The sequence below is a fragment of the Oncorhynchus clarkii genome, chromosome 10, assembly GCF_045791955.1.
Source record: "Oncorhynchus clarkii lewisi isolate Uvic-CL-2024 chromosome 10, UVic_Ocla_1.0, whole genome shotgun sequence".
Lineage (NCBI taxonomy): Eukaryota > Metazoa > Chordata > Actinopteri > Salmoniformes > Salmonidae > Oncorhynchus > Oncorhynchus clarkii.
This window is the reverse complement of record NC_092156.1, coordinates 42,870,227-43,014,405: the sequence shown is the minus strand read 5'-3', so window position 1 is coordinate 43,014,405 and position 144,179 is coordinate 42,870,227. Positions and strand designations below refer to the sequence as shown.

Here is a 144,179-nt window from a genome sequence, read left to right as displayed (position 1 = left end):
CGGCAGTGGGTGCTGCGGAGTTCGCCCGTTTCCTCCCCGGCACAATGCCCCAGCTGCGCATCCAGGCTGCTCAAACGTTGTCTATGTTTGGCAGCACATACCTGTGTGAACAACTGTTTTCTTTGATGAACCTGAACAAAACATCACACAGAAGTCGACTTACTGCTGAACACCTCCACTCAATTCTGAGGATTTCTTCAGCTCAGAGCCTTACCCCGAACATTGATGAACTTGTGGAAAAGATGGGACACCACCAAGTATCACCCTCAACCTCAAACAAGTGAACATTACTGTGCAATCACATATTTAGAGTTTTTACTCAGTTCAAGTTTAAAAGTTAAAATGTAATATTTGTTTTCACTGCATGTTACTTCTCCTTAAACAAAGTGTTGTTTTTGATTAATAGATTTTTGCACTTTATTTTTTTGTATTTCAATCCAATTATATTTTAAAAATATTTCAGTTGAGTGGATGATAGAAAATTGCTATTATTGTTTTTTCTTTGAAGTAAATTTAGCCCACTTTTGCTAAAATAGAAAATATAGTCTACTGATGGTGCCTTGAATACCGGTTTCTTTCATTTAATGTTCATGTTATGGGGATATTTATATAAAGGAAATTTGTCTTTTGTGTCTGTTGAAAATTAAAGATTACTGACAGAGCCATAAGAAAATATTGCTTTATTTATCTGATCATATTGTAATATATTTGTTAGGTTTTCAGTAGGTTCAATTAGGTTCACTAGACTATATGCGTCATTTAAAAATTTTTCAATGAACATTCGAACAGTCCGGCCCTCGTCTTGTAGCTGATTTTTTTATTTGGCCCTCCGTCCATTTGACTTTGACACCCCTGGCCTAGAGGATCATCTCCAGAGGTGGAGCAGTCCAACCACAGCTCCCCTCACTGCAGAAAGACATGCACACTCTTGACCATCCACTGAATGACCAGCTCCCTCCAAAAAGAGGTAACTGCACCACCAGGCTCCTGAGAAATAGCTACGAACTGTCCTGTATAACGCCCGTACTAACCGCCTGCGAAACGCCACTCTACCCACTGCTCTCAGACTGTATAATAACTCTAGCTCTTCAATGGTTCTCCCAAAAATTATATATTTTTAAAATCACATTTTAATATTTACATTTCTTTCCATCATTAAAAATGTCCTGTAATGTTTACAATAGTTCAATATTCTATTTATGTCACATGTTATGTGTTATGTATTTTAAATGAGGGTTTTGCAACTATTAGTAATTAGTCAATTCTGCATTTCTTTAGTTTCATCTATGAGCAAGAATAAATAAACTCATACTCATATAGGAGAAGGGTTAAGTTAGCATTATTGTTGGACTTTTGTTGCATTTAAGGGAGCTAACATCTCATTCAGGTGAGCTGAGCCCCCCCTGGCTCCCCCGTAATTCGTATCTTGGGTAGCTCGAGCCTTTAGCCCAGCGTGGATATTGCCTGTAATCCATGGTTTTTAGTTTAGATACGTTCTTATAGTCACTGTGGGGATGACATCTTCTATTCACTTATTGATGAAGGTCGTGACTATTGTGGTAAACTCCTCAATGCTAATCGGATGAATCCCGGAACATATCTCAGTCTGAACTAGCAAAACAGTCTTGTTGCGTTTGCTTCATCCGACCACTTCCGTATTGACCGCATCACTGGTACTTCCTGTTTGTAAATAGCAGGAGAATGGTCATAGTCAGATTTGCCAAAGGGAAGACGAGGGAGGGCCTTGTATGCATTTCTGTGGAATGAATAAAAGTGTTCCGGAGATTTAATGCCCCTATTGGCGCAGGAGACTTGTTGTTAGAAGTGAGGTAGGATGGTTTTAAGTCTCCCCGCGTTAAAGCCTCCTCCCACCAGAAGCGCTGCCTCTAGGTGAGTGGATTCTTATCTGTCTATGGCCACACACAGTTCGTTGAATGCAAGTGGTGTTGGCTTGGAGCGGGATATAGACAGCTGTGATAATTACGGATGAGAACTCTCTTGGTAGATAAAAGGGTCTGCAGCTTATCATGAGGTATTCTATATCAGGTGAAAAAAAGCTTGACATTTCCTTCATACTTAAAGTAGCACACCAGTTGTTATTTATGGAAAAGCATACTCCAACTCCTTTTGACTTCTCCAAAGCCGCTGTACGATCCTGCTGCTGCATGTAGAATCCACTGAGTTCTACGTGTGTGGCGTCATCATCCAGCCACGTTTCAGTAAGACATATAATATTGCAGCTTTTCAAGTCTCTCTGACAGGAGATTCTCAATCAAACCTCATCCATCTTCTTGACTGGACTGGACATTGACTGACTGGACATTTGCCAATAGAACGGAGGGGAGCACCGTTGGATTTTCTCTTTGCCTCAATTTCACCAGGACTCCACCTCGTCTCCCTCGTCTATGCCTGTGGCATTTTGGTCGCCGTGTCGACACAATCACCCCTGGGACCAAACAATGGACGGAGAGTCACTTTCACAAGTGGCCTGTTATGCTCACAGACAGGAGTCTCCCACTTTCATTCCCCTCAGGGTGAAAGGTCAAAAGTTATATTTAATTTTTTATTTTGGACAGAGAAGGCACACTGAATAATCCCAAACGGTTTGATGTTACAGTTGGGGCATACCAATCCTTCTAGGTATGTCAGGAAACAAGGTGACACTGCAAAGGGGTTGATCGGAGTAAATTCAACAATCTGTTGGCCAAAGATCTTAAACCATTGACTAAGTTGGTAAATTCATTGTTGCCTTTTTGTTTGACAAAAAATAAAATATTTATTTAAAAACGGTGTGGATGGTCAAAAACAACATGTTTCCGGTGTATTATATTGTTCCCAAGAAAGCTAAGGTAACTGAGCTAAACTTCTACCTTCCCGTAGCACTCACTTCCGTCATCATGAAGTGCTTTGAGAGACTAGTCAAGGACCATATCACCTCCACCCTACCTGACACCCTAGACCCACTCCAATTTGCTTACCGCCCCAATAGATCCACAGACGATGCAATCGCAACCACACTGCACACTGCCCTAACCCATCTGGACGAGAGGAATACCTATGTGAGAATGCTGTTCATCGACTACAGCTCAGCATTTAACACCATAGTACCCTCCAAACTCACTATCAAGCTCGAGACCCCGCCCTGTGCAACTGGGTACTGGACTTCCTGACGGGCCGCCCCCAGGTGGTGAAGGTAGGTAACATCTCCACCCCGCTGATCCTCAACACTGGGGCCCCACAACGGTGCGTTCTGAGACCTCTCCTGTACTCCCTGTTCACCCACGACTGCGTGGCCATACACTCCTCCAACTCAATCATCAAGTTTGCAGACGACACTACAGTGGCAGGATTGATTACCAACAACGATGAGACGACCTACAGGGAGGAGGTGAGGGCCCTCGGAGTGTGGTGTCAGGAAAATAACCTCACACTCAACGTCAACAAAACACCTCTGTCATCATGAAGTGCTTTGAGAGACTAGTCAAGGACCATATCACCTCTACCTTACCTACCACCCTAGACCCACTTCAATTTGCTTACCGCCCCAATAGATCCACAGACGATGCAATCACCATCACTCTGCACACTGCCCTATCCCATTTGGACAAGAGGAATACCTATGTAAGAATGCTGTTTATTAACAATAGCTCAACATTCAACACCATAGTACCCTCCAAGCTCATCATTAAGCTTGAGGCCCTGGGTCTGTACCGTGCACTGTGCAACTGGGTCCTGGACTTACTGGCAGGCCACCCCAAGGTGGTGAAGGTAGGAAACATCACCTCCACTTTGCTGATCCTCAACACTGGGGCCCCACAAAGATGCTTGCTCAGCCCCTCCTGTTCACCCATGACTGCGTGGTCAAGCACACCTCCAACTCAGTCATCAAGTTTGCAAACGACAACAGTAGTAGGCTTGATTACCAACGATGAGACAGCATACAGGGAGGAGGTGAGGGCTATGGGAGTGTGGTTCCTGGAAAACAACCTTTCACGCAATGTCAACAAAACAAAGGAGACGATTGTGGACTTCAGGAAACAGCAGAATGTGCAACCCCACTACCTACATCGACGGGACCACAGCGGTGAAGGTGGAAAGCTTCAAGTTCCTTGGCATACACATCACGGACAAACTGAATTGGTCCACCCACACAGACAGCGTGGTTGAAGAAGGTAGAGCAACTCCTCTTCAACCTCAGGAGGCTGAAGAAATTTGGCTTGTCACCAAAAGCACTCACAAACTTTTACAGATGCACAATCGAGAGCATCCTGTCGGGCTGTCTCACCGCCTGGTACGGCAACTGCTCCGCCCACAACCGTAAGGCTCTCCAGGGGGTAGTGAGGTCTGCACAACGCATCACTGGGGGCAGACTACCTGCCCTCCAGGACACCTACAGCACCTGATGTCACAGGAAGGTCATAAAGATCATCAAGGACAACAATCACCCGAGCCACTGCCTGTTCACCTCGCTATCATCCAGAAGGCGAGGTCATTACAGGTGCATCAAAGCAGGGACCGAGAGACTGAAAAACAGCTTCTATCTCAAGGCCATCAGACTGTTAAACAGCCACCACTAACATTGAGTGGCTGCTGCCAACATACTGACTCAACTCCAGCCACTTTAATAATGGAAAAATGTATGTAATACATGTATCACTAGCCACTTTAAACAATGCCACTTTTATGTTTACATACCCTACATTACTCATCTCATATGTATATACTGTACTCTTTTCCATCTACTGTATCTTGCCTATGCCGTTCTGTACCATCACTCATTCATATATTTTTATGTACATATTCTTCATCCCTGTACACTTGTGTGTATAAGGCAGTTGTTGTCATGACGTTGTATTAGTTAATGTGACGGCTGTTGTTCATCAAATGATTAAAAGTTTCTAATTGCGTGATTAACTGAATCAAGCAATTATTAACTCATTAACCTGGGGCACCATGGGAAAACTAGTTTTTATTGAGTTTCTATTTCCCAAATTAACTCAAAGAATATCAGAATATCGATTTTACAACGGCCGCTAATTAACCAGTTACCTCTACAATCTGGTTCTGAACGTCGTGTAGCCCGTGAATCTGCACGGACCCGGGTCTCACCAATGAGTTCGTACCACACCAATCTTAGTTGAATATTTATTTACTAAAAAGCTAAAATGATGATAAAAGATACACATAGACAAAACACATTATAGGCTATTGATTAGAACTTAGTATAACGGGCCAACACACTATGGCGCGTGTTACCCAAAATGGGGATTTCAAAGAGAGAGAGGAAAAAGAAAGTACACGAGATCAATATACATTTGGGTGAATTTGTCAGCTATGCTATTCTAAACCTTGCCCCAAACTGCCACTCTTATGGGTCAGAATATAATGATGTAATTACGTGGGGATGATCTCCGAGGATTCTCTGCTCAGAGCTCACAGCACAGGAATGAAACCTTTTAGATACCACGATTCGTTGGGATTGGATGCTAAGGGGGTCCGGCTTGAATTCACCCGCTTAGACACAGCTACTCATCCGTAGCTTGGGTAGAAAAATATTTATTTGTCTTCAAACTTGTGTTGCGTTCTGGGTTCGTTTACTTTTTAGACCTTGGCTGCAGCTTGGGTCACGTAGTCTTCTCTGTAAATTCTTTACTCACAGGTTTTATACCCTTGGGTCAGAAGTGGGCGTAACCACCTTTAGGGCAATTCTCTGGGCGTACCAAGTTAAGAGCAAGGTCTAGGTTTTTCTCAAATTCAATTTTAGACAACTAACTTCACATTTCATCTTTACCAAAACATTCCTTTGATTTGGACATTTTCCACACAACTTACAATGTATAAACATCAAACATATACTAGGAAAACTCTTCACGTTACATTGTTTTTCGTAATAAAGTCATCTATTAATCTTTAATAACAAAACAAAAATGACATACATTTTCATATTCCATCTATGGTCATGACCACCATTGTGGCTTACGGACACCATTGTTCCAAAAACACTGTATTTCATGTTTAATGTTCTGAGGCTGGTTCTCCATAGTAACAGGACAAAGGAATTTGTCTGTGGCCTGAGATTTACCAGGGGCGTGAGGGGTCATAAAACCCCCACATCTTCAGACTCCTAGATCTCTCCTCCTCTGTTGGGGTTGAGAGATAATCTGTAGGGTTGTGGTCTCCTGTAACCTGACCTGATCAGGACAGTCATGACATTGTTGTGGAATTGTTAGGTTAGATTACTATTTGGTTATTACTGCATGGTCGGAACTAGAAGCACAAGTATTTCGCTACACTCGCTTTAACATCTGCTAACCATGTGTATGTGATTTTGATTTGATTTAAGTGGACAATTCTCAAACACTTCTCACTACCTCCAAACCAACAATGTTTAGTCAGTATTTTTGTAAGATTGTTGTAATTGTCATTAAAAGCTGCATTTGATAGTAGATTATCTTAAAAGGCAGACATATTTAACTTGGATATGAGTTTGAGTTAAAGATTATTTTGAGATAACATGAGGTAATCTCTCCTAGCTCAGTTCTCTACATAACCCCATTGAGACTAGATGGAGTTACTGTAGCTGCCCTCATCCCCCATTGAGATTGAGGAGTTACTGTAGCATTTGTGTCTGATCTGATTTCTAGCTCTGTTGTCATTGGAGTAAGGCCTAGCCTTACTGATATGAATGGGTCCTTCTTGTGTTGTTTGCAGTGTGGGAGGTTGTTCAGGAATCTCTTGGTTTTAGTCCAAATGAATTTGTGTTTGGACATCATGTCAGAGGTCCTTTGAGTTTGCTGAGAGAGAGGCTGTTGCAGGGCGACACCTTAAAAACAAAAACAAATCTGTTGGAGCACATTAGCGCTTTTCGATACAGATTGCACAGCACCTGTTAGTTTGCCAGTGAGAATCTGGAGAGGGCACATCCAAAAATGAAAGTTTGGTAAGATCGGAAGGCTCGAAACCGCATTTTCGATGTGGGTGACCAAGTCCTGGTTTTGGGGTCACTGTTGCAGGCTCGCTTTTCAGGCCCTTACCCCATAGTGAAAAAAAAATCATAATCTGGATTACATCATCATCACACCGGACTGCACGAGAAAAACCCGGCTGTGTCATGTCAACATGTTGAAACCATACTTCACCCGCTACGATCGAGCGGTGAAGTCGGTGGAAACCAGTAGTGATGTTCTACTTGTGGCCACTGCTGCCATAGTTGACTATAGTCTTCCTCAAGAATACGAGGAAAGCCCAATACACCCTGTGACAGTTGAGTACATCAGAGATTCTAGAAAACCTTCATGTCTTTTTGACACACTTGTCTCCAGAGGAAAAAGGCGACATTGTTGACCTGCTTTTAGAATATCAGAGTTTAACCTCAGATGTGCCAACCCAGACAAATGTACCAGAGCATGACATTGATGTTGGGGACTCGGCCCGATCCATCAACATGCCTATTGAGTGAACCCTGAAAAGAGAGAGAAGCTCCGCAGTGAGGTGGTAACTTTCCTCACGAGACGAAAGTTACTATAGATATTGCAGGAGTTTCCCCTTGAAATCATGCCTGTGGTACATGCCTATGGTAAGGACAACTTGGTTGCTGATTGTCTTTCAAGGGTGGGCAGTCAATAGGTTTTGTGTTTTGTGTTTAGCCAGTGTGTAGCCCTGACTCACAGAGGTGGAAAGAGTACTCAATTGTCATACTTGAGTAAAAGTGAAGATACCTTTAATAGAAAACTACTCAAGTAAAAGTAACCCAGTAAAATACTACTTGAGTAAAATATTTTAAATGTACTTAAGTACAGTGGTGGGAAAAGTACTCAATTTTCATACTTGAGTAAAATTACAAAGTAAAAGTAAATGCTATACATCAAATTCCTTATATTTAGCTTACCAGACGGCATGATTTACTTTATGACTTTTTTTGTCAGCTAGGGGCAAACTCCAACACTCAGACATAATTTACAAAGGAAGCATTTATGTTTAGTGAGTCCAACAGATGTGAGGCAGTAGCGATGACCAGGGATGTTCTCTTGATAACTGTGTGAATTGGACTGTTTTCCTGTACTGCTAAGTATTCAAATTGCAACTAGTACTTTTGGGTGTCAGTCAAAATGTAAGAAGTAAATAATAAGCAATCTTTAGGAATGTAGTGAAGTAAAAGTTGTCAAAAAATATAAATAGTAAAAGTGAAGTACAGATACCCAAAAAAACGATTAAGTAGTACTTTAAAGTGCCCTTGCGCACTTCAACAGTGTGTGAAAACCTTGTGAAGACTTACAGAAAACGTTTGACCTCTGTCATTGCCAACAAAGGGTATATAACAAAGTATTGAGAAACTTTTGTTATTGACCAAATACTTATTGTCCACCATAATTTGCAAATAAATTCATTAAAAATCCTACAATGTGATTTTCTGGATTTTTTTTCTCATTTTGTCTGTTATAGTTGAAGTGTACCTATGATGAAAATTACAGGCCTCTCTCATCTTTTTAAGTGGGAGAACTTGGCTGACTAAATACTTTTTTGCCCCACTGTATGTGATTTTTTTTAACTTGTGAGTTTTAGGCAACTATGTCAAAAAAAAAAGTTTATTATAATAATAAACAGAAAAAATATGTATGTATATGTGTGTATATATATATATATATATATATATATATATATATATATATATATATATATATATATATAAATGTATATACAGTATATTTACAAAAAAAAAGTGTTTTGTCTTCTATTTAATTATTGACAGCCAGTAGATGCCATGTTTATATTGGAGAACACAACGCATTAAGTTGGTTATGTTGTACAATGGAAGTTGTTTTCTGTTTGTGGTGAGCAAATTTGTCCAACAAAAATATAGGATATATTTGTTGCCTTAAGGGGGAAGGTGTTACAGGTTTTGTTTTTTCCATTTGTTTTTAGGTTGGACTTTAGCATGTATAGCTCGTTAGCACATAGGGCGCATCAATTGGTCACCTCATCAGTCAGTATGTGTAACACCTGTCCTAGTTGCTGTCACCCAGTTTGTCTTGATAGATGTGGAGGGTTAACAGCTTTAGGTGGCACTCCCCAATTTGATTTCTAGACAAACAATCCTTTGTATGATTTTGTTTTGCGCCTCCTGTTTGGTTTGCTTCCTGTGTAAGTTTTTATTTTTATTTTGTTTACCTCTTGGTTAATTTAGTAGGTGCTCATGGTGGGTGTCTTAGGTTCCAATTGTTGCTAGTTAACTTTCAATGGATACTTCAATGACTTTCAGAACCCCTCCTAAAACCTGTGTTTGTGGAACACTAAGTCACCTAAGAAATATATCCGTACTCGGTGTTGAGGTTAGGCAAATATAATCGCAAACTATAGTTTACATAGGTCTATTGGTCTAGGCTATCTTATATCTCCCATGCAGCAAAAATAGAAATGTTGCTGATTTCAGCACCGTGGTTAGCTCCAGAATTTTGCTATCTTCAGTACCACGGACGTTCCGGAATTGTGTTCGTTATAGTACCAGGGACAGTGTCCTGCGTGCCCTTGCGCACTTAAAAAAAACTCGCCCAGTGATACAATATTTCTAGTTTTCTAGCAAAATACTGTAACTTTTTTTTCGTTGTACAAATTAAAAATATGCGATTGTCTTGTAATTTAATGCTATGGAGGTACCGGTCATCTCTTGGCTTGACCTGCTGACAACAAAAATCGGGTGAACACTTCGCCACTGCAGTAGAGGGCAGTAAGTGCTTAGTATCAAATGCACTATTCTCTAGAGATATCCATCGAAGGGAAACAAAGTTGCCTTTTCTGTTGATTTTGAGGAGACACAATTGACTTGTCAATGACACCTTTGGACATCGGTCGATGTAATAACTTTATATTTTACAATAAGTGTTTCTATAAAATGTTTTGTGTAATGTTGAATGCAGGTCTATGCATATTTTATCATTTGTTTTCCCTAATTCTGTGCAGAACCCGACGTTATAACTTCAGATGTTTACCCTAACTTACTGTGCCTGCTGTAATATTTTTGCTGGCTACCGTTTCCCCTCGACTTCACAGTTGCATAACTAATTAAAGGTAGTGTCATTATTGTTCATTCCTTATTTGGCTATGCTACTTAATAATCGTTGTGTGAATACCCTTTTAAATGCGTCATCAATCACTGACTGTTAATGCCAGCTTCACCAAGAAATCTTTGCAGTCTATCAGTAGTGAATGCCTCTGTAAGGCCTCATGTAAATAGGCTATCATTCTGATTGTGTATACACTCTTAGAAAAAAAAGGTTCTGAATATAACCAGAAAGGGTTACCCCTAAAGGTTCTATATAGACCCCTTTTGTAGGGTTCTTCACTGAAACAAAATTGGTTCCATATAAAACCCTTGGGTTCCATATAGGGTTATATACGGAACAAATTTCGGTTCTATATCGAACCTTAAGGAGGGCCATAAATGGATCAAGCACAGAACCCTTTTTGGTTCCATCCAGAACCTTTTTTTCTCAACTCTGCTGTCTTTTTTTGTTCCTCATTAGCTTACAAGATCTGTACGTGGGAAACCAACTATTATGGATATGGATGTCGAGCAGCTTTGGTTGGACCGTCAAATTATTTTAGGTTACATCCTATTGTCTCTCTCCCATCTCTGCTTTGATTACTTTTTCTATCTCTACACACAATCTTTCTTGAGTGCTGAAAACCTTGCATCTAAACTGAGAGGGTGAAGAATGGTAGGGCTCAGAGCTGGGCAGCAAGCATGTGGTTTGGGGGGTAAGAATGGACTGTCCCTCCCATTTCCTTTCTCTATCCCAGCCCCCTTTTTTCCACAAACACACACTCCATATATACAATTAAACACTGCTTTTCACACACACTTTTACACTACCACAACCGCTGCTGCTCTTCCCCATTGTGGCTGTAGGACAGAGAACAAAGACAGGACTTTTAAATCACTAAGAAAAAAGGCGAGAGGAAGAAATAAAAGCTATACAAAAGCCCTGCATCCTTTAAAATGTTTAAAAAATAATAATATTTCGTGGTATTGTTTTAGTTGCTACTATCTTGTCTCATCGCGAGGGTTGAAGGTTGAAAGCCGCACAGCGCCATCAAACCCGGAAGCCAGCCGCACCAATGTGTCGGAGGAGACACCGTGCACCTGGCAACCTTGGTTAGCGTGCACTGCGCCCGGCCCGCCACAGGAGTCGCTGGTGCGCGATGAGACAAGAATATCACTACCGGCCAAGCCCTCCCTAACCCGGACGACGCTAGGCCAATTGTGCGTCGTCCCACGGACCTCCCGGTCGGTTGCGACAGAGCCTGGTGGCACAGCTTGCGCTGCAGTACAGCGCCCTTAACCACTGCGCCACCCGGGAGGCCAAGCCCTGCATCTTGAGGAAGATTTTCTGTGCGCATCAACTGTGAAAGTGTCAAGGACGTGCAACATTATACAAGTGCACAGAACTGTGGACTAGAGGAAGAGTACTCAGTGAGTGTGATTTGTCTTATTTGATTTTTAAACGTATTGTATGTAGAATATAATGTGAAACAGTAGAAAGACAGTACTCTAGGTAGTAACATATCATGCTGTTGTAGTATGTCAGCTTCTGCCAACTTATTTTCGGGCTTTGAGGAAAACAAATCTACTGTGGAATTTCTGAAAAAGTTTGGTTGGAGTAATTGATCAATTGCTAAATATCACCTCGTCTTAACCACTAAAATCATCCTGAAAGATGAGGCATGTCTGTTAATCTTATCTGTCCGGCTTTAGGGCCAAGAATGGCCACGAGGTTTACATTTCCACATTTGATTTTAATATTATCCACAAGTCTGTTTTACATTATTGCACAATGAGACCTAAGGAATCCAGTTATGCATAGCTTCAAGTGTTGTCTGTATACCTTCAGCTGTGCCCTCTGAGGCCTTTGAGGTCATATCTGTGGCACCATTAGACTGAGGTAGTGTGGAATTTTGGAAAGGAGGTCGCAGCCCTCTTGGAGCCAGCCTAATTGCTTTAATCTCTCAGAGAATGGTGATGTAGTTATTTGCCAATATCTGCAAGTTTCTCTCTGGATATATTTGTTCCGTCTCATTATACTGAAAACAGAGGACTTCATGCTATGTGGCAAGCTATAAAGTACACATTCAAACCATTATAATGGTGTGACCAATTTGATTTGATACGCTTATTTGGCCAGCACATACTGTACAGAAATCACGCATGAGACCATGTGGCAGTCGACTCTTCCAGTGTGACCATTAGTTTTACCGATTTAAAAATGTATGGGCCTAAATCTATTTTACATAATGCAGTTCTGTTCAGGTCACCTCATGGGAGAAATGGAACACAATAAGCAATTCACGCACAGTCTGAATTGGGATACATGCACATAGAACGAGTATTACTGTATGTGCCATTTATCAAGTCACAAGTGCGGTAATATCTAACAAATTACACAACATATACCCAATACACACACATCTAAGTAGGAATGAATTAAGACTATATCCATATATGGACGAGCGATGTCAGAGCGGAACGGACTAAGATTCAGTAGATAAGTATAGAAAAACAGCATATACATATGAGACGAGTAATGCCAGATATGTAAACATGATTAAAATGACTAGTGTTCCATTCCTTAAAGTGGCCAGTGATTCCTAGTCTATGTCTATAGGCAGCAGCCTCTAATGTGCTAGTGATGGCTGTTTAACAGTCTGATGGCCTTGAGAGACAAGCTGTTATTCAGTCTCTCGTTCCCAGCTTTGATGCACCTGTACTGACCTCGCCTACTGGATGATAGCGGGGTCAACAGGCAGTGGCTCGGGTGGTTGATGTCCTTGATGATCTTTTTGGCCTTCCTGTGACATCAGGTGCTGTAGGTGTCCTGGAGGGTGAGTAGTTTGCCCCCTGTAATGCGTTGGGCAGACCGCACCACCCTCTGGAGAGCCTTGCAGTTGAAGGTGGTGCAGTGTTGAGGATCAGCAGAGTGGAGGTGATGTTTCCTACCTTCACCACCTTGGGGTGGCCCGTCAGTAATTCCAGGACCCGGTTGCACAGGGCAGGGTTCAGACCCAGGGCCTCAAGCTTAATGATGAGCTTGGAGGGTACTATGGTGTTGAATGCTGAGCTATTGTTAATAAACAGCATTCTTACATAGGTATTCCTCTTGTCCAAATGGGATAGGGCAGTGTGCAGTGCGATGGCGATTGCATCGTCTGTGGATCTATTGGGGCGGTAAGCAAATTGAAGTGGGTCTAGGGTGGTAGGTAAGGTAGAGGTGATATGGTCCTTGACTAGTCTCTCAAAGCACTTCATGATGACAGAGGTGAGTGTTACAGGGCAATAGTCATTAAGTTCAGTTACCGTTGCCTTCTTGGGTACAGGAACAATGGTGGCCATCTTGAAGCATGTGGGGACAGCAGACTGAGATAGGGAGAGATTGAATATGCCCGTAAACACACCAGCCAGGACGCTGCTAGGGATGCCGTCTGGGTCGGCAGCCTTGACTTCTCTTTCTCTTTTTGTCTCTCACAGATTCTAGAATAGCACTCCGCTTCCTCCGTGTTGTTGGGGTTTGCCTGTACATTTATGTATGACAGAGGGGTTTGTGTGTTATTGTGATCGAGTGCAGCATTTGTTTGTGTGTCTGCTACCTGTTCTCTGTTTGTTTGCTTGTGTGTAGGAGTGAGTATGCAAGGAACATTTGTTATGTGTGTGAGTTTGTCTCCTCCACCATACAAAGTCTGTCACCTCCAGAAGGCATCACGGTAAGACGGCCTCACGGTAAGAAACGTCAATATTCACTTCTCCTCTACCTTCTCATTACTTTTTCCTTGCTTGTTTTTTTCACTATCCCTTCTGAAAGCCAGCTCATGCCCCTCTCTCGATAACAATGCCCAGTCATTCCATATATACCGGAGTCCCTCTTGTATTATTATGTGCATGCAGCCTATGGCACTTTAGCATTGACACACTTTACTTCAGAGAAAGCATACAGTCAACACTGCAACCTCTCTCTCTCAATTCAATTCAATTCAAGGGCTTTATTGGCATGGGAAACATGTGTTAACATTGCCAAAGCAAGTGAGGTAGATAATATACAGTGCCTTGCGAAAGTATTTGGCCCCCTTGAACTTTGCGACCTTTTGCCACATTTCAGGCTTCAAACATAAAGATATAAAACTGTATTTTTTTGTGAAGAATCAACAACAAGTGGGACACAATCATGAAGTGGAACGACATTTATTGGATATTTCAAACTTTTTTAACAAATCAAAAACTGAAAAATTGGGCGTGCAAAATTATTCAGCCCCTTTACTTTCAGTGCAGCAAACTCTCTCCAGAAGTTCAGTGAGGATCTCTGAATGATCCAATGTTGACCTAAATGACTAATGATGATAAATACAATCCACCTGTGTGTAATCAAGTCTCCGTATAAATGCACCTGCACTGTGATAGTCTCAGAGGTCCGTTAAAAGCGCAGAGAGCATCATGAAGAACAAGGAACACACCAGGCAGGTCCGAGATACTGTTGTGAAGAAGTTTAAAGCCGGATTTGGATACAAAAAGATTTCCCAAGCTTTAAACATCCCAAGGAGCACTGTGCAAGCGATAATATTGAAATGGAAGGAGTATCAGACCACTGCAAATCTACCAAGACCTGGCCGTCCTTCTAAACTTTCAGCTCATACAAGGAGAAGACTGATCAGAGATGCAGCCAAGAGGCCCATGATCACTCTGGATGAACTGCAGAGATCTACAGCTGAGGTGGGAGACTCTGTCCATAGGACAATAATCAGTCGTATATTGCACAAATCTGGCCTTTATGGAAGAGTGGCAAGAAGAAAGACATTTCTTAAAGATATCCATAAAAAGTGTTGTTTAAAGTTTGCCACAAGCCACCTGGGAGACACACCAAACATGTGGAAGAAGGTGCTCTGGTCAGATGAAACCAAAATTGAACTTTTTGGCAACAATGCAAAACGTTATGTTTGGCGTAAAAGCAACACAGCTCATCACTTTGAACACACCATCCCCACTGTCAAACATGGTGGTGGCAGCATCATGGTTTGGGCCTGCTTTTCTTCAGCAGGGACAGGGAAGATGGTTAAAATTGATGGAAAGATGGATGGAGCCAAATACAGGACCATTCTGGAAGAAAACCTGATGGAGTCTGCAAAAGACCTGAGACTGGGGCGGAGATTTGTCTTCCAACAAGACAATGATCCAAAACATAAAGCAAAATCTACAATGGAATGGTTCAAAAATAAACATATCCAGGTGTTAGAATGGTCAAGTCAAAGTCCAGACCTGAATCCAATCGAGAATCTGTGGAAAGAACTGAAAACTGCTGTTCACAAATGCTCTCCATCCAACCTCACTGAGCTCGAGCTGTTTTGCAAGGAGGAATGGGAAAAAATTTCAGTCTCTCGATGTGCAAAACTGATAGAGACATACCCCAAGCGACTTACAGCTGTAATCGCAGCAAAAGGTGGCGCTACAAAGTATTAACTTAAGGGGGCTGAATAATTTTGCACGCCCAATTTTTCAGTTTTTGATTTGTTAAAAAAGTTTGAAATATCCAATAAATGTCGTTCCACTTCATGATTGTGTCCCACTTGATGTTGCTTATTCACAAAAAAATACAGTTTTATATCTTTATGTTTGAAGCCTGAAATGTGGCAAAAGGTCGCAAAGTTCAAGGGGGCTGAATACTTTCGCAAGGCACTGTATAAAGTGAATATATAAAGTGAAATAAACAATACAAATTAACAGTAAACATTGCACATACAGAAGTTTCAAAACAATAAAGACATTACAAATGTCATATTATATATATATATACAGTGTTTTAACAATGTACAAATGGTTAAAGGACACAAGATAAAATAAATAAGCATAAATATGGGTTGTATTTACAATGGTGTGTGTTCTTCACTGGTTGCCCTTTTCTTGTGGCAACAGGTCACAAATCTTGCTGCTCTCTCTCTCTCTCTCTCTCTCTCTCAGGAGTGCACAGATGGTTATGAGTGGGCTGTTCAGAGTCAGCACTGTAAAGGTGGGTGGTTTATTTTTGTTGTAATGTTACAGCGAGTGGTGTGTATGAAAAAGTTCTGTCACTGTGCATATGATCTGATGATGTCACACTGTACTGGCTTTTTCACTTGTCTTCTGTCTCATTTATTTTTCCAATATCAATGTGTGAGACCAGAAGGCTGCCGGTGGGAGATGAAGTGTTTTAACCACTATAGTGGCTACCTGTGTCTCCCACGCTCTGCCTCTGTCATCACCGCCCCTGAACCCTCCAGCCGGTGAGTGGCCACCCTGCCTGTGGAGTCCTTTGAGGCCTTGAGATTGAGTCATCTGTGGATCTGTTGGGGCGGTATGCAAATTGGAGTGGGTCCAGGCTGTCTGAGATGATGGTGTTGATGTGAGCTATGATCATCCTTTCAAAGCATTTCATGGCAACAGATGTGTGTACTACGGGCCGATAGTAATTTAGACAGGTTACCTTGGCGTTCTTGGGCATATGTACTATGGTGGTCTGCTTGAAACATGTAGGTATTACAGACTGGGTCAGGGAGAGGTTGAAAATGTCATTGAAGACTGTCTGTCTGTCCCTGCAGCCTTGTGAATGTTAACCTGTTTAAAGTTATTACTCACATCAGCTACAGAGATCATGATCACACAGTCGCCTGGAACAGCTGGTGCTCTCACGCATGGTTCAGTGTTGCTTGCTTTGAAGCAAGTATAGATGGCATTTAGCTCATCTAGAAAGCTTGCGTCACTGGGCAGCTCGCAGCTGGGTTTCCCTTTGTAATTTGTGATAGTTTGCAAGCCCTGCCATATCCGACGAGCGTCAGAGCCAGGATAGTAGTCCTGTATTGACGGTTTGCCTGTTGGATGGTTTCACGGAGGGTGTAGCAGGATTTCTTATAAGCATGGGTTAGTGTCATGCTTCTTGTAAGTGGCAGCTCTTTAACTCAGTGTGGATGATCCCTGTAATCCATGGCTTCTGGTTGGAATATGGACATACGGTCACTGTGGGGACGATGTCATCGATGTACTTATTATTGAAACCGGGGACTGATGTGGTAAACTCCTCAATGCCACCGGATGAGTCCCGGAACCTATTCCAGTCTGTACGAGCAAAACAGTCCTGTTGCTTAGAGTCTGCATCATCTGACCACCTCAGTATTGAGCGCGTCACTGTTACTGTTTGAGTTTTTCCATGTAAGCAGGAATCGGAAGGATAGAGTTATGGTTAGATTTGCCAAATAGAGGGTGAGGGAGAACTTTGAATGCGTCTGTGTGTGCAGTAAACACGATCTATAGTTTTTTTCAGCCTCTAGTTGCACAGGTGACATGCCAGTATAAATGTGAATATCTAGATTGTCTAGATGTCTGCATGTTACACAAAAATATCTATCAAGGCCTAACATCTAATACTGCCTACTACAGTAGTAGGGGAACAAATATGACTGCTTTTGAAGACAGAATACTGAGTTAAAATGATTCAGTCCTGCACATACATATACTACCACTACACCTCCCACTATCCTTTCACAGGAAACGAACAACATCAGTGTGATGATGGTCCAGGCCCATGCTGTGACCGGCCCCGAAGAGTACAACCTGGAGCCGGTGTGTGTCAACCCCCTCATGATCTATCAGACCAGCTCTGCCCTACGACTGTCTGTCTTTGTAAAACCATCTGAGGAGACAGATGGAGCAAAGAGAAGGAAACGGAACTAGAGAGTGGGAGACAGATGTGAGATGAGAATAACTGTTAAGGGCATGAGATGGGAACATTTCTCAGACACATTACTACTATACATGCATCTTAAAGAAATCTGCCTGGGGCAAAGCAAGTTGTAAAACCATTCTTCCATAATTCTGTGAGTCACCACAAACACACATGCTCATGCACACGCATGCAGACCAGTGGTGGCTGGTGACGCTTTAAATCGGAGGACGGGCTCATTTGTAATGGCTGGAATGGAATAAATGGAACATATCAAACACGTTTTAATACTGAACGGTTTATTCCGTGCCAGACATTACTATATGTTGTCCTCGTTCGCCAGCCTCCTCTGACACACGCACGCATGGTACACTGGCACACACTGGAATTTAGCCTCTGCAGTGTGCATCATATTTTCAATAGTTTCTTGCTGCACAAAAGACTAGCCAAGAGGGTCCATTATCTTGTTACCAAGGCAACTGATAAAAACATCCATTCAAAGCTACCTTTTCAACCCATGTCACACTGTTATTTTTCTCTCCATCAGGGTCGTTCTCCTGCTCTCCTCTCATCCTAACTGTTCTCCAGATAGTTCACTCTTAACTGTAAAGAATTAACATTGCTTGTTCCTATTCTGTAGTTTTTTTTTTTTTTACAACTTATGGTTGTTTTGTCATGTTACTAAAATTAAAAGAGATGAAACCAACATTTGGATGAATGATATTCCTTTTAGTTGCTGTTCCTCTTCCACCTCTCTGCTCATGCACACGCTTAACCTTTCTCTTACCTCTTCTGCTTAATTAAGGCCCAATAATGGGTTCTCTTGCTGACCATCTTTTCTCTCTTTCATTCACTCTGTCACGTTGGCTTATTTCCTTTTCAGTACAAACGCAGGTAAATGCACTCTTTCAAATCAATTGACACTGCTAATTACACTACAGTATGTGCAGTTAACATAGATTAGCATCTTACTTTAAATTGCCAAATGACCCTAACAACAGGTTTAAACGTCACCCTAGCTATTTATTTAAACATATTTTAAATGAATAGCCTACAGCCTAACTTAAAAGTTGGTAACAATTGGTTTAGTCAACAAAGTCTCCTTGTTATTTCAACTTTATCAATGTAATTATGTTGCATCGATGTGGCTAGTTGGTTGAATTTGCATGAGGTCATCAACATGCACAGGCGTTTGTCTCATTTGAATCAAGATGTCAACCAAAAATGAACAATCGGGTTCAAATGAACAATTCAGTCACAAATCAACCAAATGGTTGATCTGACGTCTTGGTGAGTCATGTAACTGTGTAAGGGTTCAAATGAATCTAAAAGTGGTTGACATTATAGCCCTGTTCATACCTGGTTCTAACATGCAGCCTTTTTCTTGATCTTATCCACATTCTGATAGTGCCCACATTTTTGGACAAATGTAGACGATTAAAAGATGCATCGTGATCTGATTGTGATCAGATCTTATAAGTGTAAACAGACAAGATCAGGTCAAGATCAGGACGATGGACACATGTTAACGGAAAGTATAAACAGGATTTATGTGACTCCTCCACTGTAGAATTGACTCTTACCTAAGACATGAATCACAGTTATCTGTAACCTAAAAAAAATATTTGGAGAAATGTATGTTATTGTCGTGTCATCATGTTCATGTTCAAAAGGTTGACATTTTGTAAATGTTCCACCTTAGAATCGACCCTTACCTAAGACATAATTCACAGTTCTCATCTGTTACCTAAATAATTATTTTGACAAATGGATGTTTTTCTCGCTTGATCAGGCTATTTTTCACACAAACAGGGTTTTTTTTCAGCTTTGCCCCACACACACACATGGCCATTGGACTGAAATAGCAGTATGTCGCCACATAAATGTACATTTAACTGATAGCCTTATCCAGTGACAAGGGTTAAGTGCCTTGCTCAAGGGCAAAAATAGATTTTTCACTTAGTCTGCTTTGGGACCTTTTAGTTACTTGCCCAACACTCTTAAATTTTTTTATTTTATTTTATTTTTTTATTTCACCTTTATTTAACCAGGTAGGCTAGTTGAGAACAAGTTCTCATTTGCAACTGCGACCTGGCCAAGATAAGGCATAGCAGTGTGAACAGACAACACAGAGTTACACATGGAGTAAACAATTAACAAGTCAATAACACAGTAGAAAAAAGGGGAGTCTATATATACATTGTGTGCAAAAGGCATGAGAAGGTAGGCAAATAATTACAATTATGCAGATTAACACTGGAGTGATAAATGATCAGATGGTTATGTACAGGTAGAGATATTGGTGTGCAAAAGAGCAGAAAAATAAATAAATAAAAACAGTATGGGGATGAGGTAGGTGAAAATGGGTGGGCTATTTACCAATAGACTATGTACAGCTGCAGCGATCGGTTAGCTGCTCAGATAGCAGATGTTTGAAGTTGATGAGGGAGATAAAAGTCTCCAACTTCAGCGATTTTTGCAATTCGTTCCAGTCACAGGCAGCAGAGAACTTGAACGAAAGGCGGCCAAATGAGGTGTTGGCTTTAGGGATGATCAGTGAGATACACCTGCTGGAGCGCGTGCTACGGATGGGTGTTGCCATCGTAACCAGTGAACTGAGATAAGGCGGAGCTTTACCTAGCATGGACTTGTAGATGACCTGGAGCCAGTGGGTCTGGCGACGAATATGTAGCGAGGGCCAGCCGACTAGAGCATACAAGTCGCAGTGGTGGGTGGTATAAGGTGCTTTAGTGACAAAACGGATGGCACTGTGATAAACTGCATCCAGTTTGCTGAGTAGAGTGTTGGAAGCAATTTTGTAGATGACATCGCCGAAGTCGAGGATCGGTAGGATAGTCAGTTTTACTAGGGTAAGTTTGGCGGCGTGAGTGAAGGAGGCTTTGTTGCGGAATAGAAAGCCGACTCTTGATTTGATTTTCGATTGGAGATGTTTGATATGGGTCTGGAAGGAGAGTTTAGAGTCTAGCCAGACACCTAGGTACTTATAGATGTCCACATATTCAAGGTCGGAACCATCCAGGGTGGTGATGCTGGTCAGGCATGCGGGTGCAGGCAGCGAACGGTTGAAAAGCATGCATTTGGTTTTACTAGCGTTTAAGAGCAGTTGGAGGCCACGGAAGGAGTGCTGTATGGCATTGAAGCTCGTTTGGAGGTTAGATAGCACAGTGTCCAAGGAAGGGCCGGAAGTATATAGAATGGTGTCGTCTGCGTAGAGGTGGATCAGGGAATCGCCCGCAGCATGAGAAACATCATTGATATATACAGAGAAAAGAGTCGGCCCGAGAATTGAACCCTGTGGCACCCCCATAGAGACTGCCAGAGGACCGGACAGCATGCCCTCCGATTTGACACACTGAACTCAGTCCGCAAAGTAATTTAGGCTACCTGCCGCCCACATAGTGGCACAAACATAGAAAGCTAAATCTGATTCCCTTGAGTAAAAAAAGGAATAGTTTGAGTATTTCAGAAGAAATCCTAGTTCACTCAAACCTTACGTAAGAATGCGCAGCAAAAATTGTGTTTTTGTGTTTCAAGTTTCATTCGTTGTGTGTATAGGATACATATGGCATACACCGTCCAACCAAAATGGTTACTTGCAGGTTCTTTCTCGACAATGCAACAACAATAAGAAATTATAAAAGATAAGAATATGAGAATGCGCATGTGAGATAATGTGTGAGTATGTTTTGGTATGTTTGCGCCAGAGTGTTGGGCATTCCTCTGTGGCATCGCCAGTGTAGGAGCTGAGAGACAGGGAGTCCAGGCACAGACGGTATGTAGGTGGGCAGGAGAAGCAGATGGGTGTGGGTGGTGAGTAGTACAGGGGGTCATGTTGTCAGGGCACACCTGGGATTGGTAGGATTTCATCACAGGGTGCCATGCCATGGGTGACAGGGGTCACACAGCAGACTCAGTCTGAGGTAGAGGGAGAGTCAATGTACATTAAGATTTAGTCTGAACATGAATTAGCCTACCAGAAAGCACTTAAAAAGGTTATTATTAATCTTGTTGACCCTGAACAATGACTCATTTGTATATGGAGCATAATAATAACAACAACATATTTACAATAAATGGCTAAATCCTCACAACATATTCCAGTGATATACTGTAGATTCACCGCCAATGTATTTTATTAACATATGCGACGTGAAATCGTTTCTAGGCTTATTTATTCCTGTGAATAAATATATGTTTTATATTCCCTGTCCAGAGAGGAGGAAATTGAGCTGGGTCAGGTGGAGAGTAATTTTCTCTCCACCTCTCATGAGTCCCTTCTAATCATCATTCCATTAAGAGAAGGGCTTTGACATAACTTAACAAATGCATGAAAGCAAATATGAATAATCTTTGTAAAAATGTAAAAAGTGTAGGACATTGTGTACAAGTGAAAAACTGATTGTATGTTTATTTTCATTTAGCTTGTACATAAAACATGTAATATCATTAGAGAAAATGTAATCACATTATGACTAGAGACAAATGTGCCATCTTTACCTGACAAAACTCTACAGAGGAGTTTTATATCATTCCTCTATACTGGAAAGATCACACTGTGCTCTTCCTAAACTGATCTTATGACGAAGAGATGACAGTGGTCCATGTAATCATATCGCTCTACATTAAATTGCGTTCGATTTTCAAAAATCGCATTTTACATCTCTGACAACATACTTTATCTGTGATCCGCCTCTAAATAATAAAGTCTGGTTATCACCTAACGGCTTAAATGGTGTCTGAGAATAATTAATTTCCTTACATCTCTATTTGTGGACCAATGTGGTTACTAAGTAACCACAGTGTTGTTGCCATGGGCACATAGATGGAGACAAGCAAGTGACAAGTACCATGTGCTTGATGAATGAATTAATACAGAAAGAGATGGAAATAAATGCTGAGTTAAAGAAATAAAAACTTGCCAAAACATCTACAGATGCAATAACATGTGGAAATGTCTATATACAAAATAGCAAAAAAAATAGCAATTCAAGAGTTGGGTGAATCAAAAAGCCCCTCAGTGAGTAATATCTGTACCATATCTCAACACCAGTGTGGTTTCAACAGATGGCCACACCAACCACGATAAAAACATCAACTTCCACAGGGAACTCAGGGTGTCAAACAGTGGTTCCTTCTGTGTCCCATATGGGCCCGGACCTAACGGAAGCCAAGAAAATCTCAATCTAATTGTTCATGTTTTTATCATTTCAGGAGAATCCAGTCGGTCAGAGGCACAGTACATGACTCAACACAGTACATGACTCAACACAGTACATGACTCAACACAGTACAGTACACTTCGGTGTTGAGTCGGCCGTGTTGTACATCAGTAAAGAAAAAGTGTGTGTGGCTGTAGTCTTATTGGTGGTTGTAGTTAAACAGTATACTGCATTTCTAAACAGAGCATACTGTTTGACTTCAACACCTGATATATATTATCTTCACTCGAACGTGCTGTAACTCCCAACTCGATGAACAAATATCATCTTGACCCTTTGCAATTTAGCTGTGAGGGAGCTAAACAAATCGAGTATCATTACAATCAAATCATTCTATTCAAATCCCTTTTCTAAAAATAAACTGAACAACCAAGGCAAGAATAAAGCAAGGAACATGTACAAGGCTGAAATCTGGCCAGAGAGAGAAGGGAGGAGTGTGTAGGCGTTTGCTTAGTTCACCGGGTAACAACAATGTGCTTTTGTCAACACTCACTCACCCACAGTACACATACAGTACACATACAGTACACATACAGTGCACGCATGCTGTTAGGTTAAGTACATGCAGAAAAACATGCTGAAACATACAGATGGATGCTTTCTATGACACCTGATAGAGCGAGAGAGGGTGAGAGAGAGAGAGAGACAGAGAGCATTCGGTCCTCAATGCTAATCAAACCCTCCCCATCTCCTTTCAAATTATATTCATACTTATGGTTGCTCAACCACCTCTCCACCCCACCATCAGCCTATATAAAGAATATCCTCGTTCATGGACTTTATTATCACGACACAACTAGTCAACATAGGGTTACTGTCTAACAGCCGTCTGCCCCTGGGGAGAGCAACCGGATAATAAAAACGGACAGAGGCTAATTACAATTAATTGACAATGCAAACGCAGCTATTAAACTAGTCATTCTCATTTTAACAATTCAGATGTCAAGTTATAACGTTCTAATGAAGATGAAGTGAAGAGGCAGAACAACACCCCGTCTCTACAAACCTTCCAAACTCTGAACAGACACCTGTTTCAGACAGGCACGCGACAATGTTTCGGTCCACAAAAGGAGCATCGAAGGCTCGGAGGGACCAAATCAACGCAGAGATTCGGAACCTACAGGAACTGTTGCCCATCTCCGATACTGACAAAGCTCGACTCTCCTACCTACACATCATGTCACTTGCCTGCATGTACACCAGAAAGTCTGTATTCTTTCAAGGTAGGTTAAACCTTTTTGTTCTTTGAAATATGTTCACATTAAGTGTGATTAGGCTAATAGGGAAAGCATGCTTTTGCTCTTGTGGTTTTTGTCACCAGGTGCACTTCAGTTTAACGTGAATGGTCGACAACTACTGCCGCACATCATGCACTGTAAATCAGAAGTTGATCTATTAATTTATTATTTGGCTATAGTTCGATTTTTTACATAATGGCCTTACAAGTATTTTGCTGTCCGAGGTGTTGAAAATGTTTGGCGCTGTCCGTTGTAGTCTTGTTGCTGTGAGTAAAGAGTGCGTGTGACTCCAACCAGTTTGAGGCATAACATTTTAGTATGAACACGATCCCAAGTGAATAAAATGCAAATACTAGAATGTCTTATGTGCTTCTTTGTGTTAGTGACGATATTCACAACTAACGTTAGACCTCTTCTTTTCGCTGCCAAAACCAGACGCTCTTCAAGACGAGACCATGGACTTCATGTCTTTTCACGAGCTCTCTGGGCTGATGCACGAATTGTCAGGTTTCATGCTACTCCTAACAAGCGACGGAAAACTTCTGTATCTATCAGACAACGTCGTAGACCACCTCGGGCATTGTATGGTGAGTAGCCTAAGCTACAAACTGGTGGCTGTTGTTACTTTGACAAACCATACACTGAAAGTATTTGTACATAGGCCTATGAAAGTCCCATTCAATATCACTCAACTTGTTTTTCTCATTCAGGTGGACCTGGTTGCCCAGAGTGACAGTGTGTATGATATCATCAATCCTATGGACCACTACATCATGAGGAGCAACATTGCAGGTCTACCAATGACCACTACTGATACAGGTAGACATACCATTATTACTCAAATGTTTACCCATTCTTATAATTACAACAGATCACATCAATCTACATCAATTTACACCTCTATTTTATCCTCCTCTAGACAGGTTATTTCGATGTCGCTTCAATACCACAAAGTTCATCCGGCGGCAAGGTGCAGGGAACAAGTTGATGCTGGTCAGAGCTCGCTGCCTCACCCCACCTTGCCCTGTCTCTAATTACTGGAACTCCAACCCAGTATGGGTGTGTTTCTGTACCCCTCTGAAGACAAAAACGTCTAACCTCACAATCGCCAAGAGTGCCCCCTTCACCCCACCCCCTGAGCACGCCTTCCTGCTTGCTTGTTTCCACTCTCAACACAACAGGGACATGAGGCTTTGGGACGCGCAGGACAGGTAAGAATTAGCCTGGTTCATTCTAACACTTTGAATTGTGTATAGGCATGAGAACATGGGGTATGTTATCAACTCTGTCATCCCATTTCCCTCCAGTGTGAGTGTGTACCTGGGCTATGATGTGGAATCTCTACGCTCTCGCTCCTGGTACAGCCTGGTTCATCCCAGGGACCTCTCCCATGCCTCTGAACAGCACCATATCATATGTGAGTACAGCCACAATAACACAACTACCCAACCAGACTATTGCACCACAGCCACTTAACATACACGCCAACACAACCAATAATACAAACCACAGGAGGTCGTGGCACCTTAATTGCGGAGGACGGGCTCGTGGTAATGGCTGGAGCGTAATCAGTGGAATGGTATCAAATACATCAAACATATGGTTTCCCTGTGTTTGATGCCGTTCCATCCGCTCCGTTCCGGACATTATCAATAGCAGTCCTCCGCTCAGCAGCCTCCACTGGTACACACACATGAGGAAGACAGACAAGTAAGCAGATGTGAACATGGGAATGTTTCTGTCTCTGCAGTAAATGAAGGAGGGGAGCGGCAGGTGGAGATGGTGTTGCAGGTGGAAACAGCAGACCACTCCTGGGTCTGGCTCTATATGGTCCTCCAGCTGAACAATGGAGAACACCCCATCAGCTGCCACAACTACATCATCAGGTACCACAGCTACACTTGTCATATGCCATTTGTGTACTCTCCAACCTTTAACAATAGATGCAATACAATAGATACAATACAATACTATATATACTATACAATATATACCATACAATAGATACAATACAATACTATATATATTATACAATATATACCATACAATACAATACAATATATACCATACAATAGATATAATACAATATATACAATATCTGTGAGATCCAAATAATGATAGTCTCTTTTCCTCTTTCTCTCAGTGAGTCAGAGGCGTGGTCAATACGCCAGCAGCTGTGTTTGGAGCAGAACCAGTTCCCTGGGTATTTGGGTTCTGGCCAGAGCCTGTCTAGTCCAGACCAGGTCTTCAGCGGCAGTGGCCTGTCTGCACATTCGTTAGACTTCAGCCATGCCACGTCTGGTGTGAGCGCTTGTGAGGAGCCCATGCAGCCATTTGGTTCTGGTCCTCGGTCCAGCCTGTCATCTCTGGATGAGGAGAACTTCCCGCAGACACATGGAGGACAACACCAGTGGAAACCAAAGTCCAGCCATCTCTCTGTTGGGCCAACCACTGTGTACCCTCCTGCCTCACTGACCTATCCTGAGTCTGATATTCTGTCTCAGAGAATAACCTCTCAATCTCCAATAACCAATATTTCAGACCCTCTCCCCTCCTCCCTCACCGAGCCCCTTGCCCCTCTTACTATGCCCCACCCTCAACAGATTGGGGAGCTTGCATGCGCTCCCCCGTATACCCCTCATCTTGAAAGTGGCAGTTTTCCTTTTGGGGAGCAACTGCAACTCAGTTTAGTTCACATCAATGCAGCTGTGTCATGCCCAATGGCCCATGAAATTATTACCTCAGCACTCAGAACACCAGCCTTCTCCCAGGCCTTCTCCTCTGATCATCCTGAGCTGTTTTTCCCAGCAGAGCCTCATAGAAAGCTGCCCCCCACCACTGATAGTTTTGGGGGAGATGAATGCTCCATCATGAGCCTGCCACAGATTATGGGGCCTTTGTATGTGGATGTTTCCCACAAGCCCTTCTGTGGCCCTTTGAATGAGCTCCTCCTTACCCCAGCGGCATCACCCACACACCCGCCCTGCTCCTTCCTCTCCATAGACAGAGAGCAGGAGAGGGAGAATGAAGAAATGTCTCTCTTGGCTAAATATATTAGCTCTTTAGCTGAGGGATTTTGCTGTGACCCGCTTCTACCCGGAGTGACCCCATCCACCTTGACTTCACCCAGCCTTCAGGCCACATCCCAGAGTTTCTCTCCTCCTTGCGGAGGTGAGTGCCAGCCCTGGAGGGGGCTAGACCCGCCCCGTAGCCGAGAGGATATCTCTCTGTATGAGGAGAGTATGTTACTTGAGAGCCTAATTGAGGCGCTCTCATCGTTCCCTTTGTCCCGCTCTTCATGCTCCTCTTCTCCCTCTTCCTCCTCTTTGAACTCCTCCCCCCCTTGCTCACCACTCACTCCAGTGAGCAGGTGTAACCCCAGCCTCATCGAGGGTGAGTCTTCAATCGGTGTCAACCATTTCTGTAGCGTCCAGTCAACGCAGTGTAACTGCTTGGCAGTGGGTGGAGCTTTGATGGTCATCAGGGTGATGGATATGGAGGTGTCAGAGGAGCCTCCATCTTCACTACCATCATCAGCCATCGTTCTCACAGCCTTCCAGGAGGGTGCCTCTGCCTTGGTCCATCCGGCCCCCACCATTGGTTTGCCCAATGCCCAGTCCTTTCTGGAGGAACTGGGTGACATGGGACCTCTGTTTGAGGCAGATGCCTCTTTCACCCCGTCTTGGGGTAACAACCTGAGTTGTATCAACTCCCACTCAACCATGCATTCACAAAGTTTTCACCAAGGTAAGGGGCCATATGTGTCATGCTCATATGTTAATATAAGATAGCAGGCTATATTACTGGCACATACATTTGTTTTCATTGTCTCATCAGATATTTAAATGTTACAGTATAAGATGCATGAGACTACTAAGAATTCAGTGTGAATAATACTGGTTGCTGAACTAAATTAACTAACGCTTCTCTGTTGTTTTCTTTCATTTCAGATGGAAGCCTGCGTGACCCTGCGTTTTAAAATAAGTCTGTGACTTACTTTATTCAGTATGGCATATTGTCATATTTTAAGATGCAGCTTTTCCTGTAAAAGCTGAATGTGCAAAATGTATAAAAAAAAATCTTCAGAAAGGTGAAAATGTAAATTCTCCTATCCATATTTCGGATACTTAAAATCCAATATTGTATAATAAGGTTTTCTGCTGATTCAGTTGTACATGCATTACTTTGAATTGATTTTATTGTTAAGTAACCTCATGAGAGGTCATTTAAAGTGCCATATTTAAATTCACTCATGGTGAGGAAGAAGGCATATTTGAGCACACAAGATCACATCGCACAAATGTATCATACCACAACAATTTTGTTTGGTTTTATCTATAAAGATGCAGTGCTTGTTTATACACTGATTTACATGTTGGTTGACTAGGGTCTTATTTTGTTGAAAGGATGCATTTAGGTTTGAAAATCATGATGGGTTGTCTTTCAGCATATGTGCTCTTCGCATACTGTGTTTGTCTGATCTATTTAATATATATTTTTTATATGACTAAAAGTGGAGTGAAAAGTGTGTATTACCAGTGTACTGATAATATATGCTGTACATTCATATATTGTACATTTTCTGATAAAATAAATAAATCAGAAACTGATATCTAGTACATTAGCTAGTATATTTAATATAAGTGATGGACATTATGTGTTGTTTATAGTTGCCAATGCATTTGGATACCAAGCAAATTAAAATCTCTATTTTTTTAAAGTCTTTGTGTCTTACTGAGGAATTAGACACTGTATTTCTGTAAATAGCCCATCTGACAGACTTTCCTCTCTCCACCATCAGCATGGTGACAATCAGCATCCCATACTGTGCAACAGGCTTGAATGTGCATGCATTTCACACACACACACACACAGGCAGACATAAATCAGTATGCTACCATGAACAGCCACACAAGCATAGGTGATTAGATGATGTTGAAATGTTGAAGTTTAAATGTTGCTGGTAGAGTGGAGACAGTGCCTGTTATCTTTGCGGCTTGCGGTAACTCTCTGTGGTTCTGAATCAATACTGGTTTAGTAGTCTGAAAATGTAAACATTAACTTGCTTGACTATGTTGTAGGTCATATAACTGTTTGTTACATGCAATGTTTTGTGGACTTCACCGGACAGATGTTGCTCTCTGGTTTTGTGATGAAACAAAGCTGTGGTTGAATCTATTCTGCCACTGTGTATTCTTATTGTCTCAGCCTTAGGCTTATATATCACGGTGTCAAGGCATATGAGCTAACAGGATATAGAGCAAAATACAATTATCACAACACATATACACTGACCAAAAGTACGTGGAAACCTGCTTGTCGAACATCTCATTCCAAAATCGTGGCCATTAACATGGAGAAGGGGCCCCCATTCCTGTTATAACAACTTCCACTCTTCTGGGAAGGCAGATGCACCCTTTAATATATTAACTAGAATGATATTAAATTAACCTCATTCTCAAATACCATCCACCCTCCTGGCCCTTTGCACCCACTTGGCGCTGCTGAGTTCTATGAAAGAGGTTCATACTTCTAATGCTCTCTCATTCTATCCTTCCTGCCCTTCCATTCTTGTGAAAATTGAAGAGGGATGAAAATAGACTGAACCTAAATTAGAGAAAAACAGGAGAGCGATAAAAGGATAGGAAGACATACAAGAAGGACGGACTTGCATTTTTTTCCCTCCCACCCTCTCACTTGTTATCTCTCTACCTCTCCCTTCCCTCCCACTCATCCATTCAAGCCATTCACTTTTTCCTTTCATCTTCCCTCTTTCACACATCTGTGTTCTCTTGTTCATTCAGTCGTACCTCACTCATGAAAACCATCTCCTTATGAGTCATTTACCTCATACTCATCTATCCCCCTGTTCTCTTCTCTCTCGCTTTGCATCCGCTTGCTACTTCATCTGCTCTACACAGAACCACATACATAGACATTCACACACAAACAACGCCTCCCCTCTCTTTCTCGTAGATGGATGTGAAGAAATTATATCCACCTGGCAAAAAAACGTATACAATAGGCTACCTGTGGTGGTTCTCAACTGTTAGATTATTTTCTTCCTGTCAATTATAAACATGGACAAAGAATTATATCAAATATAAGGAACTAGTGAGATGCCTGATCTGTCATCTTTGGTTTACCCTCCAGCTCCAGCACACCCCTATTTCAGGGATTCTAAAATATAGGATACCTTGGGGCTTGTTTAGAAAATGTTCGACATCAGATCCAAAATCATAGTCTTATCCTCTGGCCAACTCATGTGCATGGTGTTTTTTTTGTTTTTTTTGTGTGTAACCGGCCAGTAGGTGACAGTAGTGCTCTTACAAAAATCTGCAACGGAAGCCGTCGCACTCAATACGGAAGAAAATGTAAAATACTTCCTGCGGTCATACGCGTGAGAGCAGTTACGCTTTCTTATTTTCCCTATTAAAAGTTGTTATATATATTTTAAAGACACACGTCGGTGGTTTGACCTTGGACAGGAACTGAAAATAAACAAGTACGATTTGAAAATACTGTAGAGCATGGCTTTGGACTAAATGGTAGGGTTAGCTGCAAGGTTAACAATGTGACACAGACAGGTTCCCCTCAATCCTATATATGCCTATTTTGCAGGGATGGCGTCATTGGGGAGTCTGAGACCAATGTTGACATCACTAATGCAAGGTAACTTCATCATGCCTGCCTATTTTGCACACGCACTGAAAAATGTATGCACGCACGACTAAGTTGCTTTGGATATATGCGTCAGTTTAATGGCACATAATACAATATAGTCATATTACACACGTTTGTTTTACTATCGTGGGGACCAGACGATTGATTCCCGTTCAAATTCATATTTCCTTAACCTCAAACTCTAAACCCTAAAATAACGTTTTTTTTCTTGTGGGGACTGGTGAAATGCCCACACTTGTCTGAATCTGTCTTGTTTTACTATCCTTGTGAGGACTTCTGGTCCCCACAAGGATAGTGAAACCAAAAAGACACGCAAGCACAGAGGCTTGACATCCATGCTCTTGACTTCAGACCTACAGAGGTAGGGAATCTTACCTTGTGAGGGCCAGTGTGTGGAAGCACAGCTGATTAGGCTAAAAAGTATTTTTTATTGAGGACCAGATTATAAACTTCTAAATTGAATTGTACTGCTTTGGCTGCAGCAAAATTATGCACACTCACTGCTCCTTTGCAATGAAGATTGACTATCCCTACTTCAGAATATCCTCAGCATCTTGTTTAGGCCCACACGAGCTGTTATGTTTACAGTTTACTCTCAACATTAGAAGTTGGAGCAGATCTCTTACTCACTCATTGTACCCTACTAGTGTCTCAGTCTGTCTCCCAATGGTCCGGACCTGTCCTCTCCAGAACTATGGCTACTCTGAATCAGATGCATCGCCGGGGGAAGCCGCCCCCCCCTCCCCCGAGCGTCAGTGCCATGTTCGGCCGCCCCCAGCTGAAGGCAGTGATCCTGAAGACAATGATCCGGAAACCCAAGAAGCCAAACTCGGCCAACCGTAAATGTGCCAGAGTCCGCCTGAGTAACGGCAAGGAGGCAGTGGTCTTCATCCCCGGGGAGGGACACAACCTCCAAGAGCACAATGTAGTGCTGGTGCAGGGGGGCAGGACACAGGACCTGCCAGGTGTCAAGCTGACTGTGGTCAGGGGAAAATATGACTGCGCTCATGTTGTGAAGAAGAAAAATAACTGAGAGGGATAGGGAATGTTTTTTGTTGTATATGTGTAATAAATGTCTTAGTTCAAACTTGGCTTGGACCCAGTGATTGATCTCTTGTGATTTATCCCATGTTTCATTAATTCCCTATTCACTTTTGCCTAGTTAAATAAAGGTTAAATAAATAATAAATTGCAGACTTCAGCAATAGACCCCTATGCTATATCCAGAGATGAGCACATTGAGCAGAATCACTGAGCAAATTTTTTTAACCTTTATTTAACTAGATGGTCTACCCCCTGGCCAGACCAACCCCTAACCCGGATGACGCTGGGTCGATTTATGAAATAAATACCTGCAGTTTTAACAGTTTAGATTCATAGCATATGTCAGACTTTTATTTTGAAACATGAAACAGGCACATGACAATAGCAGACGCGTGTTGGTGGAGGCGGAGCTGAATATTTGAAAGTGGCGGGCAAGACGAGATCCATGACAACCACCGACTGAAGTTCTTATGACGGAAAAAAAAACGTTCAGTCAACTACATTTATTACGACAACTGATGCGTGGTTACATGTGGGTCTTATTCTAGCCTCTGAAAAAAATATATAGTTTTAAGAAACATTTAGCTAACGTTCGTGGTGACTAGTTACCACGCTAGAGGCAAACTCATTTTAGCGAACGTTAGCTAGCTCATTGCAGGGGTCAAGACCAACGTCTTGCCAGCCCAAAAAAGGTAAGTGACCGTCCTTAGATAAGTTACTAAACGTGTTTGGCATGGCAGTGTAGTGGTATGATCAACGATGGTTCAGCTATCGGCAAGATAGCTAGCTAGTTAGGTAACCAAATACAATCAAGCTAGCTAGCTACATGCGGGCTAGAATTCACCGTCCGTACTATCAGCAAAGATGGTGGTGGATAAATTAAAGAGTTCACTCACACGCCGTTTACCATTGAACACAAATAGTAAGTTCCGGTCTACTTAACGGGGTGGGTCGGTCTACCAGCGAGGGCGTGTCTCTCTTCCTGTTTTGTCTGATATCAGGTGTTTTTGAATTAATTACAATGAGGCAAAAGTAGCTTTCAGAAAATACAATTTTCCGATCTGCACCGTTTCAAGATTTCCTTTTGCTTCAAATGTTTTATTTATTTAACTAGGCAAGTGCATTAAGAACAAATTCTTATTTACAATTATTGCCTAGGAACTTGTTCGAGGGTAGAAAGACAGATTTTTACCTTGTCCGCTCTGGGATTTGATCTAGAAACCTTTTGGTTACTGATCCAATGCTCTAACCACTAGCCTACCTGACGCCCCTAATGACAACATTGCTTTGATATTTGATATTGGCCACACTGTCCGTTACATCATCATTTTATGCATCTGTCACCTATTACCTGATTTCGCAGCATGACAAAGGAGGATGATAAGTCCATCCCCGTGCGGGTTGCCCTGCGGTGTCGACCTTTGGTTACTAAAGAAATCAACGAGGGTTGCCAGACCTGTCTCACCTTCGTGCCAGGGGATCCACAGGTCAACAATCGTTTCTACAAGACATAACACAGCACTTGGCATTGCTTCGTCCCGCAACGAGACATTGTTTACAGATTGCTTGTTGCGGAACTTCCATAGCCTGGTGTTGTTAATCAACCAAACCTAAACTAGTTGGTTTCACCAAAGTAATTTTTCCCGTTGAGACATTTTCCAATATCTCTAAAAACAATACTTACGATTTGTCTGGTTGAATGTGTCCTTCACTGTCAAATAAGTGTTTAAAATTTTTATCCAGGGTCTTCCATTTTCAGCCTGTAGAAGTAGAGCTTATACGCGTTAGTTTACTCTCGCGTGACAATCACAGCCCACAGGCAGAAAATGGAACACCCTGGATAAAAACGTGTTTTAAACACTTATTTGATAACAAAAGACACATACAACCCGAAAAAAGTAAGTATTGTTCCTACATATTTGGATATGCTTCTGTTTACGGGAATCCGTATTTTGGTGAAAGCAACTAGTTTAGGTGTGGTTGATCGAGGACGCCAGGCTATGGAAGCTTATGCAACTAGCCATCTGCAACACTTAGCCTGATGATTTATGGATTCAATTCCATAAGGACAATTGTTGTCTTATAATTCTTCTCTCTTGCAGGTGATTGTTGGCATTGAAAAGGCGTTCACGTACGATTATGTTTTTGATCCTACAACTGAACAAGAGGAAGTCTTCAACAGTGCTGTTTCACCGTTGTTGTGTGGTCTTTTCAAAGGTACAGGGGGGAAAAGATGTTTACTTTCACACAGGATTGCCTGTAGAACCAGTACTGGTTCTATGGGTATGGGAAAAATGGAATAGAATCAATAAGCTGTATGTATAATGTTTCTCCTCTTCTTTTCAGGCTATCATGCTACTGTGCTTGCGTATGGTCAGACGGGTTCGGGGAAGACGTTTTCTATGGGAGGAACCTATACGTCGGCCCAAGAGAATGAGCCCACCGTCGGAGTCATCCCCAGGGTGGTCAGAATGATCTTCCAGGAAAGGGAGAAGCATACGGATTGTGAATTCTCTCTGGCAGTGTCTTACCTGGAGGTGTGTGGGAACCTCTGCATTATTCATCATGATTGTCACAACACAATGCATGTTTTTACTGTGATAATGGACCAAACAATCATTGTTACCAGTACATTCCTCTTCTCAGAAACTCAAAACAGGGTGTCGTGATGCTTAAAAAGACAGGATTCGGGATTATTGAAGAAATACATTTCTTTGTGTCCGGAAGTATCCTGGCCATGTTTTTCTGTAACGTTTTGACTTAATTTTGTGTGCCATAGATATACAATGAAGACATCCTGGACTTGCTCTGTCCATCGGTATCCAAAGATAAACCATCAACCATCAACATTCGGGAGGACCCCAAGGAAGGCATAAAGGTGTGTGTCTTTTACAGTTGAAAATGTTGCTAAATATGTCTGAAACGAGTCAAATGTACTTGTTTAAAAGGACTGTTTGGGGGAATGTACTAGAGGTCGACCGTTTGATTTTTCAACGGCGATTTCCACCGGTCTAATGTCCATTGCTCAGGTTTCTTGGCCCAAGCAAGCCTCTTCTTCTTATTGGTGTCCTTTAGTAGGGGTTTCTTTGCAGCAATTCGACCATGAATGCCTGATTCGCACAGTCTCCTCTGAACAGTTGATGTTGAGATGTGTCTGTTACTTGAACTCTGTGAAGCATTTATTTGTGCTTCAATCTGAGGTGCCGTTAACTCTGAACTTGCAGCAGAGGTAACTCTGGATCTTCCTTTCCTGTAGCGGTCCTCATGAGAGCCAGTTTCATTATAGCGCTTGATGGTTTTGCGACTGCACTTGAAGAAAATTTAGAAGTTCTTAATTTTACGAATTGACTGACCTTCATGACTTAGGGCTAGGCGTCCCACTAGCGGGGCAACTTCTGGGTGCTGAATTCAAATAAATAATCATAAAAAATGATGGATATTAAACATTTAGGTACAGTGCCTTGCGAAAGTATTCGGCCCCCTTGAACTTTGCGACCTTTTGCCACATTTCAGGCTTCAAACATAAAGATATAAAACTGTATTTTTTTGTGAAGAATCAACAACAAGTGGGACACAATCATGAAGTGGAACGACATTTATTGGATATTTCAAACTTTTTTAACAAATCAAAAACTGAAAAATTGGGCGTGCAAAATTATTCAGCCCCCTTAAGTTAATACTTTGTAGCGCCACCTTTTGCTGCGATTACAGCTGTAAGTCGCTTGGGGTATGTCTCTACCAGTTTTGCACATCGAGAGACTGACATTTTTGTCTTGTTGGAAGACAAATCTCCGTCCCAGTCTCAGGTCTTTTGCAGACTCCATCAGGTTTTCTTCCAGAATGGTCCTGTATTTAGCTCCATCCATCTTCCCATCAATTTTAACCATCTTCCCTGTCCCTGCTGAAGAAAAGCAGGCCCAAACCATGATGCTGCCACCACCATGTTTGACAGTGGGGATGGTGTGTTCAGCTGTGTTGCTTTTACGCCAAACATAACGTTTTGCATTGTTGCCAAAAAGTTCAATTTTGGTTTCATCTGACCAGAGCACCTTCTTCCACATGTTTGGTGTGTCTCCCAGGTGGCTTGTGGCAAACTTTAAACAACACTTTTTATGGATATCTTTAAGAAATGGCTTTCTTCTTGCCACTCTTCCATAAAGGCCAGATTTGTGCAATATACGAATGATTGTTGTCCTATGGACAGAGTCTCCCACCTCAGCTGTAGATCTCTGCAGTTCATCCAGAGTGATCATGGGCCTCTTGGCTGCATCTCTGATCAGTCTTCTCCTTGTATGAGCTGAAAGTTTAGAGGGACGGCCAGGTCTTGGTAGATTTGCAGTGGTCTGATACTCCTTCCATTTCAATATTATCGCTTGCACAGTGCTCCTTGGGATGTTTAAAGCTTGGGAAATCGTTTTGTATCCAAATCCGGCTTTAAACTTCTTCACAACAGTATCTCGGACCTGCCTGGTGTGTTCCTTGTTATTCATGATGCTCTCTGCGCTTTTGACGGACCTCTGAGACTATCACAGTGCAGGTGCATTTATACGGAGACTTGATTACACACAGGTGGATTGTATTTATCATCATTAGTCATTTAGGTCAACATTGGATCATTCAGAAATCCTCACTGAACTTCTGGAGAGAGTTTCCTGCACTGAAAGTAAAGGGGCTGAATAATTTTGCACGCCCAATTTTTCAGTTTTTGCTTTGTTAAAAAAGTTTGAAATATCCAATAAATGTCGTTCCACTTCATGATTGTGTCCCACTTGTTGTTGATTCTTCACAAAAAAATACAGTTTTATATCTTTATGTTTGAAGCCTGAAATGTGGCAAAAGGTCGCAAAGTTCAAGGGGGCCAAATACTTTCGCAAAATCCTTTATATCCCAAAAAGTCGGTTTAGTTGGCGCCATCGATTTGAGCAATCCACTCCTTCCAACATGCAGAGAAAGGAATCTGAAAATATACCCCTAAACTTTGTTTTAACAATTCAAAATATGCTTCTATTTACTCCTCAGATACCCAAAATGTAATCAAACTATAACATTTATTACGTAAAGAAGTATGTTCAATAGGAAACCGATTTTTAGCAGGTGTGTCCTGTCTTCATGGCATGGGCAAACACCAATTTCCCTTTACTAAAACTGATATTTCTTATTTGTTTTTGAAGTTACAAGCCTGAAACCTTGAACATAGACTGCTGACACCCTGTGGAAACCAAAGGAATTGCATCCAGGGAGCTAATTTTCAATATGACCTTATACTTGCCATTCTAAGAGGATGGTTTTTCTTTGGATTTTCTCCTACCATATCTATTGTGTTGTATTCTCCTACATTATTTTAACATTTCTACAAACTTGAAAGTGTTTTATTTCCAATGGTACCAATGGTTTCCAATGGTGCTTATCCTGGCTTAAGGGCCTGAGCAACAGGCAGTTTTACTTTGGGCCCGTCATTCAGGCGGAAATAGAGAAAAAAGGGTTAAATGATGGGCTGTAATTTTTCTTTGCTTATTTGAGCTGTTCTTACCATAATATGGACTTGGTCTTTTACCAAATAGGGCTATCTTCTGTATACCCCCTCCCCCTACCTTGTCACAACACAACTGATTGGCTCAAATGCATTAAGAAGGAAAGAAATTCCACAATAACTTTTAACAAGGCACGCCTGTTAATTGAAATGCATTCCAGGTGACTACCTCATGAAGCTGGTTGAGAGAATCCCAAAAGTGTGCAAATCTGTCATCAAAGGCAAAGGGTGGCTAAGGATCTCAAATATATTTTGATTTAACGCTATTGCTTACTACATTATCCCATAGGTGTTTATAATGAGTTTGATGTCTTCACTATTTTTCTAGAAAGTAGTAAAAATAAAAACCCTCAAATGAGTAGGTGTGTCCAAAGTTTTGGCTGTACTGTATGTTTAACCCATTCTCCCTATCTTAGATCGTGGGCCTGACTGAGAGGGAGGTGTTCTCTGCCAATGAGATGGTGGGCTGCTTGGAGCTGGGGAACTCAGCCCGTACTGTGGGCTCCACTGCCATGAATGCTGCCTCGTCTCGCTCCCATGCCATCTTCACCATCACCCTGGAGCAGCGCAGAGGGGCAGACAAGTCAGTCTTCTCTCTAGCTTTCTCCCATAGATCTGTCTCACTTTCTAATTTTCATCCCAAGGAAACGTTGCAGTCCATGAATGTATCCGACACGCAAAGCACTGCATTAACATTTTTTATATGCAAATCTCTGTTGATATACACTGCTCAAAAAAATAAAGGGAACACTTAAACAACACAATGTAACTCCAAGTCAATCACACTTCTGTGAAATCAAACTTCTCAGTTCCTATGCTTCCTGGCTGATGTTTTGGTCACTTTTGAATGCTGGCGGTGCTTTCACTCTAGTGGTAGTATGAGACGGAGTCTACAACCCACACAAGTGGCTCGGGTAGTGCAGCTCATCCAGAATGGCACATCAATGCGAGCTGTGGCAAGAAGGTTTGCTGTGTCTGTCAGCGTAGTGCCCAGAGCATGGATGCGCTACCAGGAGACAGGCCAGTACATCAGGAGACGTGGAGGAGGCCGTAGGAGGGCAACAACCCAGCAGCAAGACCGCTACCTCCGCCTTTGTGCAAGGAGGAGCAGGAGGAGCACTGCCAGAGCCCTGCAAAATGACCTCCAGCAGGCCACAAATGTTCATGTGTCTGCTCAAACAGTCAGCAACAGACTCCATGAGGGTGGTATGAGGGCCCGACGTCCACAGGTGGGGGTTGGGCTTACAGCCCAACACCGTACAGGACGTTTGGCATTTGCCAGAGAACACCAAGAGTGGCAAATTCGCCACTAGCGCCCTGTGCTCTTCACAGATGAAAGCAGGTTCACACTGAGCACGTGACAGACGTGACCGAGTCTGGAGACGCCGTGGAGAACGTTCTGCTGCCTGCAACATCCTCCAGCATGACCGGTTTGGCTGTGGGTCAGTCATGGTATGTGGTGGCATTTCTTTGGGGGGCCGCACAGCCCTCCATGTGCTCGCCAGAGGTAGCCTGACTGCCATTAGGTACCGAGATGAGATCCTCAGACCCCTTGTGAGACCATATGCTGGTGCGGTTGGCCCTGGGTTCCTCCTAATGCAAGACAATGCTAGACCTCATGTGGCTGGAGTGTGTCAGCAGTTCCTGCAAGAGGAAGGCATTGCTGCTATGGACTGGCCTGCCCGTTCCCCAGACCTGAATCCAATTGAGCACATCTGGGACATCATGTCTCGCTCCATCCACCAACGCCACGTTGCACCACAGACTGTCCAGGAGTTGGCGGATGCTTTAGTCCAGGTCTGGGAGGAGATCCCTCAGGAGACCATCCGCCACCTCATCAGGAGCATGCCCAGGCGTTGTAGGGAGGTCATACAGGCACGTGGAGGCCACACACACTACTGAGCTTCATTTTGACTTGTTTTAAGGACATTACATCAGTTGGATCAGCCCGTAGTGTGATTTTCCACTTTAATTTTGAGCGTGACTCCAAATCCAGACCTCCATGGGTTGATAAATTTGATTTCCATTGATCATTTTTGTAATTTTTGTCAGCACATTCAACTATGTAACGAAAAAAGTATTTTAATAAGAATATTTCATTCATTCAGATCTAGGATGTGTTATTTTAGTGTTCCCTTTTATTTTTTTGAGCAGTGTAGTTAATTCAACTAATTTGTTTTAAGTGTGTTGTAAGTTGATTTGTTCTCATTTCTTCTGTTCTGTTTCTAAATGTGTGTTTGTAGATCTGACAATGTGGTGTCAAAGCTACACCTGGTGGATCTGGCTGGCTCTGAGAGACAAAAGAAAACCAAAGCGGAGGGCGACCGTCTGAAGGAAGGTGAGTCAACTCCCAGAAGCTAACACTTTGGAAAACAGCAGTAAGCTGTGTGCTTTGATTTTCCAATCAAGCAATAATTGGCTTGTGGTCGGAGGCTTCATATGGAGGGTGTGACGCAATTGCGGAGTCTCCGGAGGCATGCAGAGACCAAATCAAGCTCTGAACTGCATCGTTGTGGGCCTCTAATTTTGTAACAATGTGGATGGCTCCGTATAGCTCCACATTGACAAGATTGGTTGACAGTAGGTGTGGGGTGGTACATCCTGTATAAACACAAACTCACTTCCTTGACAACGTCCTTCACTATCTCTGCTCCGCTAAGCGCAAGAAGTATGAAAGCAGAGGCTGCATCACAGTAAATCCTGCACGGCCATTTCAGACATTGGATTGACAATGCTTTTCCTTTCCAGTATTGTTAAGGCCATTATTAGCACAATCTACATGTTTTAAATGACAGTCCCAGTTCTAATTCATTGCGTGGTTAGTTTTGTATCAGAACCTTATTTGACTCTGCTGTCTTCCTGTCTGCTCCAGGCATCAGCATCAACCGAGGCCTGCTCTCCCTGGGCAACGTGATCAGCGCCCTGGGTGATGAGAGCAAGAAAGGCACCTTTGTCCCCTACAGAGACTCCAAATTAACCCGCCTGCTGCAGGGTGAGAGTTCGATGGGTTCAGGGGGATGTGGTAGTTGAGCAGTCTAAATCCGGGCATTGCCGCCCATGTATGTTCTTCCCGGGTCTAGTGGTTTCAATTCAGGATTAGCTTTTAAGCACAATGAACATAATAAAGATGTTACAAGGCCTTGTGGTAGTTGGATGACTGAGAACCGTCGAGATGCATACGTTGTATACCCTAAGGCAGAGGTAGGCAATTAGATTCAACCACAGGCTGATTTTTGTTGGAGCGGATGTTCGGGGGGCCGGAACATAATTTGTACAATGCAAATTGAAATTTTTTGTTGTCGTGTGGGAATACTTGGGAACAGATTGTCGAAATTAATTTTAGCTGAATTCTGGTGATTTTAGTCTTTCAAAAAATATATATATACCCCTAAAACTCACTCGCTGGACGCCTGTTGCCGACTCCTGCCCTAAGGCATTCAACGCAACACAGACATATTCATAAAAAAACTGAATGTTTCTTAGATTTAGAGACTGAATAGCACTCCATGTTTAAAAGTGTGCATTGAAGAATCAATTCCTGCTTTTACCAACAGATTCTTTGGGAGGTAACAGCCACACCTTGATGATAGCGTGTGTCAGCCCTGCAGACTCCAACATTGAGGAGACCATCAACACGTTGCGTTACGCTGACAGAGCTCGCAAGATAAAAAACAAGCCTGTGGTCAACGTGGACCCTCGAGCTGCTGAAATGAAACGTCTGAAGCAGCAGGTAGGTAGTGACCACTGACCACCGTGCTAAGTGACCCTACAATTCGACCCTACATTTACACGATTCAAGTGTCCATTGTTTTGATGGAATATTTCCTCTTTTGGACACAGGTCCAGGAGCTACAGGTGATGCTTCTGCATGCACGTGGTGGTGTGGCACCAGTGCTTTCTGGGTAATTACTACTAAATCATTTCCCCAACTGACATACAGTTGAAGTCGGTAGTTTACATTAAAACTCATTTTTAAACCACTCCACAAATGTCTTGTTAACAAACTATAGTTTTGATAAGTTGGTTTGGACATCTACTTTGTGGATGACACAAGTAATTTTTCCAACAATTGTTCACAGACAGATTATTTCACTTATAATTCACTGTATCACAATTCCAATGGGTCAGAAGTGTACATACACTAAGTTGACTGTGTCTTTAAACAGCTTGGAAAATTCCAGAGAATTATGTCATGGCTTTAGAAGCTTCTGATAGGCTAATTGACATAATTTGAGTCAATTGGAGGTGAACCTGTGGATGTATTTCAAGGCCTACCAAGTCTGGTTCATCCTTGGGAGCAATTTCCAAACGCCTGAAGGTACCACGTTCATCTGTACAAACAATAGTATGTAAGTATAAACACCATGGGACCACGCAGCCGTCATACCGCTCAGAAAGGAGACGCGTTCTGTCTCTTAGAGATGAACGTACTTTGGTGCGAAAAGTGCAAATCAATCCCAGAACAACAGCAAAGGACCTTGTGAAGATGAGGGAGGAAACAGGTACAATGCCTTGCGAAAGTATTCGGCCCCCTTGAACTTTGCGACCTTTTGCCACATTTCAGGCTTCAAACATAAAGATATAAAACTGTATTTTTTTGTGAAGAATCAACAACAAGTGGGACACAATCATGAAGTGGAACGACATTTATTGGATATTTCAAACTTTTTTAACAAATCAAAAACTGAAAAATTGGGCGTGCAAAATTCACCCAACTTATTGTGGGAAGCTTGTGGAAGGCTACCTGAAACGTTTGACCCAAGTTAAACAATTTAAAGGCAATGCTACCAAATACTAATTGAGTGTATGTAAACTTCTGACCCAGTGGGAATGTGATGAAAGAAATCAAAGCTGAAATAAATAATTATCTTCTATTATTCTGACATTTCACATTCTTAAAATAAAGTGGTGATCCTAACTGACCTAAGACAGGGAATTTTTACTAGGATTAAATGTCAGGAATTGTGAAAAACTGAGTTTAAATGTATTTGGCTAAGGTGTATGTAAACTTCCGACTACAACTGTATGTCCTTAGTTCTCTATCCGTCTATTCAGCCAAAGAGTCTTTAAACCTTTGATGACTGGCAGAATGAACATCCACTGGTCCTTGCTATCTGGGATCCTTGGGACATATCTACCCCATTTGATAGTGAATTTTAAAATGGTTAAGGTTAGATGAGGGGTATGTTTAGGGTAAGGATGTCTCAAGGGTCTCGGATAGCACTAAACAAACTTCGATTCTGGGAGCCTAAAAAAGGTAATTTCCTTGTTAAAGAAATATAAAAATACTACCAAAAAGTATCTCACTGACTCCTTCCATCCCTTCTCTGTAAAAGGACTGAGCCAGCAGAGAACGTGTCGAAGATCCTGGAGAGGACCCGTGCCCTGCAGGTTGAGAACAACAAACTGAGCCGTGCTCTGAGTGAGGCAGCAGGCCAGACTGCCCTGATGTTTGAGAGGATCATCATGGTAAGGATCTGCACTGGTCTTGCACTAGGTCTGTCTTGTCACAGGCCATACCAACATCACACAGCAACGCTGACTCACCGTTTAGAATAGTTGGAGATATTACCATGATCGTCACATGTGCCATACTTTGTCACTCTACACACAGACCGAGCAAGCAAATGAAAAACTGCAAAGCAAACTGCAAGAGTTGAAACAGCATGCAGCGTAAGTCTGAACTCTTACTTGTTTCGCCCATTGTCTTCATTGTCCTTATAAGTCATTGGCACCAGAATTATCTGTGTTAAAACTTAATGCTTTTCTTTTAGGTGTAAAGTGGACCTGCAGAGGGTGATGGAGACTCTGGAGGACCAGGAGCTGAAGGAGAATGTGGAAGTGATCCAGAATCTGCAGCACGTCATCCTGCAGCTCCAGGTACTGCCGGACGAGGGAGCTCACATAAACCACAAGGCTGGATCTACTGCTGCGTGACTGACTGCATTCAGTTCCTTTTTATATGTTTAGCGAGCAAAGCACATTAGACAATTGTCTGCAGTCCATTGTAGCTAAGCTGTTGCTGTTCAATGCCATTACTTTATATGCTATGAAAGTGATGCAGAATTTTCTAGGAAGTGGCCTGGTAGATTTTTATTTTATTTTGTGTTCTTTTTGAATGGTCTTCAATAGGCAAAAATGTTGCGCAATTGTCTTATGACATTTTTGCCCTGAAGACATCTGGCAGAAGTAAATTCCCCACAAACACAAATATTATTTTTCACAAATGTTTTGACTTAATCGTCAAGCTCATTCCAAATATCAGGAGACTGACCCCAGAAGTATGACATAAGGTAATGGCACTTTCACAGTGTATTGATCATGCTAATCATAAAGATAATGGACACTTGATTTATTTTCCATTCAATTACACACATTGCATGTGTAACACCATCCATTTGATGGCTGGATATTTTAGTTCCCTACACCATATTTCAGTCCATTAATAAGAAGCTGCTTTGTATCGTGTCTGGGTAATAATGTCTGTGCTCTTGTCCCTCCAGGATGAGAGTGCTGGCCTTGCTGCCACCATTGAGGCGTTGGCTGCAGACTGTGGGGCTGAAGGAGATGACAGCCCTCATGTGTCTGGCAGCTGCAACGAAATCCCAACTGATGGTTCACCTTCTGTAAGTTTCTGGTCGTCTAATGCAGAATCCTGTTTGTGCTACAGATCCGCTTCTGCAAGGCTGTTGGTTCCTGAAGACATCCAGACGTGTTTTGGGGTTGTTGCATTTTCACAGAGTCTTTTTTGAATTGTTGTACATGGTGTTTGTGGGTTTTGTACAATGGGTATGTTGTACAAAACTGGTGTGTTTTTGTTATCATAGAAGCATACATCCTCTTCCCCCACCCTACACAGGCTTCTGTTGACAAAGACTCTACAGAGGGCTTCACTACCCAGCATGCCTTGCGCCAGGCCCAAATGTCCAAGGAGCTGATTGAGCTCAACAACATTCTGGCTCTAAAGGAGGAGTTTGTCCGGAAGATGTGCCAGAACGACAGCCACCTGGAGCCTATGCAGACTGAACACCAGGTAGGGCTGGAGATGAGACTGGAGAGAAAATATGGGTTGGCTAAAATGGAGGTTGAGAGGGCTGCAACAGGTGAGGCAGCACCAGCACAGCACTTTGATTCTTATCCACTGGGAATGTTTTTGACTGTCTGCTTCAAACTGAACTGATGGAGCTCCTCATTGACTGTTCCCCTTCAGAATAACATCAAGAGTCTGCAGACATCAGTGGGCTCTCTGCAGAAGGAGAAGGAGGACCTCATCCTGGTTCTCCACTCTGCCAAGAAGGACGTTAATCAGGCTAAGTAAGGCAGCTGGCCTCATTGGTGGGGTTCAAACGATGATATTACAGCATCTTTATGTTCAGGCTGCATATTGAATTGATATGATAGTTATCTGTTGTGGGAGTCTCTTTCATAAGAGCCACGAGCTTAGTGTGTATTCACAACTGTATGTTTAGTATAAACATTCCTCTGCATTTACAATGGAGTCATCAGTAATTTCCCTGTCTCTATTCTCTCCATCTGTCCACCAGGCTGAGCGAGCAGCGTAGGAAACGTCTGCAGGAGCTGGAGGGTCAGATCACAGACATGAAGAAGAAACTCCAGGAGCAGTCCAAGCTCCTCAAGCTCAAAGAGTCCTCCGTCCGCAGCGTGGCCAAGCTCAACCATGAGATCCAGGTATGACCGGGTGCTTGCCAGTGGCTGACCTAATCAGCAGGATTTCAGGTTTTCAGTCGACGGTCATCTGAATCTAAAAAACTTGAATTCGGGCCTTGCGATGGCAATCCAAGACAGGGTTGTTGATGGCGTCTCTGTTTGTCTGCTCTCTTTCCCTGTAGGCTATGAAGAGTCAGCGTGTACAGCTGATGAGGCAGATGAAGGAGGACTCTGAGAAGTTCAGAGTGTGGAAGAATAAGAAGGACAAGGAGGTGCTTCAGCTCAAGGAGAAGGTGTGTGTGTGTGTCCATAATCCATACATAAGACACACTGTTCACCATATTCATTTCCATGTGGTTACGATTGATTGTTTAAAAAAATAAAATACCAAAATTCTCGCCTCTCTCTCAGGACCGTAAACGTCAGTTTCAGATGGTGAAGCTTGAGAGTGACTTCCAGAAGCAGGCTAATGTCCTGCGCCGTAAAACTGAGGAGGTGAGGCCTGGGTTTTGTGCACCGTTCTTCTGTTTTCGTCTGCAGACCTAATCGACCAGGAGAAAGTGTTTCGTGTCAATTCTTCAATGGTTGTTAGCTGGAAGTGCAGAGAGATATTTCAAATTCTGCCGGTGTTCGCCTTCAGGCTGCAGCAGCCAATAAGCGCCTGAAGGATGCCCTGCAGAAGAGGAGTGAGGTGGCCGAGAAACGAAAGGACGTCCATTACAGAGGGCTGGAGGGAGCAGCCCTCAGAGTGAAGGTCTAGTCACCTTTGTTTGATTCTGTGTGCGTCGGTGTAAACTGTTTTGTGTGAGGGGTCCTGGTTTGCAAGAAAGGAAACGATTACCATAATGTGTTAAATGAATCTGCGTTGTGTTGTCTGAGTGGTTGTGTGGTTTCAATGAGTGCTGTGACTGTATATGCATGTATAAAATGACCGAGTGAGTAATGTATGCTGTGACCTGAATCTGACGTGTGTGTGTGAGAGCAGACCTGGCTCCTGAACGAAGTGGAGGTGCTGGTGAGCACAGGGGAGGCGCGGCGCCACCTGCAGGACCTGCTGGAGGACAGGAAGATCCTGGCAGAGGAGATCTCCCAGCTCAAACAGCAGATGGAGGCAGGGGAGCGGCCCACTGCCAAAGTCAGGGTGAGTGAAGTTGCTCTCCTAAAGAGATCAATGAGAATCTGAGCTTTTACTAAATGAGGATTCAGTGGAATTCCCACCGCTAGGCTACATGAGGAAATTATGCCTCTGTTTCTCTACAGAAGTTAAACTGTTGTTATTGTGCGTTCTCTCTCCCAACACTTTCACAGCGTCGGACCCTCATCATCTCCGAGCTGGAGAGCCAGGGAGAGCTGGAGGCATCTCTCAGTAAACAGGTGGACAACCTGGAGACAGAGATAAACCTCAGGTGAGTCTGACTAGTACAGACCTTACCCATTACCTCCCACGGCTGAGGGATTCCTTCAGTTCCACTCACATTGACCTTCCCTTACTGCTAATGCATTTGTGTTCTTCATAGACAAGGGTACCCAGAATATTTGTCTTTTAGTTGCATTGCTAAGCATTTTTTGCACTGTCATTGGGTATTCCTGACCCTTTTCTCCTTTGCTTGCCTGGAGAAATGTTGTCATAGTAAGGCATTGCTCCAAAGCTTTTCACACCTTCCAAAGCCTACGCCTTCCCATCTGTTCATTGTTAGTTCCTGTTGATAGGATATTGTGACTGCTGCCAGAAGCAAGTCCTTAAGAACTCGGTTAATTTAATGAGGACAGAAGAGTAATGATATGTGTATGGCATAAAATGTGATCAAGTATTTACATTTGGTCAAGTGAATCACATCCATGTGCATTTATAGATACACATTCACATCAATCAAATGTATTTATAAAGCCCTTTTTACATCAGCGGATGTCACAAAGTGTTATACAGAAACCCAGCCTAAAACCCCAAACAGCAAGCAATGCAGATGTAGAAGCACGGTGGCTAGGAAAAACTCCCATGAAAGTCAGAAACCCAGAGAGGAACCAGGCTCTGAGGAGTGGCCAGTCCTCTTCTGGCTGTGCCGGATGGAGATTATAACAGTACATGGCCACGTGCTGTTCCATGGATTTCCTCCTAGGAGTGCCCAGATAGCTGACCTACAACAGAAGGTCCTGGACGCAGACAATGAGGGGCGCTTGAAGCAACGCTGGGACAACATCACTACTATAGTGGAGGCCAAGTGTGCCCTCAAGGTCCTCATGTCAGAGGTGAGACACATTCGCATATCGTTGAACTGCATGCTTTTTGGTCTCACAAATCAAATTCGAAATGTCTTGAAAAGCATGTTATTCTCTGCCTATTAGCCTACCTTGTAAGCGGCAGGGTAGCCTAGTGGTTAGAGCGATGTACTAGTAACCGGAAGGTTGCAAGTTCAAACCCCCGAGCTGACAAGGTACAAATCTGTCGTTCTGCCCCTGAACACGCAGTTAACCCGCTGTTCCTAGGCCGTCATTGAAAATAAGAATTTGTTCTTAACTGACTTCCCTGGTTAAATAAAGGTAAAATAAAAAAATAATGTTTACTGACAAAATGCATGACCACCAAAAATGTTACCGCCTCCACAGTTGGTGTCTGCCAAAACAGCCAGTTCTAAGCTGGAGAGTGACCTGAAGCAGGAGAAGGGCAACATGCTGGACCTGCAGAAGACTATGTGTGATGAGAGGAAAGTGATGTCCACCATGGAAATGGAGAACCAGCACCACCTGGTGGAGCTGGAGCAGATGCACCAGGAGAAGGTCCTGTACTTCCTGGCTCAGCTGCAGAGCAAAGAGAGACCGTCTGTGGAGAAAAAGCAGGAGGAGGAGCCTTCCAAACGGGAGAGGGAGCTTCTGCAGCGCCTCAAGTTTCAGGTCTGTCACACTGTCCTCTCCACTACTGTGCTCACTGACATGTTATAGGAATGGTCATACAGTCAGTAAGGTCACATGCACTTGTTTCTACTATTAATCGTAATTGTCCATGTAGGTTGACTGCACCCAAAGATCAGCTCAGAGTGTTGAGGTTGAAGCCAAAACTGAATAAAGGTTCTAACCCCCTCCAAATATAATGCTCGTCTCTACAGGAGGATGAGATTGAAAAGATGCAGAAATTGAATGAGCAAAACCAGAGGCTGTTGGATGACAATGAACAATACAAAAAGGTAAATACACAGCTGGGCATATACAAGGACAATATAACACTCAAAGCTATATACAAGAACAATGGTCTATCGGACCATATTATTTTAATTTGTAAATGGCTTTTTTCACACCCATTGCTCTAAAAGGACAGGTTATAACAATTTGAAACATTAAGGTCTACTATTTGTTGAAACTGTCCATGTCAAGCAACGTTTGTTCTGTTCTCAGAAACTAACAATGCTCCAGTTGGCCAGTGGGAAAAAGATGAACGTCCTGCCAGCATCCACTCAGTCCCCAGACGACTCCTTTGAGTACATCCCGCCAAAGGTAGGCCACTGACATCCTTCCTTACCACTGTCTGTTTCATATCCAGCTGTTAGAGGAAAGATTACCCCTATATGAGTCTAGGGGAAGCTGACCCTGACCCAGGCAGTGCTGGGAGGTTGCACCATCTCACTGGTGGTGTTCTTTACCTCCTGCAGCCTAAAGGTCACCGTTTCACTACAACCAAGGCTCCCCTGAATATGGCCATCAACATTGAGGAGCTGGAGTCTGTCTCCGAGTCAGAGGAGGAGGATGAGTGGTGCCCTGAGAAGAACGAGAGAGGCTGTAACAGAAAGAACTCCAACGTCAACAAACCCAAGTCAACAGGGGTGAGAACATTATTTTGTGAGACAGGCAACACTGTCGGTTTAGAGATGGTCAGATCACTATTACCATTGCATTTGCAGTGTTAAAAGTTTGCATTTTTGTTAAGTGTGCCTGTAAGGGTCGCTGTGGCAACAAGCTGTGCCGGTGCCGTAAGGGAAAGATGACCTGTGGGGAAAACTGCAAATGTGACCATGGGAAGTGTCGTAACATCGGCAACCAGAGGTCCAGTACAGTAAGTTCAAAAATACCCTATGTTGTATTCTACATAGGCTCCCTACATTGAATAGAATGTATCATTGTTTGTGCATATATTTTTCAGAATCATTTCCCTCTCTTCCTAAAAGCAGGACTCTAGCGAAGTCACAGATGATGGGTCCAAAGATTCGGTTTCTATTCTTCAAGACCCCACAGCCATTAGCTCTGGGGATACCACGTTCTTTAAACCACCCTGTGCCACTCCCACCAAGGTAGGCTGCTCTATACCATCAACAATGGGCTCAATGGTTGTAACATCATACCCTCAGACTCATCACACTCTCTTCCAGAAGGGTACTGTTTAAGGGTCAAGGTGCCTTGGGTAGTGTTATGGTTGAGTTGGTAATGAATCTGGTGAGGTGATATTATTTTACACTGAGCTGCACCTAAAGTGGGTATTGGGTATTTCAGATCATGTCCTTATTTAAAGTGCTGAAAATAGATTTTTCCTTGCTTTATTCTTATAGCTTGTGAGGAAGACTGTCTCTGTTTCTGCTGAAGAGGAGGAGGAAGATGATGATGATGATGAAGAGAGGAACACAGCCAGCTTCTTGAAGAAGAAGAAACGAGGCCTTACTAGCTTCCAGAACAGCTTTTTCTCTGGATGTACGCCCATCAGGGAAGAGTCTTGAGGTGGGCAAAGGAAGCTAGTATAGACAAATCACGCAAGAACTTAGCCCCTGCTATAGGATAGTCCTTTCATCTGTTTTTGTCAGTGTTTTGTTATTCTTTTTTTTTTTTTCAATGTCTTAAATGTCCACTCCTACGTTCCTTGTAATAAAGTGTAGCAATTGATTCTAAATTAGACATCACTCTTTTATCTGTTTTGAATCTGAGGGCATTGGAAAATTCACTTACTCTGAACTGACTTAAATGTCTTAATTATGAGGGCTGAAATGCACTAACAAGCTGATTTATTTCCATGTTGATCATACAAGGGAATTATTTTGTCACTTGAAATGTAAATGTTTAATAGGTTGTATGTAACGGATTTTATATCAATAGAAATTGATAATTTTTTAACTCATTTTTATTGTTATCCATAATAAATGAATAATTCATGATTATTTGTCCTATAGTTAATAAATCTCATTCTTTAATCAGTTGTCTAACAAAAAAACATCTGTCCAATCCCATTATCACCCATTCAGTATGAAGGATTCTGGATCAGCGTTGTAATATTGTCGTTAGCGTTCCCATTTGAAGACTATTGCAGTGTTTTCACTCAGCTCCCAACCTTTTTAATGCTATAGTCAACATGACATCTACTCTGAACTGCTGCCATTTTAAGACTCAGTCAAAGCAATGTGGTTTTATAGAGGGGCAGCTTTGGTCCAAATTCAAAATGGCGTCTGAGAGCACTTTAAAACCAAATACCTTACGCTGAAATAGATAATGGCCCAGGGTGATTTGGATGATCGAGGTCTGGAAACATTTTAAAGCAACAACAAAAATAACTGTGCCCTGGTTATACACATCCCAAATACTCTTACATTTTATTTGGCTGTATTTTGCATTTAGTTTCTTTATCGTCATCCAATATTGCAGTGTGTTATTTGACTGTTTATGCCTACCTAGCCATATGTTCTATCTGATAGGTGACCGAAGGCAATTTATATTGAAGTTTGTGTTGCATCTGTACATGGCTCTTGCTTGAGCGAATGAGGGAGAGGTTATTTTATTATGCAGTGAGTGTTTGCAGAAAATCCAAACGAGTTCTAAGTTCAGGTGTGATTACTTCCCTGACCTGAATATATGAATGGCGATGAGGCTGTGCAGCCAGTCAACCATTGGATTTATCTGGAAATGGCAGGAAGGCTTTCCTCTACTGAAGGTTGCCAACAGTGCGAACTGCTGAGGCACATAATTTAGCATCAGACGGTGTACTTGGAATACTATTGGTTGGTAGTGTCCATCTAACTGCCAAGCATGCTTGAATTGTGATCTAAATATTCATACATGCTATTTTATCCTGTTTTGTATACACATCAGTATTAATGGAGCTCAATTGAAATATGGAGATAGTTGTCACACTGATAAGTCTGAATTGGTTGACAGGGTGCCTCTGAGGCTGCGTTTACACAGGCAGCCCAAATTTGGATATTTTTCCAATAATTGGTCTTTACACCAATCAGATCAGCTGTTTTGCCCATAATGGGGCAGCATGTGTAAATGCTGCCAGAGCTTGCCAGATATGGACATGTTGTAGCCTACATGTTGATGAGTAAAACGCTTTAATTTAGTCAGGTGTGGGGGGGGGTAAATTAGAATCTAATGACCCGACTGTCTGGGTCTCTATTGTTATTGAGGACCATGCCCCTCTGCCTTTGAAGAGATTAGAAGTATGACTCATCTGTGGGGGCATATGCCTAATGGGGGAAATTAGTTGAAAATTAAGAGTACCTGGAGGCCTGTTGCTCACATTTCCTAGACATAATCTAGTCAGCTAACATTTCTTGCTGCCTTGTCTTACCCTTTTAATTTTAGTAATGTTCACCATTACAACCATATTTGAGCCTGTTACAAGTGCATATTGTAATGTTATTGGAAGTAATTTCTATAATCAACAGTTTACTTTGTCTACAGTTCTACAAGTATAATGTATGACAAGTAATGCAGAACAAATAATTGTTTACTATCAGGTAATCATCTTTCCAATTTGAGGACAACACATGAAATCTGAATGCTATCTGGCACATTCACAATCTGGTGTTTGTCAAACTACCTCTGTGCAGCTGTCTAACTGTTAAAAGATGCCTCAGGCAAGCACCAGAGAATCACATGTACCTTCCTGGAATGTGGAGAATGCTGCCTTTTCAACTGCATGCAAGAGACCGACAATGCCTACAGGAGAATAATTTTAACTGTTTAAATACCTAAAAATGTTGAACCTATGTCTCCTGGGACAATCATTGTTTTTCGTGATGACATGCGTCACATTAAATCAATATCTGAGAGATGGACAATTTTGGCCACCCTCTAAATCGGTGGTATTCAAAGTCGGTCACCAAATTAATTTATATATGGGGGAAATTTTGTTTTGAATGCAGCCTAGTACTGTTGCAATTCACCTATCTTCCACATAGGGAAGAAATTCTAGGTGTAGTACAGATTATATTAAGGGACAATATAAGGTGCCTTCGGAAAATATTCAGACCCCTTGACTTTTTCCATATTTTGTTACGTTACAGCCTTATTCTAAAATGTATATATTTTTTAATCGTCAAATCGACAATACCCCATAATGACAAAGCAAAAACAGGTTATTAGAAAAGTTTGCAAATGTATTAAAAATAACATACTATATTTACTTAATTATTCAGACCCTTTGACTCGAAATTGAGCTAAGGTGCATCCTGTTTCCATTGAACATCCTTGAGATGTTGCTGCAACTTGATTGGAGTCCACCTGTGGTAAATTAAATTGACTGGACATGATTTGGAAAGGAGCACACCTGTCTATATAAGGACCAACAGTTGACAGTGCATGTCAGCAAAAACCAAGCCTTAAGGTTGAAGGAATTGTCCGTAGAGCTCCAACACAGGGAAGGGTACAAAAAAAAATGTATGCAGCACTGAAGGTCCTCAAGAACAGTGGCCTCTATCATTCTTAAATGGAAGAAGTTTGGAACCACCAAAATTTCCCAGAGCTGGCCGCCCGTCCAAACTGAGCAATCGGGGGAGAAGGACCTTAGTCAGGTTAGTGACCAAGATCCCGATGGTTACTCTGACAGAGCTCCAGAGTTCCTCTTTGGAGATGGTTGTCCTTCTGGAAGGTTCTCCCATCTCTGCAGCACTTCACCAATCAGGCCTTTATGGTAGAGTTACCAGACCGAAGCCACTCTTCAGTAAAAGACACATGTCAGCCCGCTTGGTGTTTGCCAAAAGGCACCTAAAGATTCTACCACCATGAGAAACAAGATTCTCTGGTCTGTTGAAACCAAGATTAAACTATCTGGCCTGAATGCCAAGCGTCACACCTGGAGGAAATCTTGCACGGTAAAGCATGGTGGTGGCATCATGCTGTGGGGATGTTTTTCAGTGGCAGGATCGAGGGAAAGATGAACGAAGCAAAGTACAGAGAGATCCTTGATGAAAACCTGCTCAGGACGTCAGAATGGGGCGAGGGTTAACCTTCCAAATGTGTATATACAATTGAAGTTGGAAGTTTACATACCTTAGAAATACATTTAAATTAAGTTTTCACAATTCCTGACATTTAATCAAAGCAAAAATCCCTTGTTTTAGGTCAGTTAGGCTCATCACTTTATTTTCAGAATGTGAAATGTCAGAATAATAGTAGATAATTATTTCAGTTTTCATTTATTTCATCACATTCCCAGTGGGTCAGAAGTTTACACACTCAACTAGTACTTGGTAGCATTGCCTTTTAAGTTGTTTAACTTGGGTCAAATGTTTCGGGTAGCCTTCCACTAGCCTCCCACAATAAGTTGGGTGAGTTTTGGCCCATCCTCCTGACAGCTGGTGTAACTGAGTGGGGTTTGTAGGCCTCCTTGCTCGCACACGCTTTTAATTCTGCCCACAACTTTTCTATGGGATTGAGGTTTTGTAGGGCTTTGTGATGGCCACTCCAATACCTTGACTTTGTTGTCCTTAAGCCATTTTGCAACAACTTTAGAAGTATGCTTGGGGTCATTGTCCATTTGCGACCAAGCTTTAACTTCCTGACTGATGTCTTGAGATGTTGCTTCTAGATATCCATGTAATTTTCCTCATGATGCCATTTATTTTGAAGTGCACCAGTCTCTCCTGCAGCAAAGCACCCCCCACAACATGACGCTACCACCCTGTGCTTCACGTTTGGGATGGTGTTCTTCGGCTTGCAAGCCTCCCCCTTTTTAGATGTTCTTTGGGTGGTGGACCATTCTTGATACAGACGGGAAACTGTTGGGTGTGAAAAACCCAGCAGCGTTGCAGTACTTGACAAAACCGGTGTGCCTAACCCGTTCAAAGGCACTTCAATATTTTGTCTTGCCCATTCACGCTCCGAATGAAACACACACAATCCATGTCTCAATTGTATCAAGGCTTAAAATCATTCTTTAACCTGTCTCCTCCCCTTCATTGCCACTGATTGAAGTAGATTTAAAAATGACATCAATAAGGGATCATAGCTTTCACATGGATTCACCTGGTCAGTCTGTCATGGAATGACACGTTTTGTAAACTCAGTGTATACTTCATTGAGTACAATTCTACTCCAATCTTCTTGCTAATTTATCACTTGTGCATGTAGAAACATTTCATTGGGCTATCACCCTGTCATATCAGGATTCTAACCTGACTACAGATGAGACAAACTTCCAAAAATACCATTAACTTCTCAATCAATGATTTGTTCTGGGACCAGGGGGTGGCCAGCACATTGTAGCAAGTATAGTTTGCTGCTCTCGCAAATAACCATTTGCAATATACAGTAGTTCAAATGAAGATGGGCAGTACGGTGCAAAGTAATTTGGGGTTTCAAGCTGATGTTAATTCTGCCTAGCAGTTTAGAGGGCACTGCATGTGTTCTCTCCAAACCTGCTGCGTCTTTATCTGCTGAGCGCTGAGAAACCTCACTGTCATCCTCCATTTTAAGGACTGACTCAAGCAGCTAGCCATCTGCAGTGATGTGTACCTACACTTTTAGGGCAAGCATGTCTGACTTTGATATCACTCTCACTATGATTGAAGGGGTCTTGGGTGTTGTGATCTTACTGTTGTCATCTGTTGGGTAAATTATAAGGACACTTTCCCAATATAAAGCTGATCCGTCCCTGTCCCGCAGACCCTCGTTCGTAACAACAACAACACGACTGACGGGCTAGAACTCATTAGATAACTAATTCACACCTGCTGCTGTGCTAAAACCCCAACAACTGGCAAAGCCGAAAATATGAATTTCGGCACAACTGTAACGCTTTATAGCCTAAAACCAGGCAGGTATGTCTATGTACCACCTTACGTAACACTAAGTATCACACTGTACCTGCCTATAACACCAATGTAATAAAGAGGCACTCTGACATTTTGGTTGGTTACTTGAACAGCATGGAGGGGACCAAGCAATATTTGGAGTAGCCTACATTGGTATTTTGATATTGGTCATTTTTCACGCAACTTCGATACAAAGTGACGTTCGTAGCAAGTTAGGATATAATTTTCGCTAAACCTAACCTTTTCCTAACCTTAACCTCAGTCTACTATCCAACCTGCCACGTTAATTATTCTAACCTGCTGCGTAAGTTCTCCGAACCCACTACTAAAAAGACACTTCGATATCGAAGTGGAATGAAAAGAGTGTTTCCCATTTTAATATGGTATTGTGAGAGCAATCGAATCCATTATCCAAGTCTGCTATTCCAAAATCCCTGGCGTGGCAAGTCGATTCTGGAGTAGCAGAGACATTAACTGCAGCTGATGTGACTTCATGGCAGGCAAGAAGGGCTGACAGCACATTATCCGACTACAACGAAATGTATTTAAAGGGATGCATGTTTTCTTTCTCGTAGAGAAGATGGATACAAATTGTCTAAAGAAGCATAAATTGTAAAATATATATCCTTACGCGGTTGAGGCCGAGTTGATTAGAAGCTGAGGTGGATAGCGCACGCAGCAATTTTCTTTGCGTAATTCGCAGCAAGAATTCAGATTTGACAGACAGAAGATACTGTGAGACTATACGCATTATGCGTAGGAAACCATTTCAAAACATTTCCTGGATCTTATTTCGGCGTTGAGAATACGAACGATATTTATTACTAACCCGTGTTCTATCGCTGTGAATATCAGTGACGACAGATGATCACATTCCCCTCCCCGAACATCACAGAGGCTAATGGTAGCCGCTGTGAAGAGCTAGAGTAACCAAACCCCGAGGATTTCAGAGTTGGAATAGAATGCTGCTCTATCAAAATGTATTACATTCGACGGATGACAAGGTCCAAAGCAAATCTACAGCTAACTTTCAGCGCTGATATGACGCTGGGGTTTAAATAAGATTTTTGAAACTGTCCGAGAACTGACACAAAATACAGGTGCAAACTGATCAGCTGGTTTGTTGAAATGACTTGGTCAGCGCTGACGCTGTCTGATGATGGATCAAACTGCATAGCCAAATGCCATTTTACTTTGCGTCGACTTGACGTTTGGAGCTGCAACACATTGGGTCAGTTGTCTAGCAAGAAGTTCGGATGAAAGTAAACATCTGGTGCAATGTTAAGCTACATGGTGCGAAGCGTAATGTACTATTCGTGCTAAAGCGTATGGGTCCTGCGTACTCAAGCTCCCGACTCCCACACAAAAAGGATTCTCTGTGCTGCTGGGGGTGCAGTGCAGTCAGTAGCTGTCACAGCTCCACATCTGGCTACTGGCTGTCTAGTTAACTAGCTAATTAGCTAGCTAACTGTATCAAAGTCTGTGGTCTCTCTGTTGGGTAGCTAGTGAATTAGTTCCTGTATTATTCGAGAGAAAGATTGCTTTGTGAAATCACTTCGGTGGTTATCGTGTTCCGAAGAAGAGGCCTGTATTTTGGACAATATCTGAGATCAATCGAAACATTTGAAGTGGTCCAGTGCTGTCTTCTAAAAGAAAACACTTAAGGATTTTGCGTAAGGCACGTATTTTTTTAAAGGCAGAGTTAGGGTGACATTGCGGTCTCTTTATATCGAATATAACGTCGCCCGACAAAAAAGGGAAAGTGGGGCATTGTCCATCGTACGTATTAACGCAGTGGGATTTTTACGTCTGGTCCGCGTTTCCACCCACCCCTCCCGCGTTGACGGTGATGGGTCGGAAGCGGTGTGTCGGTGCAGATTGTTCCAAGATGGCGGCTGGGTGCTGCGGGGTGAAGAAGCAGAAGCTGTCGGGATCCCCCGGGTCGGGGGGTCCTGGCGGGGTGGGGGCGGGTAACGGGGTGGTAGGGACCGGACATTGTGGCTCGGACTTGGGGATTGGTTCCTCCTCGACTGTGGTGGCAGGGAACATGAATCGAGTGAACGGCCTGGGGGGTCCTGGGGGTAGTAGTAGTAGCACCAACGCATTGTCCCCAGCCCCAGGAGGCTACAACTCAACTGGCATCTCTCCGAATCTTAGCCCGGGATGTGGTTCGGGAAGTGGAGGCAGGAAGATGGTTGTTTCAGCGGAGATGTGCTGCTTCTGTTTCGACGTGCTTTATTGCCACCTGTATGGATACCAACCTCCCCGAACACCCAGGTTTACAAACGATCCCTAGTAAGTTATATTATTATGTTGTTAGCCAGCTAGCTTGGTAGTTAACTACCGGTGCTATTGTGAACATTATCATCGACTGTCTAGTTAAGATAGCTAGTATTGTATCTAATGTTCTTAGCTAGCCAGCCAGTTACATCCGATAACGAAACAATTACAATGTGGCAGTTTAATAACAGTCTGTTTTTTGAATTATGCAACGTTGGGAAGTTAATATATTGCTGCTGCTACTTGGATAAGTTATTTTCACTAGGTGGTGTGGTGCTCATGGATGCTAGCTAACGTCTGCTAGCTAGCTCAACAAAGAAAAAAAAGTAGCTAGTTAGCATTCATGGATAAGTTAGCTTGGTAGACAGGAAGGGCGAGCGTTGCAACTTCCCAGTTGAGAAAGTTTGGAAAACCCCACGCAGCGCGTGGTGTGTTTGTCACTTTATTTATTTTTTGAAAATGAAGCTGCTAGATTATATTCCGTCATCTAACATGGAGCTCTGGAATGTTGATAGCGAACTTGTTTGTTAGCTATATGGCTAGCGCGCTAGTTGCCGCTGTCTGAGTAGCCAGCATTCAGGTTAGCCAGCTAGCACAGGGAAACGTTAAAGGGGCCATCTGCAGTTGCTTTGTACATTTTTGGACTAATAAAATAATTATGTACCCATTGATTCCTGAAGAATATAACTTAGAAATGCCGTATGAGCTAAGTTCAACTGTCATACCTCACCAGAACCCAAAATATAAGTTGTTTTACGGCAATGTTTGTAAACAAAGTCAATCTAAACTAACACTGTATGGCCACAAAACATGGTTAAACCTATACATTTGTTATCATTGATGGTCAGACCTTTTATCAATAGCTGTCTATGAATTTGAGTGGTTATATTTCTCCAGCCCCATCCCTCATCTTTTATTAACCCTATCAGTCCCGAGACCTCAGCAAATATTTGATTTTCATGTATATCTATGTCCAGCCCATGTTTTACATTTTTCTTTCTTCAGGACAACAAGTATAACACACAAGTAGTTGCATTCATGAGTTTTAGTGAGAAATGTCAATTAAAAAAATATGTTCCCGAAAACCTGATAAAAATGTATTTATACGAATGCTGTAAGTACATAAATTGTTTGTTCACAGGGACATGAATATAAAACTAGTCAGTGACAACTGTGTGGAGTTTGCGACAGCAACTATGTTGGTTTATAGAGCTCGCCAGCTTGCAGTTATAAAACCCGGAAATGAGTTACCTCTGGTTCGTACAGCCATCCCTATGGGATAAATTAATGTCGAATGAATAGGGTTTTGTAATAAATATCGAAAATAAGGTTTGAGGTTAACACAGGCTTAGGAGGTCTCATACGTATTGCTCTGAGACAATAGCACTTTTTCCTGTGATTTCCTTTGATCTTCTATGTAGAATAACCCCTAACCTTCTAACAACTGTTGTGTAGCTCGTAGAGCAAACCATTTGCGTGTTTGTGGCAGTCTCTGCTTTTCATAGATATCTTTTAATAGTTTATAGTTCAAATCATTCGAACTTTACAGACGTTTTTGTAAAAAGACCCGGCACAGGGCCCCTTTCGGGATCTGCCCTTTTCTCACAAACACAGCTCTAGCTCAGCCCCTGTGAATCACACAGGCTATTGGTTGGTATCTATGGATGCAGAAGAAATTGACTAATCCAATGTTACCCATAAGTCTTTAGCTTAAACACACAATGTTTAAAATGGGTTAGAATTCCAACACTTTGCGGTGGGACTCATTGGGTTAAACGAAACGGGTATGGTTGGTTTGTTATCGTTTAAACTGCAGATTTCCGCTTTAAGAAATTGGCTTGCTAGCTAGTTCAACTGGACACTAGCTGTGGTAGTTCGCTTAAAGTGAGTAACAAAGCCAGTAACTCATGCCAACAGATGTTTTATTTTGTTAGATTGGGCATACCGTTACTTTATTTGTGAAACTGCTGACACTGAACCCTGGAGCAAGCTGTTGTACTCTCACACAAAACAATTATTTTCTGAAAGGTCTTTTTCCACATGTTTTAAGTTAAAACCTCAAAGTACAAATTGACTGTAGGTAGATTTGGCAACCCCAGAGATTTTATTAAAAACTAATAGAAAATGTGAACCACGTGCATGCACTAGGGCTGGGAATTGCCAGGGACCTCAAGATATCACAATACCTAGGTGCCGATAGGATGTGTATTGCAATTTTTTATTGTGTTGATAAAATGTGTTTTATAGTGACATTTTATCAATACTGTACATTGCTATACTGTACATTGCTTGTTTACAAAGACATAACACAAACAATGGATTAATAGCCTTTGGGTTATGATAGTGCAATACAGTTGTCCTAAACTCAAGGCATAAGGTAGGCTAGCTATTTAAAAATATTGCCTAGTCAGACCATTATTACTGTTCCAGCTGGCCGATAAGCATTTTATTAGGTAGGTACTATTAACCGTAGCACAGAATTTTCAACCAACCTTTTTACTTGGTGATACTTTCTCAATTACTGACTTGGAAGACAAAATACATCTAATGCCATATTTTTCCATGACTTATGCCATCCGAGTGAGTGACGAACAAATACAATGGGGGCCCCTGGAGGTCAGGGCCTCTAGGCCTTGTGTGCTCGGTCAGTAATTCAGCCATGATTACTACAAAGTTTAGATCGCTGGCTAGACTAACTTACCTAGTCATCTATAAAATGTTAGCTGATATGGGATAACTGAGTGACTGACATAACAAGAGGCGAATTGCTGATGCACAACAACATTTCGAAATTACAGGTTTGGTGCTCAAACATATTTTTTTTGTGGTGTGGGGACCCTTGGTGTTCCTGGTCCCAGTTTAGCCTACACACTTAGGCCTACGTTATTGGGGCAGAAGGTAGCCTAGCAGTTATGAGTGTTTGGCCAGTAACCGAAAGGTCGCTGGTTGGAATTCCCGTGCTGGAAAGATGGAAAAATCTTCCTTTCTGCCCTGAGCAAGGACGTCAACGCCCAGCAACAATTTCTCCCCAGGCGCGGATGATGTCGATTTAAGGCATCATCTCACTGATTTGAGGGGTTGGGTTAAATGCGGAAGACACGTTTTGGTTGAATGTATTTAGTCGTTACACTGATTTAGGTATCCCCTTTCCCTTCTATTGTCATCAGTTATTACTGCCAACCTAATAGCCAGTGTGGCTTTAGGGGGCTGTTGTCATGGTGGCCTTGCTCACAGTAAACATTGAGATGCTATTTTTATTGCGATGTGAATGTACTTTTCTCCTCTAAGGCTGTTAAAATGGTAATTGGCCATTACAGATAACTCAGAAGTATTCTCTGCATACTAGTGTGCAAGACCATATTTTAGCAGATAAGTAATTTTCAAATCAAATATGTCTGAGCTGCCTTTTTGCAGTTTAAATGTGTTGGGATGAATACATTCTGTTATGGTAATATATGAATAAAGGATAGAATATTGTGGTCGCATCACCATCCCAAATAATACCTTAGTCACTGTGATAATTTTGTATCTTGTGACATATTGTTTCTTATATGTCCTGCTAGTCAAAAAACGGGTTTGACAGCTTTTGCACAAAACCCCAAATGGCCCCCAAATCATTGATGCATTGTTGCTACCATATACATTTCACGGTGATTCTGTCTACAGTCTGTTAACTAGAATATTAGCGCTGCTGTGCCGTCATTTGAAAGTATCCTATGTATTTCTAGATGTTTGAAACTTCATAAATGGGAGGCCTGGAGACAAACTATCGATTCCATTTATTTCAACATTGTTTTCTTCTTTATAGAACATCTAGACATCAACATGCAGCTCAAAACATTGTTATGCGTCCAGTCTTGAATTTTTTTATTTTTATTATGGCAAATGCTGTGCGCCTACACTGCCTTCAGAAAGTATTCAGACCCCTGGACTTTTCCCACATTTTGTTACGTTACAGCCTTATTCGAAAATGTATTACATTGTTTTTCCTTATCACTCTACACACAATACTTCCCAAATGCGCTGTAGATACAGGTTTCTGCATCCCACCTTTTATCATCATTCCTTTTGGAAATTGCCTGGCGTTTCTATAGATATGCAAGGGAAAGAGTGCATATAACATATTTATCTCTCCTCTCCCTCTCACACAAATGCATACGCCGGATCACATGAAAGTATATGCCATTTTTGTCATGTTGGATAGAGGAGTAGAGCAATTGGTTGACAGTTGGACACGTGATCCCCATTTCTCAGTTTACAAGCACAGGGATTTCTTGAGAGGTCTAATGTGTGTGTGTGTGTGTGTGTGTGTGTGTATATACACATGCATACATACATACTTACATACATATTAGTGAGAGTATCCGGGTTGCTATTGGTCTATTGAATTGAAGGGTATTTTCCCTTGATTCTGAAGTCCAGTTTTCAGCTCGTGTGTAACGCTATAACCAACATCTTGTGTATGTTGTCATACTCTGTATTCACCCAAGCACGATGAAGAATAGTCTGAATCAGTATGTTCTTTGAGTGTGACATGAAGCAGCTAATGCTCAGGGCCATGGGGATAATGCACTGTAATCCGTTGATCTGTCGGATGCCCACTGTCTCTGGATTTCGAGGTCAAAGGAAAGTTCTGCCTGATGTCAGGAAATGGGACTGAAAATCCAAGCATGGAGTGGTAGATGGTTGGGGTTGGAGGTTGGAAACCCAGCTTTTTGTTGTATTTTCCTTCAAAGGGAAATTCCCCCGTGAAATTATTATTTTATATCCAGTTCCACTGTTCTGGAAAGACTCAACAAAACCCGAACAAAAATCCACTTGTGTATATAGCATTAGGAACTGTTCTTTCCATGACAGACTGACCAGGTGAACGCTATGATCCTTTATTGATGTCACTTGTTAAGTCCACAACAAATCAGTGTAGATGAAGGGGAGGAGACAGGTTAAAGAATCATTTTTAAGCCTTGAGACGATTGAGACATGGATTGTGTATGTGTTCCATTCAGAGGGTGAATGGGCAACTCAAAAGATTTAAAGTAACTTTGAACGGGCTATAGTAGTAGGTGCAGGCACAAACCCAGCTGCGTTGTCGTTCTTTTCACGCGCAACAGTTTCCCGTTTGTATCAAAAATGGTCCACCACCCAAAGGACATCCAGCGACCTGTTGGAAGCATGGGAGTCGACATCGACATTGGCCAGCATCCCAGTGGAACGCTTTAAACGACTTGTAGAATTTGTGTCGCTGTACTGGGGGCAAAAGGGGGTGGAACTCAATATCAGGAAGGTGTTCCTAATGTTCTGTCCACTCGGTGCATGCTGGGCTGTTTTACTTCAGTAAAAGGCATCTCATACATTCATATTTTTTTAAGGTTATAAATTCTTAAATGGGGAATTGATCACCCAGAGGTGGTTGTTTGCAGGAGGCAACATAATACACACGGTTCCAGCCCCTCCACTCGGTTCTGACATTAGTATGGTACTAATATAGAGTGCTCTCTGCAATCTCTGTCCATCTATGAAGACAATGAATTGAAAGCCCCACTGTTTCTATCTATTTTAACGCAGTTGACATCTTTATGCTAATGTTTGTATTGAATAGCAAGGGCTTTTGCTTTGTTGAGACTGCATTCAGGTCCTCTCCAAATTTACCCCCACTTGCGTTAGCCCATAAGTCTGGAACGGAGACGCGAGTAGTCTGATCCACCCAGGCGAGTGCGTTTACCACCAGGAGGATTCACATGATCAGGTGGGCGGGATCAACTCCAGGAGGAAGAGGGTTATTGCTGTCTTCTGGGCATGGCTCATAACCATGGTTGTATAATAAAGCTGCTCTGCCGGGGCTTAAATGAACGTTAAACTTACCCTTGTACCTCAAGCCTCCAGCTTAATTTATTCTAGACAACTATAATGTGTTAGATGTACTGGGCCTGGTTGTTTCTGCTTGAGGAAGTGATGTGAGGAATATGACACCAGTCCCTCCCATCCCCCATCTGATCTCTGCACACACTCCTGCCCACAACACCAGCTCCACTTGTGACCCATACATTAGTAGCCAAGGGAGTGTAATATGTCCATGCATGTGACTTACACCTATTTTCTCAACTTGGTAGGTACTTAGCCAATACTACAATATTGAATCTCCTGAGTAGTCGCCTCCCCCCCACACAGTGTGAAAGCTGGCACTGGGCCCGGGGATTGTAATGTGCAATTGTGACGGGTGGGACTGACGTCATCAGCACTGATTAGTAGTCGGTCTGCAGTGTGAAGGTGGCTGTGTGAACTGGGCTCCAGATGTAGCAATGCGCATGAAAACGCCCCTGCAGCTTTTTCTACTGTTTCCACTGTTTGGAATGGCATGGGCCTTCTTTTTATGGGCTGATTGGTATAGAGCAAAGGTTTTGAAGCAACTCTTAAAACCTATTTATGTCATCACATCCTGTTTTATCTGAACTAATGTGTAGACTTTCCCTTTGTTTGACTTACTGCTTTAAATTAAGACCGAGTGACTAATTGGGCACAGTTAAGTATGCTTGACAAAGCTTTTTAAAAGCATCCTTTGTTTGATGTACTTCGCAGAGACATGGTGTGTCCTCAGAGTTTGACCTCTGCAGTGCAGAAAGTTGGTTCTCCGACTGGATTCCATCCCAATGTGTTTGTGTGCCCGAGTTGGCAATGGATGAATACCAAATGGGAAGTGATGGATCACCCTTTTACACATGTCATTTAATTGAAAACATTGAGGATGTCTGCTCTTCACTCTTCAGACATACAGAACAGGGTGGGGGTTGGTATGGTATGTGAGGATAGCGTTGGCTGTGGGTGGGGAATGGATGATGAGTGGAACCGTCAAGGTCACAGTGTGGCACGTGATGCGATAGGACTACCCTTTAGCATGTGGCGCGGCAGGCTGGGATTACTGTTCAGAATTGGCACACTGAACCGAGTGGGACATCTGGGAGAGTAGAGAGAGAGAGGAAAAGGAGCCTGAATAGCACAATGAGCACCTTTTTTTATAGGTGCCCAGAGAATAGCGTTACAGCATCTGAATGTACATCTTCAGTGGACAGAAAGACCGTCATGCTGCTCTGTTGATACCTGCCTGAACAGTGAAAACGATTTTCTGGTTTCTAGCTGATTAAACACAGGCCTACTTCGCAGTCTCCCTTTCATATCTGCCCTATTGTCCTTTTTAAAAACAATTTTCATCACTCCACCATGGGGTTTTGGACAGATTTTCATTTGCTTAGACCTCATGGTATGATTTGATTCATCAGCAGTTTATTAATAGAAATCAATGTTTACTTGCATGAGTCTGGCTTTTTTTATCACACTGAACCCATCAACCCTGGCTGCATGTCAAAAATGTACTCTGTCGACCCATCCCTCCAGAACATACACCATAGAAGGTTTACTTAGCAGGCCCAACTGACCGCTCACTCACGAGACCCGTCATGGATTCTTGTCAGGAAAATACCTGAGACATGTTCTAACTGAAAAAATTTCAGTTTTGAAATTAAACTCTGCTTTTGTCAGACCAGTGGAAGACTATTGATGAATGTGTTCTTTCACCCCTCAGAGTGGTGCCTGGGGCAACAACTGAAGCTCTTGTTGGCTGTCCTTGCCTCTGCCTTTGTTTTCCCATTTGGCTCACACCATGGCCTCTCTCAGGCTGCTGCTCACCTTGTTTGCCAAGGGGTTCCTCGGCCAGATTAAAAGCGATTCATATTGAGGGAGCTGCAGGCTGGCCTGACTGACTGACTCACTGACTGGCTGTCTGGAGGAACTTGTCTCTCTGAACTCATCCCATTACATCAGAGCTAAAGTTGTCTGTCTGCCTCTCCAGAGATCACTTCTTATTAGGATCGACTGACATCAATCTGTCTTTCGTTTCTCCCTCTCTCAAGCATGTTTATGCGATGCATCCGTCTCTCACACACACTCACTCTGACAGATTTTTCTGTTGTGCAGTCTCTCTCTCCTACCTGTCTCCAGTCTTCTTTCAGACTGAAGGTCACTGTGAAGTGTTTGTCCACCATTCTGTTCTTTTCAGACACTTATCGAGTGCTGTCTGTGCAGTCCAGAGAGGAGTGGATTTAAATGTAGATTGGCTGCTCCTCAGTTTTGATTATTCGGATCGCCGTTAGCTGACGCCAATGGCGACAGCTAGTCCTCTCTCTAAACAGATCTTGCTGATAAAAATGTTGATTAGCAAGCAACAGCTCCTTTCCTCACTCTGTATCATTTTCTCTCCCAAGACCATCTTTCCTCCCTCCCCCATGCATTGCCCTGGCTTTTAAATATACACTATATATACACAAGTATGTGGACACCCTTTCAAATTAGTGGATTTGGCTTTTTCAGACACACCTGTTGCTGACAGGTGTTTAAAATCGAGCACATAGCCATGCAATCTCCATAGACAATATATTGTCAGTAGAATGGCCTTACTGAAGAGCTCAATGACTTTCAACGTGGCACCATCACAGGATGCCACCATTCCAACAAGTCAGTTTGTCAAATTTCTGCCCTGCTAGAGCTTCCCTGATCAACTGTAAGGGCTGTTATTGTGAAGTGGAAACGTGTAGAAGCAACAACAGCTCAGCTGTGAAGTGGTAGGCCACACAAGCTCACAGAACCGGACCGACGAGGGCTGAAGCTTGTAGTGCGTAAAAATCATCTGTTCTTGTTCTCTGGAGTGATATATCACGCTTCACCATCTGGCAGTCCAACGGACAAATCTGGGTTTGGCAAATGCAAGGAAAACGCTACCTGCCCCAACACATAGTGCCAACTGTAAAGTTTGGTGGAAGAGGAATAATGGTCTGGGGTTGTTTTTCATGGTACGGGCTAGGCCCCTTAGTTCAATTGAAGTTAAATCTTAACGCTACGGCATACATTCTAGACGATTCTGTGGTTCCAACAACAATGCCCCTGTGCACATAGCAAGGTCCATACAGAAATGGTTTGTTGAGATCAGTGTGGAAGAACTTGACTGGCCTGCTCTTGTGGCTAAATGAAAGCAAGTCCCTCAGCAATGTTCCAACATCTAGTAGAAAGCCTTCCCATAAGAGTGGAGGCTGTTATAGCAGTAAAGGGGGGACCAACTCCATTTTAATGCCCATGATTTTGGAATGAGATGTTTGACGAGCAGGTGTCCACATACTTCTGGTAATGTACATGAAGTCATGAACCTCAAAGGCGTTGATATTAAGAATAGTTCTATTCCATTTTCATGGCCCTCTTTTTACAATGGTCATCATGAAATGTATATCTACCTCTACAAGTTGCTCTGTTCAACAGCTGTATCTTCTTCTGGAGAACTAAGTTGATACTGTAGACTGGAGATGCCTATTTATACTCAGCTCTGAGCATAGACATCTGCTTAGATGTGAATGAGGCTGAAACACTTTCATCGTCTTCCTTATCTGCCCAGATTGTGACTTAGTGATGTCTGTACTAACAAAGTGTATTAACCTAGGCAAGGATCTGCCTTTTGTGTTGTGCTATATATAATTTTTTATATGCTGTGTGTGTATATATACTTAGCTAGCGACAGTAATCCTGGGGGTTATTGAGAAAAGGTCTCGTGATTTTAGGGCAAAGGGGTGGAGCGACTGCCAGGCTTTTAGTGGATTAGTTGGACACCCTAATCTGCAATATTTCCTGCATATGAGGATCTTGTGTCGGTGTGTTAAACATGTGTTTTGTTGGCAAGAGACTAACCATGACAAGGCGATCAGTTTTACAGAGAAGGCAACGTAGTATATCGGTTGGTGTAAGGAAATGTTACTGACTTCTGCCTTCGTCTGTCTGTCTGTCTCTCAAATGGATTTAGTCTCCCAATGGGCAGTCAAGCTCAAAATGTGGTGCTGACTACGTCCAAATGGGCGTAATTAGAGGACAGAGTAAACTGGACAGGTTTTCACAGCCACAGAGCTGCTTTGAAGGAAAATTGTAACTTTTATTTTATTCAGAGAACACCTGAATGTAAAACAGAGATGATCTCTCTAACAGCAAAATACACTGAAGAAAAATGAAATACAACACGTGTTGGTACCATGTTTCATGAGCTGGAATAAAAGATCCCAGAGGTGTTCCATACACACAAAAAGCTTATTCCTCAAAAATGTGGTACACAAATGTGTTTATATCCCTGTTAGTGAGCATTTTTCCTTTGCCAAGAGAATCCATCCACCTGAAAGGTGTGGCATATCAAGAAGCTGATGAAACAGCATGGTCATTAGACAGGTGCACCTTGCGATGGGGACAATAAAAGTCCACTCTAAAATGTGCAGTTTTGTCACACAACACAATGCCACAGATGTCGCAAGTTGAGGGAGCACGCAATTGGCATGCGGACAGCAAAGGAATGTACACCAGAGCTGTTGTCCAAGAATTTAATGTTAATTTCTTTACCATAAGCCGCCTCTGTCATTTAAGAGAATTTGACAGTACATCCAACCGGCCTCAAACACAGACCACGTGTATGGCTAGTGGTTTGCTGATGCCAACGTTGTGAACACAGTGCTCCATGGTGGCGGTGGGGTTATGGTGTGGACAGGCATTAGCTACGGATTGCATTTCATCTTTAGCAATTTGAATGCACAGAGATATTGGAACGAGATCCCGAGGCCCATTGTCCTGCCATTCATCCGCCACCATGACCTCATGTTTAAGCAGGATAATGCACGGCCCCATGTCGCAAGGATCTGTATATAATTCCTGGAAGCTGAAAATATCCCAGTTCTTCCATGGCCTGCATACTCACCAGACATGACACCCATTGAGCATTTTTAGGATGCTCTGGATCGACGTGTACAACAGCGTGTTCCAGCTCCTGCAAATATCCAGGAACTTCGCACAGCCATTGAAGAGGAGTGGGACAACATTAACATTCCACAGGCCGCAATCAACAGCCTGATCAACTCTATGTAGAGGAGATGTGTCACGCTGCATGAGGCAATTAGAAATAGGCCATAGAAACCCATTTCATGAAGCTCCCGACGAACAGTTCTTGTGCAGACTTTGCTTCCAGAGGTAGTTTGGAACTTGGTAGTGAGTGTTGCAACCGAGGACAAACGATTTTTACACACTTCAGCACTCGGTGGTCCTGTTCTCTGAGCTTGTGTGGACTTCCACTTTGCGGCTGAGCTGTTGTTGCTCCTAGACATTTCCACTTCACAATAACAGCACATACAATTGACCGGGCAGCTCTAGCAGGGCAGACATTTGAACTGACTTGTAAAGGAGGTGGCATCCTATGACATTGCCACGTTGAAAGTCACTGAGCTCTTCAGTAAGGCCATTCTACTGCCAGTGTTTGTCTATGGAGATTGCATGGCGGTGTGCTCGGGTGTGGCTGAAAAAGCAGAATCCACTAATTTGAAGGGGTGTCCATATACTTTTGTATGTATAGTGTATCTGTGACCAACAGATGCATATTTGTATTGCCGGTCATGTGAAAGCCATAGATTTCGGCCTAATACATTTATTTCAATTGACCGATTTCCTTAAATTAACTGTAACTCAGTCAAATCTTTGGATTTGTTCCATGTTGCGTTTATTTCTGCTCAGTATATAACAGAATGTAGCCATCTTATTTTTAGTACTCGCTACACATTGTCAATCAATATGTGTCAGTGAAATGTTAGGTGAGAGAAACCCTTTGTCGGTGTCAAATATCACCCCTAGGAATGTGAGAAATCAATGTAAATATTGCCTCAATTGTTTTTCTCAACCCTAAGTGGGTCCTGAATCTTCAAATAAACACACACGAGGGTAGGCCTAGTTTTTACATGATGTTCTAATGTGTTAAACTCTAAAGGTCTTAACATTGTCTTCCCTTCTTTCTATTTCAGCCCGCTGTTCGTCACATGGAAAATAGGCAGAGACAAGCGGTTGAGGGGATGTATAGGTACATTTTCTGCCATGAACCTGCACTCAGGACTCAGGGAATACACCCTTACCAGGTAAGCCTCTCTTAATTTGATCATCATGCCCAGAGGTCCGAGCATGTACTGCGCTTTCCTTTAGGCTAAACCACTGCAGTCAGGCTTTTTCTCCAAACAAAAGTCTCCCTCAGTGGAAGATAAAAGTACAGCGGCTGGTTCCGACCCGTCAAGCGCTATGAGGCGGAGGGTGGTGAGCAGTGATGGGGGGAGACGAGTGTAGGCGCTAGCAGACGCACCGTGTCTGTGTTATCTCCCTGTAGTCTGCTGGGATATCTCCGGAGGGACTGGCTGACTGTCACACTTTTGCCTCATAGGCATGAACAACACAATAGAGGAAGGGAATGAGGGATGATGACAAATCCTTTTTGTGGTATTGAAGTAAAAAAATAAATATCTGGGTGTGAAGTGGATTTATCTTTTGTGTCTGTTCTTATTATTCAGTCACTGAAAGAGACCCCCGCCATCAGAGCAACAATTCTGCTTTGTTGGATTATGTAAGGAAAGGGCTCATTGAACGGGGACAAACGGCATACCAGCTGGACAGGAAAAAATTACTGTTTGAATGGGCAGGGGGTGCACATTAGGCTGAGCTGTAGCTCTCTATTGCTTTCCCACACACATATAGTGACATACATACATACACACTCACTCACAGACACACTGACATCTGGAACTGGGCTCCTATTGGCTCCAAGTTAAGACTCCTGCCAGCCTCCTATTGGCCAGCGCTGTTGCTAGGATGATTCCACACTGAGGCCTATAGAGGAGGTGATGCACTGCAACAGAGAGATCAATCTTTCTGCTGTTACAGCAAATGTCAAGTTGGGCTCGACTAAATCAATTCATTTATTTGATCTGATAACATAGAAGCCCTTACAATAGCATTTCAGCAAAAAAAAAATTTATTTAGTTGACATGCATATTTTTAAAGAGCCTCAAACAGAGTTTCCTGTAGCTTTTGTTTTTAAGTTCACCGTAGGTAGTCAAGGTTCAAGGATAATGCATTTGAAAGTTTCTTCTGTGGACTGAACTGTACCACAAATGTTTTTATTTTAGTTTTTTTTTAGAGGGGGAGAGCAGCGTGTTGTCAGGGGGAACCAAAAAACAGGGCGAAGCATCCAGATGAGGATGCCAGTAAAGCTGAGGGTTTTCTTCACTCAGTATGAATGCCTTTGTGAGCATGAATGTCATTAGTGAGGCCTGGGTTTCTTCTGGGGAAAAAGGGGGCCTTTTTGTATTCAACTCTAACAGTAATGTTATCAATATTACTGTCTTCTTTGATCAAAAGAGGGATAATCCTTCATGTTTTACATGCAAAAGTAATTATGCTATGATTTTTCTAGCTTGTTTGTCTGAAAATAGCTGTATCTGATCATGTATTTTGCTGAGCCGAACAAACAGGGCAGCTTTAGTTTTTGTCTCAGGGCTCGTGTTAACTTAACCCATGGTCGTCTTTTTGTTTTCAGACACTTTTTCCTCCAGCTGCATTCCAATCTCCCTGGTTCTAATTATTCAACTTTGAAGATCTCATAATGCCACAATCTCACCAGGCAGAACAGAATGCATGCTTAGGAAGATGTTATTGTGTCAAACACACAGTTCGTTTCTGACTGTGCCTGTTCAATCCTCCCAACAAACAATTGTGGTTCGCCTCTGCTGCTGTTCCCTTTTAGAGACCAATGTTTTAAATAATGTTTTCAAAGAGCAGGATGTTCATGGCTGAGGGAGACGATGATTATTATACAGTTGCCTGGAAGCCGCTATTGTACCAAGTAAGCCATGTCCTATAATTATCCAGTTAATGTTTAGGGAATTTAGGCTATACCTCAGCAATTCTACAGAACACCCCTCCCACTCTTACCAAATACAAAAATATAACAAGGAGCTTGTGCCTTGGAGCTTGTGTGTGTGTTTTCAGTTATGTGTACGTCAAAGGACATTTGGTGCTGAATAAATCATGCATCACATGCACATCCAGAGGAGGAACGGCCCCAGGGACTTACAGGAAGGTTTTACCTCCCTGAGAGATGTTGCTCAGTGCTCAGCCTGGCTCTCAGACATGTATGTAACTCATTTACACTGTCATGGCCAGTTCAGATGCAGCTTTGCCTGTTTAAAGGGCCCCAACAGTCATTCTGATTCACATGTAAAATAGCCCTTTGTGCGACTAAAACATCACACACACAATTTGTCTGATTTAACATGTTCAAAATTTGAGAAAAAGTACTTATTCGCTCATGTCAAACTACCAGGAAGTCTGAAAAGACAGACTGGGCTAATAGGCAGAGTGTTGGGGGAGCTCACATTGACTTGGTTATTTGAAAATGCCTATATCAAGTAGAGGTCGACCGATTCATCGGAATGGCCGATTAATTAGAGCCGATTTCAAGTTTTCATAACAATCGTAAATCTGTATTTTGGACACCGATTTGGCCTATTATATAAAATAAAATAAAAAATAAAAATATATATATATATATTTTACACCTTTATTTAACTAGGCAAGTCCGTTAACACATTCTTATTTTCAATGACGGCCTAGGAACGGTGGGTTAACTGCCTTGTTCAGGGGCAGAACGACATTTTTACCCTGTCAGCTCCGGGATTCAATCTAGCAACCTTACAGTTAACTAGTCCAACGCTCTAACCACCTGCCTCTCATTGCACTCCTCGAGGAGCCTGCCTGTTACGCAAATGCAGTAGAAGCCAAGGTAAGTTGCTAGCTAGCATTAAACTTATCTTATAAAAAACAATCAATCATAATCACTAGTTAACTACACATGGTTGATGATATTACTAGTTTATCTAGCGTGTCCTGCGTTGCATATAACTTATGCAAAGCAGGGGGATGATTTAACAAAAGTGCATTTGCAAAAAAAAATCGCAATCGTTGCACGACTGTACCTAACCACAAACACCAATGCCTTTCTTAAAATCAATACACAGAAGTATATATTTTTAAACCTGCATATTTAGCTAAAAGAAAGGTTAGCAGGCAATATTAACCAGGTGAAATTGTGTCACTTCTCTTGCGTTAATTGCACGCGGAGTCAGGATATATGCAACAGTATGGGCAGCCTGGCTCGTTGCGAACTAATTTGCCAGAATTTTACATAATTATGACATAACATTGAAGGTTGTACAATGTAACAGGAATATTTAGACTTAGGGATGCCACCCGTTAGATAAAATGCCGAACAGTTCCGTATTTCACTGAAATAATAAACGTTTTGTTTTCGAAATGAATAGTCCTATAAATTATTATTAACTACAACCTAAAGCCTCTTACCTTGGAATATTGAAGTCTCATGTTAAAAGGAACCACCAGCTTTCATATGTTCTCAGCAAGGAACTTAAACGTTAGCTTTCTTACATGGCACATATTGCACTTTTACTTTCTTCTCCAACACTTTGTTTTTGTGTTATTTAAACCAAATTGAACATGCTTCATTATTTATTTGAGGATAAATTGGTTTAATTGATGTATTATATTAAGTTAAAATAAGTGTTCATTCAGTACTGTTGTAATTGTTTTTATTTATTTGTAAAATTGACAATCTGCCAATTTAATCGGTATCGGCTTTTTTTTTTTGGTCCTCCAATAATCGGTATCGGTATCGACGCTGAAAAATCATAATCGGTCGACCTCTATCAAGCAACATGGACCCAGTGTTGTTGCGAGATTATCTCAAGGAAATCTGCTGATACACAAAGCAGCTCACATTGTTTTGCAAATTATTAGTTTATCGTGTTTGGTTATTGTAACAGAATCCATATAGACAATGTTGGCCATATAATTTAGCTAACTAGCCCAAATAGAATTGTCAGGAATGTTTATCAAGCTAATTAGGTAGTTCATCTTGGGCAATTTTACTTTAAAATAACATTTAATTTGTCACATACTTTGTGAAAGAAAGGTGTAGACTTAAAGTGAAATGCTTACTATTCAACAACGCAAAAAAAAAGTTGAAATGTTTAAAAAAAAAAATAACACAAGGAATAAATACACAATAAGTAATGATAACTTGGCTATATACGCAGGGGTACGAGGTAGCGGTAGATATGTACATATAGGTAGGGATAAAGTGACTAGACACCGGGATACATAATAATCAGTAACAGCAGCTTATGTGAGGAGTCAAAAGACTTAGTGCAGATATTCTGCGTAGCTAATAGTTTGCTAAATAAAATTAAAACTAATAGTTTGTCTTATAGCTTGGGGATAGAAGCTGTTCAGGGTCCTGTTAGTTCCTGGAACAGCTTGCTGTACAGGTGAGCGTCTGGGTACATTTCCAGGATGGAGCTCCCGACCAACAGTTATTGTGCTGACGTTGCTTCCAGAGGCAGTTTGGAACTCGGTAGTGAGTGTTGTAACCGAGGACAGACGACTTTACACGCTTCAGCACTTGTCAGTCCCATTCTGTGGCCTACCACACAAGCGGCAGAAATTTGACGAACTGACTTGTTGGAAAGGTATGACAGTGCCACGTTGAAAGCTACTGAGCTCTTCTGTAAGGCCATTCTACTGCCTGTGTTTATCTATGGAGTTTGCATGGCGGTGTGCGCAATTTTTATTCAGCTCTCAGCAACGGGTGTGACTGAAATAGCTGAATCCACTCATTTGAAGGGGTGTCCACATACTTTCACATATACAGTACCAGTCAAAAGTTCAGACACACCTACTCATTCAAGGGTTTTTCTTTATTTTTACTAAACTCAGCAAAAAAAAGAAACTTCCCCTTTTCAGGACCCTGTCTTTCAAAGATAATTCGTAAAAATCCAAATAACTTCACAGATCTTCATTGTAAAGGGTTTAACACTGTTTGCTTGTTCAATGAACCATAAACAATTAATGAACATGCACCTGTGGAACGGTCGTTAAGACACTAACAGCTTACAGACAGTAGGCAATTAAGGTCACAGTTATGAAAACCTAGGACACTGAAGAGGCCTTTCTACTGACTTTGATAAACACCAAAAGAAAGATGCCCAGGGACCCTGCTCATCTGCGTGAATGTGCCTTAGGCATGCTGCAAGGAGGCATGAGGACTGCAGATGTGGCCATGGCAATAAATTGCAATGTCCGTACTGTGAGACGCCTAAGACAGTGCTACAGGGAGACAGGACGGACAGCTGTTCATCCTCGCAGTGGCAGACCACGTGTAATAACACATGCACAGGATCGGTACATCCGAACATCAGGATGGAAACAACTGCCCGAGTTACACCAGGAACGCACAATCCCTCCATCCCTCCATCTGTCCGCAATAGGCTGAGAAAAGCTGGACTGAGGACTGTAGGCCTGTTGTAAGGCAGGTCCTCACCAGACATCACCGGCAACAACGTCGCCTATGGGCACAAACCCACCGTCGCTGGACCAGAAAGGACTGGCAAAAAGTGCTCTCCACTGACAAGTCGCGGTTTTGTCTCACCGGGGGCGATGGTCGGATTCGCATTTATCGTCGAAGGAAAGAGCGTTACACCGAGGCCTGTACTCTGGAGTGGGATCGATTTTGAGGTGCACGGTCCGTCATGGTCTTGGGCGGTGTGTCACAGCATCATTGGACTGAGCTTGTTGTCATTGCAGGCAATCTCAACGCTGTGCGTTACAGGGAAGACATCCTCCTCCCTCATGTGGTACCCTTCCTGCAGGTTCATCCTGACATGACCCTGCAGCATGACAATGCCACCAGCCATACTGCTCGTTCTGTGTGTGATTTCTTGCAAGACAGGAATGTCAGTGTTCTGCCATGGCCAGCGAAGAGCCCGGATCTCAATCCTATTGAGCACATCTGGGACCTGTTGGATCTGGGACCTGTTGGAGTGCTAGGGCCATTCCCCCAAGAAATGTCTGGGAACTTGCAGGTGCCTTGGTGGAAGAGTGGGGTAACATCTCACAGCAAGAACGGGCAAATCTGGTGCAGTCCATGAGGAGATGCACTGCAGCACTTAATGCAGCTGGTGGCCACCAGATACTGACTGACTTTTGATTTTGACCCCCCCTTTGTTCAGTGACATTATTCCATTTCTGTTAGTCACACGTCTGTGGAACTTGTCCAGTTTATGTCTCAGTTGATGAATCTTATGTTCATACAATATATTCAATATTTACGCAGTTGACAGTGCGAGGACTTTTCTTTTTTTGCTGAGTTTATTTTCTGCATTGTAAAATAATAGTGAAGACATCAAAACTATGAAACAACACACATGGAATCATGTAACCAAGAAAGTGTTAAACAAATCAAAATGCATTTGAGATTCTTCAAAGTAGCCATCCTTTGCCTTGATGATAGCTTTGCACACTCTTGGCATTCTTTCAACCAGCTTCATGGGGTTGTTGAGAGAATTCCAAGAGTGTGCAAAGCTGTCATCAATGCAAAGAGTGGCTACTTTGAACAATCAAAAATAAACAAATCCAAATATTTTTTCTAACACTTTTTGGTTACTACATGATTCCATATGTGTTATTCCATAGTTTTGATGTCTTCACTATTATTCTACAATGTAGAAAATAGTACAAATGAAGAAAAACCCTTGAATGAGTATGTTGGTCTGAACTTTTGACTTGTAGTGTGTGGTGACAATCAATGATGTCAAGAAGTTTGTAGGATTCTCCCGTTTGGCATGTTTCTTGATGTAATGACACTACAACAGTGTCAGCGTTTCGGGCAACTTTCCCCCATGCTTTTGTTCCATGCTGGCTAAAGACCTAGCTACCCAATAACTAGCTTACAGCAGGAGGAGGGGAGAACCAGTAACTTTATGATCAAACTTTACATTACATTTGGTTATTGTTTTAGTCATATTATTTCTTAAACATCTTTCTCAGGGTTAGTGAGCGTTAACCAACCTGATAGCCTCGCTGGCTCACAGTGGGGGAGAGAGGATGCAGTTGATTACGATGTTGTTTTTGTGTGTGTTTATACATCTGTGGCTGGGATGAGACAGAGGAGCAAACAATTCATTAAATAATGCATTCATTTTATAGTGGCTGGATACAAGTGGTTTCAATGTTTCTCTGTCTATCTCTCTGTGTTCCTCACGTGATCTGCGCTCGTGTCAAAAGGCCCTTGCTGCAAACCTTCACCCGCCCAATAATCTGTCATTCACCGTAGGAATGTCATACATTAGTGTGTGTTCGCTGTACTGTTTCATATATATATATATATATATATATACTATGAGGTAACTGACCACGTTTGGGAGGTCAAGCTCATCACTTCCGCCATTTATCTTTGGGACCATAGATCCATTCATTGTAGCCCCTCTACAACTGGTATTAATAAATATATTAAAATATTTAGTTGATAGATGACAATCGGATCACTGTTTGGCGTCCATCTGGTATTATACTGCGTTTTATGGATAAGCCTACCTCGTCAGCGTTGGTCTGTAGAGAATAAACAGCTTAGCATCCTGCTCCACCTCTCACTCTTAGAGGATCTTACAAAGCATGCTGTGTCTCTGTAATGTGTTATGCGTGCTGTCCAGAGCAGCCATTTTGTAGAGGGTTAGATCATCGGTTTGTTTTAGTAGACGGCCCTCGTGCTCTGAAACTACCAGCCAGGCAGACTTGTCACGTCCCTGTTGTACTCCCCTCTGCTATAACTGGAACTGATGATGACTGCACCAGCAAAGGAATGTGGACACATCAACTTAGTGGATGCAGTGTTTGTATTCAGCTATAGGCCTAAGTGGAGCTTATAAACGTGAACACGTGTGAAACACAGGCTTGGCTTAATAATATTTGGATAAAAGGGTCAGCTCAGGAAAACTACAGGTTTATTTGTATAATGACTCATCTGATACTGAGGGTAAGCCTCACTACTCTCCTGTATTTCCAGAGGTATGTGGGCAATGTTTGTGCATCCATATTGAGTCTGTCTGAGAAATATTTGCCAACCCTGCCCCTCTAATCAATCAGTTTGATCTGCTGCTCTGCCACCAGCAGCACAAAGCATTCCCCTCTCTCTCCCATGGAATCTTTTAAGGGAGCTGCAGAGAATGCAACACGGACATTAGAATAATTTCTCCAGCCATGGCTGTTGTTTAGCCACTGAGACTCTTAGAGCCGACGTCATAGCTGGTCAGGACATTATAGAATGTGGGTGGACTGTCTAATCCTGTTTATCGTGACACAAATGATCATGTTTTCCACCCACCTCGCCATTAACCATGTTGTTAACACAGGAAATGGAGGGGCCAGTGAAACACGAGAAATGACAGATATTGGGAGGTCCTGACTCGTAGGGGATGTGTAATTTGTTGCTAAGGGCGTCTGTGAAATGAAGGATGACCAGCTGAAAGCTCTTGAGTCTAGATTGTAGCCTCAAGTGTTTAAGTTGAGGCTTAGCTGTTTGTTCTGTAGAAGGGTGCTGTGTTGTCTTACTCAATAGACGAAAAGATACTCACATATACACAGAAATGGGTCCCCTGCACTCTTCCGCCTTAGCTGACTCTGTAATCGAATCAAATTGTATTTGTCACACGCGCCGAATGCCACAGTTATTACCATGAAATGCTTACTTACGAGCCCTTAACCAAGAATGCAGTTTTTAAAAAGTAAGAATTTGCTGAATAACCTAAAGGAAAAATGGTAATAAAATAGCGATAACAAGGCTATATACAAGTCAATGTGCATGGGAACGGGCTTGTCGAGGTAATTGATTTAATTAAATCAATTAAATTTAATTACATGTAGGTAGGGGTAAAGTGACTAGGCATAAATAGTAAACAGAGTAGCAGCAGTGGAGTGTCATTGTGTGTGTGTGTGTGTGTGTGTGTGTGTGTGTGGTTAGAGTCCAGTGAGTATATATCGCCTGTGCAAGAGTGTCAGTATAAAAACTAAGCTATGAATAAGAATAAAATAAGGGGGTCAATGCAAATAGTCTGTTTGGCCTTATGACTTGGGGGTAGAAGCGCTCCGGTGCCGCTTGTAGCAGAGCGAACAGTCTGACATTTTTAGGACATTCCTCTGACACCGCCTGGTATAGACGTCCTGGATGGCTGGAAGCTTGGCCCCAGTGATGTACATGGCCGTACGCACTACCCTCTGTATGCCGAGCGGTTGCCATACCAAGCGGGGACGCAACCAGTCACTATTCTCTCGATGGTGCAGCTGTACAACCTTTTGAGGAGCTGAGGTCCCTTGCCAAATCTTTTCAGCCTCCTGAGGTGGAATAGGCGTTGTCGTGCCCCCTTCACGACTGCTTGGGTGTGCTTGGACCATGATAGTTCCTTAGTGATGCGGACACCAAGGAACATGAAGCTCTCGACCTGCTCCATTACAGCCCTGTCGACGTAAATGGGTATGCACTCGGCCCTCCTTTTTGCTGTAGTCTACGATCGGCTCCTTTGTCTTGCTCACGTTGTGGAAGAGGATGACCTGCCACCACACTGCCAGGTCTCTGACCTCCTCCCTTCTGGCTGTCTCGTCGAAGTTCATCAGGCCTACCACCGTTGTGTTGTTGGCAAACTTAATGATGGTGTTGGAGTCGTGCATGGCCACGCAGTCATGGGTGAACAGGGAGTACAGGAAGGGACTAAGCACGCACCCCTGAGGGGCCCCCGTGTTGAGAGTCAGCGTGGCGAATGTGTTGCCAATCCTCACCACCTGGGGGCGTCCCGCCAGGAAGTCCAGGATCCAGTTGTGGAGGGAGATGTTCAGTTCCAGGGTTCTTCGCTTAGTGATGAGCTTGGAGGGCACTATGATGTTGAACGCTGAGCTGTAGTCAATGAACAGCATTCTCACGTAGGTGTTTCTTTTGTTCAGATGGGAAAAGGCAGTGTTGGAGTGCAATAGAGATTGCGTCAATCCTTGGATATGTTGGGGCGGTATGCAAATTGGAGTGGTTTCTGGGATGATGGTGTTGATGTGAGCCATGACCAGCCTTTCAAAGCATTTCATGGCTACAGGTGTGAGTGCTACGGGCGATAGTCATTTAGGAAGTTTACCTTGGCGTTCTTGGGCACAGAGACTATGGTGTTCTCTTTGAAACGTGTAGGTATTACAGACTGGGTCAGGGAGAGGTTAATATTGTGAAGTGAAGACACTTGCCAGCTGGCCAGCGCATGTTCTGAATAAGTGTCCTGGTAATCCGTCGGACTCTGCGGCCTTGGGAATATTAACCTCTCTGATCTCCCCATCCCGGATCCGGGATCGTGAATACAGACTCAAGCTCATTACCATAACGCAATGTTAACTATTCATGAAAATCGCAAATGAAATGAAATAAATATGCCATCTCTCAAGCTTAGCCTTTTGTAAATAACACTGTCATCTCAGATTTTCAAAATATGCTTCTCAACCATAGGAAAACAATCATTTGTGTAAAAGTAGCTAGCTAGCGTAGCATTTAGCGTTAGCATTAGCGTTAGCATCCAGCACGCAACATTTCAACAAAAACATAAAAGCCTTCAAATAAAATAATTTACCTTTGAAGAACTTCGGATGTTTTCAATGAGGAGACTCAGTTAGATAGCAAATGCTCAGTTTTTCCAAAAAGATTCTTTGTGTATTAGAAATAGCTCCGTTTTGTACGTCACATTTGGCTACCAAAAAAAAACGAAAATTCAGTCCTCAAAACGCGAACTTTTTTCCAAATTAACTCCATAATATCGACTGAAAACATGGCAAACGTTGTTTAGAATCAATCCTCAAGGTGTTTTTCACATATCTCTTTGATGATATATCGTTCGTGGAAGCATGGTTTCTCCTCTCAATCAAATGGAAAAATACTTGCACCTGGCTTTGCGCACCAATTTCGACGCAGGACACCAGGCGGACACTTGGAAAATGTAGTCTCTTATGGTCAATCTTCCAATGATATGCCTACAAATACGTCACAATGCTGCCGACATCTTGGGGAAACGGCAGAAGGTCTAAGCTTATTCCTGTCGCATTCACAGCCATATAAGGAGACATTAGAAAACCGAGCTTCTGAAATTCTGCTCGTTTCCTGTTTGACGTTTCATCTTGGTTTCGCCTGTAGAATGAGTTCTGGGGCACTTACAGACAATATCTTTGCAGTTTCTGAAACTTCAGTGTTTTCTTTCCAAAACTGTCAATAATATGCATAGTCGAGCATCTTTTCGTGACAAAATATCGCGCTTAAAACGGGAACGTTTTTTATCCAAAAATGAAATAGCGCCCCTAGAGATCCAACAGGTTAACTTGTTAAAAAAAGTCTTACTGTCAGACAATGTGTGATCCTGCTACGGAGAGCACAGTTGCCCAGAACAGCTGGTGCTCTCATGCATAGTTCAGTGTTGCTTTCCTCGAAGTGAGCATAGAAGGCATTTAGCTTGTGTGGTAGGCTTGTGCCACTGGGCAGCTCGGGGCTGGGTTTCCCTTTTGTAATCCGTGATAGTTTACAAGCCCTGCCACATCAGACTAGTGTCTAACGGTGTAGTAGGAGTCGATCTTACTCCTGCATAGACGCTTTGCATGTTTGATGGTTCGTCGGAGGGCGTAGCGGGATTTCTTACAAGCATCCGGATTAGTGTCCCAGTCCTTAACTACCAGCTCTAGTCTTTAGCTCATTGCGGATGTTGCCTATAATCAATGGCTTCTGGTTGGGTCACTGTGTGGACTACGTCGTCGATGCACTTATTAATGAAGCCGGTGACGGATGTGGTAAACTCCTCAATGCCATCAGATGAATCCCGAAAAATATTCCAGTCTGTGCTAGTGAAACAGTCCTGTAGCTTAGCCAAATAAGGCCGGTACCGATTAATCGGCCAATTTTTATTTTTTGTGCGATTTAATTATTATTATTATTATTTTTTTGTAATAATGACAATTACAACAATACTGAATGAACACTTATTTTAACTTAATATAATACATCAATAAAATCAATTTAGCCTCATGCAAAAACAGTGTTGGAAAATTAAGTAAAAGTGCAAAATGTGCATGTAAGAATGCTAACGTTTCAGTTCCTTGTTCAGAACATGAGAACATATGAAAGCTGGTGGTTCCTTTTAACATGAGTCTTCAATATTCCCAGGTAAGAAGTTTTAGGTTGTAGTTATTATAGGACTATTTTTTTCTATACCATTTGTATTTCATATACCTTTAACTATTGGATGTTCTTATTGGCACTTTAGTATTGCCAGTGTAACAGTATAGATTCCATCCCTCTCCTAGCCGCTACCTGGGCTCGAACCAGGAACACATCGACAACAGCCACCCTCGAAGCATCGTTACCCATGCAGAGCAAGGGGAACAACTACTCCAAGTCTCAGAGCGAGTGACATTTGAAACGCTATTAGCGCTCACCCCGCTAACAAGCTAGCCATTTCACATCGGTTACACCAGCCTAATCTCGGGAGTTGATAGGCTTGAAGTCATAAACAGCGCAATGCTTGAAGCATTGTGAAGAGCTGCTGGCAAAACGCACGAAAGTGCTGTTTAAATGAATGCTTACGAGCCTGCAGGTGCCTACCGTCGCTCAGTCAGACTGCTCTTTCAAATCAGACTTAATTATAACATAATAACACACGGAAATACGAGCCTTAGGTCATTAATATGGTCGAATCCGGAAACTATCGTCTTGAAAACAAAACGTTTATTCTTTCAGTGAAATACGAAACTCCGTATTACATTTAACGGATGGCATCCCTAAGTCTAAATATTGCTGTTACATTGTACAACCTTCAATGTTATGTCATAATTACGTACAATTCTGGCAAATTAGTTCGAAACGAGCCAGGCTGCCCAAACTGTTGCATATAGCATGACTCTTTTTTTTTTTTTTAAATTTGAGGTTCTTCAAATAGCCACCATTTGCCTTGATAACAGCTTTGCACACTCTTGGCATTCTCTCAACCATCTTCACCTGGTATGCTTTCCAACAGTTTTTGAAGGGGTTCCCACATATGCTGAGCACTTGTTGGCTGCTTTTCCTTCACTCTGCGGTCCAACTCATCCCAAACCATCTCAATTGGGTTGAGGTCGGGTGATTTTGGAGGCCAGGTCAGCTGTTGCAGCACTCCATCACTCTTCTTCTTGGTCAAATAGCCCTTACACAGCCTGCAGGTGTGTTGGGTCATTGTCCTGTTGAAAAACAAATGATAGTCCCACTAAGCGCATACCAGATTAGATGGCGTATCGCTGCAGAATGCAGTGGTAGCCATGCTGGTTAAGTGTGCCTTGAATTCTAAATAACTCACCGACAGTGTCACCAGCAAAGCACCATCACACCGCCACTTCCATGCTTCACGGTGGGAACCACACATGCGTAGTTCATCCGTTCACTTACTGTGTCTCAGTGACACGGCGGAAGGAACCAAAAATCAAAAATATGGACTCATCAGACATATTTCCACCTGTCTCATGTCCATTGCTTCTGTTTCTTGGCCCAGGCAAGTCTCTTCTTATTGGTGTCCTTTAGTAGTGGTTTCTTTGCAGCAATTCGACCATGAATGCCTGATTCACGCAGTCTCCTCTGGACAGTTGATGTTGAGATGTTATTTGGGCTGCAATTTCTGAAGCTGGTAACTCTAATGAATTTAACCTCTGCAGCAGAGAACTCTGGATCTTCCTTTCCTGTGGCTGTCCTCATGAGAGCCAGTTTCATCATAGCGCTTGATGGTTTTTGCGACTGCATTTGAAGGAACTTTCAAGGTTCTTGAAATGTTCCTTATTGACTGACCTTTAGGTCTTAAAGTAATGGACTGTCATTTCTCTTTGCTTATTGGAGCTGTTCTAGCTATAGTATGGACTTGGTCTTTTACCAAATAGAGCTATTTTCTTTATACCACCTCTATCTTGTCACAACACAACTGATTGGCTCAAATGCATTAAGACAGAAAGAAATTCTGTTAATTGAAATGCATTTCAGGTCACCTCATGAAACTGGTTGAGAGAATGGTGAGAGTGTAACGCTGTCATCAAGGCAAAGGGTGGCTACTTTGAAGACTCTCATATAAAATACATTTTCATTTGTTTAACAGTTTTTTGTTTTGTATTTTTGGTTACTACATGATTCGTAGGGGCGGCAGGTAGCCTAGTGGTTAGAGCATTGGGCCGGTAACCAAAAGGTTGCTAGATCGAATCCCCGAGCTTGACAAGGTCAAAATCTGTCGTTCTGCCCCATATCATTGCAGTTAACCCACCGTTCCTAGGCTGTCATTGTAAATAAGAATTTGTTCTTAACTTCTTATGGCTGGGGGGCAGTATTGAGTAGTTTGGATGAATAAGGTGCTCAGAGTAAACGACCTGCTCCTCAGTCTCAGTTGCTAATATATGCATATTATTATTAATATTGGATAGGAAACACTCTGAAGTTGAATTTTCTCAGGTTTTCACCTGCCATATAAGTTCTGTTAAACTGTTTGAATGATGTCTGTGAGTATAACAGAACTCATATGGCAGGCGAAAACCTGAGAAAAATCCAACTTCAGAGTGTTTTCTATCCAATACTACTAATAATATGCACAATCTGGGACACGCTATTCATCCAAAAGTGAAAATGCTGCCCCCTATCCCAAAAAGGTTAATGCAACCGTGTGTCCGATTTTAATTTTTTTTTTACGGAAAAAGCAAACCATGCAATAATCTGAGTACGGAGGTTAGACACAAAAACAAGCCATGCAGATATCCGCCATGTTGTGGAGTCAACAGAAGTCAGAAATAGCATTATAAATATTCACTTACCGTTGATGATCTTCATCAGAATGCACTCCCAGGAATCCCAGTTCCACAATAAATGTTTGTTTTGTTCGATAAAGTCCATCATTTATGTCCAAATACCTCCTTTTTGTTCCCGCGTTTAGTACACAATCCAAACTCATGAGGCACAGGCAAGTCTAGGCGAAAAGTCATATTACAGTTAGTAGAAACATGTCAAATGAAATATAGAATCAATCTTTAGGATGTTTTTATCATAAATCATCAATAAAATTTCAACCGGAGAATTCCTTTTTCTGTAGAAATGCAATGGAACGCAGCTAACTCTCACGGGAGCGAGCGAGACTGAGCTCATGGCACTCAGATACCAGCCAGATACCTGACTGAATCAGCTCTCATTCCCCCCTCCTTCACAGTACAAGCCTCAAACAAGGTTCTAAAGACTGTTGACATCTAGTGGAAGCATTGGGAAGTGCAATATGACCCCATAGCACTCTCAGATTTCCCACTTCCTGGTGGGAAATCTCAGATTTCCCACTTCCTGGTTGGATTTTATTCTCAGGTTTTTGCCTGCCATATGAGTTATGTTATACTCACAGACATCAATAAAACAGTTTTAGAAACTTCAGTGTTTTCTATCCAAATCTACTAATTATATGCATATTATAGCTTCTGGGCCTGAGTAGCAGGCAGTTTACTCTGGGCACCTTATTCATCCAAGCCACTCGATACTGCCCCCCAGTCCCAAAGAAGTTAACTGATTTGCCTGGTTAAATAAAAAAAGGAGGATACCTAGTCAACTGCACAACTGAATGCCTTCAATTGAAATGTGTCTTCCTTATTTAACCCAACCCCTCTGAATCAGAGAGGAGCGGAGGGCTGCCTTAATCAACATCCACGTCTTCGGCGCCCAGGGAACAGTGGGTTAACTGACTTGCACAGGGGCAGAATGACAGATTTTTACCTTGTCAGCTCGGGGATTCGATACAGCAACCTTTCTTATGTGTTATTTCATAGTTTTGTTGTCTTCACTATTATTTTACAACGTAGAAAATAGTAAAAAATAAAGAGAAATCCTGGAATGAGGTGTGTTCAAACGTACTATTTATTTATATTGTATGTATGTATGTATGTGTGGTTATGTATGTATGCACATCTTCAAATTGCTAGATTTGGCAATTTCAGCAATCCCTGTTGCTGAAGGATGTATAATACAGCGTACAGCGATGTAGCATACAGCGATGGAATCTCTATAGACAATCATTAGCAGTAGAATGGCCTTACTGAAGATCTCAGTGACTTTCAACCTAGCACCGTCAAATGATGCCACCTTTCTAACAAGTCACTTAGTCAAATATCTGTCCTGGTCAACTTTAAGTGCTGTTATTGTGAAGTGGAAACTTCTAGCAGCAACGATGGCTCAGCCACAAAGTGGTAGGCTGCACAAGCTCACAGAATCGGACTGCCAAGTGTTGAAACGCGTAGCGTGTAAAAATCGTCGGTCCTCGGTTGCAACACCCACTCCCGAGTTCCAAACTGACTCTGGAAGCAACGTCAGCACAATAACTATTCGTTGGGAGCTTCGTGAAATGGGTTTCCATGGCCGAGCAGCCGTACACAAGCCTTAGATCGCCCGTCCAATGCCAAGCGCCGGCTGGAGTGGTGTAAAGATCGCCACCATTGGACTATGGAGCAGGGGAAACACCTTCTCTGGAGTGATGAATCTTGCTTCACCATCTGGCAGTTTTGACAGACGAATCTGGATATGGCGGGTGCCAGGAGAACGCTACCTGTGGCTGAATGGAAGCAAGTCCCCGCAGCAATGTTCCAACATCTAGTGGAAATCCTTCCCAGAAGAGTGGAGGCTGTTATAGCGGCAAAGGGGGAACCAACTCCATATTAATGCCCATGATTTTGGAATGAGATGTTCGACAAGCAGGTGTCCATATACTTTTGGTGTGTGTGTGTGTGTGTGTGTAACCTATGTGGTTCGAGCCCTGAATGCTGATTGGCTGAACGCTGTGGTATATCAGACTGTACTACGGGTATGACAAAGCATTTTTTACATTTGTAATGCTCTAATTATGTTGGTAACCAGTTTATAATAGCAATAAGGAACCTCGGGTTTGTGGTATATGGCTGCATTGCGTCGTGCCAAATAACAGCCCTTAGCCGTGATTTATTGGCCAAATACCATACCCCCTCTGGCCTTATTGCTTAAATATATTCCGGACTCTGACATTGCTCGTTGTGATATTCATTTTTTCTTTTTGGATAATGTGCGTATTATTACTGCACTGTTGGCGCTACAAACACAAGCGTTTCGCTGCATCTGTGACCAATAAACATACAGTTTATTTGATTTGAATCATGGAAGATGTCACTTAAAGGCTATTGCCATCTGTCTTCTGAAAGGATAAAGACATATGCTTGCAGGGTTTCCTTTATTTGTATGTTCTCTTACCAAAGAGATTTGATCTTTATTTTCATTAAAACCATAATGCCCTCAGCTTAGTGTGAGATGAAATGCAAATATAACTTTGGGTAGACATTGTCCTTGATAATCTGTTGGTCTTCCAGTTGGAACTGGTTCAAAGTAATGATGCTTATTTTCGCCCTAAACGTCCCGTGCCTTTGTCTCCACAGTGCCCTTAAAGACAGCCGTTTTCCTCCCATGACGAGGGACGAGCTGCCACGCCTCTTCTGCTCAGTGTCTCTGCTCACCAACTTCGAGGACGTCGGTGATTACCTTGACTGGGAGGTAAGAGACTGAAACAAGACAGGTAGCTATTAATTCATCTTATGCAATACTCTTCAGTCATTGATTTTTATTTGAAATGAAATGGCCTTCACATATGTGAATCCAGCAGTTTAGATTGCCTGTGCCCCGGAGAGCAGTACACTTCCCACACAGAGCACACTGTAAAAGACAATCTCCAGTGTGAAGTAGAGATGAGAATTGGATACGGGAAGGGCTCTGCTGCAGTGGCACCTTCATGTCCTGAATGAACTGGACCCGATTGCAGCCTTGAGATTCACACTGCAAGGATGATTTAGGCAGACAATCAGCATACATATACACACACACACACACACACAGGCAATATGTCTTCGTGGTGAGGACATAAGCAGTCACCTTGTTGACCCAGATGGGCTATACTGCAGGGAGTGGGCCCCAGGGGGGTAGGGTGCAACAAGGGTTGTGACGTGGGTTGGTGAATTGTGTATCACCTACCGGTTTGGATTATAATGGGAACAATCCTCTGAGCTACCTTGACTGGATCGTGGCCCTGCGCCGAGTGTGCTGGTTTACAGGGACACATCCTGTCTCCTCCATCCATTCACTCTCCTATTACCGTGGCCCTCCATTCCTCACCCTAAACCTCCAATTCCCTCGCAGCCTCTCACCCCCCCTTCACACAACAGAATCCAGTAGGTTAGGCTTAGTGCAGCAAGACATATTTAGGCATTCTAGTCGGTTGGACAGTGGCCAAAGACATGTAGTTCGTATAGATATTTCTCTCTGTTGGTCCTGTCATTAAAGTGATGTCTCTTCTCTCTCTCGCCTTTCTCTGGCCTGTAGGTGGGTGTTCATGGCATTAGGATAGAGTTTTTCAATGAAAAAGGATCAAAGCGCACCGCCACCTATCTACCAGAGGTCGCAAAAGAGCAAGGTAAGTGGAATCCTGTGTCCACCTTTATGATCTCTGAATGACTGGAGGTCTTTGTTGTAGAGAGAAGTGGTATTCAAGGGGGACATAAAGGGGGATATTCAAGAGGAATCAACCTTCTCTGTGCAGGATGGGACCACATTCAGACCATAGATTCCTTACTACGAAAGGGAGGCTACAAAGCTCCCATCACAAATGACTTCAGGAAGACCATTAAGTTGACCAGGTAAGAGGCTGCTCTCCTTTCACACCGGATGCTGTCTGACTTCCACTGCTGGCTTTGGTTTTGCCTTAAGTGTAAATTCTGGAAGTGGAAGTGCTGCTCACTACTGGGAATATGTGACTGGTGCATAATTACTGTAGGTGACCCTCCCAAAGCCCACCATGGTCCTGTTTGCCACTGTACCTCCGGGGAGATCAGTGACCGATTACTGCTAGATCATAGCAGCATTAGGAAGTAGAGATTGAGGTGCCGCTGCCAGGTAAGTTGGGGTAACTGTGCCTTCTCTAACTTCTCTCTCCTCCTGCTCAGGTACCGTAGCGAGAAGATGACGATGAGCTATGCGGAGTACATCGCCCACCGCCAGCACCATCACTATCAGAACGGCATCGGGCATCCTCTACCACCATACAACCATTATTCCTGACAGCGAGCCGCATGACCAATCACTGAACCTCTCTGCGGACCTTTTCCCAGGAGAGCCCGCCCCCTCCTGGTCTAGCTATCTCTACTACTGTACCATTTTATGATGATAGTTTCCGTTGCCATGCTGACGCTCTCCCAGACGTTGACGTGGCAACGGGTGGCAAAATAAGCATAAATTGATAATGACGAGAAAAAACAAACCTTTTTTTCCCTTTTTATCCTCCTATTGATTTAGTTTTTGCAGCATATATATTGATATCTATAACCCCTTTCGTTCATATTTTTGACAAGTAAACGAATATTAGATTTTCTTGAACTTTGATTATTTTCAAAGAATCCTAATCAGGTTTTTGATTCTGTGGATGGAAGCAAGTCATATATGGTGGACTAGTCTTGCATAATGGTATATGTTCATATTTTGTGTAGGCTTTTCTACAGTGTTCCCTTCTATTAGGAAAATGTGTTTTTCTGTTGAATCCTTTCTTAGTAGCCTGACTGACATTGTGCGTATCATGTAGCAAGCCATCAGCAGTTCTGGAAGGTTGCATAATTTCCTCAATTTTGCAATTCCTCTCAAAAAAGTATTGACTGTTAAGGTTGGTTTGGCCTTTGTAAACCGTTGTAGTGATGTAATTGAGTAGATGTTGGGACGTGTATACCCAAGATTTTACATTGTGAGGTTGTGATGCCACACAAACAATATTAGCTGGTCTTTATTGCGTTACCCTACAAACCCGTTTGCTCTTCTGTGTGTGGTTAGCTGTTTGTTAAGTGCACATCTGACAGGACATTGAAACTGCCACATTAAATTAGGAATAGGATCATGTCAAAATATTTCCCATGATGCTTGACAGAGCCTTTCATTTCCACCGGAGTGTTCATGGTGTTTTTGATAAACACTTCTAGACTTCATTTTTTAATTTATTTTTTAAATTGAACCTTTATTTAACTTGGCAAGTCAGTTAAGAACAAATTCTTATTTACAATGACTGCCTACACGGGCCAATTGTGCGCTGCCCTATGGGGACTCCCAATCATGGCCGGTTGTGATACAGCCTGGATTTGAACCAGGGCGTATAATGATGCCTCAAGCACTGAGATGCAGTGGCTTAGACCGCTACGCCACTCTGAAACTTGAATTGAATTTGTCCGGCTACAGTTGTTATTTTCCCCCTCACATTAAAACTTGAGAAATGTATGGAGGAAGCCATTTTAGCTTCAAATTGGGTTCTGTTCTTTGTCATTTTGAATCGGGCGAGGAATGAATGTGATCTACAGGGCTGGAGGATGTGGTTGGGTGGGAGAGTTGACTGCAGAGTACAGATAAATAATGATCCAAGTCATTGACCTCTGAGAAAAAGGCCTTCGTCCTGTTATTCCATGCCAGTTGGTTTGAGAGGAAAAACCAATGAATGAGACTTGAGTCTAGTGACGGGCACATGCTAAAACTACTACAAGCCATATTCTCTTTTTAATGCATGCTTTGTAAGAGTGGTCGTCTTTTGCTGTTTGCTTTTCTCCCCTCTAATAAGTAACTTCTCCGTGTTTACTTCCTCTACGAGTCAACTTTATTCTGGTGGCTTTGGTCCCAAAAGTTGTGTTTCCCCTCCGATTGTGCTCTGTGCTTGGTCCTGGTTAGGAATCTGGGCCTGTGAGACATTCTCTGTCCTTCCTCTAGTTACTCTGTGGACATGGGTTAGCGTCAAGGTTTGAACTCCTTTGTCCTGTTTGTGGCCTCCTCACCTCCAATGTTTACATCCGCATATGTTACATGCTTGATGACTGCCCGGTTGCCATAGATGTGCACTTTCATGTGCTCTCGTCAAACGTTAGGAGCTGCTGTGGAGGCTACTGGACTGAGTAGCTAGCTATAGTTGAACCCCTGACTCTGATCGTCGTCGGTTAAGTTGTTCAAATCACCCCTCCGTTATTTCCTCTTCATGACATGCTGCTGGTGAGGTGCTTGCTGGTTTCAGGACAAGTTACTCCCCATCTCTGTGCCACTAGAAACCATGCATAGGCTGTTGGTCTGTCTTGTCAGCTGGTTTGCAGCAGCTTCTGCCTGAATTGGTGGGAACCGATGCAGAGGGAACTAGTAAAGGGTGGATCAAGCTGCATTTAATCAAACTCTACATAAAGAGCCAGGGCTTTTAAAGGAGCAGGGAAGACATTTCCCCTCCCCCTCATAGTATTCTTCATTGTCAGTCACATCCACGTCCAGTAGTTGGTATGTTTTAACAAGTGTCGTTGAGGGTTATCTCGTGACCTCTGTGTAGTGTACAGGATTTGATTTGTGTTTTTTGTGGTGACTGACAGTTTTGAAGGGTGCTTGTAAAAAAATAACAAAAATAAACGTATTTTCGTAACAGCCTTTACCAACTGACAGTAGGGTAAATCATTTTATTTCATTTTTATATGCAAAATGTTAAGGGCTTTTGGCACTCCATCCACAGTAACCTGAAATGACCCAGTTTTCAGTTGTGTTGCCTTAAGGAATGATTAAATAAATATGGACCGGTAAAATGGTGCCCTGAGTGTTCCTCTGTCCCGTACTGTTGTCTAACCCTGACCTCAACCTACAGGGCAGTGAAGGTGAACCGGATTCACCCATTCACCCTCGGATAGACACATTATCGTAGTGGGAGGCAGATGGGAACCTTTTGTGGTCAGACAGGCTACTTCATTAATATAGCCTAGTGTAGAAGTGGTTCAGATGAGCTCATCTCACCTGTTTACTGTGGTTCCCTGCTCAGAGATTGGATGGCCTTTCCATCATATCCTCTTGGGGTCAGGGAACTGATGCCTCAGACCATGCTGCTTAGTAATATTGACGGGACAAATTGGCCTACTTAAAGAGATATTTTGCCCTTGTAGTTTGTCACAAAAACAGTTTTCAGAGAACTGTGGGAAAAGCTATCCTTGCTGCTGAACAGTCAGGTACCCATTTTCTGGTCCATTAAATACAGCACAACCTGAACTTTTTCTGGTCATGCTGCAAAACCAAGTCCACCGCTGTCTTTTACATGCTTGCTAATTTATATGTATACACAAATGCAATCCATTCTGTTGCATGTGTGTATGTGTATAAAACATGCAGAATGGTTAAATCCACGACATGCTTGATCTACGGTGTAGAGACTCAGAACTCGTTAAAAAAAGAGAAAATAAATAAAATGGTGCTATTGGACCTCGTGTTGGGGCGGTCGCGGGTTTCGTGACTGGTCATGCGGACTCATCGATCATATCCAACTTATTATCCTTGATATATGCAGATCTGTTCAACAGGTGTTTTTTCCCTACCAGTGTAAGTCAACACCCTGCAGGTTTGAAAGGACAAGAAGTCCCAACTAACCCCCCTCCTCCCTTCTCTACCCCCAACTCCCCACCCCTGCCTCATGGCCTTGGGGTTGAAGGTGATATCTGGTTCAGTAGATGGTGTCATCAGAAGGGAACATTCTCTCCTGTGCTGGGACAGTAAAGAGTGGGAGTGAACAGGGCTGTCACCCCTGACACTCCACTGTAGGCCCTTTCCTTGCCCAGCCCACGACTGGATGTTCCAACAACACTTCATGTTTTACCTCTGTGTTAAATCGTTGTTACAGCTGTCCTGTACCCTATACTCATCCATGGGGTTGATTAACAGCTTCAAGGAAAAGTTCTGACAACTCTGGCTCTTACGAACTGCCCCATAGGAAGTCCAGCGTTTTTAGCCTTCTTGAATATTGTCATGCATGTACAGTAAGTCTCTAACAGTGGTTTCTTTAAGCTAAAGGCCATGTTGCGACTTGGCTGGACATGAGGGTGGGTTTAACTGGCAGGTTTAGTGACAGCCGGACGAGTGCTGACGTCATCAGGATGCTCACATAATTATTGTATAATGTTTGACTGAGACCATTTGTTATCATTAATGTATATCAGAGGAGCCTGGTGGGGGGAGCTATTGGAAGATGGGCTCATTGCAATAAATGTAATGCTATCAAACATATAGAAAACACGTTTGACAATGTGCCCGTCCTCCTATAGCTCCTCCCACCAGCCTCCTCTGAAGTATGTTACTTTCACATGGAAATGACTGAAAGTTTTCTTTTTCTTTTTTTAACCTCAAGTCAAGATTCATGAATACCAGTCAAATGTGATTCTGACTGCTCATTTGCAGCACACCTCTGCCCATTGTTCATACTGACACAACTAGGATAATGTTAAAGACAGAATGTCATTTGGTTCCATACCAGGGTTATGGTTTAGTCCCAGCATTCCTTGTATGTGTATGCATATATCTTTGTTGAATGCTTAAGCTCATATAACCTTTTGTATGTTCGACCGAACCAAAGATGCCTCTGGCCACGTCCACATGCTGCTCTTCAGGCCTGGCTTCCTGTCCTTCCAAAAAACACCCCTGCAAGAGACAAAATGACTTCTTTTTTCCCTGTCTTTTTTTCTTTTTTTGTACGATTTCTAACTTTCTTTCTTTAGCAACTGCTTATTCAATTACTTTTTTTATTCTGTTTGAAGCCTTACCAGGCATCAAGGATAGTGAAATTACCTGGTTGCACAGTTTATTTTGTCAGATTATTTTCATTATAATTTGTGCAACAAAAAATAAAACCCCATAGCGTGCCTCCTAGATTTATGGGTTTCTATGTGTTTTTTCCTAAAGACCAGCAGTTATACTTCATAAATAAAAGATGAGTTTCTCTTTTTTATGCCATTAAAGATGAAAAAGCCTCTTTTCTTTACTCTGGACCCAGTAGCTGCACTGGAATACAATCGCACTGATCTACAAATGAATACAACTTTTATAAGAAAATGTACTTTAAGAAAAAAAAACTTTTTTGTACATCAATTATTTTCCAAAAAATATTTTGGATCTAGTTTCTAAATTAATTGTGGTTTTCTATGTTCAGAAAATTTCAGACACCAAGTTGAGACATGTTGCTGTGCAGAGTGACAGTCTCTGCTGTGGTGGCATGACAGGATGTGGGGTTGCCTGGCGTAACCCCTCACAACCACCTTTTATTTCTTCTACTTTACATTTTTGGTTCACTTTCTCAACTTTAGTAACTTGAAAATGTTGATGGAATAATATGAACTGGGAAATAAACGACTTACCTTTAGAGCTAGATCCTCCTTCCCCATTGAATTGCTGTTAGTGTGATGAGACTTAATGGGCATTTATGATAGTATGGCATCTAAAAAAAAATACCCACCCCCAAAAATTGTGGGGGAAAAAAATCATATATATTGATGGGTTATCAGTGGGTATGTGAGCAATGGCTGTGGAGATAATGTAGTTAAACATTTATTACCTTTAAATCATTTATCCAATAAAAAAAAATAAAACCAAGTGAAAATATACAAAATTGTGTGCGCATGTTTTGTGTCATGGGTGTTTTATTACAATCCAACGTGGAGTTGGAGCTTGATTGAATGTTTTACAATACACAAGGTTATATTTACAGCTTGGATAATATTGTTGGTGGTACACATTGGTAGAGGTGTTCCCCCTTACTCTTTTGAGCACTATATAAATCCAATGAATTATTTATTAGTTCCTGAAACTATTCACTGAGAAGACCATTTAAGGGCAGAAATCACATTTATTGTCAATACAGCACATTGCACATCCACCTAGAAAAGTGTACAAAAGTATACCATATCCCTTGTATTTCTAATGTGTAAGGGAACACAACAATCCCTCATTACAAAATGGGATCGATCGAAGTGATGGAGAATAGCAAACAGATGCTTCCCTTAAAACAGGGGTTCCCAATGACTGTCCCGAAGTAGAGCTATGCAGGTAATCAGTAAACAGATACTTTGTTTAATGTATGTGATCGGTTATATAGAATGTCTATATTGGGGTAGATATATGGACTGAAATTGGGCTGCCCCTTAAAAATAATCAACACTCAGAATGTAGATTGAAGTGTAATGTATAGAACAGGCATTTGATTGAGAACTGACGTTACACATACATTTCATCCGCAACCTTGATAGCAAACCACTGAATATGCCCCATGATCAAAAGGCTCTTCAATCTGTATCACTGAAGTCAACATATGAAGCGTTTACCGCTAACTCAGGAACAATGCCTTTACATTTCAATCACGCTGTAATGCCGAACTTCCGCAATACGGATGTAATAGAGCCCTAAATCCCTATAATGAATCATCTCTGAAGGCCATCTCTACCTTTCAGATCCCGTCTCTCAACAGGCACAGGACATCGCTCCTCTCACCCTTTTGACAACTGTGCTGTATCCAAAACCTACAGTGCATTCAGAAAGTTGGATTTTTCCACGTTACATTACAGCCTTATTTTAAAATGGATTAAATAAAAAAACAAATCCTCAGCAATCTATACAAAATACACCATAACGACAAAGCAAAAATGTTTGCACATTTAAAAAAAAAAACAGAAATAACATATTTACATAAGTATTCAGACCCTTTGCTATGAAACTCTAAATTGAGCTCAGGTGCATCCTGTTTCCATTGATCATCCTTGAGATGTTTCTACAACTTGGAGTTGTACCACCTGTGATAAATCCAATTGATTGGACATGATTTGGAAAGGCACACACTTGTCTATATAAAAAGGTCCCACATTAACTGCATGTCAGAGCAAAAACCAAGCCGTGAGGTTGAAAGAATTGTCCGTAGAGCTCAGAGACAGGATTGTGTCGAGGCACAGATCTGGGGAAGGGTACCAAAACATTTCTGCAGCATTTAAGGTCCCCAAGAACACAGTGGCCTGCATCATTCTTAAATGGAAGAGATTTGGAACCACCAAGACTCTTCCTAGAGCTGGCTACCCAACCAAGCTGAGCAATCAGGGGAGAAGGGCCTTGGTCAGGGAGGTGACCAAGAACCCAATGGTTACTCTGACAGAGCTCCAGAGTTCATCTGTGGAGATGGGAGAACCATCTCAGGCTTTCCACCAAATCAGGCTTTCATGGTAGAGTGGCCAGGTGGAAGCCACTCCTTAGTAAAAGGCACATGACAGCCCGCTTGGAGTTTGCAAAAAGACACCTAAGGGACACTCAGACCAAGAGAAACAAGATTCTCTGGTCTGATGAAAACAAGATTGAACTCTTTGGCCTGAATGCCAAGCGTCACATCTGGAGGAAACCTGGCACCCTCCCTACAGTGAAGCATGGTGGTGGCAGCATCATGCCGTGGAGATGTTTTTCAGCAGTAGGGTCTGAGAGACTAGTCAGGATCAAGGGAAAGATGAACGGAGCAAAGTACAGATGACAACCTGCTCCAGAGCGCTCAGGACCTTGGAAGGTGAACTTTCGCCCCAGTCTAACAGGACAACAACCTTAAGCACACCACCAAGACAACACAGGAGTAGCTTCGGGGCAAGTCTCAGAATGTCCTTGAGTGGCCCAGCCAGAGCACAGATTTTTACCCGATCAAACAACTGCAGAGAAGAATGGGGAAAAACTCCCCAAATACAGGTGTGCCTAGCTTGTGGCAATATACCCATTAAGGCTTGAGGCTGTAATTGCTGCCAAAGGTGCTTCAACAAAGTACTGAGTAAAGGGTTTGAATGTAAGGGCTCTGAATACTTTCAGAAGGCACTGTAGGTATTTGTTTAGTTCATAACTTTGCAAGAATTTCTAAAAACTTGTTTTTGCATCGTGGGGTATTGTGTGTAGATGTATTAAATGGTTTTTTAAATCCATTTTAGAATAAGGCTGTAAGCTAACGACATTTGGAAAAAGTCAAGGGGTCTGAATACTTTAAAAAGGCACTGTACATCAAGATACCTTCCTGTAATTTCCCCTCGTCCATAATGATCCAACAGGACAAACACTTGTCTGTAAAAAGGCCCCTTACTCAACTGCAGAGGTGAAAGAGAATGTAAAATCAGTGATGGAGAGATGCGACAAAGATGCAGGAGCCCTCTCATTTATACCACTTGATCCAGCAAAGACGTGAGGAACAGGTTTGTCCTTGTCAGCAGAGGCTGTGACCACAGATATGACAGACAAATGCGTCACAACCGTTACTTTTCTAACAAACAAAATATCACAAAGTGATGGCTTTTACAATGGATTAAACATGTCAAAGATAACGTCATCTTAAATACAAACACAAAAGGGCAACTTTACCCATACCTGGGCCAACTGTCATGGCAAGCACAAATTAAGAGTTTAAAGTGTACAGTAACAATTCAGTGATATGTGGGCTAGCCCCATTTTTCTGAACATAACTACAAAAGGCAACTTTAGAAATAAAAAAAAAGAGTAACTTTTAAAAACATGAGTAACTCAGGTTCAGGACATCTGACCAAGACAAAATAAAAGGCTAATTTCCCCTGGCCAGCCACACACCAATTACTACCAACTCCAGCAGTCTTCCCATCATGTGTGCATGCAAACAATGCAAGCCATCCCTAACACAAAAATAATAACTTTGTTTAATTTCACCCTGAAATGCCTAATTCTTTATAGTAAAAAAAGGTAAGTTGTACAAGATGCATTAAAAAATATGTTGATAGAAAATCCCAACGTAAGAACAGGCATTGGATTTAAAAAGGCTACGTCCGAGTGAGTCTGTTTGTCGGTCTGTTCAGTCGACCTTGCTGCGCAGTCTTGCGGTGTCCAGCAGGTACCTGCAGGTGGGGCCGGTGTGGTAAGAGAAGAGGGTCAGGGCCTTCCCATGGACCAGGGTCAGCAGGGTCTGGTGACCCGCAGCCCAAACCCGGTACCAAGGCCCATAAAATGGGTCAGACACCGCTGGACACAACATGTTATTCAGGTTGACCTCGGTCATCTGGGAAGAGGGAGAGAAAAAGAGAAGTGAGAGACTAGCTAGCAGAAACACAGAGGCCTTGCTTGGTGTTTGTTTCATTTGTAACTTCAGTCAGGCTATAAGAGAGAAGAGCAGTCAGCTGTGTCACGCAGCTCATTAGACATGCTAGTGTGTCATGTACAGTGCCTTCAGAAATATTTACACCCCTTGACTTACTCCACTTTGTTGTGTGACAGACGGAATTCAAAATAGATTTAACCCATCTACACACAATACCCCATAATGACAAAAATGTTTTAGAAAAGTACAAGTATTCACACCCCTGAGTCAATACATGTTAGAATCACCTTTGACAGCAATTACAGCTGTGAGTCTTCTGGGTAAGTCTAAGAGCTTTGCACACCTGGATTGTACAATATTTGCACATTCCTTTTAAAATTCTTCAAGCTCTTTGAAGTTAGTTGTTGATCATTGCTCAACAGCTATTTTCAAGCCTTGCCATAGATTTTCAAGACGATTTAAACCAAAACTAAAAAAACTAGGGCACTCAGGAACATTCAATGCCGTCTTGGTAAGTAACTCCAGTATAATATGTGGCCTTGTGTTTTAGGTTATTGTCCTGCTGAAAGCTGAATTTGTCTCCCAGTGTCTGTTTGAAAGCAGACTGAACAAATCCTCTAGGATTTTGTGTGCTTAGCTCTATTCCGTTTATTTTTATTATAAACTCCCTAGTTCTTGCCGATGACATGCATACCCATAACATGATGCAGCCACCACCATGCCTGAAAATATGAAGAGTGGTACTTCGTGACGTGTCTCCTATCACAGCCATTAAACTGTAACTGTTTTAAAGTCACCGTTGGCCTCATGTTGAAATCCCTGAGTAGTTTCCTTCCTCTCTGGCAACTGAGTTAGGAAGGACACCTGTATCTTTGTAGTGACTGGGTGTATTGATACACCATGCTCAAATGGATATTCAATGTCTGTTTTGTTTTTGTACCCATCTATCAATAGGTGCCCTTCTTTGCGGTTGAATCTGTGCTTGAAATGAATGCACTGCTCAACTGAAGGACCTTACAGATAATTGTATGTGTGGGGTAAAGAGATGAGGTAGTCATTCAAAAATCATGTTAAACTATTATTCCACATCCATGCAACTTATGTGACTTGTTAAGCACATTTCTACTCCTGAACTTATTTAGACTTGCCATAACAACAGGGTTGAATAGTTATTGACTCAAGACATTTCAGCATTTCATTCTTTATTAATTTGTAAAAATGTCTAAACATAATTTCACTTTGACATTACGGGGTATTGTGTTTAGGCCAGTGACACAAAAATCTCAATTGAATCCATTTTAAATTCAGGCTGTGTAAAATTTTTGGGAGGAAAAAGTCAGTAAATACTTTCTGAAGGCACTATCTTTACTCAAACTCTCTATCCAGATCCTGTATCCATCCAGCATCATGTTTATGTTGAATCCTATTAAAATAAAAACATAGAATGTGCATGACAGTTATCTTACTTCACTTCCTGTGTCCTGTATCAATTCAGGATGCACAATTTGGTCGATTCTGCTGCCGACTAACCGACCCTAGTTAACTTGTCAACAAACGGTATAAAAATGTCCAAAGAGTAAAATGACGTGACCAACAAAAAAAAGACTATGGATGTATACAAGAAAGATACATTTTCCCAATAAGAGCTTTAAGCTTTGTTTTTCCTTCAATAGACTGAACTGCTGTTTGTGGTGCACCAGCTGTTTGTGGATCTTACATGTCAATGGCCTGTTATTGAACATGCAACGGCTGTAAACGAAGCAGCTAATAAAACGTCATTTTCAAACATTTACCGAAATGCAATTTGCGGGAAACACAGTTCTAAACAGCGCATCTAATTATTATTTTATTTAACTAATGCGAGCGGTTCCATGTGACAGATCGAAAATAAATAACCAGGATTGTGCCTTTCGCTTCTGGACAACCGAAGAAAGTTGATATGAAAACCAATAGAACAGGGAGAGAAAAGCTGGTTAGACTACTGCAATGCTCTACTTTCCGGCTACCCGGATAAAGCACTAAATAAACTTCAGTTAGTGCAAAATACGGCTGCTAGAATCCTGACTAGAACCAAATGTTTTTATCATATTACTCCAGTGCTAGCCTCCCTACACTGGCTTCCTGTCAAGGCAAGGGATTTCAAGGTTTTACTGCTAACCCACAAAGCATTACATGGGCTTGCTCCTACCTATCCTTCTGATTTGGTCCTGCCGTACATACCTACACGTACGCTACCGTCACAAGACGCAGGCCTCCTAATTGTCCCTAGAATTTCTAAGCAAACAGCTGGAGGCAGGGATTTCTCCTATAGAGCTCAATTTTTATGGAATGGTCTGCCTACCCATGTAAGAGACGCAAACTCGGTCTCAACCTTTAAGTCTTTACTGAAGACTCATCTCTTCAGTGGGTCATATGATTGAGTGTAGTCTGACCCAGGAGTGGGAAGGTGAACGGAAAGGCTCTGGAGCAACGAACCGCCCTTGCTGTCTCTGCCTGGCCGGTTCCCCTCTTTCCACTGGGATTCTCTGCCTCTAACCGTATTACAGGGGCTGAGTCACTGGCTTACTAGGGCTCTTTCATATCGTCCCTAGGAGGGGTGCGTCACTTGAGCGGGTTGAGTCACTGATGTGATCTTCCTGTCTGGGTTGGCGCCCCCCCTTGGGTTGTGCCGCGGCGGAGATCTTTGTGGGCTATACTCGGCCTCGTCTCAGGATGGTAAGTTGGTGGTTGAAGATATCCCTCTAGTGGTGTGGGGGCTGTGCTTTGGCAAAGTGGGTGGGGTTATATCCTTCCTGTTTGGCCCTGTCCGGGGGTGTCCTCGGATGGGGCCACAGTGTCTCCTGACCCCTCCTGTCTCAGCCTACAGTATTTATGCTGCAGTAGTTTATGTGTCGGGGGGCTAGGTTTTGGCCTTTCTAGGGAGTTTTTCCTAGCCACCGTGCTTCTACACCTGCATTGCTTGCTGTTTGGGGTTTTAGGCTGGGTTTCTGTACAGCACTTTGAGATATCAGCTGATGTATGAAGGGCTATATAAATACATTTGATTAGATTTGATTTGGTTAAATTGCATAAGGAAGTCTTTATAAAATAATTGCTTCCAAATTTCTATGGTTGGATTTTGGCTACGTTACTTTGAAGCAAGGTAAGACATTCCTCATTTGAAGTAAATTAAAACGTTCAGGTTCCAAACAATTAGACTGCCTGAAGCTCCCATTGTAAAGTGGTGGGTGACGCGCTGATAGCCTGCCTGCCGTTGACTCTAGCCTGCCGTTGACTCTAGCCTGCCGTTGACTCTAGCCTGCCGTTGACTCTAGCCTGCCGTTGACTCTAGCCTGCCGTTGACTCTAGCCTGCCGTTGACTCTAGCCTGCCGTTGACTCTAGCCTGCCGTTGACTCTAGCCTGCCGTTGACTCTAGCCTGCCGTTGACTCTAGCCTGCCGTTGACTCTAGCCTGCCGTTGACTCTAGCCTGCCGTTGACTCTAGCCTACCGTTGACTCTAGCCTATGCACTCGAATGGAGAATGGGAGGCGCGCTTTAAATACGAGTTGAGATTGAGAAATAGTAGCTCTTAAAATCGTGACCATCAAAATAGTTAACAATTCTAAATGCAATCGCGTGTTATGTCTTGTGCAGAAGAGGTCTGTGGTACCTCAGACAAGTGATGGGCCAATCCAATCCTCAAACTAAACTCTGTATGCTGTGTGCATGTGATAAAATACATGACGACTAAAGACAATACACACGCGTTAATTTAATTCCACTAAATGATGTACATTTCCCTATAGATGTAAACACGACCAGTCAAATGTACTTTCGGCTGATAAACATTTAATGGTTAACCTCCCTAGCATCAATATATGATCTATGTCTATAGGGTACAAATCTTGTCAACATCCTGTATTTCTGTGTCATGTGCCTCATGTTACTGGCCTCTCCTTTAAGAGCGAGGGGAGCCGTTTCACCAAGTGTCCAGTAGAGGGCTCCCTCAATTAGTCTCTTACCAGGCCCAGGCCCTGCAGGAACAGGAAGTGATAGAGGAACAAGATGCCAGTGGAGAGGATAGCCCACCACATGTCCCCTAAGGGCTCCGGCTTGTACACACCTGCAGTGGGAGAGAATAGACAATGTATGAACATTATACAAAAAACAGAGCTGAAGATCCTGTTATGGATTGCTTTCAGTTTATTGGCAGGGAGATGAATCACTATTGGTATTCTTACTCCCCCTTCAAAGAATACAGCTGCCAATTAATATTTTTCTTCAAGAGACCCACTTTGATCCAAACCAGTGCTGACTAGGGATGGTGGTGTCGAGCTTGTTTGCTGTTTCACAAGCATTATCACATGGAGCCTTTGCATTCATGAGGCCCTTCCTACCCCTAGATCCTCATGTAACCCTCCTCCTCTCTCTGAGCCTGTGGGTGTCTCCAACAGAGGATTGATTGAAAACAGGTCCATGTGTTGAGGCATTTTTCCACCCCTGTGCTCTAGTGGAGACAGAGTCAATTAAGTCCGGGCCAGAGAGAGACAGCCCAGCAGCACAGAGCCAGGAACAGAGTGGAAGGGTGGAGAGGGGAGGGGGAGCTGAGGGAACAAGCCCTCCATTCATTGTTCCCTCGCTTGCTCTCAACCCAAAGCCCAGTGGACTAGATAGCACTCTACCATCACAATGCACAGAGAGCCAGTACAGACACCCAGATACACAGAGATTCCTTATCACTGAGTCATCATGAGCTTGGCTAGGACTCTGAGCTCTCTCTTTGTCTCACTGCCATTTCACATCAGCCATTGGAGCAGAATGCATAGACATGGAGTTCCCCTCCCCGCTTTTGGGACTCGGGGCAGAGTGACTCACAAATTCCACTGTATAATTGACAGAGCAGTATCCTATCAAATACAGATGTTGCCACCAGGCAACATGAAGTCATAACGTACTGTGAACTCCTCTACAGTACAGCTATGGGCTTGGTTGCACTGTAGCTGTGTTTAGCTCACCTCCACCCAGCTCTTTGGAAATCAACTTTTCATTTATACATCTACAACACATTGAAACTGCTATGACAGCCCACCCCTATTGTTTAGGGATATGAATCCTTCCTTATGTTCAAAGATATGTTACACGTACGGGTATGATACGGACTTGGTTGTTCCAAATTGGTGTGAATTTGTTAGGAGCCAGGGTGTTCGTGATCTTACCGATTTTCTTTCAAGTGGTCACATTTTAAGCAGTTTAGCTTAACTGTATTGGAGAGAAATAGTAAATCACAGATCGAGAGCTCATTCAATTCTCTTCGTTCAAATTGTAGTCCAGACTTTTGTTGTCAGTTGGGGAGCTCATTTGAACAACACAGGCCACCATAGTGTTTTCTTCTGAATTGTTGTCAGGTAAATGATTACCTCTTATTCGTAACCATATTATATGTTCTGCTTTGGATGTTAAACATCTTTTTTTTAAATGACAGCAAGCTGGCAGGCATATTCAATGTCATTTCAACCTCTCCTTGTTCCAGTCTAATCTCCACATGTTTTAAGCTTACCACCATCGTTCCTGTTCCCAAGAACTTGAAGGCTTTGTGCCACAATGACTACCGGCCTGTAGCACTCACATTTGTAGTCATTAAGTGCTTTGAGAGGCTGGTTATGGCACACAACTCCATCATCCCAGACACCCTAGACCCACTCCAGGGAGTAGTGCGTACACCCCAGTACATCACTGGGGCCAAGCTTCCTGCCATCCAGGATCTCTATACCAGGCGGTGTCAGAGGAAGGCCCTAAAAATGGTCAAAAAAAAAAAGACTCCAGCCTCCCTAGTCATAGACTGTTCTCTCTCCTACCGCACAGCAAGCGTTACCGGAGCGCTAAGTCTAGGTCCAAAAGGCTTCTTAACAGCTTCTATCCCCAAGCCATAAGACTACTAAACAGCTAATCAAATGGCTACCCAGACTATTTGCATTGCCCCCCCCCCCCCGTTTCTTTTACACTGCTGCTACTCTGTTTATTATCCATGCATAGTCACTTTACCTACATGCACATTTTACCTCAATTACCTCGACTAACCGGTGCCCCCGCGCAATGACTCTGTACTGGTATATAGCCTCCACAATGACTCTGTACCGGTACCCCCTGTATATAGCCTCCACATTGACTCTGTACTGGTACCCCCTGTATATAGCCTCCACATTGACTCTGTACTGGTACCCCCTGTATATAGCCTCCACATTGACTCTGTACTGGTACCCCCTGTATATAGCCTCCACATTGACTCTGTACTGGTACCCCCTGTATATAGCCTCCACATTGACTCTGTACTGGTACCCCCTGTATATAGCCTCCACATTGACTCTGTACTGGTACCCCCGTTACTGTTATTTTACTGCTGCCCTTTAATTATTTGTTACTTTTATTTTTGACTTCTCTATTTTTTACTTAACACTTATTTTTCTTAACTGCATTGTTGGTTAAGGGCTTGTAAGTAAGCATTTCACTGTTGTATTTGGCGCATGTGACAAATACAATTTGATTTGAATTTGCATACCGCCCAAACAGATCCAATTGCACTTCCGGGCCGACCCCAGGTAGTGAAGGTAGGCAACAACACCTCCGCCATGCTGATCCTCAACACCTGGGGCCCCACAGGGGTGTGTGCTTAGTCCCCTCCTGTACTCCCCGTTCACCCACAATTGTGTGGCCACACATGACTCCAACATCAAGTTCTGACTACACAAAGGTGGTAGGCCTGATCACCAGCGACGATGACACAGCCTACAGGGAGGTAGGTCAGTGACCTGTCAGTGTGGTGTTGGAACAACAACCTCTCCCTCAGTAAGACCGAGGAGCTGACACACGCACGGTCGTGAAGAAGGCAGGTTGAACAGGTTTGGCATGGGCCCTCAAATCCTCAAAAAGGTTCTACAGCGGTACCATTGAGAGCATCTTGACTGGCTGCATCACTGCTTGGTGTGGCAATATCACCGCCCTCGATTACATGGCGCTACAGAGGGTGGTGCGGCCAGTCCAGTACATCACTGGGACCAAGCTCCCTGCCATCCAGGACCTCTATATCAGGCGGTGTGAAAGGAATGTCGGAAAAATCTCCAGCCACTCAAGCCATAGACTGTTCTCTCTGCTTCAGCACAGCAAACAAACCAGTATATCAAATCTGACACTAACAGGCTCCTCAACAGTTTCTATCCCCAAGCCATAAGACTGAAAAATGACTAATTAAATAGCTACACAGACTGGAGTTGACCCTTGTATTTAATTTTTACACTGCACATTCACATGGCCCTACACACGTATGCAACTGACACACACACACAGTCACTTCATCATTGGTCACACACACACACACACTCACCATATCTATCTCTATCATTCCAGTATCCCTGCACATCGTACCTATGGTACTGGAACTGACCCTGTATAAAGTATGCTTAATTGGGGCGGCAGGGTAGCCTAGTGGTTAGAGCGTTGTACTAGTAACTGGAAGGTTGCAAGTTCAAATCCCAGAGCTGACAAGGTACAAATCTGTCGTTCTGCCCCTGAACAGGCAGTTAACCCACTGTTCCTAGGCCGTCATTGAAAATAATAATTTGTTCTTAACTGACTTGCCTGGTTAAATAAAGAAAAAATACTTTCTCGTGTTCTATTTTTATTGGTGTGTTTTTGTTCTACCTTAACTTATAGTAAGTACTACATTGTTATTGATTACTGCATTGTTGGGTTTATAGGTTGCAAGAAAGGTATTTCAATGTACTTATGCATGTGACCATTAAACTTGAAACTGGTTGCAAGAATGGCATCTCTACACTAGATGGCAGTCTGTCAGTTTTCCCCAGGTCTCCCCCTCTGTCAGTCCAACAATCTCACAACTGGGAGAAGGGTTTCGATTGGTTGAGTTAAGGTAGCAGTGATGAATAACTCGAGATGGTTTAATTTCTAGTGAAGCACCCATGGAATGTTGACAACAGAGCACAGAATTTCATAAGTGCAAAAGAAGGTGGAACGTACCTCCTTTCCTGAATAGGTATACCGGCACCAGGTAGAGCATGGAATGCTGAATGTAGTAGACCTCCTTCTCAAACGGAAGCTGAACACAGACAAACAGAACAGATGTGTTCAGCATCTACATCAGCTTCATTTCAGCATATACACACATACAAGAGTGTTTGCCTTACTACACTGAATGTTAAACAATGTCCTGCTCTTGCAATTGACATTGTTTGGCTACGGAAAAGTTTGACAGCACAATTGTAATCAAAACATGGCTGGCGATTAGTCTGAAGTGCCGTTCTGGTTTCAATTAGGCTAATTTCCGTCAAAGAAAAAAACAAGAGAACCATTCCCATAGGCATCAGACTGTAACAGCTCTGTAAAATGGCCAGCTAGCCTTAATTAACAGTAAAAATGTGAGAGTGAGATTGTGGCTGGAGAGGAAAAGTGGTGTGTGTAAAGGAAACCCACAGGGTACACTCTCTAGACCAGCAGTAATAATCCATGCTGCTGCAGGGCTGCATGGTCTTAGAGTTGATCACATAACAAAGCTATTCTTTACACTGAATGCAATCAATTCCTGTCCATATGGTGACTTCTTTAATGCATTTACATCTAGGAGGAAAGAACGATAGAAAACACTATGACCATAGATCAGCGGTATTTAAAGTCGGGGAAATGTTAGATTTTTTTTTGTTGAAACAAATAATTAAAAAGCACAGATTATTGTATGGGACAATATACAAAGGTTTTTGAGAAAGATAAGAAAAAAATAACTGAGTACACATATTTATTGGTCTCTTTTCATTTTGATAAGAGATTAAAATGTAATGAATTGAAGGTTATTTGTTGATGTAAAAATCTAAATTTGTCATTAGATTTGGGGTGGGGTCGGGAGAAATTCTTGTGGGGACAAGAAAATGGGGTCCCTGCTAAAAAAAGTTAGAATACGACTGCCTTAGGTGATCAGTTATGACCTTATACATGACTGTGTCTGTAGCGTAGACACAGAACTCTCCTCCAGCCTGCACAGACAGACGGGTGTGTGTGTGTGGAGCCTCAGTGTTGGTCAGGGGTTCCTGAGAGTTGCCGGTCACGTGCTTCTGTGGTTACTGGGCCAACACAAACCCTGCCTGCCTGCCAGACCACAATAAAAGGAGGTAGGAATTGGTGCCACAGACCAAGAACAGGTTAAGGGAACTCAAGTGTACTGAACAAGGCCAAAGTCACATTATGAGGCCTTAGTTACGTAAGTAGCCTCGGTCTTTACCGTTCAATTCCCCCTATTATACATGAATTACAGTTGACAGCGTGGCTGGAATCCTTGACTTGAGACATTCAAAAGGGTGCATTTACTTCCTAATAAGACAAATCTTCTGAATGAACTAAAACAATTCTAAATGATTATTGCGTATCAGAATGACTAAAATATATATATATATATATATAAAAATGTAAAATATTTTTTTAATTTTTTTAAATCGGTCCAAACTGGACACCACAGATTAACAACCTTCAAGAAATAAAACTACATTTAATTTGGGTATTGTGAACTGAACTAGCAGAATGTGTTGTACGGTCTGGTTATTTACCACCATGTTTGCTTTGTTTAACTATTAACTTATTTAGAAATAAAGTATACAGTGCCTTCAGAAAGTATTCACACCACTTGACTTTTTCCACATTTTGTGTAACAGAATGAATTTAAAACGTACTAAATTGAGATTGTCACTGGCCTACACACACACATACATAGAACCCCATAATATCAAAAGTGGAATTATGTTTTTAGAAACTTTTACAAATGTATTAAAAATGAAATGCTTAAATGCCTCGAGTCAGTAAGTATTCAACACTGTCGTTATGGCATGCCTAAATAAAATCAGGAGTACAAATTTACTTAACAAGTCACTTAATAAGTAGTGTGACGACCCTCCCACTGTCTGCCGAATTTTCTCTTTGCTCTTGTTTTCCTTATTAGGAGGTCGGTGGGCGTAGCCGGGAGGGTCATCAGCGAAATGGGACACACCTGGGCTCGGGTGTGTCCTGGGGATAAATACACCTTTCCCTCATTCATTGAGGAGACTCACTGTTGGAATTTGGTTATGGCCTTTTTGTAGCTGTTTTGTGTGTTTGCTTTGGCACCTCAACACTCCTCATTATCACATCTATGCACACAATCACTGACTACACACCCCGTTGTTACTTGTTTATAGTTAAACAAATGTATTTATGAACTAAAGTTATCTCCACGTTTTCTCCTTTTTGTTACAGGCTACAAGCCGGTTTGTGAAGGTAGCATGGACTCACTGTGTGCAATAGTATTTAACACATTTTTATTGACTACCTATTCTCTGTACCCCACACATACAGCAAATTGTAAGGTCCCTTAGTCGAGCAGTGAATTTCAACCACAAAGACCAGGGAGGTTTTCAATGCCTCGCAAAGAAGGGTACCTATTGGAAGATGGGTAAAAAATAAAAAGAAGCAGAAATTGAATATCCCTTTCATCATAGTGAAGTTAAATATTTTGGATTGTATATCAGTACATCCAGTCACTACAAAGATACAGGCGTCCTTCCTAACTCAGTAGCCGGAGAGGAAGGAAAGCGCTCAGGGATTTCACCATGAGGCCAATGGTTACTTTAAAACAGTTACAGTTTAATGGCTAAGACAGGAAGAAACAGGATGGATCAACATTGTAGTTACTCCACAATACTAACCTAAACAACAGAGTAAATAGGAAGCCTGTACAGACTAAAAAATATTCCTAAACATTCATCCTGTTTGCAATAAGGCACTATACGGCTCCTGAGTGGCGCAGTGGTCTAAGGCACTGCATCTCAGTGCTAGAGGCGTCACCACAGACTCTGGTTTGATTCCAGGCTGTATCACAACAGGCCGTGATTGGGAGTCCCATAGGGTGGCGCACAATTGGCCCAACGTCATTAGGGTTTGGCCGTGGTAGGCCGTCATTGTAAATAAGAATTTGTTCTTAACTGACTTGCCTAGTTACATTTAACATTTAAGTAAAATTGCTAAACATTTGGCAAAGAAATTAACTTTATGTCATGAATACAAAGTATTATGTTTGGGGCAAATCCAACACATCACTGAGTACCACACTTTTTTTCAAGCATGGTGGAGGCTGCATCATGTTGTTGGTATGCTCATCATCGGCAAGGACTAGGGAATTTTTTAAATAAAAATAAACGGAATAGAGCTAAGCACATAAAAAAATCCTAGAGGAAAACCTGGTTCAGTCTGCTTTCCAACAGACACTGGGAGACAAATCAACTTTCAGCAGGTCAATAACCTAAAACACAAGCCCAAATATACACTGGAGTTACTTACCAAGACGGCATTGAATGTTCCAGAGTGGCCTAGATACAGTTTTGACTCAAAATCAATGGCAAGACTTGAAAATGGTTTTCTAGCAAAGCTCAACAACCAACTTGACAGAGCTTGAAGAATTTTCAAAATAATGTGCAAATATAGTACAATCCAGGTGTTCAAAGCTCTTTAGAGACTTACCCAGAAATACTCACAGCTGTAATCAATCAAATTTATTTATAAAGCCCTTCTTACATCAGCTGATATCACAAAGTGCTGTACAGAAACCCAGCCTAAAACCCCAAACAGCAAGCAATGCAGGCGTAGAAGCACAGTGACTAGGAAAAACTCCCTAGAAAGGCTGGAACCTAGGAAGAAACCAAGAGGGGAACAACCATATGAGGGGTGGCCAGTCCTCTTCTGGCTGTGCCGGGTGGAAATTATAACAGAACATGGCCAAGATGTTCAAATGTTGATAGATGACAAGCAGGGTCAAATAATAATAATCACTGCCAAGGTGATTCTAATATGTATTGACTCAGGAGTGTGAACAGTGGTGTAAAGTACTTAAGTAAAAATACTTTAAAGTACTACTTAATTAGTTTTTTGGGGGGGTATCTGTACTTAACTATTTGACAAATTTTACTTCACTACATTCCTAAAGAAAATTTACTTTTTACTCCAGACATTTTCCCTGACACCCAAAAGTATTCGCTACATTTTGAATGCTAAGCAGGACAGGAAAATGTGGTCTAATTCACACACTTATAAGGAGAACATCCCTGGTCATCTCTACTGCCTCTGATCTGGCAGACTCACTAAACACATGCTTCATTTGTAAATGATGTCTGAATGTTGGAGTGTGCCCCTGGCTATCTGTAAATAAAAACAAACCAAGAAAATGGTGCCCGTCTGCTTTGCTTAATATAAGGAATTTGAAATTATTTATACTTGTACTTTTAATACTTAACTATATTTTGGTGATTACATTTACTTTTGATACTTAAGTATATTTTAAACCAAATACTTTTACACAAGTAGTATTTTACTGGGTGATTAAGGTATCTTTACTTTTACTCAAGTATGAAAATTGGGTACTTTTTCCACCACTGGGTGTGAATATCTAAGTAGATAGTGTTTCATTTTCAATAAATGTGAGGAAGGGTACAAAAACATTCCTGCAGCAAGTAAGGTCCTCAATAACACAGTTTGGAACCACCAAGACTCTTCCTAGAGCTGGCCGCCCAGCCAAACTGAGCAGTCCTAGGAAGAAGAGCCTTGGTCAGGGAAGTGACCAAGAACCCAATGGAACCTGATAGAGCTCCAGAGCTCCTCTGTGGAGATGGGAGAACCTTCCAGATGGACAACTATCTCTGCAGAACACCTCCAAATCAGGCCTTTATGGTAGAGTGGCCAGATGGAAGCCACTCCTCAGTAAAAGGCACATGACAGGCCGCTTGGAGTTTGTCAAAAGGCATCTAAAGGCCACTCAGACCATGAGAAACAAGATTCTCTGGTCTGACGAAACCAAGATTGAACTCTTTGTCCAGGAAACCTGGCACTTGAACACCTCTGGAGAGACCTGAAAATAGCTGTCCAGCGACGCTCCCCATCCAACCTGACAGAGCTTGAGAGCATCTCCTGAGAAGAATGGGAGAAACTCCCCAAATACAGATGTGCCCAGTTTGTAGCATCATACCAAAGAAGACAAGGCTGTAATCACTACCAAAGGTGCTTCAACAAATCACTGAGTAAAGGGTTGGAATACTTATGTAAATGTGATATTTCAGTTTTTGCTTTGTCATTATGGGGTATTGCGTGTAGATTGTTTTATTCTCTCATCAATTTCGTCCATTTTAGAATAAGGCTGTAACGTCACAAAATGTGTCAAAAGTAAAAGGGGTCTGAATACTTTCTGAAGGCACTAGAAATCCTTATGGATACGATGACTGATGACACTAAAACAAACCCCAGAAATTATGTGTGAGTGAGACCATGCCCCATATAGTCCATGGGGAGGAGAGAGAGACCGTGGGTGTTTCTCAATATGCATACTACAGTGCTCCACACTCATGCGCCGAGTGCATTCTCCGAGGACGAGAGTGTGGAGAACACATCAAACATTTAATTTGAGAAGCATGCCCACTCCTCCTACTGTATTACCTCACGCTGCACCTCCCATTCACTAAACCTTCTTCCAGCCAGGACAATGGCAATAGAGACGAACAAAGATATAACACAAAGCAAAAGTTTTCATAAATCTCAGCTAGCATTTGCCTTGATGACAGCTTTGCACACTTTTTGCATTCTCTCAACCATCTTCACCTGGAATGCTTTCCAACAGTCTTTGAGTTCCCACATAAGCTGAGCACTTGTTGGCTGCTTTTCCTTCCCTCTGCGGTCCAACTCATCCATCTCAATTGGGTTGAGGTCGGGTGATTGTGGAGGCCAAGTCATCTGATGCAGTACTCCATCACTCTCCTTCTTGGTCAAATAGCCCTTACACAGCCTGGAGGTGTGTTGGGTCATTGTCCTGTTGAAAAACAAATGATAGTGGGACTAAGCACAAACCAGATGGGATGGCGTATCGCTGCAGAATGCTGTGGTAGCCATGCTGGTTAAGTGTGCCTTGAATTCTAAATAAATCACTGACAGTGTCACCAGCAAAGCACCCCGCACCCCACACCACCTCCTCCATGCTTCGCGGTGGGAACCACACATGTGGAGATTGTTCGTTCACCTACACTGAGTCTCACAAAGACACAGCGGTTTTAATGAAAAATCACAAATTTCGATTCATCAGACCAAAGGACATATGTCCACCTGTCTAATGTTCATTGCTTGTGTTCCTTGGCCCAAGCAAGTCTCTTCTTATTGGTGTCCTTTAGTAGTGGTGTCCTTTAGTAGTGGTGTCCTTTAGTAGTGGTTTCTTTGCAGCAATTCGACCATGAACACCTGATTCAAGCAGTCTCCTCTGAACAGTTGATGTTGAGATGTGTCTGTTACTTGAACTCTGTGAAGCATTCATTTGGACTGCAATCTGAGGTGCAGTTAACTCTAATGAACATATCCTCAGAGGTAACTCTGGGTCTTCCATTCCGGTGGCTGTCCTCATGAGAGCCAGTTTCATCATGGCTTTTGCAACTGCACTTGAAACTTTCAAAGTTCTTGAAATATTCTGGATTGACTGACCCTGTCTTAAAGTAATGATGGACTGTCATTTCTCTTTACTTATTTGAGCTGCTAAAGGAAAGAAATTCAATAAATTTAATTTAACAAGACAGACCTGTTAATTGAAATGCATTCCAGGTGACTACCTCATTCAGCTGGATGAGGGAATGCCAAGAGTGTGGAAAGCTGTCATCAAGGCAAAGGTTGGCTACTTTGAAGAACCTCAAATATAAAATATATTGTGATTTTTTTTTAAACACTTTTTTGGTTACTACATGATTCCATATGTGTTATTTCATAGTTTTGATGTCTTCACTATTATTCTACAATGTAAAAAATAGTAAAAATAGAGAAAAACCCTGGAATGAGTAGGTATCCAAACTTTTTACTGGTACTTTATTTCTCTGCACACTTTCCGTTGAAGCTTGCAGCAATGCATGCTTCAACATATGTACAAACGGAGTACGCATTTGAAAAGAGACCTCCGTGCTCCGTTTTGTACGGTAGTATGTATTTTGAGAAACCCCCAGTGTGTACCTCACTGTGACGACCCTCCCACTCTGTCTGCCGTATTCTGTCCCTTTGCTCATTTTCCTTAATAGGATGTCGGTGGGCGGAGCCGTGTGGGCGGAGCCGGGAGGGTTGTTAGCGAAATGGTCCCGGGATAAATACACCTCTTCCCCATTCATTGGGGGGGGACTCTCTCCATGCAGACACACGGTTGGATGTTGGTTGTGTCATTTTTGTGGCCGTTTTGTTTGTTTGCTTTGGCACCTTTCAACACCCCTCATTATCACATTTATGCACGCAACCACTCACTTACACTACTGATTACTGGACTACACACACACACACACACACCATTGTTAACTGTATTTAGTTTACTTCAGTTAATAAATATATTTTTGTTATTCCTTATCTCCACGTTGTCTCCCTTTTTGTTACGAACTTTGAGCCGGTTCGTGACACTCACCAGAATAGGACAGGAACCAAGCGACTGAGTAATGAATCTGAGACACTTTCATAATCATCTGACCTGATGGTATTCTAAATCAATAGCATCAGGTACAGGTTCACTTCCAACCAAACCTACAGGAACTCATCACAACACCTCTAAAAACAAATGGTAATAATACAGATAAGGCAGAATTCTTAAGACAAATTAATCCTTGCATACTGTGTTGCCAGAGCCTGTTCGGGGGCAGCCAACACCATTGAATTTAGTCTTGTGCAAGAGAAACCAAAGCCCTTTTGAGTCGTCAATGGATGAATGCAACAAAATGGGTCTATTAAGGGAACTAAAACAGGCCTAATAAAATTTGGGCTTGGTTTCCATTGATGATATGTGAGTAGTAGCAAGAGAGACACTATTCCAGAGCAGGGAACAGAGCAACTCTGAAGGGAAAGTGAAATGCAGCAATGAGGACAGAGCGAAGAGGAAGTGGGGGTTGAGGCAGTTTTACAGCTATTCAGTCAGCAGTAGCCAAGTACAGATACTGTAGGGCTCTGCTTTCACTTTGTCGCATTCAATCACAGAGTCCGGAAGGCTCATAAAAACGATCTTCTACGTCACCATGGTTACATTGGGTTGAGACAAGTTGATATTTGCTGAGATGCTTTACAGGGTCTGCAATTGTCAACTAGACAGTTACTTTAGGTTGTCCTCTGGACAAAAGGACAGTATAATTCCTATACCACAAGTCAAGAAGATCCAGCATATTCTTTGTCCTTAAAATGCTTCTTTCAAATAAATATGGCACTTTAACCATAAGCAATGCTAGATGTGTTTTTCAGTGTATGTATGCACGCACGCACGCACGCACGCACTACAAAAAGAAACGCAACATTTCAAAGATTTTACTGAGTTACAGTTCATAAGGAATTCAGTCAATTTAAATAAATGAATTAGGCCGAAATCTATGAATTTCACGAGTGGGAATACAGATTGGTCACAGATCTCGTCATGGTGTCTCTGTGCATTCAAATTGCAATCGATAAAATGAAAGTGTTCGTTGTCAGTAGCTTATGCCTGCCCATACCATAACCCCACCGCAGTCGTGTAAAGTACTTAAGTAAAAATACTTGAAAGTAGTAAACTAGTGAGGGCCCAAAAATGTGACACTTTTTTTTTTGCACTGAAACATGCAAAAAAAAATACCTGCTAGGAGGGGAAGTTCAGGTTTTAACTAATTAAACAAAAGAATATGATCAGTCTCTGTGTGTAAAATAAGTGATTAATGTGAACCTAACTCACAGCTAAAAAATTTTTTTTTAAAGAAAGCAATCAAATGTTATTTGTTGCCTAGACTTTACTGCAAATGACACAAGTCTTGAGAAAAAACAAAACACTAATATTGCAGTTAGTCATGACAGCCTTTATAATAGAACGCTTGTGACCACACACACACATCTAAATATTGCACTTGGGAAAAAAACATTTTAAAGTAGAAATAGAATGAAACAAACAGGCATTCTATTTTTGCTCTATTATAGTGACCACTATAGTAGACATCGATCAAGTGCACAAGGCTACATGTGCGCAAAAATAAAGGTCACAGATTTACAAAATTATAATCCCCCCCTCACTCACACACGTGTTACGGTCAAATTCAACACAACAAAAACTGTGTCTTTGGGCTACACTGTACATTATACACTTTCTGCCTGTGGACATCTGTTCTACTGTACAATGTGCCATGATACCCTTTTCTGGCATAATTGATCTCTTTCAGGCACCTTGCATACCCCTTTTATCCACTGTATTGAAGAAGAGGGAAAGAGGGAAGTGTGTGGTGTTCCTTTAAACTCTATAGTGGCATCCAGCTTAAGCCAGGCCCAGCTCCAGCTACACTTCATTCCTAAATCCATTTGTTTAACAAGCAACGCCTCAATTTCACCTAATTCTCTCATTCCGAAAATGAACCACATACTGTAGAGGGAAAACATTAGTTCACAGATAGTAGTTAGTTCGTTAGCTAGTGGTTAGAGAGTTGGACTAGTAACCAGAAGGTTGCAAGTTCAAATCCCCGAGCTGACATGGTACAAGTCTGTCGATCTGCCCCTGAACACCCACTGTTGCTAGGCCGTCATTGAAGATAAGAATTTGTTCTTAACTGACTAACTTGCCTAGCTAAATAAAGGTTCAAAAAAATAAAATAAAAAATAATTGGTTAGGTTACTAAATGTTAACTCATCTGATGTAACATTAGCTAGCTAACTTTAGCTGTCTGACTTTATTAGCCAACTAATTTTCACACCATAAACTCAATTATTTGATCAGTTAAGTTGGCTAATGTTGCTCAAAATTTCTCTGGCTAGCTAACGGATAATTCGAACCAGCTAGCAAGATACTGAACAATGCTAACAATACTTGTTCCACCACACTTTCTCCCTCACCTCAAACTTTTCAAATGCCAGTTGTTTTTTCGGTTACAGCTCATGAAGTACGCTTCATCACCTTCTCACCCCCGTCTACGTGGTCAGGCTTCTCACCAACCTCTTCGTTATCGTTCAGGTGTATTCTGTTTGTAAGTTAATTGGCAAACTGCCTTTCCACTCTCCACCGTCTTTCCAGAGCACGCGCTGATGCTGTAACTAGCAAATTGGTTATATTTTCAGTCATGTGCTGCATTCTGTTGTAGATTGTACATACTAGATGTCGACCGATTAATCGGAATGGCCGATTAATTAGGGCAGATTTCAAGTTTTCATAACCGATTTGGCCGTTGTTTTTTTTACACCTTTATTTAATATTTATTTAACTAGGCAAGTCAGTTAAGAACACATTCTTATTTTCAATGACTGCCTAGGAACGGTGGGTTAACTGCCTCGTTCAGGGGCAGAACGACAGATTTTCACCTTGTCAGCTCGGGGGATTCAATCTTGCAACGTTACAGTTAACTAGTCCAACGCTCTAACCACCTGCCTCTCATTGCACTCCACGAGGAGACTGCCTGTTACGCGAATGCAGTAAGCCAAGGTAAGTTGCTAGCTAGCATTATACTTATCTTATAAAAACAATCAATCATAATCACTAGTTAACTACACATGGTTGATATTACTAGTTTATCTAGCGTTGCATATAATCGATGCGGTTTGTATCGTTGCTCCAACGTGTACCTAACCATAAACATCAATGCCTTTCTTAAAATCAATACACAGAAGTATATATTTGTAAACCTGCATATTTAGCTAAAATAAATCCAGGTTAGCAGGCAATATTAACCAGGTGAAATTGTGTCACTTCTCTTGCATTCATTGCACGCAGAGTCAGTGTATATGCAATAGTTTGGGCCGCCTAATTTGACAGAATTTTACGTAATTATGACATAACATTGAAGGTTGTGCAATGTAACAGATATATTTAGACCTATGGATGCCACCCGTTAGATAAAATACGGAACTGTTCCGTATTTCACTGAAAGAATAAACGTTTTGTTTTCAAGATGATGGTTTCCGACCATATTAAATGACCTAAGGCTTATATTTCTGTGTTATCATGTTATAACTAAGTCTATGATTTGATAGAGTAGTCTGACTGAGCGATGGTAGGCAGCAGCAGGCTCGTAAGCATTCATTCAAACAGCACTTTCGAGCGTTTGCCAGCAGCTGTTTATGACTTCAAGCCTATCAACTCCCGAGATCAGGCTGGTGTAACCGATGTGAAATGGCTAGCTAGTTAGCGGGGTGCGCGCTAATAGCGTTTCAAACGTCACTCGCTCTGAGACTTGGAGTGGTTGTTCCCCTTGCTCTGCACGGATAACGCTGCTACGAGGGTGGCTGTCGTTGTGTTCCTGGTTCGAGCCCAGGTAGGAGCGAGGAGAGGGACGGAAGCTATACTGTCACACTGGCAATACTAAAGTGCCTATAAGAACATCCAATAGTCAAAGGTTAATGAAATACAAATGGTATTGAGAGAAATAGTCCTATAATAACTACAACCTAAAACTTCTTACCTGGGAATATTGAAGACTCGTGTTAAAAGGAACCACCAGCTTTCATATGTTCTCATGTTCTGAGCAAGGAACTGAAATGTTAGCTTTCTTACATGGCACATATTGCACTTTTACTTTCTTTTCCAACACTGTTTTTGCATTATTTAAACCAAATTGAACATGTTTCATTATTTATTTGAGGCTAAATTGATTTTATTGATGTATTATATTAAGTTAAAATAAGTGGTCATTCAGTATTGTTGTAATTGTCATTATTACAAATAAAATCGGTATCGCCCTTTTTTGGTCCTCCAATAATCGGTATCGGCGTTGAAAAATCATAGTCAGTCGACCTCCATTCTGTTGTTGTGTGAACGACTGGGTTTGAGCCTTGGATACAGACCGTATTGCTCCAAATGCATATCACTTGTACAGCCAGTAGTCATCCATCAGAGCGGCCCCTGGCTATCCGTAATTATTATTATTTTTTTTAAAGGTGCCGTTTGGTTTGCTGAATATAAGGAACTTGAAATTATTTTTAAATTTATCTTTTTGATACTTAAGTATATTTTAGCAATTACATTTACTTTTGATACCTAAGTATATTTAAAACCAAATACCTTTACTCAAGTAGTATTTTACTGGATGACTATCACTTTTACTTGAGTCATTTTCTATTAAAAGGTAACTTTACTTTTACTCAAGTATGACAAATTGGGTACTTTTTCCACCACTGCCCCAGCGGCACAATGTCACTCTGACACCAGCAAACCACTCGCCCATACACGTGGGTCTGCGGTTTTGAGGCCGGTTGGACGTACTGCCAAATTCTTTACACCGAAGTTGGAGGCAGTTTATGGTAGAAAAATGAACATTCAATTAACTTCTAACAGCTTTGGTGGACATTCCTGCAGTTTTATATTTTTGTTCAGTGTGATATGCATCATGAAATCTTTGAAACTATGAAGGAGTGAAAGTCTAACTGTGAGTGACTGCAAAGAACGCTATTACAGTGAATTTAACTGATGCTAGATGATGGTTACTTACCAGTCTAGTGTTGACCACAGGGAAGACAAGGGCCAGTAAAGCACCGTTCAGCATATGGACCTGAAGCCTGTTGACAGAAAGAGCACACATCAGAAAATGTTTGCATGTCAGCAAATGTCTAAGATGCACGACGTTCAAAATACAGAAATACAGCATGACGTTCAAAATACAGAAATACAGCATGACGTTCAAAATACAGAAATACAGCATGACGTTCAAAATACGGAAATACAGCTGGCCTGATGCAAAAAGCAGCATCATATGATGCTAAATGCATTATACTGGCTGTATTTCTGTATTTTTAAAGTTAGTTATTTAGAGAACGTAATTGCTGACATCAAAACATTTTGGGACTAAATCAACAATGGACTAAAGAAACAAATTCCAAAAGACGGTTTGAAAAACTCCACCCAAAAACGACATTTGCTTAAGTTGGGTGAAGACTGGTTCATATGGCTTGCAGCCATACCATATGATACCATCTGCACTTGTCAGCGTCACTGTGCTAAGCTATAGAAACATGCGCTACACCGGTTTACCACCGGACTGGCGGTTTAATGCAATGAACTTGCATTTGATTGCTGACCATCTTCTGTGACATGCCATATTCCTGAAGCTTGTGTGTTACATCACATTCCCTTTCCTCATGGAACTGTAATTAGCCTACATAAAAAAATCTAATTGTATTTATTTATTTTTCTTCACCTTTATTTAACCAGGTAGGCCAGTTGAGAACAAGTTCTCATTTACAACTGCGATTTGTCACATTCGCAGAATACCACAGGTTTAGACCTTACCGTGAAATGCTTACTTACAAGCCCCTAACCAACAACGCAATTTTAAGAAAGCAGAGTTAAGAAAATATTAACTAAATAAACTAACGTAAAAAAAAATAAAAACGAACACAATAAAACAAAAATAACTTGGGTGACTGGAGTTGTACAATTTTTTGGGCCTTCCTTTGACACCGCCTAGTATATAGGTTCTGAATGTCAGGAAGCTTGGCCCCAGTGATGTACTGGGCAATACTCACTACTCTCTGTAGCGCCTTACGGTCAGATGCCTAGCAGTTGCCATACCAGGTGGTGATGCAACCTGTCAGGATGCTCGATGGTGCAGCAGTATAACTTTGAGGATCTGGAGACCCATGCCAAATCTTTTCAGTCTCCTGAGGGGGAAAAGGCATTGTCGTGCCCTCTTCACGACTTCGATGCGTTTGGACCATGATAGTTCATTGGTGATGTGATCGCCAAGGAACTTGAAACTCTCAACACGCTCCACTACAGCCCCATCGATGTGAATGGGGGCCATGTTTGGCCCTCCTTTTCCTATAGTCCACGATCATCTTTTGTTTCTATGCAGACTCCTTCAGCTACATTTCAATTATCTTCTGACTGCCTGGCAGAAGGACAAAGCAGGGCCCTGATTGAAACAGAGAGGGTTGTGGAGGTCACCATGGCTGAGCTCCTGCCCCAGTCTTCCTAATGAGAGTAGAGGCCAGAACAGGGCTCAGGTGTCCTGCAGTGATCCCCACCTTGGGTTTCCTCCCCCTGCTATAAGACCCTAACAGAGCATGACATTTGAAACCAGTGGCATGCAAATTTAGTTTCATCATCTGGCGGTCAGGCTGAGGTTCCTTCTCAGGATATTTGATAATCACAGCCGAGGTGTGTAATGTTGCAAATAAGTGTTTTATTTTGCACAGCAACTTAAAAACATAAGTGGACTCTCATTATTGAAGCTCATGTTGAAAAACATGCCATCATAGGAATCTGCCATCATAGGAATCTCATGTTACAGTGTTTTGGCTTCCCCCTGTATGTTAGCTAGGCTAGGGGTTAGGTTTTTTGGGTTCAGGGAAGAGTTGGCTGACATGAAATTAATGAATTAATTACATACTATGCTGTTACTTAAATAATTGTCCTTTGTTATTAAATGCTAGTATGTTTTACTGACACAAACTTGTCTTGTGTGACTTAGTAAAATATCCGAGCGTACAGATTAATGAGTCGTTTGGGTGCCACCTCAGTATGTGACCTCCTGTGTTCACAATTGCCAGGAATTTAGCTACAGTATGTGGGAATTGCAGGGAGGAACAGAGAATGATGGCGATATCAGCTACCTTGAACTACACAGATGATGTAAATTACATTCTACAACTCTGTTCCCCGGCCCTGTTTCTGCACATCTGCTAACTGTCAGATAAGAGGATGTACTTTCTATAAAAGGAGAGAGACAACTCTGTTCGTTGGCCTCCAAACTATTTGAGTGATTGTTGAATTGCAAACTTTTTGCAAATCTCATAATAAAGTTGCTGTTTGAACAATCTACAGTCCCTGTTGGTTAGAATTTCCACCACACATGCTATGTAGTTGCAAAGTAGCTAAAAAGTACTAAGTAGTTGCACAATAGAAAGTAGTTGAAAAGTTGCTAATTAGCTCAAATTGTCCGTGATGAGATTCGAACACGCAACCTTTTGGTTGCTAGACGTTCACGTTATACACACACCCATCCTGAAGTAATCTTCACTCGTATGTAACCATACCAAACATAACACACTAATTTAGGTGTCTCAGATTAACGTTTACTATGTTACTTATAGTCTATAAGACAAGGCTGCCAGTTAAGGTGGGGGTTGAGATTCCATGACAGTGGGAGTGTGTAGAATGGAGGTACTCACCTAAAGATGACCATGGCTGTTTTACATGGCGGACAGGCCAGCAGGAAGATCTGTGGAAAAATAACGCTTGTCAAAAATGTTTTACTGATCTCCAAACCTTGTCATCTACATGTTGCTGTAGAGCATACTGGATATGCTGTCGTGCTACATGAGTTATAAAAGCTGCTTCCAAAATGGTCATAGAATGTGCATAGAATGATTTCAGTGACACCCAACATCTACAGGGGAAATATATATCTGAGCTGTTCTTGCCATAATATCTACTTGGTCTTTCACCAAATAGGGCTTTGTTCTGTATACCACCCTTACCTTGTCACAACACAACTGATTGGCTCAAACGCATTAAGAAGGAAAGAAATTCCACAAATTAATGTTTAACAAGGCACACCTGTTAATTGAGATGCATTCCAGGTGACTACCTCATGAAGCTGGCTGAGAGAATGCCAAGAGTGTGCAAAGCTGTCAAGAAGGCAAAGGGTGGCTACACTGAGATATCAGCTGATGTTGAAGGGCTATACAAATACATTTGATTTGGACCCCTTAACACAACAGCATAAAATTACATTCTAGACGATTCTGTGCTTCCAACTGCCCCCATGCACAAAGCGAGATCCATACAGAAATGGTTTGTCGAGATCAGTATGGAAGAACATGACTGGCCTGCACAGAGCCCTGACCTCAACCCCATCGAACACCTTTGGGATGAATTGGAACGCCAACTGCGAGCCAGGCCTAATCGCCCAACATCCCGCCTCTAATGCGTGTTGCTGAATGGAAGCAAGTCCCCGCAGCAATGTTCCAACATCTAGTGGAAAGCCTTCCCAGAAGAGTGGAGGCTGTTATAGCAGCAAAGGGGGACCAACTCCATATTAATGCCCATGATTTTGAAATTATATGTTTGATGAGCAGGTGTCCACATACTTTTGGTCATGTAGTGTGTATACTGGCTTCCTTCATTAGATGCTTTTTGTCCAACTCTAAACTACTTATTACAATATCAATTAAGTCAGGGAAGTTTATACATGACTTATAGTCAAAAGAACAAGAACACAGACTTCCCAAAAATATATACTTATCAACCATTTACATCACAGTAACTCTGCAGTAAGATTGTTATTGCACCCACTCAAACATGAGTCATTTACCCTGTAAACCGAGGTAGCTGAGACGATAGAATTACATGTAGAACTGACTTATACGCCCTCTGTCTGAGATCTGCAGTACTGTCCTGTCTCAATCTGTTGATCGCAGGTTGACTGAGGAAGACGAGGCTATCGAAGGCCAGGCTGCCACTAGTGAACTAGTCCTACATGGAGAGGAAAGACGCTGCGTATTGTGTACCCTAGTTTTTGTTTGATTTTCCTCCAGTGAAACGAAGTGTGCAGATGAGGACCATCTGTCCTTCCACACATTTCCTGACAGAGCCAGCGAAGGAGCAGGCTAATGACAGCCTGTGGGCTGAGGAGGAGCCAGTTTGTCAGCAGGAGTAAGATCCCACGTGACGTGAGACACAAAAGTGGAACAGGATCTGATTTGGAATGTTAAGTAATGGGATGACATCAGCACCTCCTTCCACTCGGCTCCATTCTAATGTGTTGTAAGTAGGCTGAGAACCACAAGAAAAACAGCATCTATCCACCAGCTCCCATTAGGGCTGGGCAGTATGCTGTATTTTACAATATACTGGTATTGGTATACAATATACTGTTTTTTACGTTACATTCTATAACGTTATTTTGAATAATAATAACAGTGATGGTGTAGACCTAAATCATTAGGTTGTTTGTGCAACAGTATCTTCTAAATCAAAGAGGAAACCGTGAAGCATGTCACAACAAAAACTATTGCCATTTTCATGCATAGTCATGTCAAATAACACCTTATTCAAAGTGCCCACAATTATATCCTAACTATAGAATTAGAATAATCATTATATTTACATGATTCCAACAGTTCACCCAAGTGTTTAGCTCTAAATCGCAAGTCAAATCCAAATTGCAAAATGTTAAAAAAAGAAGGCCTAGTTTGCTGGCCGATATCGTGCAGCCCCGCGTGGCATAAAATACCAACAAATACCGTCAAAATGTTTTAAAATACTGTGATATTTGCCCATATCGCCCAGCCCTAGCTCCCATGTGCAGTAGACCAACACTCTGCATGTATAATGGCTGCAGAACTGATTTTAATTGCTTCCCCTCAGAGTGAGAATAATAGATAAAGTGAACACTTAAACCCTTTTAACTGCAATTTACTGCATAGGCTACTAACCCAAAGTAGATGCCCTCTAAAATATTTTTCACTGCCTGAAGCATTTCAAAAACACATCCAGACAAACACTTCCTGTGGCAGAGAGGTGGACACTGGGCAGGCAACTCTGTGGCTGGAGCAGGATGAGTGTGTAAAGCGGCCTATCCTTCCTGAGGGACAGAACTTCTTCCTGTCTGACTGTGGAGCAGTGAGGATCATGGGAGCACAGGGTTCAGGGGTTGAGCTCTGGCCTTGACAGAACAAGATAACCATGAGAATGACACATCTGCCTGAATGACACAATGTCCTCTAAGCATTACAAAACAGAAACACTACTAGCAGTCTGGCACAATACTCACTAATATGAAGTAGAGTTTAATATTTTCCCAGTATTTTACAAATGTTCCATGCCAATAATAAATCATTTTTCTCCTAGATAACCCTGTATTTCAGGCAAAAACCGGAAGTGTCATTCAAAAGCATATAAATAGGCCTGTCTGGATTTGATTAGACCTTTGATTGAAAATTCAAGCCATAATGTTACAAGTATAGGCTAACGAATTTGAATTTTGAAATATAATAGGGCCTATTTGTGTAATTAGTAGGCTGATGCATTGACACACACCTTTCATAATATTTCCCCCAATGTTATTAGCGTACCTCTTGCTCTCTCTATAGTTGCTTCATTCCTTCCTACCTTTCAACAGTTACTTTAAATAAGTTTAGTTGTCCTTGTCTTAATCATTCTCATGACATAGTTGAATAATATAGGACTAGAATTATATGCAGAAGGCTTTCACTTCTCTTCACGAAGATTGAATGGTTACGGGCCTGAATAAATAACCACTATAGCCTACCACCATCGCACGTTCGCTCTTCTTTCAAACTGCATGTGAGTTCTATTGGCTGCTGTATTTAACATTCAGGCAAACAAAAGCTTGAGTCTCTCTTCGAATAGTCTATAAGTAATGCAAAAAAAAAAAAAAAAAAAAAAAAAAATGTCCAGCAAGCTATTCTGGTCTAGCTTTTCCGGCATGGGACTCCAAGAACTAAGGAGCGGTTTGTAAGGAGAGGCCAGCAGAGCAAAGGCGAGTGCGTATTGTGCAAGAGAAAAAGGCTTTAAGTTAGAAGCTTATTATGCATAACCAATCATGAATTAGCTAAATATAACACTAAAACTGCATTGAATGTATTACCTGAAAGAGGTATGCTAGGACGTACTACTGTTCAAAAAGGTTGGGGTCACTTAGAAATTCTTGTTTTTGAAATAAAATTAAATTGTTTGTCCATTAAAATAACATCAAATCAATCAGAAAAACAGTGTAGACATGGTTAATATTGTAAATGACTATTGTAGCTGGAAATGGCAGATTTTTTATAGAAAATCTACGTAGGCGTACAGAGGCCCATTATCAGCAGCCATCACTCCTGAGTTCCAATGTTACGTTGTGTTAGCTAATCCAAGTTAACTTCAAAAGGCTAATTGATCATTAGAAAACCCTTTTGCAAATATGTTAGTACAGCTGAAAACTGTTGTCTGATTAGAGAAGCAATAAAACTGGCTTTCTTTAGACTAGTTGAGTATCTGGAGCGTCAGCATTTGTGGGTTCGATTTCAGGCTCAAAATGGCCTGAAACAAAGATCTTTCTTCTGAAACTTTTCAGTCTATTCTTGTCCTGAGAAATGAAGGCTATTCCAGATGAGAAATTGCCAAGAAACTGAAGATCTCGAACAACGCTGTATACTACTCCCTTTACAGAAGTGCAAACTGGCTCTAACCAGAATAGAAAGAGGAGTGAGAGGCCCCGGTGCACAACTGAGCAAGAGGACAAGTACATTAGTGTCTAGCTTGAGAAACAGACGCCAAGTCCTCAACTAGCAGCTTCATTAAATAGTACCCGCAAAACCCCAGTCTCAAAGTCAAACATTGAAGAGGTGGCTCCGGGATGCGGGCCTTCTAGGCAAAGAAAAAGACATCTCTCAGACTGGCCAATAAATATAAAAAATTAAGATGGGAAAAAGAACAGACATTGGACAGAGGACGATTGGAAAAAAGTTATGGACAGACAAATCTAAGTTTGAGGTGTTCGGCTCACGAAGAAGAAGATGCTGAAGGAGTGCTTTACTCCATCTGTCAAGCATGGTGGAGGGAATGTGATGGTCTGGGGGTGCTTTGGTGGTGGTAAAGTGGAATACTTGTACAGGGTAAAAGGGATCTTGAAGAAGGAAGGCTATCATTCCAGTTTGCAACGCCATGCCATACCCTGTTGATGGCGCTTAATTGGAACAATTTCCTCCTACAACAGGACAATGACCCAGAGCACAGCTCCAAATTATGCAAGAACTATTTAGGGAAGAAGCAGTCAGCTGGTATTCTGTCTATAACGGAGTGGCCAACACAGTCACCGGATCTCAACCCTATTGAGCTGTTGTGGGAGCAGCTTGACCGTATGGTACGTAAGAAGTGCCCATCAAGCCAATCCAACTTGTGGGATGTGCTTCAGGAAGCATGGGGTGAAATCTCTTCAGATTACCTCAACAAATTGATAACTAGAATGCCAAAGTTCTGCAAGGCTGTAATTGCTGCAAATGGAGGATTCTTTGACAAAAGCAAAGTTTGAAGGACATTATTTACAACCTTGTCAACATCTTGACTATATTTCCTAGTCATTTCATGCATACGTGTGTGTGTGATATACATATGCATGAAATGACTAGGAAATATTTTGACATAGATGACTGTGCTCCATACTGAGATGGGCCGTCTCTCCCCGCAGTGAGCGATGATGATTCATCACGCAGGGGTCATAGTGAAGCCAGATTTAGACATAAAATATATGCTAACAGTTCCCTTTCAAGCCATGCTGTTCATATAAATAATGTATTATAATTTACCGGTTTCTTAGTCATTTATCGCGGGAAAAGGGAGAAGTTTTGGGCGGTAAATTGCCATTCAACCCTAATATGAAGGCATGCTCACACAAGTGCAATGAACAAATGTTTGCAAACTGGTAATACAACATTCATATTACCTTTTTTTAGGCTCCATCATTGAGCTTTTTTTGTCATTTAAAGTAGAGAACGACCGATAATTGGCCGAGCCGATATTGGCCATTTCTAGTCTATAGGCCCTTCTCTAACGGTCTCCCGGGTTAGGGAGGGGTTGGCCGGTAGGGATATCCTTGTCTCATCGCGCACCAGCGACTCCTGTGGCGGGCCGTGCGCAGTAACCAAGGTTGCCAGGTGCACGGTGTTTCCTCCGACACATTGGTGCGGCTGACTTCCGGGTTGGAGGCGCGCTGTGTTAAGAAGCAGTGCGGCTTGGTTGGGTTGTGTATCGGAGGACGCATGACTTTCAACCTTCGTCTCTCCCGAGCCCGTACGGGAGTTGTAGCGATGAGACAAGATAGTAGCTACTAAAACAATTGGATACCACGAAAACGGGGTAAACATTTTTTTTTAAATAAATATATACAAAAAAAAAAAAAAAAAACTGAGTTTAAATGTATGAAAAGGTGTATGAAAACTTCCGACTTCAACAGTATGTTATTTTATATTCTCAAACTAACAGCAGTGCCTAAATGATGTCCTTCTATACAGGTATGGCATGCTCCTATGCAAATGTTGTTGCTCAGTAGGCTAATATCAAACCAAATGTTATTCGTCACATGCGCCAAATACAACAGGTCCTTAGCTGAGTGATGAGCTTTAGAGGGCCATATGGCATTGAAAGCTGAGCTGTAGTCAATGAATAGCATTCTCAGGTAGGTGTTCCTTTTGTCCAGGTGGGAAAGGGCAGTGTAGAGTGCAACAGCGGTTGCATCATCTGTGGATCTGTTGAGGCGGTATGCAAATTGGAGTGAGTCTAGGGTTTCTGGGATAATAGTGTTGATGTGAGCCATGACCAGCCTTGTAAAGCACTTCATGGCTACAGACATTAGTGCTACGGGGTGGTAGTTATTTAGGCAGGTTACCTTAGTGTTCTTGAGCACAGGGACTATGGTGATCTGCTTGAAACATGTTGGTTTTACAGACTTGGTCAGGGACAGGTTGAAAATGTCAGCGAAGACACTTGCCAATTGCTCAGTGCATGCTCGGAGTACAGGTCCTGGTAATTCATCTGGCCCTGCGGCCTTGTGAATGTTGACCTGTTTAAAAGGTCTTACTCGCGTCGGCTACGGAGAGTGTGATCACACAGTTGTCTGGAACAGCTGGTGCATGCTTCAGTGTTGCTTGCCTCGAAGTGCGCATAGAAGTAATTTAGCTCGACTGGTAGGCTTGTGTCACTGGGCAGCTCGCGGCTGTGCTTCCCTTTGTAGTCCGTAATAGTTTGCAAGCCCTTCCTCATTTGACGAGCATTGGAGCCGGTGTAGTAGGATTCAATCATAGTCCTATATTGACGCTTTGCCTGTTTAATGGTTCATCTGAGGGCATAGCGGGATTTCCAATAAGCTTCCGAGTTAGAGTCCCTCTCCTTGAAAGCGGCAGCTCTAACCCTTAGCTCAGTGAGGATGTTGCCTGTAATCCATGGCTTCTGGTTGGGGTATGCACGTATGGTCACTGTGGGGACGCCGTCGTCGATGCAATTATTGATTAAGCCAGTGACTGTTGTGGTGTACTTCGCAATGCCATTGGAAGAATCCAAGAACATATTCAAGTCTCTGCTAGCAAAACAATCCTGTAGCTGAGCATCTGCGTCATCTGACCACTTCCGTATTGAGCGAGATACTGGTACTTCCTGTTGTAGTTTTTGCTTGTAAGCAGGAAATCAGCAGGATAGAGTTATAGTTAGATTTGCCAAAAGGAGGACGAGGGAGAGCTTTGTACGTCTCTCTGTGTGGAGTAAAGGTGGTATAGAGTTGTTTTCCCTCTGGTTGCACATGTGACATGCTGGTAGAAATTAGGTAAAACTGATTTATTATTCCCAGCATTAATGTCCCGGGCCACTAGGAGCGGCATCTCTGGATTAGCATTTTCTTTGCTTATGGCCTTACACAGCTTGTTGAGTGCGGTCTTAGTACCAGCATTGGTTTGTGGTGGTAAATAGACAGCTACGGAAATGATGAAAACTATCTTGGTAAATAGTGTGGTCGACAGCTTATCATGAGACACTACCTCAGGCAAGCAAAACCTTGAGACTTAATGTTAGATTTCTTGCACCAACTGTTATTGAGAAATAGACAGACTGCCACCCCTTGTCTAATTGGAGGCAGCTGTTCTATCTTGCCGATGCACCGAAAACCCAGCTAGCTGTATGTTATCCATGTTGTCGTTCAGCCACAACTCAGTGAAACATAAGATATTAGTTTTGAACGTCCCATTGGTAGGATAGTCTTGATCGGAGCTCATCAGTTTTGTGCAATCATTGGATAACGTTGGCTAATAGGACTGATGGTAGAGGCAGATTACCCACTCGCCGTCGGATTCTTACACGGCACCCCGACATCTGTCTCTTCTTCATGCGAATGACGGAGATTTGGGCCTTTTCGGGTGTCTGAAGTAAATCCTTTGCGTCCGACCCGTTAAAGAAAAATCTTCATCCAGTACGAGGTGAGTAATGGCTGTCCTGATATCCAGAAGCTCTTTTCGGTCATAAGAGACGCTGGCAGAAACATTATGTACAAAATAAGTTACAAATAACGCAAAAAAACCCCACACACAATAGGTTAGGAGCCCGTAAAACGGCAGCCCTCAGGTGCCATATAAAGTCTCACATGGAAAGGCAAACAGATTTTGTCCTCTGTAGCACCATTGACTCCATTGATCAGACAAAATAAACTTAATACATCAATGTATTAAGAATTGTACATAGTAATGACATAACATTGAAAGCTGTGGAATGTAACAGCAATATTTAGACTTAGGGATGCCACCCGTTAGATAAAATACGGAACGGTTCAGTATTTCACTGAAAGAATGAAAGTCTTGTTTTCGAGATGATGGTTTCCGGATTCGACCATATTAAATGACCCAAGGCTCGTATTTCTGTGTGTTATATTATAATTAAGTCATTTGCCAGCAGCTCTTCACTGTGCTTCAAGCATTGCGCTTCCTGACGGGCCGCCCCCAGATGGTGAGGGTAGGTAGCAACAGATCTGACACGCTGATCCTCAACTCTAGAGCTCCCCAGGGGTGCGTGCTCAGTCCCCTCCTGTACTCTGTGTTCACCCACGGCTGCATGGCCAGGCACAACTCCAACACCATCATTAAGTTTGCAGACAACACAACAGTGGTAGGCCTGATCACCGACAACGACGAGACAGCCTATAGGGAGGAGGTCAGGCTGGTGCCAGAATAACAACCTATCCCTCAACGTAACCAAGACTAAGGAGATGATTGCCTGCCATCCAGGACCTCTTACACCAGGCGGTGTCAGAGAAAGGTCCTAAAAATTGTCAAAGACTCCAGACACAGGCTGTTCTCTCTACTACCGCATGGCAAGAGGTACCGGAGTGCCAAGTCTAGGACAAAAAGGCTTCTCAACAGTTTTTACCCCAAAGCCATAAGACTCCTGAAGGAAATCACTCACAGAATGAGCTGTATGGCTGGTGGCATTGTCATGCTGGAGGGTCATGTCAGGATGAGCCTGCAGGAAGGGTACCACAAGGGAGGATGTCTTCCCTGTAACGCACAGTGCTGAGATTGCCTGCAATGACAACAAGCTCAGTCCGATGATGCTGTGACACACCGCCACAGACCATGACGGACCCTCCACCTCCAAATTGATTCCGCTCCAGAGTACAGGCCTCGGTGTAACGCTCATTCCTTCGACGATAAACGCGAATCCGACCATCACCCCTGGTGAGACAAAACCGGTGGGTTTGTGCCCATAGGCAACATTGTTGCCAGTGATGTCTGGTGAGGACCTGCCTTACAACAGGCCTACAAGCCCTCAGTCCAGCCGCTCTCAGCCTATTGCGGACAGTCTGAGCACTGATGGAGGGATTGTGCATTCCTTGTGTAACTCGGGCAGTTGTTGTTGCCATCCTGTACCTGTCCTGCAGGTGTGATGTTCGGATGTACCGATTCTGTGCAGGTGTTGTTACACGTTGTCTGCCACTGCGAGGCGTCACACAGTACGGACATTGCAATTCATTGCCCTGGCCACATTTGCAGTCCTCAAGCCTCCTTGCAGCATGCCGAAGGCACGTTCACGCATATGAGCAGTAACTCTGTGCATCTTTCTTTTGGTGTTTTTCAAAGTCAGTAGAAAGGTCTCTTCAGTGTCCTGTTTTCATAACTGTGACCTTAATTGCCTACTGTCTGTAAGCTGTTAGTGTCTTAACGACCGTTCCACAGGTGCAAGTTCATTAACTGTTTATGGTTCATTGAACAAGCATGGGAAACATTGTTTAAACCCTTTACAATGAAGATCTGTGAAGTTATTTGGATTTTTACAAATTATCTTTGAAAGACAGGGTCCTGAAAAGGGGCCATTTCTTTTTTTGCTGAGTTTATATCCAGTCCCCCCCATTTTAAGATAGTGCCCGCTCTAGCCGTAACCAAGATTTGCAGCAAAACATTTGAATGACCCCCTTTCTTGATGTCGGAGAGAAAAATAAAATATACATTTTATGTAAATTTCCTGCGATTCTACACATTTTGCCACTGGGCAGAGAGAAAATGTGGCAGTTTAAAAGCTAATTTCCAGCAATTTTAAAAGGTTTTACTACAGAGTATGCCATGTTAATATGACATCCAAGTGAGAATTACTAACCAAATCAATGGTGACCCCCTGGGGGTCAGGGCCCTGGGCATGTGCACTGCGAGCCCAGTCAGCATTCGGCCACGATTACTACAAGTTTAGATGGCTAGGCTAACTGGCTAGGCTAACTACCAATCTACAAATTGTTAGCTGATTGAGTGACTATCAGTCACTAGACAAAAACTAGAATGTATTCTACTACTAGAATGTATTCTACTACTAGAATGTATTCTACTACTAGAATGTATTCTACTATTCTCACTCAAATACCCTCTAAAAGGTGAAATTCTGTCCTGTAGCCTCATGAAACATTTGATCTCAAATCCAAATTGCTGGAGAAAAGGGCCAAATGTTGTTGTTTTTTAAACAGAGGGGAGGGTAAGTTAGGATTTTGCTTGGCTTGGGCGGTAGGTATCCAGATCATCATAGTGTCCTCATCCCTGGACTGACGGTATTACCGACATAGCACACGAGTGGGTGCTAAAAATGCAAGAAAAGACCATTGGACCTCTGCAAATTATTTTAGAATTCTGGTACAAATTAATTACAAAATCACAGATGCTGTTAGCTAAATGCTAATGACCGAAAATGAACATAAACTAATTGCAAAGACAGGCACATTCAGCTCAAAGTTATACAAGCATAGCTAACAGCTAATGAATGTCATTTTTGGTGAGTGTGTATATTTACAAGCGAAAGTAAACAAGAGAAATTGTGCTAATATACAAAGTTGTGATGCATGCTTTTCTGAAGAAAGAGCAACACGTGTACACTGAGCACAGGGGAGAATACAAGGGAAATTAAACACTAGTAGGAAGTACATGGGGGAAAAATGGCAACTGGACTTCTGGCAGAAAGCCATTATAAGATGCACTACATGACCAAAAGTATGTGGACACCTGCTCGTCAAACATCTCATTCCAAAATCACGGGCATTAAAATACAGTTGGTCCCCCCTTGTTGCTATAACAGCCTCCACTCTTCTGGGAAGGCTTTCCACTAATGTTGGAACATTGCTGCGGCTTCCATTCAGCCACAAGAGCATGAGTGAGGTTGGGCACTGATGTTGGGCAATTAGATCTGGCTCGCAGTTGGCGCTGCAATTCATCCCAAAGGTGTTTGATGGGTTTGCGGTCAGGGCAGTCAAGTTCTTCCACACTGATCAACAAACCTTTTCTGTATGGACTTTGCTTTGTGCACAGGGGCATTGTTGCCACAAAGTTGGAAGCACAGAATCGTCTAGAATGTCATTGCATGCTGTTGCGTTAAGACTTCCCTTCACCTACCACTTTGCGGCTGAGCTGTTGGTCAAGACAAGTCATCAGTGGCAAAATAAATTCAACCACACCTTTGTTTCATTACAAAACCGTAGAGCAACATCTGTCCAGTGAAGTCCAAACAGTTACATGGCCTACAGCATGGCGAAGCAAGGTAAATGTGTCCGACAATTTCGGACCACTAAACGATTGATTTAGAACCACAGAGAATTACCGCAAATCGCAAAGAAAACAGGAGCGGCCTCCACTCTTCCAGCACCATTTCAACATCTACTCACCTATGACAAGTCTAATACAGTGACAACTAAAAGATACCAAAAACGATTTAGCCCAGTCAAGCTAAATATATTGTGGCTGTCCATGGTACTGATTTCTGTGTGCAAGTAGAAACAAACAACATGTGGACTCACCCTACTTGTAGAGGAGTAATGCCATCCTCCTCTTTCATGTTGCCTAAACTGTCATACAGTACACACTTTTCGTTTATGTTGTCCTAGTCTACCTGGCTAAAATGCTTGCTCGCTTGCCTAACTTACTTTCATGGACAACGATGCACCAGGCTAGCTAGTTAACATTAGACTTCTACATTTTAATTTTATTTAACTAGGCAGGCAAGTCAGTTACTTAAGAACACATGTTTATTTCCAATGACATCTAGCTACATATTGAACTTCCATCCTCTCAGGCCAGGGGCACAATGTATTAATTTATGGTTGGATCAGAATCATTGGCCAGTACGAAGAATTAAGCAAAACCACAAGTCCAAATCCTTATCTTCATCCATGGCTAATTTAGGAAAAGGACAATTTTAGCTAGCTAGACAACACAATGAAATGAAACAATCCAAGTTGCTTTTCGTCAATGACATTAGGCTTCTGATGTGATCAGTCTGATGTTTTCTTGACACTTTTTTTGGTGCGCCAGGACCCTTCACAGCTGAGCTCGCTCAGTTGCTTTCTTTGGTGAGATACATTTCCTTCAATTTGCAAGAGGCTGAATGTATGTAAACAAAGAGACGAAAGATGCAAATGAATGTATAATTTTTTTCGTACATTTTTTGGGGAAGCCTGGCTTCCCTTGACATCCATGAACACACACCACTGGGTATCTAACAACATAAACATGTTTTGGCCAAGGTATGGAAGGCTTGGCGCATTCTTATTTGCATGTCCAGGCAGGTAACGGAATGTGCAGCACCAAGCGAAGGAACCAGAGGCCCCATGCTAAGCCCTGCGGTCATATATTTCCTGTTCTCTGCTGGGTGCTATGGCATGGTGAGCCATGTTGTCATCTACTTAGTTGTGTTGTTCAGTACAATAGACCCTTATGAATACCACAGCTGGCCCATTCTCCCCCAACACCAATTAAAGAAGCCTACATTCTTCTAAACCAGGATAATCAATCTCCAGAGACTGGTTCAGCTCATATTCAATCCAACATCCTGGGACATACACATGATGGGACAATTCTCTTTCCAGGGATATCATTTTGGGTGCTATTTAATGTGATAATGACAGGACAAAGCATTAGTTATTTGAGTGCACGACTGCACACTGTGCTTTGGTTCCAGTGAGACGGCAGTGTGTAACAATGGGAAGCCTGAGATGAAAATGCAGAATGCAATCCAAACAGATCAATGTCCAGGTGGCACACTTACAAGATCTAGAAGCCTCTAGGTTACAAGGGACGCTTAAGCTACATACAAGGTTCAGTTGTTTGAGCCGGCCAGAAAACTGACCAAGGTATTCCTGTTTGATATTACCACCAGCTTTTACATTGTAGGTTGATTCACTGAGTGATTTAGCAATCATTTGACACAAACGCAAATTGATAGAAGAGCCATTGCCTAAATTAGTTTGTCATCGGTCTTCTTGACTGGCACTGTCCCACTCTCATACTGACAACACTGGAACTCAGTTGCCCTGGGTGTAGGTACCTAACCCCATAGACCTCTCTGGCACTCACCTCTGCATAGCTCATAAGTGACGGCTTTTATTTAACCTTTATTTAACTAGGCAAGTCACTAACTACAGTATATACAGTTCAACCATGGAGCCCACCTCCCCACCCTTAATGAAAACATACATTTTGTTGTTGCGGCATTTATTCTACAGCATACTACAACACAGAAATATCCATTGTTCCTTTGCATGTAAAACCCCCAACTAACTCCAAAATAATGGTCACAGCAGCAGCTCATCTTTGTCCACAGACTGACCAGATGCCAGACGGATGCTGATGAGGGGCCACAGAACAGACCTGTAATTCTAAACCTCTGGGCCCGGTTTCTCAAAATCATCTTAAAGCTAAGTTCATCGTTAGAACCTTTGTAGGATCATCGTCTAGTTTCCAAGAGGTTCCCAAAAACATAGTTAATAACTTGAAAACCTAATCTAGAACAGCTAAGTGTGTTGTTAGATGCTTTGCCCTTCTGCGTTACTTTATAGATCTCCTGGAAACATAGATAAACCATGTGATTCTGTCTGTGACCGCTGATAACTTCCGACTACTAATGCAAAAGTTTCCAATGTCTTCGCAATTGATATAAACAAGCAATGTATAGCCTAAAAAGATGCTTAAATAAAAAATATATATAAAATAGTAGGCTATAGGCCTATTTCAATCATATTGAAATACATTTCATGTTCAATCAATCGAGTTCTATTTTGCTACTTGTAGGCTCAATATATTTACCGAATGTGTTACCCTAACATGTGCGCAATGATGTGCCAAATCAGTGATTTAGTAGGCGATCTGTAGGTATCCAGATAGTCATACCGGGATATTCGGTAATACCGGCACTGAACAAAGGGTACTCTAATTCAAAAGGTTAGCAATGCTAACAAGTACATGTAAAACCACAGAGAATGCTAACTAAATGCTAACAAGCACATTGCAAACATTAGTGTCTGACCTAAACTATACAAGTAATTAAAAAAATACTACTCACAGTTTGCTGTATGCACAAAATAAATATTAGACAGCAAGGCTTTTGATCCAGGAGAGGATTGTCTGCTGAAACTAAGCCAATGCTGTATTTTATAAGAAGCTAACAGGGTAGCTAGACAGCAAACTAACTACTAAATTTGAAAACCAAATGCACAACTCCAGAGCATTTAGCACATTTTAGACAGTTAACTTAATAGTTCAAAGAAATCTAGCAGGCAAACATTTAGTTGTGAATTCCATATTGTAATCAGATCACAGTGAGTGACTAACAAGGCTCCGGTCTCGTTGTTGTGTGCTTGTAAACAAAAACCACTTGACTGGGGATTACCGGTAAATTTCATAATGAAAAATGTTACAGGTTAAATGAAGAACACAAAAGAACACAAAACTAATGTTCACATTTGTTTAAAAACTTCAAATAAATAGTTGACTGTATTGAAAAATAATCCTGTGGCTTTTTCCAAATACCCAGGTATACTTTCCAAATCTATGATTTAGTGCATTTTTATTGGGTAAGCATTAGAATAAACCACACTATTTTCAGCCATGGGTTGTAATGGGTATAGAAGCCCTTTCCCGCCACCAATAAAATTAAATCTGACTGAGTTATAAGATAGTTAAATAAATAAAATGACTTACTAAAAATAAAAGCAAGTCAGTTAAGAACAAATTCTCATTTACAACGACGGCCTACCAAAAGGCAAAAGACCTCCTGCGGAGACGGGGGCTGAGATTTAAAAATAAACTAATGTAGGACAACACACACATCACGACAAGAGAGACAACATAACATAAGACAACATAGCAAGGCAGCAACACAACACGGGAGCAGCACAAAACATGGTACAAACATTATTGGGCACAGACAACAGCACAAAGGTCAAGAAGGTATAATTAGGGTTGCAACATTCCAGGAACTTTCAATAAATGCACTGGTTTTACAAAAATCCTGGTCTGACGTTTACGGATTTCCTGCTTATTCCATCCTGAATCCTCACTACCTCTAACCGGGATTTCCGGACACCGGGGGAATTTATTGAAAGTTCCAGTAATTTTGCAACCCTAGTCATAGTTATGAGACAGGTTTAGGCAATCGGTATCACATGAATTCAATGTGCACTTTGCATCAGGCCCTCAACTTTCAAGGATAACCTTATGTATATCCTAAAGTCACTCACCCATTGGTACATCCTTTTTGGGGGTTTAAAATTATTCATATATAGCCATAAGGCACGCACGTACACACAGTTTGGGCTCTGCCTGTGCAGAGCACATGCCTCCTTTCCCTTCCCGTCTCCAAAGTGCCCTTTTGGGTGGTGGTATAATGTTCCCCAAAATAACAACTTAATACATTTTTTGTCATTGTTGTCACTTGTTCGGAACCCACTGCCCGCAAGTCATCATGACGTTGTTAAAAACTCACACCCCTGTCCGTTGGTTGCGCCTGTTGATCTGCCCTGTACGGAGATAGCATGCTCCCGTTTGTGCCTGTTTCCCAGTCTGCCCTGGTCGAAGATTGTGCACGCCCGGTCACCAGTCAAGTGTGTGTGTGTGTGTGTGTGTGTGTCTAGCTACCTAGTTTACATATTAACAATACTGCCACAGCAGTATAAGATTTGATTAACACTTGATTGAGCCTTCATCGTCAATATTTGGTCTGGTTGGCTGATACCTGCAGCAGAGAGGCAGAAAGACAGTGAGGAGCGGCTACATCAACAACCCTCCGACCCAACTCTATCCCATCTTCAGTCTGAAGTTGCACATGTGTCAAGGAAGCAGCAACACAGGTAGTCTAGCTAACCACCTTAGAGCTGGGCAGTATACTCTATTTTACTATACACCAGTATTGATGCATGGACCGGTTTGGGTTTTTACTTCCTTCTATAACGTTTTTTCAATGTTTGGTTTGTTAAGTGTGATACGCAACTCAGGCGTAACTCAGGCTGCATACCACACCAAGCCCTGCCCCTCAAGGAGAGAGCAGTTGCATAACCATGGAGTTACACATTTTCTTGCCATTCACTCTGAAGTCTGCATGGTCAAACGGATGCAAAAATATGTTGGTGAAAACGATACTGCTTTCCACAAGCCTTCTACAATTACACTATTAGTTTGTGTTCCTTAATCTTTGCTAGTTTGCCTTATCCACTAATGCTAATCACTAGTTAGCTAGCTTGCTAAATGTACAAAGAGTCAGAGCAAACTTAGATTGTACTACTGTAGGCCTAGATAATCATATTGTTTGTGCAATTGTATCTTAAATCAGAGAGGAATAGGTGAAACATGAATAGTTTAGCTAGCTGGCTAGCTACATGAGGTAAGAAAACATGGAACGAAACATCTAATTAGGTTTCCCTGGAAACATTGACCAACCCTTTGGTTCTTACCCCGTCAATAATTCCTCCTTGGCTTATTGATTTGTTATGTCAAACAACAATGCATTCAAGGTGCTGCCCACTATGTGTGACTTGTTTCAGGAAACTAGGCGTATGTCGCGTGTCACTACTTCACAGGAAAGCAATTTGAAAGTAAACCTTTTTTGACAGAAATGCCTTCTGGAACATGTGAACTTTCATGTGCCTAAATAACAAATGTGTATGCCATCTGTAAATATGAATAGAATTATGAGCCTAGTTGGTTTAGCCACAGAAAAAGAAAGCAACCTTCCACTAGCCATGATTGGCTGAAATAATAAGTGGGCTGGACATGCCATGAGATGAGTTCAGATTGGTCTGCCATGTAGCACGCTTCTCTCCATTTAGCTGGTCAGGTAGGTAATCCTGTCTAATATATATTTTAAAATAAATACATATATTATAGTAGAACTGCATAAGTGTTGCTCTCCACTTTCTGGAGGACCGAGTTTTGAAATCAGTGAAATTAGAATATGATAGCTAAGGTGATGGAGAAAACACCCGTCTCTGGATTACATCTTCAAACTAAGGGCAACCATGGCATCCGTGACGAAGAGGGAGAAGCATCCACCCATGTATACAGGTAAGAGTTCAGCCAGCTAAAGTATCAGATATTTCACATTTCTAATTTAGTCAGAAAGTCATTTTCATTTCAAGTTAGTGTAGTGTTAGCTAGCTAGCTAATGTTACGTGTATGATCTGTGTAGTAATATTATTTGTATCTAAAACATTAGCTGTCAGAGCAGCTTACCGATCACTGTACCTGTACACACCTCACCTCTATTTTTCTTTCCTAATGTGTTATTGACTGTACGTTTGTTTATGTGTAACTCTGTTGTTGTTTTAGTCGCACTGCTTTGCTTTATCTTGGCCAGGCCACAGTTGTAAATGAGAACTTGTTCTCAACTGGCCTACCTGGTTAAATAAAGGTGAAATAAAAATGAAAAAATAAATCTGAGCCATTTTCTTTGCTAGTTAAAGCCTAATGTTAGCTAGCTAACATTGAACCGGGTTGGTTAGCTCAAGCAGGGTAGTAATGTCATGAGTTGGGATTATGATTCATTGTTTAGCTAGCTAGCTACATGTCTTAACAAAAGACTACTCTATGCAAGTAACCATTTCAATAGAATGTTAATGTCACTGCGAAAACTGTTGATAGCCAGAGTGAATTTACCAGCTACATCTATCTACTCCGATTTCAGAGCACTTACCTGAGTGTGCCAGAGCACAGAATAACTCATGAATTTACAAAAGCTCAACACCCGTTGATTACAGACGGTGTCAGTAAACTTGGCAAAAAAACAAATTGTTGCCAGCAGCACAGTTGCAGACACCAACACTGTGGATAGCATAAAAACAGTCTAACCAGCTCTACTAGGGCAGGTATAATGGTCAGAGTAAGTTCTCTCATTTGTGTCTGGAAGTAGCTTGTAAGCTGGTCAATGTTAGCTTGGGTGCTTGACAGCTGTTGTTAGGAAAGAAAGCTGGAATCAACCCTTTTTTCAAGTGAGGTTACAAGTTTATCAACTTTCAAAGCAGAATTACTTTCCCATTGTTCCTCAACTTTCTAGCTCTACTAGAAGTCTCTACTTCTATCCAATGTAAAAAACACAATTTCCAATTTTGCTCCTAAGATCAAAACGAGCCGGTCGGTCACATTCTGCAATAGAATAATTATATTTCCACGATTCAAACAGTTCACTAATTAACAAAGCCTTTTTTTCAGCATTGAGCAAATTTCTAGTCTGCCGAGTGCAAACTTAGACATTGTGAAAATTCTGTGCAACTTCCAGCGTGTTTACTCTGAACACAGGCTTTACCCACTTTAAGTTCCAGTTAACAGTGACCAAGTAGGGTACTTTGGCTATTTGATCATACAAGAGTAGCCTACCATCAAAAACAATGGAGAAAATGCAGCCTGTAGCATTTTAACATGGAAATAGCTGTTACATCATTCAGCCTACAGAAGCAGCCAATGTGTGATGTTCAATGTAGGCCTACATTCCATGACACTTTGAAAAAAAAACATGCAGGGCTTGACATTAACCTGTTTATCCACTTGTCCTTCAGACAGGGAGTTGACTGAAAATGTTGTGTTGTTTGATGCAAGAAACCACTTTTCAAAATAAACTGCATTATTATTCCCATATCATTATTACAGAGAATCAGACAAATTATGCTACCCTTTGCCTATTGGCTACTTAGCTTATTCAAGCCTGTCTCAAAATATAACACTGCCCCTTTAAGACAAAAAAAAAGCTTGACTTGCTTTTCTAAAATGTCTAGAAATGTATACGTTAGTGCTTTTGCAGGAAGCAATCACTCCCCTATTGCTGACTACAAATGATCTATAACTGAGCTAATAACTCACTTACTAGCAACGAATATGAACAAATGTACACGCGTGGCTACATGCAGCTCTCTCTTTGATTTCATAACAAGCGCATCTACTCACGACTGCTCATGCTGTAAACACAGTCCAGTTCAACGTAAAATGGCACAGATCCATATACGGCAATGGTCTACTTGCATATAGGCAATACAATCCTAATCGGAAGCGTTTTATCTACAACAAAATCTCTTGCATTGTTCGTTTTGTTTCGGGTATGCTGCGTTGAAAGTGGCTAATATGGCATTGATTCAATCACAATTGCCACAGTAAAGAGAAACGTTGAGTGTTAACAGGGAAAACTCTAGAAAGTTTAGTGAAGTTCAACCTCGTGCTTCTCTCCGTGGGCTGATATTTCTTATGCACGGCAGTCTTGGGGCTACTGCACGGCATTCTTGGGGCTACTGCACGGCATTCTTGGGGCTACTGCACGGCAGTCTTGGGGCTACTGCACGGCAGTCTTGGGGCTACTGCACGGCAGTCTTGGGGCTACTGCACACGCACGCATGCAGCTTAGAGGAAACATTGGTTGCCACCCTAGGGTCATGACCTACTCGTAAAGGATATTTAGAACTTTTATTAATCCCCCCCAAAAAATGTTAATCTAAATTATTTTGATATGATATTTTGGCCATATCACCCAGCCTTACACCAAATACAAAAGCCAGCCATATATCATGAGTTAGTAACTTCATAATATTCATCATCTATTGATAAAAGCATCAAAGATAAAGAAATCGAGCAAGCAGATTTAAAGGAGCTGGGGAGAACTATGTCTTAACCAATATTTGTCTGGTAAATAAGGAGTAAGTGCAAACAAGCTAGATAAACGGTCAAACACTTGGCAGCCTGTGAAAAGGTGTTTGCATATACAGCAGTCAACAGAGTGACTGATTGCAGAGATATGACTGTTGATGGCATTTAATCAGATGTGTTAATGTAAAAGATTAGACTGCACCGACTTCATTTGATGTAGCTATTTATTTATTTATTTTTAAACACTGGAGGAGGTACAACGCCTATTAAAAAAACATGAAAGAAATGTGTACATGCAACAAGTTCGTACCACACTTTCCGTCAACCTGGACTCAGGGGTAAACGTAACATAATAAATGTAAATCTGTCCTCCTCCATTTAGTATGATATGTTACATTTCGCATGGTATGTATTTATTTGTGGATGTCCATCATCCATTTCATATGATATGTACAAATTACAATTCGCACAATATGTTATGAATTTGTAAAACGTATAATATGTTGCGAATTCCAATTTGTTGTGGCTAACGTTAGCTAGGTGGATAACGTTAGCTAGGGTTAGAGGCAATGTTCCCTTCACTCTAAGGGCCTGCCACGCAGAAGAAATAGCAGCCTGTGCAGAGAAGCACGAGATTGAACATCACTGAACTTTCTAGTGTGCGAATTGTGATCGAATCAATGCAATATTAGCCACTTTCAATGCAGCATACCGAATCAAAATGAACTATGCAACAGATTTTCTTGTAGGCTGAGCGCATTGGAGTAGGATTCTAATGCATTGATAGGCAAAACTAAGGCCCATACTTTTCACATATCGGTGCGCCATAACCAATCCGAGCTGCAGTATCCCTACATGCAAATAGACCATTGCCATATATGGATCTGTGTCGTTTACTTCGAACTGGACTGCGTTTACAGCATGTCGCGAGTAGACATACTTGTTTTGAGCTCAAAGCAAGAGCTGCATATAGTCACGTGTACATTTGTTCATATTCGTTGCTAGTAAGTGAGTTATTAGCCCAGTTATAGCTCATTTCTAGTCAGCAATGGGGGAGTGGTTGCTTCCTACAAGAGCACAAAATGTGTACATTTCTAGCCATCTTTGAAAAGCAAGTCAGGTAAAGAGCTTTTTTCCCTGTCTTAAATGGGAAGTGTTGTATTGGAGACATGCTTGAATAAGCTAAGTAGCCAATAGGCAGACAGTAGCATAGTTTGTCTGATTCTCTGTGACAAGTGGATAAACAGTCTAATGCCAATCCCGACATGTTTTTTTCTCCAAAAGTCTCATAGAATGTAGGCCTACATTGTACACCACACATCGGCTGCTACTGTAGGCTGAATGATAGAACAGCCGTGTAAAAATGTTATGGGATGCTTTTTCCCCATTGTTTTTTTATGGAAGGCAACTCAGGCTACATTTTGATCAAATAGTCACAGTAGCCTACTTGGTCACTGTTATAACTAACTTAAAGCAGGTGCAGCCTCAGTGTTCACAGTATACGTGCACCAGAAGTTGCACAGAACTTTAACAATGCTCCAGTTTGCACTCACCAGACCTGACATTTGCGCAGTGATGCATTTTTTTTTTAAGGAACATCGGTAAGGGGTTATGGTTAGAGTTAGGGGAAGGGTTAGCTAACATGCTAAGTAGTTGCAAAGTAGCAAAATTGCTAAAGTTGTCTGTTATGAGATTCAAACACGCAACCGTTGGGTTGCTAGATGTTCGCATTATATACCCACCCATCTATTCTCCTTTCATTTTTTACTTTAAGTAACCATACCAAACAAAATATCATACTAATTTGGGTGTCTTGGATTTACATTTACTATGTTACGTCTAGTCTATGAGACAAGGGTGTTTACGTTTAGACTTGGGCTTCAGTGCCCAAAAAACAGACTTTCTTTATGACTGCAGTATTGTCCTAACATGCCCTTTTTCTGATCAATGATCTGAAACTGATAACATTGCATATTACATGATTCAACATGATCCTTTCAGTTCATTTGAGTGTGATTAAATCAGACAACTCATGCAAGACATTACAAGACGAGCCCTGCCTCAACACCCTCTGTGTTGAGTGCTCTCCAAATGTTGTTGGCTGTGGTTCAATATACACACACACACCTTATAGTCAGACTGAGGCTGACTGAACAAACCACTAGTCATGATATCCTCAAATAATTTCTCTATTTCTATTACTTTTCTTCCACATGAAAGATATTCATAAATCTGCATACAATTAGCTAGTGGGTGAGTGTTCTCCAGTCCAGATTGTGAGCTCTGTATGCTAAACCTAGAAGTTGAGTGTAAACATGGTAGAACATTTCTATTTAATGTTAGACGCGATGGAAAGGTAAAACTGTTTTACCCGAAAGGCAGATAAAATGCTTACTTAGTGGATCATGTGCTGAAACGGACACAATGGGCATAATATTTGTACATAGTATTGGTCTCTACACAGACATTCACAATGCACATTCAACACTAAAAAAGTAGTGCTGGTAGGCCAATCTTAAATTCAACGTCTGCCAAATGACTTAAATGTAAGTTACAATTTAAACTTGAACTTACCTGCACCATGGTCATAACATGACATGGATTCAGTAGGTATATTACGGTCTTGGTGGCGAATTTGAATCCGACCTCTACTCCAAACGTCATACACAGAGCAACCAGCAACAGGTTCTTGCCGAAACTGTCCTGTTTCGTCCTTGGCCCATCTTTCGCTATCTCTTTGAGTTCTTTACAAATGTTGATTTTTCTCAATGCGACGACAACTTCCACGATGGAAATCAGAACCATGACAAAACTCTCGCTGATACGTTGTTGCGGTGCAAGAAAGGCGGCACATTCTGGGCCCCCGTTGCCTTCAAACTTTGGGTCCACGCCGCCATACAACCAGTCTAAAAGACTGTAAATGTTATATCTAGACATATTCCTCTTCTCGTGTTGGAAAAGGTAGGAACAAGACGGAATAAAAGACAGTACACTGACTTCTTGTCGAAACATGAACTGCAGTATTTCACCTCGGCAGTGATCTCTATAAAGCTGAGGCAGAAATGTATCCACCAAAGCTGCCACCGCCTCCTATTCTTGACAAGTAGTAATAGTAGCAACAAATCAGCTAGCTTGCGTGGACGGGAACTCGGTGGCGAACAGTGCCAGACCAAATTCCAGAGTGGGGGGTCTCTAGCAAACTATAGCTAATTCTCATTGGCATGGAAACGTGGACATTCAAATGACAGCTGTGATTACAGTAGCTAACAGCATGTCATGGCCATGTCACCAATTTGCAGTGGAAAATAGCTAACTGCAAGCAATTGCTAACGTTAGCTAGCAGGTGGCAGCCACATCCGTTTGCCAAATATATTGGCTAACCGGTAGGAAAAAAATAGTCAAACAATTTCTAAAACGTCCAGCTGTAGTTCTTCCGATGCTATATCTCACCAAGAGAGGTAATTTTCAGCACCCAGTTGCACGATGTGTCACAAACCAGCAGAACTATTTAACATCGATCCAGCACAAGTGTGAAAGTAGCTACTGACTGTTAGCTAGCTACTGTATCTAACTAAATGGTTATATTACAACTATATGTGATTTAACGTGCATCACAAGATACAGTTCTTGCTGCAGCGATATTTTATATTAAATAATGTTATAGCTTTGGTCACAAAACCAGTATAGCTCTTTACATCCAGTTAGTCGTGAACCATTCCAATTTGTCTCTACACTAAATTACTTCCTGGATTGGATAGCTGCATTTAACCCCGCCTTCTTTCCAAGTAACGTTCAGTTAACCCCTTGATTCTAGACCCTAATGTGTACACATACTGTATGCCTATAAACGTACAATATTCTTTATCTGATGCGTAAAAAATATACAAATACATTCAATAAGAATTTACAACAGTGTTCCAGATTTATGGAACAGTTTCCCCTGTCAGGTAAGAGAGAGGCAAACACCATTGAGGTTTTAAAAATGTAATTTGAGATAGAAACCAATGTATTAAGCTGTTCAAATAAAGTTTAGAATTATTATTTCAGTTTACAATTAGAGACACTTTAATTTAGTGGACCTATGTTGGGTGTAGCCATAGGGTGTGTCTTTCGCAGTATCCTCAGCAATCGGCGTATTCGATTAT

General features: G+C 42.2%; 5 protein-coding genes across 7 annotated transcripts; 4 read left to right on the top strand and 1 right to left on the bottom strand.

Annotated features, from left to right (window-relative positions):
* The first annotated feature begins 24,020 nt into the window (after nt 1-24,020).
* On the top strand, nt 24,021-28,186 carry LOC139419568 (neuronal PAS domain-containing protein 4A-like). Its single transcript, XM_071169541.1, has 8 exons — nt 24,021-24,192; nt 24,643-24,794; nt 24,918-25,026; nt 25,127-25,418; nt 25,515-25,624; nt 25,958-26,093; nt 26,351-27,954; nt 28,158-28,186. Exons 1-8 carry the CDS (start codon nt 24,021-24,023, stop codon nt 28,184-28,186), a joined length of 2,604 nt encoding a protein of 867 aa, XP_071025642.1.
* Nucleotides 28,187-30,583: 2,397 nt separating this feature from the next.
* Nucleotides 30,584-31,978, top strand: LOC139419567 (small ribosomal subunit protein uS12m-like). The gene is made up of 3 exons (XM_071169540.1): nt 30,584-30,712; nt 30,829-30,879; nt 31,539-31,978. Exons 2-3 carry the CDS (start codon nt 30,831-30,833, stop codon nt 31,922-31,924), a joined length of 435 nt encoding a protein of 144 aa, XP_071025641.1. The 5' UTR covers nt 30,584-30,712; nt 30,829-30,830; the 3' UTR covers nt 31,925-31,978.
* A 364-nt stretch (nt 31,979-32,342) lies between these two features.
* LOC139419566 (chromosome-associated kinesin KIF4-like) lies at nt 32,343-50,294 on the top strand. 2 transcript variants are annotated; one of them, XM_071169537.1, is made up of 30 exons: nt 32,343-32,627; nt 33,299-33,422; nt 34,038-34,152; nt 34,282-34,472; nt 34,715-34,813; nt 37,882-38,048; nt 39,709-39,803; nt 40,338-40,457; nt 41,020-41,195; nt 41,306-41,367; nt 42,802-42,934; nt 43,080-43,138; nt 43,240-43,345; nt 43,969-44,091; nt 44,325-44,498; nt 44,676-44,779; nt 45,010-45,154; nt 45,316-45,426; nt 45,545-45,628; nt 45,774-45,887; nt 46,119-46,274; nt 46,442-46,539; nt 47,251-47,380; nt 47,738-48,022; nt 48,235-48,312; nt 48,521-48,619; nt 48,775-48,945; nt 49,050-49,175; nt 49,288-49,410; nt 49,666-50,259. In XM_071169537.1, the coding sequence occupies exons 2-30, from the start codon at nt 33,300-33,302 to the stop codon at nt 49,828-49,830; spliced, it is 3,732 nt and encodes a 1,243-aa protein (XP_071025638.1). In that variant the 5' UTR covers nt 32,343-32,627; nt 33,299; the 3' UTR covers nt 49,831-50,259. The 2 variants fall into 2 exon arrangements, with proteins under 2 accessions (XP_071025638.1, XP_071025640.1); XM_071169539.1 differs by having other exon boundaries at nt 32,350-32,627; nt 49,291-49,410; nt 49,666-50,294.
* Nucleotides 50,295-55,797: 5,503 nt separating this feature from the next.
* On the top strand, nt 55,798-88,654 carry LOC139418544 (nuclear protein AMMECR1-like). Its single transcript, XM_071168094.1, has 6 exons — nt 55,798-57,432; nt 69,276-69,386; nt 86,647-86,761; nt 87,584-87,674; nt 87,801-87,897; nt 88,204-88,654. Exons 1-6 carry the CDS (start codon nt 56,987-56,989, stop codon nt 88,316-88,318), a joined length of 975 nt encoding a protein of 324 aa, XP_071024195.1. The 5' UTR covers nt 55,798-56,986; the 3' UTR covers nt 88,319-88,654.
* Nucleotides 88,655-93,894: 5,240 nt separating this feature from the next.
* LOC139418542 (transmembrane protein 164-like) lies at nt 93,895-143,804 on the bottom strand. 2 transcript variants are annotated; one of them, XM_071168092.1, is made up of 6 exons: nt 142,609-143,804; nt 120,298-120,347; nt 117,618-117,684; nt 105,151-105,229; nt 101,142-101,242; nt 93,895-97,100 (listed from the first exon to the last, which is right to left on the bottom strand). In XM_071168092.1, exons 1-6 carry the CDS (start codon nt 143,044-143,046, stop codon nt 96,897-96,899), a joined length of 939 nt encoding a protein of 312 aa, XP_071024193.1. In that variant the 5' UTR covers nt 143,047-143,804; the 3' UTR covers nt 93,895-96,896. The 2 variants fall into 2 exon arrangements, with proteins under 2 accessions (XP_071024193.1, XP_071024194.1); XM_071168093.1 differs by lacking the exons at nt 101,142-101,242; nt 105,151-105,229 and having other exon boundaries at nt 142,609-143,268.
* Nucleotides 143,805-144,179: the final 375 nt, after the last annotated feature.

Bases quoted from the DNA above. Each gene is read 5' to 3' on its own strand.
- LOC139419566 (XM_071169537.1), top strand. From the start codon at position 33,300: ATGACAAAGGAGGATGATAAGTCCATCCCCGTGCGGGTTGCCCTGCGG. The intron at 48,023-48,234 runs GTCTGTCACACT...TCGTCTCTACAG, and splicing joins TGCAGCGCCTCAAGTTTCAG to GAGGATGAGATTGAAAAGAT. The intron at 49,176-49,287 runs GTAAGTTCAAAA...TCTTCCTAAAAG, and splicing joins GCAACCAGAGGTCCAGTACA to CAGGACTCTAGCGAAGTCAC.
- LOC139418544 (XM_071168094.1), top strand. From the start codon at position 56,987: ATGGGTCGGAAGCGGTGTGTCGGTGCAGATTGTTCCAAGATGGCGGCT. The intron at 57,433-69,275 runs GTAAGTTATATT...TTTCTATTTCAG, and splicing joins AGGTTTACAAACGATCCCTA to CCCGCTGTTCGTCACATGGA. The intron at 86,762-87,583 runs GTAAGAGACTGA...TCTGGCCTGTAG, and splicing joins GTGATTACCTTGACTGGGAG to GTGGGTGTTCATGGCATTAG.
- LOC139418542 (XM_071168092.1), bottom strand. From the start codon at position 143,046: ATGTTTCGACAAGAAGTCAGTGTACTGTCTTTTATTCCGTCTTGTTCC. The intron at 120,348-142,608 runs GTAAGTTCAAGT...ATTTTTCCACAG, and splicing joins ATGTTATGACCATGGTGCAG to ATCTTCCTGCTGGCCTGTCC. The intron at 117,685-120,297 runs GTGAGTACCTCC...TTCTGTCAACAG, and splicing joins ACAGCCATGGTCATCTTTAG to GCTTCAGGTCCATATGCTGA.
- LOC139419567 (XM_071169540.1), top strand. From the start codon at position 30,831: ATGGCGTCATTGGGGAGTCTGAGACCAATGTTGACATCACTAATGCAA. The intron at 30,880-31,538 runs GTAACTTCATCA...GTACCCTACTAG, and splicing joins GTTGACATCACTAATGCAAG to TGTCTCAGTCTGTCTCCCAA.
- LOC139419568 (XM_071169541.1), top strand. From the start codon at position 24,021: ATGTTTCGGTCCACAAAAGGAGCATCGAAGGCTCGGAGGGACCAAATC. The intron at 24,795-24,917 runs GTGAGTAGCCTA...TTTCTCATTCAG, and splicing joins ACCACCTCGGGCATTGTATG to GTGGACCTGGTTGCCCAGAG. The intron at 26,094-26,350 runs GTACCACAGCTA...TCTTTCTCTCAG, and splicing joins TGCCACAACTACATCATCAG to TGAGTCAGAGGCGTGGTCAA.